Source organism: Anomaloglossus baeobatrachus, chromosome 1 (assembly GCF_048569485.1).
Source record: "Anomaloglossus baeobatrachus isolate aAnoBae1 chromosome 1, aAnoBae1.hap1, whole genome shotgun sequence".
Taxonomy (NCBI): Eukaryota; Metazoa; Chordata; class Amphibia; order Anura; family Aromobatidae; genus Anomaloglossus; species Anomaloglossus baeobatrachus.
Genome location: NC_134353.1, coordinates 5,606,692 through 5,750,870, shown reverse-complemented (window position 1 = coordinate 5,750,870; position 144,179 = coordinate 5,606,692). Strand labels below are relative to the sequence as shown.

At 48.5% G+C, this 144,179-nt stretch overlaps 1 protein-coding gene across 1 annotated transcript; it reads left to right on the top strand.

The window, feature by feature from the left end:
- Window positions 1-31,592: 31,592 nt before the first annotated feature.
- On the top strand, window positions 31,593-95,600 carry LOC142313059 (vomeronasal type-2 receptor 26-like). Its single transcript, XM_075352046.1, has 4 exons — window positions 31,593-31,694; window positions 35,439-36,485; window positions 70,059-70,182; window positions 94,687-95,600. The coding sequence occupies exons 1-4, from the start codon at window positions 31,593-31,595 to the stop codon at window positions 95,598-95,600; spliced, it is 2,187 nt and encodes a 728-aa protein (XP_075208161.1).
- The last annotated feature ends 48,579 nt before the right edge of the window (window positions 95,601-144,179 follow it).

Sequence of the window (144,179 nt, the reverse complement as noted above, 5' to 3'; positions counted from 1 at the left end):
CAGCTTTTCCCGACCACAGCAACTTCCATGAAGCTTGAGGGAAAACCCATCTGGAGACAACAACCGCTGTAAAGAGTCCATCGTACCGGCAGAATGAGGGTCACAACACACATAGTGCTGGATTATCTCACATAGAACCTTATAGAGAATTTCTGGATTGGGGATGATACATGGGAAATAACCATGACAAGGGAAAAATGGGTACAGGAACATTACACAAATAAGGGCTCATGGTGGGAAAAACATTATCTGACCTGAACTAACCAATTATTTTAAGGGTTTAAGTGACTTTTTAAGGATAACATACACTTGTAGGTAACTGGTATTTGAAGCCATAAAAGTGCTACTCTGTGTTGCTGAAGGTAATCGGATCAATGCGTTAGGGAAATCTTGTTAAAGGCCTCCTGGTGGTAGATTATGAACCCGAGACAAGAAGAGATCCATTAGAGTTGGGATACAATCAGGTGTATTCAGGTAGAAGAGTCTAGAAGATGTGGACAGCGCTCAGATGTTGACTGAGAATCAGTCTTTCAGAAACAGTAATGCTAAAGGCTGCAGCATAAGGGTAAGAAGCTTATTCTTACAACTGCCTTACTCGTTGTTATCGATTAATCTCAAAATCTGGGTGAGCTCTTCAACATTAAATAGTCTGTTCTAAGGACTGGGACATTACTTATGCCTCTGTGAACTGTGTGCATGGGATGTTATCAACTCTCTGATCAACAGTCTGTACCAGTGGGGGCAAAGGCTTAGCATTGCTTGTATAGCAGATAGCAAAATTAAAAAAGTTGCAGTTAAAGCATTAGAGCTGATCTGATGTGTTAAAGGACCACGGTAGGGTCAGAAGGTTAATAAAGTATTTAGGTGGGGACTGTTGAGGAGAGCCATAAGATGAAATACTTAATTAACCACTGGACATAGAGTACTGTGAGAAGTGTGTTCAATTTATTGAATTCTCTATACATAAGCCAGTGCGTCTTCAGAGGAACCCAAGAGGGCCCCCGATGACATCACAGACCCTACCATCAGCATGTATCCACCAGATGACGTCTCTCCCATCACCATCACCATGGATTCTACCACTGAAGTCAGACCCACCCATCAACAGATCTCCCCATTGGCTAGCCCATGAACTGTCCCACTAATTGGGCATTTCTGGACTTGTGTATGCCCCTAGCCTATATCAAGAGGACGCATGCTCTGTACTCTCTCTGTTCGGTGCCATCTTTACTGTAGTCAAGAAGAGATTTCACACCCGACTGTGTCTGGTTTGATTTCTTTACGCATGCACTTGATCCACACCAATTAGGCCAGGCAGTAGGCAACTAGTGATCTCTGATTAAGAGTTCACCCTAACACCGGCAAAAGGACAAGTAGGAAGCTTCTTCAGTGTCTTGTTATTGGCACACGAGGGACAGGCCGACACAAATTTCAAGACATCTTGTAGAAGTTTAGGCCACCAATAATACATCAGCTGCAAAAAGATTCTTCTGTTCAGCATGACTAGTCAACCAAGAGGAATGAACCCCACGGAATAACTCGCTTCTTGTCTGCTTTGGAAACAAACGTCTTACCAAGAGGAACCTGGGACATGTCTATAGGAGCTATGGTCACCATTTTAGATGGCACAATGTGTTGAGGCTCCTCCTCCTGATCAGTCAACAGAAATGACCGAGACAGCACAGCAGATTTGACGTTCTTTTCAGCAGGGTGGAAGTTCAGCTGGAAATTGACGCGAGCAAAGAATAGCAACCACCGGGCTTGGCATGGATTAAATCTCTGAGCTGACTGTAGGTAAGCCAAGTTCTATGGTTGGTGTAGATTACAGGGTGCATCAGTCTTTCTAGCAGATAACGCCACTCCTCCAGAGCCATTTTGATAGCCAACAGCTCCCGATCATCAATCGAGTAATTGTGCTCGGCTGGAGAAAAGTCCTGGACAAGAAACCACAAGTTACAGTCTTACCCATAGCAGACTTCTGTGTGATTACTGCACCAGCACCAGAAGACAAAGCATCCACTTCGAGCGTAAACTGCTTATTAGAGTCAGGTCTATGTAGTGCCAGAGGTGAAGCGAAAACCTGTTTGAGAGACACAAAAGTGTCTTCATCATCACGAGCCCAAGCTTTTGGATTTGCCCCTTTGCAGGTTAACTCTGAGATGGAAAGAGCCAAGGACGATAATAAAGGCATGAACTGCCTGTAGTAATTGGCGAACTCGAGGAACAGCTGGACTGCTTTCAGACTGTCAGGGCGTGGCCACGTCAGTACTGTACTGCTGACAGCTTGTCTGGATCTATCCTCAGGCCGGTATCCGAGATGATGTAGCCTAAGAAAGGCATGGGCGACTGCTCGAGCAGACACTTCTTGTATTTTGCATATCGACGGTTCTCCCTTAACTGCTGCTGTACCTGATGGATATTTATTGTGTGCATAGGCAGGTCTGGTGAGAATACGATCGTATCGTCTAGGTACACCACTACACTTGTGTACAGTAGATCTCGGAAAATATTGTTGACGAATTCCTGAAAGACCGCCAGGATATTGCTGAGCCGGAATAGCATTACCCGATACTCATAGTGGCAATTGCGGGTGTTGAGGCTCCTCCTCCTGTTCTGATCGACCAACAGAAAAGACAGCAACAGCGCATCAAATTTGATATTCTTTTCAGCAGGGTGGAAGTGTAGCTGGAAATCGAAGCGAGCGAAGAATTGTGACCACCGGGCTTGGAGTGGATTAAACCTCTGAGCTGTCTGTACCAAATTCTTAAGGTTTAGAAGGTATATAACAGAAAGAGATCCGGCGGTAGTGCTCAAGAACCAGATGTTAGTATAAAAAAATCCATTTTTATTACAGAAAATAAGAATAAAATCCAGCAAAATAGAAATGACAACACGGGAGGTTAGTCAGAGATTACTTTCGGCAAAAGCCTTCTTCCGGTCTGACTCAGTTATATACCTTCTACACCCTGTGGATTGCTTCATCCAGGATTGCCAGCGGGTCCCACCAGTGAACATTAAAATCCAGCTGCTATAAGGGAAAGACAGCTCGTCCATTATACCTTTTGTTTTAAATTCTTATGGTTGGTGTAGATGATGACAGGGTGCATCGCTCCTTTCAGCAGATAATGCCACTCCTCCAGAGCCATCTTGATGGCCAACAGCTCCCGATCACCAATCGAGTTGTTGTGCTCGGCTGGAGAGAAAGCCCTGGAAAAGAAACCACAAGTTACAGTCTTACCCGTAGCAGACTTCTGTGTGATTACTGCTCCAGAACCAGAGTACAAAGCATCCACCTAAAGGGTAAACTGCAGAACTGCTTATTAGAATCAGGTCTATGTAGCACCGGAGCTGAAGTGAAGGCCTGTTTGAGAGACATAAAGGTGTCTTCAGCCTCATGAGTCCAAGCTTTTGGATTTGCCCTTTTGCGGGTTGAGGCTGAGATGCTAAGAGCAAGGAACTAGAATCACGGGATAAACTGCCTGTAGTAAATAGTGAACCCGTGTAATCGCTGGATCACTTTAATGCCTGCTTTACACGCTTCAATAAATCTTTCAATCCGTCGTCGGGGTCAAGTTGTAAGTGACGCACATCCGGCATCGTTCGTGACATATTTGCGTGTGACACCTACGCGCGATCAAGATTGAACGCAAATACGGTGATCGCATACACGTCGATTATTCCTCATACATTGGACGTTTTGTTGTATGAACCTAGGCAATTGTAACGTGTGACATCCCTCATACGATTGTGATGTCTGAGGCTATGTGCGCAGGTGTGCGCTCTGCACCGCAGCTTCCGCTTCAGAGCGCAGCTGAAAAGCTGCGTTCTGAAGCGCCTCACAATGTCTGTCAGTCACTAATCTCTGTCAGTCGGTCACTATCTCTGTCCCTCTCTCTCTGTCCATGTCAGTCTATCCCCCTCTCTCATATACTCACCGATCCCCGATCCCCGGCGCTGCACGGCGTTCACACTGCTCCGGCGGCTTTTACTATTTTAAAAAAGCCGGTCGCCCATTAAACAATCAATGTAATTTACAGATTAATCATGGAAGGTGTGTCATAGACGCCTGACATGATTAATCTAGGACTTATTGGCAGCTATGGGCTGCCAATAACTCCTTATTACCCCGATTTGCCAACGCACCAGGGCAAATCGGGAAGAGCCGGGTACAGTCCCAGAACTGTCGCATATAATGTATGAGGCAATTCTGGGCGGCTGTTGGCTGATATTGTTAGGCTGGGGGGCTCCCCATAACGTGGGGCTCCCCATCCTGAGAATACCAGCCTTCAGCCGTATGGCTTTATCTGGCTGGTATTAAAATTAGGGGGGACCGCACGCCGTTTTTTTTAATTATTTAATTATTTATTTCACTACACAGTATAGACACGCCCACCGGCTGCTGTTATTGGGTGCAGTGTGACACTTGTCACTCAGCGTGGGGGGCGTGTCTCACTGTAACCAATCATAGGCGCCGGTGGGCGGGGTAAGCAGGGAATACGAGATTGTTTAATGGGCGGCTTTTTCAAAACAGTAAAAGCTGCCGGAGCAGTGTGAAGGCCGTGCAGCGCCGGGGATTGGGGATCGGTGAGTATATGAGAGAGGGCTGCTCAATTCAGTTACTCAGGAGTTTAGCGGTCACCGGTGAGTCCTTCACAGGTGACTGCTAATCAGGGCGCGCCACAGACAGAGCCGCAGCATGACAATGAAGTCGGGTGAGTTTCACCCGAGTTCATTCTGACAGTGCGGCTCTTTCTGTGTCTGCTGTCATCTGCCATTCAGCTTTGCTACATGGCTGTCTGTGTCTGCTGTCATCTGCCATTCAGCTTTGCTACATGGCTGTCTGTGTCTGCTGTCAGCGGCCATGTAGCAGAGCTGAACGGCAGATGACATAGTAAAAACGCATCCATACACATTACACACGCTTGGCAAGTCAATAAATAAAAAAAAAAAGGGTGCCCAATGCATACGTCACAGAACACATGATCTAAAGGATCGCACACAAACCTATCAATTTAACATAGACTACTAACACACGTGTGACAGCAAATGAACGACCTACGTGCAATCTCATTCAATCGCATATGCGACCTGGGCGTGTCACATCGCATACGAGATCGCACATCTAATTGTAAGGTGTAAAGCTGGCTTAAGACTGTCAGGGCGTGGCCACTTCCGTACTACTAACAGCTTGTCTGTATCCATCCTCAGGCCGGTATCCGTGATGATGTTGCCAAAGAAAGGCAGGGATGACTGCTAAAACAGACGCTTCTTGTATTTGGCATATAGACGGTTTTCCCTTAATCGCTGCAGTACCTGGTGGACATTTCTTGTGTGCGTAGGCAGGACTGGTGAGAATACGAGAATAATGTCCATGAACATCACTACACATGAGTACAGCAGATCTCAGAAAATATTGTTGACAAATTCCTGAAAGATCACCGGGGTATTACTGAGTGAGAATGGCATTACCCGATACTCGTAGTGACCATCGCGGGTGTTTAAGCCAGGCTTCCATTCATCGCCCAATCATCTGTTACCAGATTGTATGCTCCATGGAAGTCCAACTTGGAGAAGATCCGGGACCCTCCAAGTCAGTCGAACAGTTCTGGTAGGAAGAGAACCGTGCTTTTTCTTAACAGAGAATAAACTGGTGTTGTAGCTGTTCTGTTTTGTCACAAGTCAGCTTATGGGATCACCAGTGAGGTCCTCTGAATTAGGCCTCTTCAGACCTAATCAAGATCGAGCGCTCGGAGAGAAAAGACCTGCATCCATGTGAGCATGATCAATTTCTTCTGTTTATTTAACCAAAGTACAGTTTATTTATACCATTTACAGATCAATGTGATATTGCAAAATAAAGCTTCTAGCTGGACTTTACAAGTTGCTCATATGACCTTTAAGTTTTAGCAAAACAAAAATGTAGAGTCATGCATATTATTTCACCAAGTCTCTTATCTCAATTACTTGTCACTTTGTTATTCAGAGGCTTCTCATCAATATACAACAACCTATTTGCCTGCCTACTTTATCTAGGCATTAGTATGAAACCACTTATGAACACATATCCCTAGACCAGTGTATTGCCCATCAAAGATGCAAAGATGGCCAAAGCAAAACACAAAACACAGCAACACAGCAAATGCAATTATACAGAGACTGTCCCAAATTCCGTGCTATGCACTCTATGCAATCAGTTAATGGACGGACAACAGATTATCTTATTACTCTATATTTCAACTCTCATTCAGACATGCATGAAAAAAACAATACTCACTGGTGATGCCAGAGTTCTTGAACCGTGTGTACAGCCTTACCCAGAATATTCGGGAAATCAGAGAGAGTGAAATAAAGTGTAAGAATAAAGCTTCTCACCTTGCTGCAGCTGAAATTTCACTGTCTCAAGAGTCCCCAAAACGTCTTCCGAATAGGCTGGTTGGCCACGGCTCCACATTGGGCACCAAAAACTGTTGTAGCTGTTCTGTTTTGTCACAAGTCAGCTTATGGGATCACCAGTGAGGTCCTCTGAATTAGGCCTCTTCAGACTTAATCAAGATCGAGCGCTCGGAGAGAAAAGACCTGCATCCATGTGGGCATGATCAATTTCTTCTGTTTATTTAACCAAAGTACAGTTTATTTATACCATTTACAGATCAATGTGATATTGCAAAATAAAGCTTCTAGCTGGACTTTACAAGTTGCTCATATGACCTTTAAGTTTTAGCAAAACAAAAATGTAGAGTCATGCATATGAGATAAGAAGAAGATAAGAAGAACATTTAGAGACAATAATAATCCTTGAGACTGTCTCTTATTCCGTAGGCTCCATGACTATAAACTACCATCAGATATACTTACTAATAACAATAAATCTTTAATGAAGAAATAGAGAAACTATTAACCCTTCTATATCACTGGCTTCAGCTGGAGAGGAAGACTTCTTAATGAAAACTTGCCAGATTCTCCTTTATGTATTCGGACATACCTTGCGTTTCAGCCTGTGTCAGGGGATAGATTCAATCTTGAGGAGGAGTAGACCCAGGGAGTAGGTCATTCGGACAGTTGTATTGTCTATGTGGCAGGAGATTCTCAGCCTCTTTCTGGTCAAAGATGTCCACATAGGCCCATCAGATGAACAGCAGACCCAGTAGATTTGAGGGTCTCACTGGCAGTTGAGGAGACTGTACCGAGACAAAACAGTTTTTGTGGCAGGCATGGCCCCATTTGAGCACGTCTCCAGATCTCCAGTCTAGAACTGACTCGGGCTTCCACAGCCATGGAAGGCCCAGCAACAGCGGGTGTGATATTCCTGCTAAAACATGGAAGGTGATTCTCTCCATGTGTAGCATTCCTACGCGTAGGAAAACTTCCTTGGTGACAAATTGGATGACCTTGGACAGAGGGTACTCGGTGCAATGGCTTACTTGATGGGGCTTCTAATGAGCCCATTCTTGAAGGCGCAGGTCAATCTTAATGGCCAGGCTAATCAGGTCATCCAGAGAGGAGGATAAACCATGACCTGCTAACTCGTCCTTGATTTTCCCAGATAGACCTCGATCAATGGCTCCGAGCAATGGCTCATTGGTCCAGTGTAGTTCAAAGAATAGGGTGCGGAACTTTATGGCATTCTGACTAACAGTGAGATCCCATTGTTGAAGGTCGAACAGCACTTCAGTCACAGATGTAATGCAACTGTGTTCATCAAATAACCTTCCGGAAAGTCTCCAGGAAGAGAGGCTGGTTGGAGACTAGAGGATCCATTCTTTCCAGAAATGGATTGATCCAGTCCAGAGCTTCACCATCTAGGTGAGAAGCAAGGAAGGCAACTTTGGCGGCATCTGTGGGGTATTGCTGTGGCAGGAGATGAAAGATTGAGAAACCCCACAACAAAGCTTCAGATCCCCTCAGTACCATGGAGCATACTGCCGGCAGGGAGAGGAGCAGGACCTAAAGGTGCCAAAACTGGGAGTGTAGCGGCTTGACTGGCAGCATTCTGCAGAAACATCAATCATTCATCCACAAAGTGATACCACTAGAAAACTGAAGCGCTTTCTTACATATTATATTACACCCCCTTTTTTCTACAACAAATGATACTTTTCACACCAGATTATATTTATTTTTATTATGTTTTTTACTTAGGCACATGTTGCACTTTATTCACTTGCACATATACAATTTCTGTGGTGGTGTCAATCATAGAAATGGTGTTGCATCTTGACACATTTATCAACTATTAGGGTTCTAGGCCCTTCAATAATATTTTTACACATGCTCCTTTATTGCATATTTTTTTCTTTATTTTAATTTTTCATGAGTTTTTTTTAGAGATATATATATATATATATATATATATATATATATATATATATATATATATATATAACTTTATTGTTAACTATAGGCAATATATTGCTTTATTTTTCCAAAAAATGCTTTGTCATGGAAGCAGATGTGGGTGCCCGCCGATTTTTTCCAACTGTCAGTAGGCGGTCTTCTGTATATACCACATGTATATCAGTATGTCATCCCTCTCTTTTTCATGTATTGTTGATTTTTTTGGTCCTGAGGAAGAGGTTCTATACCTCAAAACGCGTAGACCTATGGAATAAAAGAATTATTAGTTAATCAACAATTTTACATCTTTTCTGGTGAATGTGCTGCGTTAAACTCTTCTCCTTTCATTCATCCATGGAGGCAAGATGCTCCAACACTCGACATTGCTTACTTTCCTGACAAGAGATCTCTTGTTGGTGGCTGGAAAGATGAGCGTTGATTGTTGCAGGATCTACCAGCTGCAGAGGGCTCAGTCGGGCATCCATTGCCTGTAGAATGGTCATGAGTTGACATTGCTCCTCCCGCACATGAGCAAGTTCTCGCTGAGTTGAGAATACAGGAGCAGTGGGGTTCATGGCCTGCGAAAACTGTTATGCTTGCCGGGTCGAGCCGAGTTGATAAAAAATTCACTGGGCCACAGTCCACATAAAACCTAGAGGGGCTTGACTATGAACCTGCACCTGGTTGCTACAGAGCACCTGATGGTGGAGATCTTACATGGCAGGTGCGAGTCCGAGTGCTACCCGGGAAGACTGGTACTGTGACACTTGGCCCCAGGGGTATGGGAGCGACAGTATCTGATATAGATCACAGCAGCAGCTGAAGGCGAATATCCGTCATGCAAGATGGGTGGATGGTTGGCCGGAGGACACGGCAGCAGTAGCTGGTGAGGATAGTTTATGGCAGCGGGTGTAGCAGATACATCCAAGATGGATGGATGGACATGGCAGCAGCAGCTGGTGAGGATACTTTGCGGCAGTCGGTATCATGGCTGACATGGCAGCTTGTAGCAGCCGGATAGACAATACAGCAGCTGCATTCTGTAAAGCAGAAAGGTATCAGCAAACAGAATTAGCACAATTTATATGCGGCATTAGCACATTGCTCAGGAACATGACTTCAGCAGAGTTGCCTTAAATGTGACGCCCTGGCAAAACCAGGTAGTCACAGAAAGAGTTAATTCTCCCTGGCAGCTACACAATCCCCACAAAGATGTACACCAGCCAATCACGCCCTACTCATCCCCTGCCCAGGAAAAAGGGAGAGGAGTCAGGTTTCAGTCGAGCAATAGTGAATGAAGAGCTGACAGGGGAAGCTTGGAGCTCCCTGGGAGAAGGTGGTAGCCGGGGTTGGAGCCCTGGTCTACCAGACTAGCTGGCAGTGAGGGCCACAGGCGACGGCGATCCTGTCGCGGGGATCCTGAGGGGACCGGTACAGGGATGTAGCCCGCCGGTGCTGGGACAGGGACCCAATCAGGAGGCCATTTAAACGGACTAGTCCAGACAAGAAAGAGACAGACAAAGTGTGGAAGGAAGGGCCCCTGGCTGTACATCTGGGTGTGGGACCCGAAGACACCCGCCAAAGGTGACCGGCAATTTGGCAAGTTGGTTTACAAAAGACTCTGTGTTTACTGACCCTCCACATCAATGCAGCCTCATCTAGCACCAGGACAACAAAACTGTAAGTGTGCTGATTCTTGCCACCACCACAACTCCAAACTGGGCCCCAGGACTACAACTCCCCTACCCGTGTAGGGAATCCCACCTTGCTGCCCCACACCATCAGTCCCGGGCACGGTCCCCAGAGGCAGCGGCGGTGTCACCATCTCATCGCCGCAACCCACGGGTGGCATCACAGACAATCTCCCTAGTAAATATCCCTTTTCACTTGTGGGCGGCGGACCGCTGCTCGAGCCCAGGTCCGGTTTCCACTCAAGCCACAGTAAAGCCCCGGAACCGAGCATTCACAAGCAGCCCCCTAGCTACGGTCTGGCCTCCGCCTGCAACATAAACACCTGCAACCTCCCAGCTGACCTGGGAGGCATTTCCGGGTTAGGAGGATGCTGGCTCTTTAAGAAATGGGGCGTGGCCACCGGCATGCCCTAAGGGCAGAAGCCTGGAGCCTGTCAAGAGTACAGACACTCCGTGGGGCTGCAGCATGGGACAATGACGTGTCAACTGCAGCAGTACACCTAGATAGGTGAGGGAACCAACGTCCTTGCTGTGGGAGGGGAGCAGGAAAGTGCGAGGATGTCGGCATGGTTGTTACAAGCACATAGTAAGGCAAAAGATGTGCCTCAAATTACCTAGTACCAGACCGCCATCACACACCACAAGGCCAGGTTTAAGGCTTACAGGTAACAGCCACTCATCTGTCTGTTGTTTGATCCCCATCCACAGCTCTTGCACAATGTGGGATTTGTCCCTCAGACAGATGAGTATCAAAATAGCCTGCGGCAGTTTCCCCCTGGGTGTGCTGAAGATGGTAGTCCAGGTCTTACTGGGCAGTGGGCAGTTAGGGAGATGTAACATCCCTGCACATGCTTACTGGTCCATGTAGCCATGGGTACAGTTAGGTCCAGAAATATTTAAACAGTGACACAAGTTTTGTTATTTTAGCTGTTTACAAAAACATGTTCAGAAATACAATTCTATATATAATATGGGCTGAAAGTGCACACTCCCAGCTGCAATATGAGAGTTTTCACATCCAAATCGGAGAAAGGGTTTAGGAATCATAGCTCTGTAATGCATAGCCTCCTCTTTTTCAAGGGACCAAAAGTAATTGGACAAGGGACTCTAAGGGCTGCAATTAACTCTGAAGGCGTCTCCCTCGTTAACCTGTAATCAATGAAGTAGTTAAAAGGTCTGGGGTTGATTACAGGTGTGTGGTTTTGCATTTGGAAGCTGTTGCTGTGACCAGACAACATGCGGTCTAAGGAACTCTCAATTGAGGTGAAGCAGAACATCCTGAGGCTGAAAAAAAAGAAAAAATCCATCAGAGAGATAGCAGACATGCTTGGAGTAGCAAAATCAACAGTCGGTACATTCTGAGAAAAAAGGAATTGACTAGTGAGCTTGGGAACTCAAAAAGGCCTGGGCGTCCACGGATGACAACAGTGGTGGATGATCGCCGCATACTTTCTTTGGTGAAGAAGAACCCGTTCACAACATCAACTGAAGTCCAGAACACTCTCAGTGAAGTAGGTGTATCTGTCTCTAAGTCAACAGTAAAGAGAAGACTCCATGAAAGTAAATACAAAGGGTTCACATCTAGATGCAAACCATTCATCAATTCCAAAAATAGACAGGCCAGAGTTAAATTTGCTGAAAAACACCTCATGAAGCCAGCTCCGTTCTGGAAAAGTATTCTATAGACAGATGAGACAAAGATCAACCTGTACCAGAATGATGGGAAGAAAAAAGTTTGGAGAAGAAAGGGAACGGCACATGATCCAAGGCACACCACATCCTCTGTAAAACATGGTGGAGGCAACGTGATGGCATGGGCATGCATGGCTTTCAATGGCACTGGGTCACTTGTGTTTATTGATGACATAACAGCAGACAAGAGTAGCCGGATGAATTCTGAAGTGTACCGGGATATACTTTCAGCCCAGATTCAGCCAAATGCCGCAAAGTTGATCGGACGGCACTTCATAGTACAGATGGACAATAACCCCAAGCATACAGCCAAAGCTATCCAGGAGTTCATGAGTGCAAATAAGTGGAACATTCTGCAATGGCCAAGTCAATCACCAGATCTTAACCCAATTAAGCATGCATTTCACTTGCTCAAATCCAGAGTTAAGACGGAAAGACCCACAAACAAGCAAGACCTGAAGACTGCGGCTGTAAAAGCCTGGCAAAGCATTAAGAAGGAGGAAACCCAGCGTTTGGTGATGTCCATGGGTTCCAGACTTAAGGCAGTGATTGCCTCCAAAGGATTCGCAACAAAATATTGAAAATAAAAATATTTTGTTTGGGTTTGGTTTATTTGTCCAATTACTTTTGACCTCCTAAAATGTGGAGTGTTTGTAAAGAAATGTGACAATTCCTACAATTTCTATCAGATATTTTTGTTCAAACCTTCAAATTAAACGTTACAATCTGCACTTGAATTCTGTTGTAGAGGTTTCATTTCAAATCCAATGTGGTGGCATGCAGAGCCCAACTCGCCAAAATTGTGTCACTGTCCAAAAATTTCTGGACCTAACTGTATTTGAACCTTTCTACTGATGGCACTGCAAATTGTACAATTGATTTGGGTTGCAACTTGTGTGCAAACCAGTAATGGAACGCCTGGAAAAGTAGTGTTGGCTGGAAATAACGTACTGGGGAACAGCCATTAACATAATTTTAAAAAAAAAAACTGTCAGTCTCCACCAGCCTAAATACCAGCATTTCAAAGGCAGGCAATTATGAAATTCTGTCATTTAGGGCCAGGGCTCATGGCTGGGTAGGGAGGTACAGTATTTCTCTTTGTATCAAGGGTTTGGGGGATGGTGAGCTGCAGACTTCCATGGGCCGGTGTGGTGATGGTAGGTGATACTGGTGGGGTGGTGCTGGGACATCATGTGTTTGCAGGAAGGCAGGTGGCCCTGGTGATCATGAGCCGGAGGAAGAGGCCAACACCACAGCTGAAGAGGGAGCAGGAGGAGCCGGAGATCTTGCCTGATTTCTCAGGAAACTAATCCACTGCACCTCGTGCTTGGAAGTCAGATGACGCATCATGCTGGTGGTGCTCAGGATGAGAAGATTTCTCCATCGCTTCTGGCATGTATGACGAGATTTCCCAGGAAAATGCTCGGGTTCTCCATTGACTTGGATTAGATTCATTAATAATAACAAATACTGGAATAGTGCTCAGTCCTCAGTAAGGATAATCTGAACCCGAATATTTCACTATTCATCTCTAATTGAAATGTAAGATAAAACTCTTAGGAAATCAGGAAGAGAACAATGACTTTTCTTATGTAACTTTTCTCACTTCGGTTGATGAGAATGGAAACCAGAAGCCATCGCTCAGGTACTTATCTGTATAACATTTATCTTTTTATAGGAGACATATTCAAGGAGTAATATCTTATCTGATTTTTCTCTTCGCCATTGAAAACATCAACCAGAATCCTGACATTTTACCCAATATTACACTGGGATATCACGTGTATGACTCTTGCTTAGATGGACGACAGGCGGTGAGACATGTTTTACATCATCTGTCCGGCCCGGATACGGTGATACCGAACTACTCCTGTAGGAGCTATGGCCAGCTGGTGGGTGTCATTGGAGATCAGCACTCATCCACCACTATTCCAGCCGCACAAATCTTTGGACTATATGGATATCCTCAGGTATTAGATGCCCTAAGCTCGGACATTTATTATTTAGTATAATGTAATATAATTGAAGTTTTACATCCTGGTGATGTCTGTGATATGAGTGATGAGTAATGTTGGTAAAACTCACACATCTACATGCATCTTCTAAGTGTTTACAGCATTGATTCTAGTGCAGGACTCTACTGTTAGAAAGCAGAGTAGTGATACATAGTATATAGAAGATGACAGTTTACCCAATCATAGTAGGGTGATGTAGTCTCTGACAGTGACACTATCAGCTGTAACCTGCATTCTGCCGAGTCTACCTTCTCACTGCCATAAGACGTCATGTTGTATAGAGTGAAATTTTCAATCTATCAGTGATACCTGTCTTTATTCTGCCCCTACCTCACAGCAATCTTGGGGATAATAAACGTCCTACACTTCTTCCAGTTGATATTTAGGAACATATGAACATTCGGCCTTTTTTCTTGGAAGACATGGTGCCAAAGAGATGGACAACACTATACTAATGCCAATCTGTGTGTACTTGGCAGTAAAACTTAGTTCTGGCCCTTTCTTACAGAGACGTGCCTATTAGAGATGAGCGAACCTGTTCAATACAAGTTCATCAATTTCAAATTCGGTGCGAGCCTTGGCTTCTTTGTTTGGGCCTGGTAACCCCGAGCCCCCTCCCCAAAAGTCAGTAATGTTCACTTTTGTTCAAACTCTGATCACGTTTTTAACAACATGTTATGCATTTGTATAGTATTGTGGTGCTGTATGATGAATGGGGGATGGGTTTAATGAGAGGAGGGGTGGGGACTTGGGAGAAGCCAGACGCTTGTGGCGCCACTTTTTTTTCCTAACTTTATTTGCGGATGTTCCTGCAGCCAATCACAGCACAGCAACACATCCACAAAGTTGACACCCAGAGGCTTCTGTGATTGGCTGCCTAAGTTACATGTCCGTCTGCGTATAAATTGAGGACATGTGGAATAAACGCCATTTTGTCAATGTGAAACGTTAGGGAACTGTTTTAATTGTTATGTGTATATAATGCGGCCATATGTTGTGGACATACATAGATAATGCATTTATGTTCTGCGCAGGATCCTAGTTGTTACCAGCTTAGTGCGGAAACTACATATACCTGTGTGTGGTGTATAGATATATATCATCAAAGCCCGCCTAAGGGTTATTATAAATAGTCCACTGGATACATAGTCCTCATTAATATTGCAATAAATACACAAAATTAAACAATCCATCCACAATATGAATGGAAATAATGATGAGATTTTGCAGTGTAAATGGAAACATTTGAGTGTTTAGCGGGATCTAAGCTACGTCCCAACAGACGACCGTTGCTCGAATGAAGGAAAACCATTGTACTATAGAAGAAACACTGAGATGCAGGAAACGTGACCGACTTACTCACAGATCGTCCTGGAAGTTACTAAATAATGACACAAAGTAAAATAAAATGCAACACCCCCCAAAAAACAAAGTAAAAAAAAAATCTGCAAAGCAAAAACCTAAAATTTGGTAGACATGGGAAAATCTTATGAGAGACAGAACAAATGTGTTTAAAATGTAACCACATGGATGTCTATTCTCCAACTCCAGGATCCATGATGCCTCCATCTTAAGTAAAAGGGGTTCTAGGTATCGTTATCTAGTAGCGCCTGCAGGAAATCTGTTATTGAGCTAGGTAAAGGTAGAGATTAGTGACCCTGTTCTGTAAAGGTTCGTCAATTTCACATCTGGTACGAGTTTTAGCGTGTTTGGGCCCGGCTCGGTGACACAAGCATGTTCACTAACAGTTGGCGATCTTCTGTTTTGTTCATTTATTTTGTCCCCAAACACTGTCCGCATTTTCCAAAAACTGCTTCAGGCCTCTTTCACACGTCCGTGAAAATCACGCATGTGTCAAAGGTGCATTTTGCCCTCCCTGAGCCGTGTTTATGGCACACGTGTGTTCTCTGTGTGTTATCTGTGATAACATACGAAGAACGGGAACTTTCTGCTCACCTGTCCCTGGCGTTGCTGTCCGTGGTGCTGATCTTCGGTCTCCGGTCCTGCCGACTCCCCACTGCTGCAGCTTCCGGCCGCAGTAAAGTGAATATGCAATGAGCATAATGATAATGATAATCATGAGCGGCGGTCGGAAGCAAGTGACAGCAGCGGCAGAGACAGCAGGGCAGTAGAAGGTGAGTAAAGATTTTTTTATTATTTTCTCAGACACGTGTGTTTTCTTCGGCGTGTGTCATACAGAACACCTGCGTGTGGTCCGTACGCGGGCCGTGTGACACCGCTGATGCCGGAGGAAAATGGACATTTCTACGTATGGAGCACATGGGCACACGTATGCTCCACACGTACACACAGTCCATGGCAGAACACACACGTGACCGCAGACCCATTGATTTTAATGGGTCTACGTGTGCCCGTGTGCCCATGTCTCCGGTACATGAGGAAACGGACCGAACACGTACCGGAGACACGTACGTGTGAAAGAGTCCTTAGAAATAGCATTTTCTACTTTTGTATAGAATTATGGTGCTTCCTGATGTGGCATGTGTAAAATCAGTGGAAGGGACGGGCACTCTGGACTCAGAGAACCCTTTTACCGTGCAGTGCCAATTTTTTTCCTAACATTATTTGTGGATGTTGCCGCAGCCAATCATGGTGCAGCAAACATCAACAAGGGTTCATGTGCCGCCCCAGGGCTATGGGGTACTCGGTCCCGGGCCGTATATGTACGGGGATGCTGTGTCACAGGTGTGCCATGGCTATTACCCGATTCCGTGACCCTAGGGGAAGCTATTAAAAGGGGGTATATTTATAGGGGAGATGAAAGAATTTATATCGTGACGCCACTTGCGGCTTGCGGCTAAGTAGTGGGAGCCACCGCTGCACAGTCTATGGCCACTGGGGCTGGTGGTGATGGCAACTGAGATGTTGGGCCCTCCACAAGTAGGGCTGAGCCCCAGGGTGTAGATGATCGCGTGCGGCGTGGAAAGAACGGAGACCACACGATGGGGATGCAGTGCAACCTGGACTTTACTCACAGCAGAAGGTATCGCTGGATGGCTGGTTCACACCCCTGGTCCCTGTAGTCCCAGTGCCGGTGTGGTACCCCGATGGCTTCTTTCCCCTACATCTCTCTGTTGTTTGTAAAACCCCGCAACTTGGAGCGTCTGGGGGTGCCCTCCTGTTGATCGTCAGGCTTTGGTCCATACGGCAGGCAGTCTGAACCCTGTCAGGTCTGTGTTCTGTTCCAGTCCCTGGCTCAATCATTGCTGTTGGTGCCCCTGGATTTTTGGGTCAGTGAGGACCGAGAAGGTCCCTTCACTGTGCAGGTATTTGTCAGGCAGCATGAAGTGTTCACCTAACCTAGGGCCCTGTGCCCCGTCGGTTTCTTGGTTCCAGGGGTACCTTGTCGAACCCTCCCTTGCAACCACTCTCCTGTACCAGTCAGGCTACCATTACACAACCCCGTTCAGAGACACGTTTGTCTCCTCAAACTGTCATTACTCACTGACCTGTCATCTGTCTACTCCCCCCGGGTTGTTGGCTAGTGGACTGGACTGGCTCCACTCCTAGGTGGTCATTTATTGGGTCCCCAACTAGTCAGTCATCCCTATCTGGGTGAGGGAACTGAGGATGTTATGTGTTTTGATTGGTACCATCATTGAGCTTCCAGGTCCCTGGGGGTTAGCCCTGCATCCGTGACAGGATGCAATACCTAGTAGTGCCCTGAAGGGTTCAGGGGCGCTACATTTAGACAAAAGGACTTCTGTGATTGGCTGCCTAATTCACATGTCCGTCTGCATATAAATGGTGGACATGTTGCATCAGCAATGTCAAATGTTAGGGAAGGTGCTGCCACCGGGGCAGCTAGACAGTGTCATGCACTCTTTGGTTCCGAAAATGCGGATTATTACTACGGCGTCAGACTCTTTTCCCATTGCAGAGTCTGACATGCAGCCTGGTCTCCCTTAAGTGCTCAGCTCGGCTGGACGTTGGCTGAGTTGTTTTGCTGTTCTCAGCCGTGCCGGACTTATTCCTTTTTGGAGCAGTATGCAACTCTTCTCAGAGCCAGGCTGCTAATTACCATCTCCAGCTGGCCTCTTCTTATGTAAGGCTGGGGGGTGTAGTAAGAGGCTGCTGAAGATAACATCAGCGATCCCGGTCTCAGTGGTTCTCAGGTAATCGTGAACAACAGAGGCTTTGTTGCGTGGTGTGAACGTTCCCATGTTGTGAATTTTTCCCTACCCTTTTCTTTATTCCCCAAGTACACATATTGTCTCTTCTGTGTGTGTGTGTGTGCAGCGTGTACGAGGTTTCGTTCTACCTTGTTCGTGTTTTTTCTGTGGGGTTTTGTTCCTGGGTTTCCGGCCTGCTCCCAGGGTTAGGGGGAGTAAGATGAGGGCCGGACAGGTGACAGCACCAGGTTGGGAACCCGTGCCTCTCTACTTTCAAGGGTACCCCCGGGGTGAGAGTGAGCATAAGGGTCCCAGTCTTAGGGGTACTTTACACGCTGCGACATTGCTAGCCGATGCTAGCGATGTCGAGCGCGATAGCACCAGCCCCCATTGTACGGCCGATATGTGTTGATCGCTGCTGTAGCGAACATAATCGCTACGGCAGCATCACACGCACATACCTGCTCTGAGACGTCGCTGTGACCGGCAAACCGCCTCCTTTCTAAGGGGGCAGATAGTGCGGCATCACAGCGACGTCACAGCAGCGTCACTGAACTGCCACCCAATAGCAGAGGAGGGGCGGAGATAAGCGGCCGGAACATGCCGCCCACCTCCTTCCTTCCTCCTTTTCACAGGTTGGTGGATACAGGTAAGGAGATGTTTGTCGTTCCAGCGGCGTCACACATAGCGATGTGTGCTGCCGCAGGAACGACGAACAACATCGTACCTGCAGCAGCACCGATATCATGGAAATTAATGACGTGTAAAGGAGCAACGATTTTGCACGTTTATGCGCTCGTTGATCGTCGCTCATTTGTTTTACACGCTGCGATGTCGCTTCCGGCGCCGGATGTGCGTCACTAACGACATGACCCCGACGATATATCGGCAGCGATGTCGCAGAGTGTAAAGTACCCCTTAAGGCCAGCTTAGGAATCCCTGGTCTGTCAGCACCACCCCCATGACATTACCTTCGACGCAAAAATCCTATTTCCCCATGGATCCTGTCACCAGCCTGACAAAGCAGATGCAAGCATTTACTCTGCAGGTAGCTGAGATAAGAGCAGTTCAGAAATAAGCCCAATCACCACCTACTGGGCAGGCAGGATTTCTTTCTAGCGCCCCTGAACCCAAACTGCCACTTCCTGAGCAGTTCACCGGGGATTGCAGTTGGTTTGTGTCCTTACCTGAGGCCTGTAAATTGAACTTCCGACTGCATTCCCTCTCTTCTGGAGATGAGGCCAACGGGTAGGGATAGTCGTCTTCCCTCCTAGCAGTGATCCACAATCCTGGGCCTTTTCTTGCCTCCGACTCCCCTGTGATGGGTTCAGTGGACTTTTTTTGGCACTCGGGCTCATATATGATGACCCCGATAAAGTATCATTAGCTGAATCCAAAATCCGAGCTCTTAATCAGGGGAGTCGACTAGCGGAGGATTACTGCGCTGAATTTAAGCGTTGGTCACTGGACACCCAGTGGAACAACCTCACTCTCAGGAACCACTTTCACCAGGGAGTTTCTGAGAGGGTCCAAGAGGCATTGGTAATGTATGAGACTCCATCCTCTCTGGAAATTGCATTAGTGATCTAGATTGATCGCCGGTTCTGCCAAAGGTCACATGATTCACCTTCAGTCAAGATGGGGTTTGCTCCTCCAGTACCTCTCCCAGAGGCCTCTGGTGAGCCCATGAAACTTGGGGGCACCACCCTGGGAAGGGGAGCTCTCCCTTATTGTTGAATCGGTGGAGCATTTTTTTTGTGGTAAGAGGGGGCACTTCATCAACGCATGTCCTCTCATGCCTAAAAAATGGTGTCAGGCATAAAACTGCTAGGCTCAGGGAGATTAGGAGATTCTTTCCTGGGCTTATGCTTACCCACCATATCGACCACCCAGTGTCTGTTGCCCGCCAGGGTGGTCATTGGTGATAAGGAGATCGCCATTAAGGTTTTCCTAGAGAGGGGGGTGGAAGCCAATATCATTGATGAAGGTTTTGCCCATTCTGTTGTATTTAAAGTGGAAAGCTTACCTAGTCCCATCCAAATCATGGCAATTGACTCATCTCCCCTGTCCCAAGAGTACTTCAGGGAAAATATCTGCAAGGTGAAACTCTGCATTGGGGTCTTCCATAAAGAGTCACTCACGTGTCAGGTCATCAAAAACATGCCAGATCCCACTGTGTTGGGTTTCCCAAGGCTTAATCTGTACAACTCAGTGGTGGATTGGAGATCTTAGGACATTATACAATGGAGTCCGTATTGTAAGGCCCACTGTCTAGGGACCTGTGTGGCGGTAGTTGCTCCTAGTATTCTAGAATCATTGTCGGAGTTCAAGTATGTGTTCTCAGAGAAGAGCTGCCAGGAGTTACCTCCACACAGACCAAACGATTGCACGATAAGATTAATGCCTTGAGCTAGGTTGCTCAAGTGCTGGTTTCACAATCTGTCTGGACCCGAAAGGTTTCCTCTTAAGGAATACATTACAGAGAGCTTGGCCAAGGGCCATAGTAGGCCTTCTTCCTCGCCGGTCACAGTCTGTTTCTTTTTTGTTAAGAAGAAAGATGGTGTGCTGCAACCATGTGTCACACTTGCCGTGTGTAGCAAGCATGGGGGTGTGTGTTCAGACCTACATGCATCTGATGCACAATAAAAAGCACCTGTAAAAATGTCGCGGGTGGAGGAGGGGACGGCGCGCTCTCCCACTGCTGCGGCCTCTGCTGCTCGGTGGCTCGAGCGATGGGCCGTATCCCGGGGACTCGAGCGGCGCTCCTCGCCCGTGAGTGAAAAGGGGATTGGTTTTGGGGGTTTATTGTCCGTGACGCCACCCACGGTTGTGGTGATTGTGTGGACACCACCGCTGCTCTGTATGGGGATCCCGGGAGCGGTGATATGGAGCAGCTACATGTCAGTTCTCCCCTCCGTGGGTAGGGGTTGGTTGTCCCGGGGCCCGTTGATGGGGTAGGGATGGTTGGCAGGCCGGGTGCGGTGCCTGGTGAGGTGCAGGGTAGCGGGGGCAGCGCTGTGCCGCACGGCACGGTGGTACTCACTCAGCCTGAGACGATGACACAGTTCTCGGTAAAACACACGGCTGGAAAGACGGTTCCCACGGACGGCTGCTGTTGCTTTTCCCCGGTAGTTAGCGGTGACTGTCTCTTTTCCTGCACCTAGTACTTTTGTTGGTAGCGATGGATTCCCACCGGTAACCTGCTCCCCGACTTGGATATGGGCCGGAGGAGCCCCACTTTGCCCGCAGACGCTGGCCCTGAGAAACTGGTGCCTTGGCGGTGGCGGTGTCTCTCTCATCGGTTGGACGGTTGCCTTCAATCGGGACTTAGTTGTTTGGAGACCCGGAGGTCCCCTTCACTGACAGATTTGGCAAATTCACGGCGACTCCTAGCCTTGCCGGGATCCGAAAGGCCCCTGCCAATGGTGCTGGCTTCTCTTTGTGTACCGGTCCGGTACCGCCGGGCCACTACCCGTCCACGGTCCTTTCGGCACCTCCGATCAGCCTCCACTGCAGACGGTCACCACCGTCTGCTAACCTTGCTGTCTCTGTCTGGGGCACACACCCGGACCAGCCTCAGGCTCTTCTACTGTCACTTCACTCCCACTCCTCTCACTTGCTCCTCTACCACTCAACTCCCTAGCTTCACTCTTCTCCACTCCTCTCTCCTTCACTTCCCTAGCTTAACTGCCTGGTTTTCCCGCCTCTAGGACTGTGAACTCCTCGGTGGGCGGAGCCAACTGCCTGGCCCACCCCCTGGTGTGGACATCAGCACCTGGAGGAAGGCAACAAGGGTTTCTGGTCTAGCTTTGGTGTACCTAACAGGGGTGTAGGGTGTGGTGATGTCTTACCTGTGACCCCTGGCTGGTCCAGGGCGTCACAAAAACACCACAAAAAGGGGGGAACACCAGAAACACAATAACAATGGTGTGCCCTGGGACTAGTGAGAGAGTGGATGAACACCTCCTAACCTCACCTGAGCTACTCCCCTAACCAGTCCCTATACAGTCTGCGCAACTGTCACCAAGTAGCACCCTGGGTCACTAGGAAACCCTATGGAGGCGCTGATTAGTGAGAGGCGGGTGAGGTTCACTAAACTCACCGCTGCACTAAAGAGACAAGAGGGAAAGACAAATTGAATAAACAACCAAAAAGATATCACCTGTGTACAGGACACTTCTATTACAGATCCTTCCGCCAAGGCAGAGAGAAAACCCAGGACCAAGGAACTGCTTGGGATTAGCCGCCGCTTCGGGTGCTGTTCTCTGGGACGGAGGGTGTCGCACTTTGGATCGTTCGACTCCCCAAAGGTACAGCTAGGCCCCAGGGAGACTGATGGGGGTGGCAGTCTATGGTGGTGTATGCTGGGGTGAAGGGCTGAGGACGCCGACAGTAACTGGACAACACAGGCCAGTAGTTCTTTTACCTATTACTGGTCAGTTGTTATGGTCCCGAAGATACAGTGGTCCGGTCAGCCTGGTAGCAGTTGGGATCTCTTGCCAGGTGGTTTGGAGGCCTTTCATTAGTGCACTCTGTGCGTGGGTCACTGTGACCTGAAACAGCACAGCATCTCCCTTCTGGGATGCTATATGCCTTGCCTCTTATGGCGGGTAGCAGGAACCAAATGTAGGGACCGCTTGTATTTCTGTGGCCCTGGGCTCTATGATGCTATTTCGCCTTGAGAGTCTCTGGTGGGCCAGGAGATGTGGAATCTCCTGATCTCCGGGTTTTACCACTGGGCCGTTAGCACCCGACAGTCGAGGACCACAGTGTCCTGATTCCTGCGCTCGGTCCTGGAAAGCTTACATGACAGCTCTCTTGCAGCAACCATTCTCCTTTCTCACCTCTTGTTCTGAGGTCCCTCTTCCTGTCTTTGTCAAACCCCTCCCCGGCCCAGAATCCACAGGGAAGCTCGTCCCAACCAGGTGCTAAGCTCCCCCTTCTTGCCTGAGTTAGGAAGTGTTGTGTCTGACTGTACCTAATAATATGGAGATTTCCCATCTTCTTCCAGGCATAGCATTGCCCCCTGGTGAGGAGAACAATGCCACTGTGGGTCCCATGACCACTGGGGTGCCACATTCCCCCTTGGTTAATTTCAGAACTCCGGGACTGAGGTAACACGTTAAAGAGAAACGACTACAAAACATTACATATAATACAGTTTACATATACAAAATATTTTCATTTGTTAGTTTACATTCTTAACTGATTCTATACGTCCGTCTCTCGATACCGAACCGTTTTTTGACCTTTGTTGCTCCGCTGCAACCTAGGCAGAATTGGCCGTAACCCCTTTACTATTTGTTAATTCTCTTGACCCAACCCGGCTGCTTCTGGTTATGCTGGAAGGAGGCCCTGGCAGGACAGATTTACTCCTACTACTCCCTAGACTCACTATGGGCATGACAGACTCACCGCAAGGAAGAGGCATGTTCCCCAGTTTATCTGCTGGTGTGACATTCGCTTCTCCAAGTGGTAGGTCTTCGGGCTGTGCTGGTGTTACTGTTACTGCAGCCGGCGGGTCTTTGGGTTGATCTGGAGTCACTACCACTTCAGGTGGGAAAGCATGATGAAAGGTTAAGACCAGTACTACGACAGCATGGTTCCACTGTGTACATGTTTTGGGACTTGCTCCAAGGATAGTTTGGATGGTCTCTTCTTCTTGTGCTTTAGGCTGGGTGCTTCAGGGCCATCTTCGCCAATCTTCTGCTGTATGGGGCATATCTTCAGGTCATCCCTTGAAACCGCTGCTGACGTTCTTCCTCCATCCTTACTGATGAGGCACACCTTAGGATTGACAAAGTCCACAGATGGTATATGGCTCATCTTCCCACTGGTCATCCAATTTGTGCACTCATCATTTCCTCTTTAAGACTTGATCTCTAGGTGCTAAGGGGGTGGCTGGGGCAGGTTGATTGTTGTGCTTCTCCTGTCTCAGCCTGGCCTGGGATAAACTTTCTTCCACACATGTTTGGACCTTGCGGTAGTGCTGCTGTCGTGCAGTGTCCAAGTCAGTATCCGGTGGAGCTGCTTCAGGCACCAAGATGCCCATGTCAAGGTCTATGGGTAGCTTACTAGGTCTTACCAGTATAAGATAAGTCGGGGTACAGTCGGTGGACTTCACTGGGATGTGGTTGTACATGTCTACCAGGTCGGGCAGCTTTTCCAGCCACAGGTTTCTTTCTTCCAAGGTCAGGGTCTTCAGCAAATATAGCACCACCTGGTTCATCTTTTCACATAGCCTATTGACCTGATGATGGTACGGTGTGGTCCTTATCTTCTTACAACCGTACAGGGGACAAAATTCTTGGAACACTTCAGCTTCAAAGGCTGGGCCTTGGTTAGTGAGTACTTGCTCCGGATAGCCATAGGGCCAACAGAAGTATGCCTGGAATGCTTTGGTTGCGGTCTCGGCCGTCTGGTCTTAGAATGGGACCACCACCAAGAAACGAGAGTAATGATCCCCTATGGTGAGGACGTAGACATAACCATATCGAATCGGAGCCAACTTTACATGATCCAGGGCACCAGGTCAAGTGGCTGCTTTGTGACAATGGGTTGCAGGGGACCTCTTTGGCTTTCGCAGTCCCTCTGTCTCAGGGTACATGGTCCACACTCTAGACACCATTTCTCAATCGCCGGTCTCATGCTGATCCAGTAGAAGCGGATACGCAGCAGGGCCTCGAGCTTCTTCTATCTGAAGTGCCCTGTGGTAAGCCTCCAGTACTATTGGGCCATCCCTCCTCAGAATGATTGTAAGCCAGACCAGCTCATTGGTTCGGAGATCAAAATGTTTTCTACACAGCTTTTTCTTGTAGATGAAGAGTCTGCCCTTTTCTTTCACAGCTGTCGTGCTTCCTAGAAAGCATCTGTGGCGCCCTGGACAAGCCAGGGGCCACAGGTAACAACAACACCAACACACCCTACACCCCGGTCAGGCACACCGAAGTCAGACACAAAACCCTTGTTGCCTTCCTCCAGGGGCTGATGTACACACCAGGGGGTGGAGCCAGGCGTTTGGTCTCCACCCACCGAGGAGTTCACAGTCCTGGAGGCGGGAAAACTTGCAGATTAGTTTTGGAGGAGAAAGTGAGAGGAAGGAAAGTGGTAGTTGAGCAGTCTGAAGTTGGTCCGGGTGTGTGGCCCGGACGGAGCAGCAAGGTTGGCAGACAGTGGTGACCGTCTGCAGGAGAGGCCTATTGGAGCTTGCCGTAAGGACCGTGGAAGGACGGTGGCCCGGCGGTACCGGACCGGTACGCAAAGAGAAGCCAGCACCACCCGGCAGGGGCTTACGGACCCAGACAAGGCTAGGAGTCGCCGTGAATTTGTCAAATCCGTTAGCGAAGGGAACCTCCTGGGTTTCCCAGCAGTCAAGACCCGATTGAAGGCAACAGTCCACACCGCGAAGGGGAGCACGGCCACCGCCAAGGCTACCGTTCCTAGGGCCAGCACCTGCGGGCAAAAGGGGCTCCTTCATCACCCATCCAAGCTGGGGGAGCGGGTTACCGGTGGGAACTCATTGGAACCGTACACACTACATAGGTGCAGGGAAAGGCAGTCACCATCAACCTGCCGGGGAGAGAACAACCGCAGCCGTCTGTGGGACCCGTCCATCCAGCCGTGTGTTTTACCGAGAACTGTGTCCTCATCATTGGCTGAGTGCGTACCATCGTGCCGTGCGGCACAGCGCTGCCCCCGCGACCCTGCACCTCACCAGGCCCCGTAACCCGCCTGCCATCCACCTCCAACCCTCCTCGGGCCCCGGGACAACCAACCCCCCTACCCACAAAGGGGAGAACTAACATCCAAGCTGCTCCCTGTCATCGCTCCCGGGATCCCCGTCCAGAGCAGCGGTGGTGTCACAACCTCACCACAACCGTGGGTGGCGTCACGGACAATCAATCCCCAACCCAATCATCCCCCCTTTCACTCACGGGCGAGGAGCGTCGCTCGAGACCCCGGGATCCGGCCCACCGCTTGAGCCACCACCGAGCAGCAAGCAGCAGTAGCCGGACCCGAGCAGTAGGGGTGAGCGCAGCGTCATCATCCTCCTCCCCGCCCGCGACACATCTAGGCCAGGATACGAGTTATCTTGGGTTAACAGTTCCTTGATCAAACGGACAGCCGGATCGCTGTCTTTTGTCTCCTCCCAGTTATGGTGTGGCAGCGGGTTAGGAAAAGCTCCTTGTTCTGGCGCTTGTTTCTCCTTCACCTGGTGCGAGCATTGAGAGACACAGTGCCACTAAAAGGCTGGCATCTCCACCTCCTCCATCTCATCCAAGTCTTCTCCAGATTCTGTTAGACGAGGCATCGGGAACAGGGCATCTACGTTTGTGTTCTTCCTTCCCACCCGGTATTTGATTGTAAAATCGTAGTTGGACAGCTGAAAAGTCCCTTGTTCTGGCGCTTATTTCTCCTTCACCTGGTGTGAGCATTGAGAGACACAGTGCCACTAAAAGGCTGGCATCTCCACCTCCTCCATCTCATCCAAGTCTTCTCCAGATTCTGTTAGACGAGGCATCCGGAACAGGGCATCTACGTTTGTGTTCTTCCTCCCCACCCGGTATTTGATTGTAAAATCCAGCTCTGTTCCAATGCTCTCAATTTCGCTGTGTCCAGGTGGGTCAGCGGGATGTTATCTCTTCTCTTAGTAAGAGCCCCCTTCAGCTGGATAAAGGCCTCTTCCTGTTGATTGGTCCACTCGAATGGCGGTTCCCGGTTTTTGGCTCGACACACCAGGAGGTCTTGGAGAGGCGACGCCATCTTGGAGAATCATCTGATGAACCATCGGTAATAGCTTACCAGGCCGAGGAACTGCCGCACTTCCTTGATGGTGGTGGGTCTGGGCCAGTCCTTGATAACAGTGACCTTTTCTGGATCGGGGGCCACTCCATCTGCACTCACCATATGACCCAGGTACTGTAGTTTTGGCTTCAGCAGGTGACACTTAGCAGGCTTCACCTTTAGGCCAAACCCGGACTGGGCCTCAAACACATCAGCCAGGTGCTGTAGATGATCCTCATAAGTCTTTGAGTACGCTATGACATCCTCCAGGTACAGCAGGACGGTTTTGAAGATCCTATGTCCCAGGCAGTACTCCATTAACCACTGAAATGGTGCATTGCAGAGTCCGAATGGCATACAGTTGAACTCGTAGAGGCCCATGGGCATCGTGAACGCGGTCTTTTCCTTATCTGCCTCTGCCACGAGAGCCTGCCAGTACCCACTGGGGAGATCTAGGGTAGAGAAATAGTTAGCGGATTTCAAAGATGCTAAAGACTCTTCTATTCTAGGCAACGGGTAAGCATCTTTTTGCATAATGCGGTTAACCTGCCTATAGTCCAAACACATCCTCATCGAGCCATCTTTCTTTTTTACCAAGACTAATGGAGCGGCCCAGGAGCTACAGCTATCTCTGATCACCCCAGCCTCCTTCATCTCCAGCAACATCTCTTTGGCCTATTGATAATGAGTCGGGGGCACTGGGTGGTACCGTTCCTTGATAGGAGGATGATTCCCGGTGGAGATTTGGTGTTGAACCCCCTTCACCTGCGCAAAGTCTAGAGGGTTTTTGCTGAATACCCACTCATATTCCTGGATCACTCTATGGACCCCCTGTTTTTGGTGGGAAGGGGTAGAATCGCTGCCGATGTGTAGCTGCTGGCACCACCCAGCCAATAGACCCCATCACCATCTCACTCCACCAGATCGGATGGGGCAAAGGGCCCCATTGCTTCGATGGCACCGTTGTTAATGGTAAACAGCTTAGCTACGGTGGCATACCAGGGCAATTTAACCTCCTCCTCCCCGCAATTTTAAATTTAGATGTTTACCTCCCCCTGGCAAATGTCGACTATCCCTCTGGCTGTCAGGACATTGGGCTTATCCTCTGAATACACAGGTTCTACGAGGGCCTGATAATCCTGACCCTGGAGGCCTATTGCCGCCCGACACCAGATCATCATCTCACTTCTTGGGGGAACAACAATGGGGAAGGAGTCGCTCACCCGAACGTTACCAATTTCTCCCCCAGTTTGCTCGATCTGTTGCCTCTGCATCAGGGCCCTGATTTCTTTCTGCAATGTTCGCTTTTTCCCGATGCTGGCAGTTTCGGCGACCTGCTGCAATAAAACAATTACCTCGGAAAAACAATTCTCCATTACATTAATGCCGATAGGCACCATTGGAGTACGCGTCCAACGGTCAACATCCACAATTATCATTCCCTGTGACTTCAGCTCTACCCGCTCCACCTTGATGGTCACCTCCTTGTAGCCTACCTGTGGCAAAAGCTGGCCATTACTAGCAATTATGGATAAGTCTGTATCTGGGCCAACGGGTCATGTCGGAATTGACCCAATACCATTTGTAAATAACATATGGTATGGTTGTCACCTGAGACCCAGTGTCCAGAATGGCGTTCATTGGGATGCCATCTAGCACAATCAGTAGAACCGCCCTCCCACATATTTGTCCTGCCAGTTGGTTGGGCTTGTCCTCCCCACACCCGAGGGTTGATCTTTAGCTCCGGTTACCTGTGGGTCGACAGTCCCGAACATAGTGTCCTGCCTTGTCACAATGGCGGCAAATCAGTCCCCCAGCGGGGTCACAGCGATCATTGACCCACCCTCGGGCTGATGGGTTTCCCCTCTGCTGTCGTTTCAGGGCACCATATGGTCCAGTGGCCAGATCGGTGTCCATGGGCTGCGGAGTTTTCTGCATTGATGGCACAGCCTTTGCGAGGGTGGCCACGTTCTTTGACAGTTCTCGGACTTGAAGCCTCAGGTCTGCAGAGAAATCACCACCCAAGATCTGGGCATCCACCTCCACGGTGGTCTGGGTGGAGAGCACCACCTCTGGGTACATGATGGCGAGGAGTTGGGTTGGTGGAGCGCCATCTGGGGTCGAGTCTCAAAGAGACCATGAACTGCATCGCCTATGTCGTCCCCTTACTGCCGGCGCCCCACGCCATCAGCGCCTGATAGAGTACAATTACCACCATCCTCCCTGAGACATAGCTATGTGCATGGAAAGCTGTAACAACTGAGCTGCGTAGTATCTGCCCCAGAAGAGAGAAGCGATTCTGCAGCAGCAACTAACCTTGGCCGCACACCACGGGTGGCGTCACAAGCTACAACTACCCCATCATCCCCTTCCCCAACTAAGCCTTTTATTGACACCCGGGGTCACGGAACTGGCCAAGGCCACCGCAGCGTCCCAGCAGCAAGAATCACCACGGCCCGACGAAGGGTAGCACCCGACTCCATGGGCGCGTCACATACGAGCAGCCTCTACCGTCATGTTTGTTACCAGAACTGATAGACCTTGTGATGGGCTCATTTGGTGACTCCGATATTTTGAATGTCCACCTCTTGGCTTTTAAATGGACGGGTGGACTTCTTTTGTCTATAAATGAAGCTCGTCTCACACTCAAAGCTGTAGTGGATGGTGAGATATGGTGCCAGAAAGTCAAAAGTTCAGAACATTGTTACCCTATTGCTCGTCAGTGTACGTCTGGTTGAGAGGCCATTATTTCTTCACATTAAAAACTGCACAGTACTCCTGTATTGTCTCACTAATTAATGGGATAATTTTTGGAAAACTAATGAATTTCCTTTCTTATTCATTTAGATAAGTGTGAGGCTCTTTATACCTCCAAACCGGATAATTACACCCAACTGTGTGAAAATGCCACGACGTCTTCCATTTTCACCACATGTCTATAAACACCAACAATTCATGCATTCTACACATATTTTCCAGGCAATCAGTGTTTCTTTTTCAGTCATGTGATTAATGTGAATTTATTCGCTGCAAAACAAATTTTTGGGGGAAATTCGCCAACACAGGAAATTTAAGTTTCTAAAGATTTGCTCATCACTAGTCGATTCTTATGGTTTTGTTCTTTTGTTCAGTGATTCCCTGTGTGACAATGTGTTTTGTACCTAGAAAGTCTCTAGTGAATAATGTAGTAAATACAGTCGGTACAAAAAGATGGGCAGAGAGCCCCAAAGGGCTGAACAGGCCCCATGACGATCGGAGGGTTCAGGGTAGGAAAGGGTTAAGGTATATGGCTATAAGAATGTATATGGGGCTTTTGGATTGGTGGGAGAAATGGCAAAGGGGATTGGGGGATAGACTGGAAGGGGTGGGGTGTTGCAGGGGGTATAAAGGGGGCTGTGCACAGGTCACTGCCTCTTTTGTCATACAAACAGTGTGTCCCACCTGTGCTGCTGCATCACTGACATGCAAGATGGCAGCCCTGGCTGCACTGCTGGTGGGACCGCTGAAGTCTTTGGAGTGGCCGCGCTGCAGGAGCAGCTGGCGGTGGTCTGCGGGGCTGGAGCGGTTAGGCCTGCTGCTCCTGCACGCGGGCCTGCACTGCGCGCTCGGCGGGCGCGACCCCCGGAGCGCTACTCCCCCGGCGGGGGGAGGAGGAACAGAGCTAGGAGCCCCCTCGGGGACCCTTCGGGGCAGCGGAGCCCTCCTTACCTGTCTGGAGGGCACCGGCCACCGGGAGGAATCCTCGCCGGAGATTCCGTGGGCCGGAAGTGGGCGGAGCTTCGGCGAGGCCTACTTCCGGTTTGCGGCCTGCACGGCCCCGGACCGGAGCGACGGCAGCCCCAGTGAAATGCTGGCTGGGGGTGGTGCCCAGCATTATGGAGCGGGAGCGGAGACCCCCTGAAGGTGAGTGAGGGGCGGCGCAGATCGGAGCGGCAGCCAGAGAGGACCGGGAGCAGGGCCCTGCAGTCCGCAGGGCCGGATGCTCCGGTCAGTAGTAACGGTCCCCCCCAGCAGGGATCAGGCTGGGGGGAGTTCCCTGCATACGTCGGGAGCGGCACGGCCTCCCTGCAGACCCTTAAAATGACTGACATAGGGACGGCGCAGCAGGCAAGAGTGGAGGCAGAAAAGAAGAACGGCGGCAGGACGCCGCGTCACGGAAAAAGAAAGAGGCCCAGTGGGAGACACCCGGAGGAGCAGGGTGCGGTCACCGTGGGGGTTGACGGCCGCTGGAGGCAGGCTGTCCCCTCGCTGGTCCCCCCTGATGACCTCAGCGGCTTTTCTGAAGCCGGCGAGGAAGAAGGACCGGAGGAGGCGGCTGGACGGATGGAGCGGCAGCAGGACGCTCGTGTTACGGCTGCTCCGGATTCGGTTCAGAGGCAGCCCAGTGAGAGGACGACCAATATGTTTGATGTTGTGGGTAGCGGGGGGCGGGGGTTCCTCCGCGGGGGGTAGTATGCTGAGTGCGGGTGCGGTCAGTCAGTCGGGGTTACCCGGGGTGGAATTTTGGGGCCAGCTGTTGGGGGGTGTTGCAGGGGTTGTTGGCTGAACGGTTAGGACAGAGCAGGCCTGGGTCTCCGGCGGGGGGCTTAGGAGGACGAGGTTGTGCGTTTGGACGATAGGGCACATAGTGGAGTATACGTGTGCTTTGTAAGTCCGTTAGGGGTACGTTTTAAAAAAAAAAAAAAAAAAAAAAAAAAAAAAGGAGGTGAGGGAGAAGATATGGAAAGGGGAGTATGTGGAAATTTTTTCCCTGCTCCCCTTGGAAAAGTTTAACTTGGACAATGTGAAGCCAAGTGACTCCAAGAAGGAAAAGGAGGATGAGGAGAAAAGGAAGTATAGGTTGATCCCGATAATTTTTACTAAATGGCTACAGGCCTTTGCGACCCTTGCCAGTGTGATTGGGAAAAAGGAGCCGGAGCATCGTTTCGCCCCTTTTCGGTTACATGGACTCGAGCGGCGAGGCGTACAGAGTGTATGGTGGTTTAGGCTGGCTGCGATATGAGGGGCAGTTCCGGCGAAGGAATAGCCCTGTGGCCTGGCATCCGGTGAGACCACGAAGATATTTCATTGTGGATACGGTTAATGACGGCCCCGGCTCAGCCCTTTCGAGGGGGTGCCGGGAGCCCGGGTGCGAGCGGCGGGTCCCCGGCGGGTCAGACAAAAGGGGCATGCTGGCAATTTAATGAGGGGCAATGTAAGTTTGGGGCGTCGTGTCGGTTACAATACGAGTGTTCTGGTTGTGGGAGTTCCCACTCTTTGGCCAGGTGTTTCAAACAAGGTAAAGGACAGTTGGGGGAGGGGTCTGGAAAAAGGGAGGACGCCAGTGTGGGTAAAGGCGATGCTCCCTTATTTAAATAGATATCCTGATGTTCGGGCGGCGGAGCAGTTGGTGACAGGTTTTAAGGAGGGTTTCCGGATTCCGTTTGACTCCGAGGCGCCGGTGTTTCGCCCGGGTAATTTGAGGTCCGCAAAAGAACATCCGGAGGTGGTAGGGGAAAAGCTGCAGAAGGGGGTGGAGTTGTGGAGGATGGCGGGCCTGTTCAAGGACCCGCCATTCTCCAGTTTGAGGATTTTGCCACTTGGGGTGGTACCCGAGAAGGAGCCGAACAAATTTTGGCTCATTCATCATTTATCTTTTCCGGCAGGGTTGTCAGTGAACGATGGGATTTCAACTGAGTTGCCTGCGGTCTGTAGGTCTCGTTTGACACGGCATTGGAGTCAGTGCGGGTAGCCGGGCAGGGGGCCCTGATGGCCAAGGCGGACATGGAAGCAGCTTTTGATTACTTCTGGGGCATCCAGAGAGTCTGCAGCTTTTAGGGTGTGTGTGGGATGGGTAATACTGTGTGGATCTGTGCCTGCCCAGGGGGTTGTTCCATTTCATGTGCTTATGTTGAAGTGTTTAGTTCTCCGTGGAATGGGTAGTCAGGGATGTGGCAGGAGTCCATTCAGTGATTCACTATTTGGATGATTTCTTTGCGTTGGCCCGGCGGGCTCCTTGGTTTGTTCCTTGTTGTTATTTACGTTAGAGAGGATAGCGCGAAGCCTGGGTATTCCGTTGGAAAAGGGAAAGGCAGAAGGGCCAGTGACGGCTCAGGGTTTTGGGCATCGAAATTGATACGGTGGCTATGGAATGCCGATTGCCGGTGGGCAAGCTGCGTGATTTGAAGGTGTCAGTGCGGTTTTGTATCAGGTTAAGAAGGTGCGGTTGTTGGATTTGCAGCCAGTGCTTCAAAAAATTGATTTTCGCCTGTCGCATTATGCTGATGGGGCGAATAGTTAATAGGCGATTGGCGAGCGCAGCTGCAGGGGTGACAGCTCCGGATCATTTTGTCAGAGTGACGAAGGTGATGAAAGGAGATCTGCTGGTGTGGGATGCGTTTCTCGACCAATACTACGGAAGGATGTTATGGATGAGCAAGGCATTCTCAAATAGACAGCTGGAATTATTTACGGACGCGGCGGGGGCGTCGGGGTTTTGGGGCAATTTTTCAAACACATTGGTGTGTTGGGAAATGGCCATGGCTTTGGGTGAAAAAAGGGGCTGGTAAAGAATCTCGCGCTGCTGGATCTGTTTCCCATCATAGTGGCAGTGGAGTCGTGGGGCCCTGAATTTGCAGGCAAGAAGCTTCACATGCATTGTGATAACATGGCGGTGGTGCATTCTATCACTTCACTGTCGGCTAAATCACCTCCGGTAGTGGGGTACTTGAGACATCTGGTGTTGTGTTGCTTGGCGCTAAACATTTGTGTGGTGGCGCGGTATGTGCCCGGGGTTCAAAATGAGGTGGATGATGCGCTATCTCGGTTTCAGTTTCACAGGTTCTGGTGACTGGTGCCGGGAGCAGACGAGGATGGAGAACTATGCCCGGAATGGCTGTGGGACCTGGCGTCTGTGTAGCATTTGAGGGAATTAGGAGATCGGTGGCCAAGGCTACATGTTGCCGATACCGGTCGGTGTGGCAGGAATGGGTGGAGTTGGTGAAGGCGGATTTTATGGAGCCTGGTTACACGGGACGAGTGTTGGGGGTTTTGGTCATTGTTTAGTGGGGATTTTCAGCAGGTCGGTCTGTTTTGGTTATAGGTTACAAGTTGGCGGCGTGGGCTTTCTTGTTTAAAAATGCAAGGGGTTCGGGACACGACAAAGGATTTTCTGGAGCGGCAGGCGATGAGGGGTTTTCGAAAGCAGTCGCGGGACACAAGGCGGCCTATAACGTTCCCATTGTTGGTTCGTTTGGTGAGGTGTTTGGGGGATATATGCTCGTCTCCTTATGAACGAGCCTTGTTCACGGTTGCCTTTGTATTGGTGTTCTTTGGGGCCTTCCGCATTGGAGAATTGGTTAGCCCGGCTAGGCAAGCGGTAGGCGGACTGTTGATGGAGGATGTGAGGCTTGGGATGGATAGAGTGGAATGCCGGCTACGGTACTCAAAGACGGATCAAGTGGGCCTTGGACGCCTGGTGGTGTTGTTTGAATTTCCAGGGCACCAGCTATGCCCGGTGGTACAGGTGACAGAGTTTTTGGAGGTGCGGGGTGGTTACCCTGGTGTTTTTTTTAGGCATGTGGTGGATCCGCTTTATAGCAATTCCAGTTTATCACAGTGCTGAAGACGGCTTTAGTACGGGTGGGGGAGGAGCCAAGGGAGTACGGGTCCCACTCCTTCCGGATTGGGGCAGCGACTGAAGCCGCTAGGTGTAGGCTGAGTGAGGATTGGATTTGGCGGATTGGGAGATGGTGGGAAGCTTTGCGGACGGATGTTTGTCAGGACGGTCGCCAGCTCGGAGTGGCGATGACGGAAGCCCGTCTGAAATGGCTCGGAATTCGGGGCATGACCTGGGGGAGAGTTCACCCTGAGGTGGCGTATTATAGCCGTATCGATCGGGAACCGGATGTGTTAATTCTGCATGTGGGAAGGAATGTCCTTGGAGTGAGGGCGGCGAGAGAGTTGGAAAGGGATGTCAAGTTTGACTTGTTGCAATTGTGGAAGGCGTTCCCTGGTATTTTGATGGTAGGGTCCGATATCATAGCCGGAGACAGTGGTGTTTCGCGAGGTCGGTGGATTGAATTAACAGGGCCCGGGTAAAAAATTTAATCGGGCAATTGGCAGGTTCATAGCGCAAAATGGAGGATTGGTGGTCCGACATAGAGAGCTGGAGGAGTCCACCGAGCAGTGTTTGAGGCGAGATGGGGTCCATCTCACAGACATAGGTTTGGATTTGTGGATGTTGGGTTTGTGGGATGGCTTAGAGCAAGCAATGGGGGTGTGGAGGGCCCGGGCCAAGTAAGGTGTCACTTGGCCGGTCTTTGGCGGGGTGATAGGTCCGTTCAGAGAGGTTGGGAGTACCGACAGTCGGTTTGTTGGTATGAAGCCACTCGGGGGACTGGCTTCGGTTTGGATGGGAACTTGTGGGCGGAGGTCCTGCAGGTTCTGGGGAGGGGTAATTAACGATGGAACGTTATTACCCCACACCTCGGGTCAGTTGGTCACGGCCGAGGTGGTCCTCTGGGCCGGTTAGAGGTTACGGCCGGGGGATAGGAATGATGGTTGGCCTCTCGGACGGATCTATCAGGTGTGGTTTGTGGAGAATAAGTACAGGTTATGTGTTATCAATGGGTGGCATGTGGAGCCACAAGTTTGGGTACTTATATACTGTTAAATAAAGCTGTGGCCATTCATACAATAAAGTCGTAGTCTGTGTCGTTATTTTAGGTACAGTTGGTAAGGGGAAGTTTTTACATTGGAGACCCGCTTATCCCTATAGATACGTCATGTCTTTTCTTCTGTTTTGACAGATCAGCTATGGAGCCACCGATCCCTCATTATCAGATAGACGTCTCTATCCTCATGTTTTCCGAACTGTCCAGAATCACCGTGTCCATAATTTGGTCATCACCAGACTGTTGAAGCACTTTGGCTGGACCTGGGTTGGGATTTTAGTATCAGATGATGAAAATGGAGAGAAAGAACTGCAGATACTAAGAAAGTACATGAGAGAGGACGGGATCTGCGCCGCCTTCACTGTAATACTTTCACTTGATACACTTGATAATTATTTTCATAATAAGGAGAGTTTATCAATTTTTAAGGATCCACAAGTCAGAGTCATTATAATGTGCGGGTCCTACAATAATAGATTTGTCTTACGATATTACTTTAAATCTGTATATTTGGAGAAAACTTTTATCTTTCCATCAACCTGGATCTATGAGTACGGCATTATGAAAGGAGATTATCCAGTATTGAATGGAAGTCTAGCGGTGGAACTTCTATCGGAACCGTTTCAAGGAGTGGAAGACATTGTACAAAACTACAGGAAATTTCTCATAGTGATCCAGGATAAGACAGCCTGGACAATGATAGATTCAATATCAGGAAATGGGAGTAAAGATTCCTTCATTTCTTTCAATTGGACAGAACCAACGTATAATGACACATATGAATATACAATGCCAAGTATGAGGACGTCCCTCTCATCCGGGGTTTCTCCAAGACTGTATTACGCAGTAGAAGTCCTGGGAAAAGCTCTACATGAAATGTTCTCATTTATAAACGACAAATATGAGGAGAATTCAGTGACCGGGTTTGTACAATACACACGGAAGTTACAGCGCTACATACAAATGATGAAGAATTCTCCGGATCCAATGAAGCCTTCATATTACTTTAATGAAGAAGGAGAAGCCGTACACCCGTATAAGATAGTAAACTGGGTATTTATAGATGAGGCCACACGTAAGGACATACGAGTGGTTGAAGTAGGAAATTTCACCCCCGGGGCTGTGAGTGGTGAAGAGCTCCACATAAATCCCCAGTCTATAACATGGAAACACACAGGGAAGGTGAGGAGCGTTATTCTGCCACCGATGTATGTAGGGGAGATGTGTCTGAGGGATGTGAGCGCGGATCTCTGTACCAGTGATGGTAGAAAGGTTACTCGCTATCCTCTATCTCTGGCCTGACCAGACAAAGGTTAGCTAAGAGCGGAATTATTAGAAAAAAAATAGAAGTCCTAAAAACAACAAGAAAGAGCGAGAGTGTATTATACCTTAAAAACAAGTTTTATTTTTGGGGATACAATATTAAAAAAAAAATCATAAACAGATATAGGTTGACAACATTTGAATGGAGGACACACATCAAAATGACACTTAGTGCTGTACCAAAAAATGGACAATGGCCCTTTAAGAAAGGTTACACAGTAAATTGTCCGTTATATCCATGGGAATAGAAAGGTAGAAATGGTGGATAAACACCAATAATATTAGTAAGCGACAACCCTGTAGATAGATAAACTAAACCCAATTAAACATGCACCGTAACATATTAGCAACACTTCCATGTCTGTATATACAATGATGCCCCAGCAGCCTCAATGCAGGCCTCAAATGGATTGCTTTTTCAGGAGGCTCCCGATCACACCCCATGAAGAAATACATTTAAAACTAACACTAAGGCGGGCTTTGCACACTACGACATCGCAGGTGCGATGTCGGTGGGGTCAAATTGAAAATGACGTACTTCCGGCATCGCATGCGACATCGCAGTGTGTAAAGGCTCGATGATACGATTAACGAGCGCAAAAGCGTCGTAATTGTATCATCGGTGCAGTGTCGGCGTAATCCATAATTACGCTGACGCGACGGTCCGATGTTGTTCCTCGCTCCTGCAGCAGCACACATCGCTGTGTGTGAAGTCGCAGGAGCGAGGAACATCTCCTACCGGCGTCACCGCGGCTTCCGTAGAATATGCGGAAGGAAGGAGGTGGGCGGGATGTTTACATCTCGCTCATCTCTGCCCCTCCGCTCTGATTGGCCGCCTGCCGTGTGACGTCGCAGTGACGCCACACGACCCGCCCCCTTAATAAGGAGGCGGGTCGCCGGCCACAGGGACGTCGCACGGCAGGTGAGTGTGTGTGTGAAGCTGGCATAGCGATACTTTTCGCTACGCTAGCTGTCACCACATATCGCTGCTGCGACGGGGGTGGGGACTATCGCACTCGGCATCGCAGCATCGGCTTGCGATGTCGCAGTGTGCAAAGTACCCCTAAGTATATCATTTTTGATGTGTGTCCTCCATTCAAATGTTGTCTATGACCTATATTTGTTTATGATATTTTTTTTAAAATTTGTATTTAAATGAAATGTTTATGTTTTGATATAATAAAAATTGCTCTTTAAGGCATAATATTCTCTTGCTGTTTCTTGTCTTTTTCAGAAAATCTATTCTATTCTGTAATAATTCCGCTCTTTGTTACATTTACTGTAGGGCAAGCTGCTGGAGAAGGGATGGTGTATTCGAGGCTTGTAGGCAGGGATTCTAGCCTTAAACACCTTGATGCTGCCACTTAAAAAATCTATTCTATTCTGTAATAATACTGCTCTTAGCTGCAGTTACTGTAGGGCAAGCTGCTGGAGAATGGTGTATTAAAGGCCTGTAGGCAGGGATTCCAACCTTCTAACCTTATGGACCGTGCTGCTGCTCCCTAAAATAATCTCTTCTATTTTTTAATAATGCTGCTATTAGCTGCATTTGGAGGAAAGCTGATGGAGAAGGGATAGTGTATACAGGCAGGGATTCTAGACTTACAGACCTTTCTGCTGCAACCTAAAACCAAAACTCTTTCTCAGGTCCCCTTCACAAGTCAGTAGTGATGAGCGCGTGTATTCGTCACTATTCGCAGAATAGTGTGGTATTTGGGCTATTCGTTATATGGTGAGTAATGGTGTATTCGCCTCGCTATATTTGGATGTCCCGCCCAGCCGTTTTGGTGCCTGATTTGCAGCCAATAAACATGTTGGGCTTCTTAACCAATCTTACTAATGCCGCAGCCATCTTTTGTGGCATTACTGTGATTGGCCGGCAGCTCAGCATCATAGGGTCTATAAAAGACCTTCTGCCGTAATTTTGCGCACAGTGCGTCTGAAGCCTGCATTCTATCAGTGTAGGGATAGAGTGAGCAGCTGCTAAGGGGAGTGTAGGTCTATTAATAACACAAAAGCCCTTTTCAGAGCTGCCTGCAGCATAGGTCAGTGTAGCGTATGGAGAAAAGTAAAAATTAGAAGCTTAAACTGAGGCGCTGCGGAGCAATACAAACAGGGCTTTTATTCTAAATTCCTGTCCATAAAAAAATATATAAAAAGGATGAAAGGTACTCAATGCGTTTCTGGGACTCACAATACAAAGGTCTCCTTCCTCAGGTGTAAACACAGGGGGCTGGCACATATATATGTGTCACCCAGGGAATGGGGTACTCGGTCCTGGGCAGTGTATCACTGGGGAATGTCACTTTGGTGGCCGTTGCCCGGTCTAGTGCCCTGGGGGATTTTTGAAAAGGGAATATTTACAGGGAGAACTATAGTCATTGCTGTGACGCCACCTGCGGGCTGCGGTTAGGATGATGGAACCTCTTGGTTGGCTGTCCCTAGGGCTGGTGGCAATGGCAGCTGTGGTGGTAGGCCCTCTGCAGGTAAGGCTGAGCCCAGAGAGCTGCATGGTGGAAGCGCTGTAATAAGGTAGGCCACAGCGGGGTTGTAATTAACAGTCTCTACTCACTCTTGGACCCTAGAGCAGCTGGTTCAGGTTTCTGTGTTTCCAGTGCCAGCTTGTTGACTCGGTTTCTCTGTCCCCGGCACCCTCAGTGTGTTTTGGGTCCCTGTAGCTTGAAGCAGTTTGGGGGCCCGACTGTCCCTTATTGTGACAGTCTCCTCGTCTGTATGGCAGGCAGTGTGGACCCTGTAGGGCTGGTCTGTGTCCCGAACCCTGATCCTTGCATTATTGCTGGTGCCCCTGGATCTGTGGGTCAGTGCGGTCCATGAAGGTCCCCTCACTGTGCAGGTATTTGGCAGGCCATCTGAAACTGTTGCCTGACCTAGGGCCCTGTGCCCCGTCGGTGCTCTGGTCCCAGCGCTACTCGAGTGTACCTGCTGCCCTGGCGACTACTCTCCTGTGCCTCCAGGTCACCGTTACATGACCCAGCTGAAGGCACATCTCTCTCCTTCACTGTCCACTACTGTTCTGTCCTGTCCACTCCCACCAAGCTGTCTAGTCCCCTGGTCTGGTTCTGCCCTCCAGGTGGCCATCACCCAGTGTCTGACTAGTCCATGCCCCCTGGTGTGTCGTGGGAACTAGGATTTAATTCTAGGTTCTTCAAAGTAGCCACGTTTTGCTTTGATCACTGCTTTGCACACTCTTGGCATTCTCTTGATGAGCTCCAAGAGGTAGTCACCAGAAATGGTCTGCCAAGAGTCTTGAAATAGTTCCCAGAGATGCTTAGCACTTGTTGGCCCTTTTGCCTTCACTCTGTGGTCCAGCTCACCCCAAACCATCTTGATTGGTTCAGGTCTGGTGACTGTGGAGGCCAGGTCATCTGGCGTAGCACCACATCACTCTCCTTCTTAGTCAAATAGCCTTTACACAGCCTGGAGGTATGTTTGGGGTTATTGTCCTTTTGAAAAATAAATGATGGTCCAACTAAACACAAACCGGATGGAATAGCATGCCACTGCAAGATGCTGTGGTAGCCATGCTGGTTTAGTATGCCTTCAATTTTGAATAAATCCCCAACAGTGTCACAAGCAAAGCAACCCCACACCATCACACCTCCTCGTCCATGCTTCACAGTGGGAACCAGGCATGTAGAGTCCATAAATTCATGTTTTCATTGTCGCACAAAGACACGGTAGTTGGTTCCAAAGATCTCAAATTTGGACTCATCAGACCAAAGCACAGATTTCCACTAGTCTAATGTCCTTTCCTTGTGTTCTTTAGCCCAAACAAGTCTCTTCTGTTTGTTGCCTGTCCTTAGCAGTGGTTTCCTAGAAGCTATTTTACCATGAAGGCCTGCTGCACAAAGTCTCCTCATAACAGTTGTTTTAGAGATGTGTCTGCTGCTAGCACTCTGTGTGGCATTGACCTGGTTTCTAATCTGAGCTACTGTTAGCCTGCGATTTCTGAGGCTGGTGACTCGAATAAACTTATCCTCCGCAGCAGAAGTGACTCTTGGTCTTCCTTTACTGGAGCTGTCCTCATGTGAGCCAGTTTCTTTGTAGCGTTTGATGGTTTTTGCCACTGCAATTGTGGACACTTTCAAAGTTTTCCCAATTTTTTGGACTGACTGACCTTCATTTCTTAAAGTAATGATGGCCACTCGTTTTTATTTACTTAGAATTTGTATTATGGCAAGAAAAAAGCAGCTAACAGACTATTCAGTAGGACTATCAGCTGTGTATCCACCAGACTTCTGCACAACACAACTGATGGTCCCAACCCCATTTATAAGGCAAGAAATCCCACTTTTTAACCTGACAGGGTACACCTCTGAAGTGAAAACCATTTCCGGTGACTACCTCCTTGAAGCTCATCAAGAGAATGCCAAGAGTGTGCAAAGCAGTAATCAAAGCAAAAGGTGGCTACTGTGAAGAACCTAGAATATAAGACATATTTTGAGTTGTTTCACACTTTGTTGTTAAGTATTTCATTACACATGTGTTAATTCATAGTTTTGATGCCTTCAATGTGAATCTACAATTTTCAGAGTCATGAAAATAAAGAAAACTGTTTGAATGAGAAGGTGTGTCCAAACTTTTGGTCTCTACTGTATATAATCAAATTAAGTAAAATATAAATAAACTGAATGAAGTGAGACAAATTAGCTAATATTTTCAACACATACATTAAGACCCTCAGGAATTAGAGTTCCTATCTTAAAAATACAAAAATATTCCCTTCTGTTAAGTGTACCGTACCTGTCATTAGTATCATCAGAAACTTGTTCTATAATAATGAGTTTTAAATCCTCTGGGTTCTTTTGATGTTCCAAGGGAAAATGCTTAGACAGATTGTGGGTTAATATACCATGACGGATATTATCGCGATGTTTATTGATCCTACAATGCACTGGTTGTGTTGTGCGACCCACATACTTGAGTCCACGTTTGCACTCCAGTAGGTAAATAACATAGGATGACAGACAATTTAATGACTGATGGATTTTGAATACAGTGCCTGTAGTTTTTGAAGTGAAAGTGTCATCACCATGTGAACCCACAACACAAACACTTCCTATTACCGCATCTTAAGCTGGTGTCACACTAAGCGACAGCGACAACGACATCGCTGTTACGTCACCATTTTCGGTGACGTAACAGCGACCTTGTAAGTCGCTGTTATGATCGCTGCTTAGCTGTCAAACACAGCAGAAGCAGCGATCATAACGTCGCTGTGCTACATGTGCAGAGAGCAGGGAGCCGCGCTTAGCGCTGGCTCCTTGCTCTCCTAGGTACAGTACACATCGGGTTAATTAACCCGATGTGTACTGCAGCTACATGTCACAGTGCAGAGAGCAAGGAGCCGCGCGCACTGCTTAGCGCTGGCTCCTTGCTCTCCTTGCTACAGTATACATCGGGTTAATTACCCGATGCATACTGCAGCCACATGTCACAGTGCAGGAGCCGGCACTGGCAGCAAGAGCGGAGGCTGGTAACCAGCGTAAACATCGGGTAACTAGGGAAAGGTCTTCCCTTGGTTACCCGATGTTTACGCTGGTTACAGCTTACCGCAGCAGCCAGTGCCGGCTCCTGATCGCTTCATTTCGTCGCTCTCTCGCTGTCACACACAGCGATGTGTGTGTCACAGCGGGAGAGTGACGACCAAAAAATGAAGCTGGACATTCAGCAACGACCGGCGACCTCACAGCAGGGGCCAGGTCGTTGCTGGATGTCACACACAGCGACAGCGACGGGACGTCGCTGCAACGTCACAGAAAATGGTGACGTAGCAGCGACGTCGTTGTCGTCGTCGTTATGTGTGACACCAGCTTAAGGGTACCCAGGGATTTAATATTGGTAGATGGACCCTCATTAGTTCCAATATGACCAAGAAGGGTCTGTCTGGAGCTAAGAGCCATCAAACTTTTAAGATTATGCTATTTTAAAAAAATGATTAATGGATTATTGGACAAATTTGAACCAAGAACAGGATCATTTTTTAACAAAAAAACAATATTTTTAAATACGTTTTTAACATTCAGATAGGAATTACTAAATGTGGTCACTAGACTATAATTAAATCAATAAATATTTAAAGAATTCATATTTTGATTAGCCCTGATTTTATCTAGACAATCTTGTTGGCTGAGAGATTTAGTTTTTTTAAGGCATCTTTCAGGAGTTTGTTAGGATATCCTTTATTCAAAAACCTCTTCTAGATAAAAATCCATATCATACGCACAATTTTTACGGCCCCTCCAGCATTTTCTGTAAGGTATGTTATGGTTCCAAACAGGAAGATAGCTGCTCTGAAAATCAAAGAAACTATTAATGTCCACCTTCTTAAAGAAAGTGGAAGTATTAATCCCCCCTTACTATCCTTTTATATTAAGAGATCAATAAATTGGATACTGGTAGGCAAAATAGTGGAAGTAAATTGGAGTCCCCAAGAGTTATGATTGAGCTCATTGACAAAATGATCTATTTCATCTAGAGTACCACGCCAAACAAAAAATAAATTATCAATAAATCTCCGATAAAATAAAATGCACCCCATTGACAGCGAGGACTGGGCGATGAAGACGGACTCAAATCGTCCCATAAAAAGGTTGGTATAACTGGGTGCGCATCACATCCCCATCGCACAGCCCCTCAAGTGTCGATACGGCGCACCCTGAAATGTAAAATTATTGTGATATAAAGTAAAAAAAATATTATCCAAAATAAACAATTTCTGACCTTCTGGAAGACTGATGTCAGTTGAAAGGTAGTATTCTACTGCTTAAAGTCCTAAATGATGAGGTATATTTGAGTATATTGAGTTAGCGTCAGGGGTAAAGCATATATAATCCCCATCCAGGGGAGCCCTCTGTAAAGCATCTATCAGATGAGAGGAGTCCCTTAGATGGGAATCCAATTTGAATACATATTTCTGCAATAATAAATCCACATAATGTGATAGATTAGATATAATGGATTTGACACCGGCAATAATAGGGCGTCCAGGGGTGTGTGATACTCTAGTGGACCTTATGCAAAAGATAAAAATATGGCGTTGAAAATCTTTTCATATCTAGAAAACACTTTTCTTTTTTGTTAAGAAGGTGGTTATCTATGTTATCTATAGCCGTTATGACAATTGTTTACATAGAAGAAAATATTGTACGGCGGGATACTCCTTTTGAAGGCGGTAATAATTGGTGTCACTCAAAATCCTATTTCCCTCCTGAATATACCACTCCTTATCGATAATGACCACCCCCCACCCTTGTCAGCACTTCTCAGAACGATATCAGAATTATTTCTTAACGACTCAATGGCAGATCTCTCCTCGAAAGTGAGATTATCTTTTTTAAAAGTGTGGAAATTCCCTTAATCCTTTTAATACTAAATGTTGGAATGTCTTGAGGTGGCCACCTTTTATGTAGTGTGGTATAAAATTGGGATTTGTAATGGACAGGGACATGTAACGGTTCCCCCTTGGTCGGAATTGTAGATGAAATAGAGGTTCAAGGATCCTTCTATCAGGTCCCCCCTCCTCAGTGGGATTTAATTTAGTGCTCTATTTTCCATAATCAGGAAATGTCTGTGTAAAGTCATTTTTTTTAATTTATTCATTCAAATTCATAAAATGACCAAATATGTCCATACGGGCATTGGGGCAAAAGGAAAGACCCTTCTTAAGAAGGGAGATCTCACCCTTTGTTAGGTCATGACTGGAGATATTGAAATACCTATATCATGTTCTTTTTCTGAGTCCTGGTGGATGGGGGGGGGGGGTTCTTGAGAGCTTGTTCCCCCTTCCTCTGCCACCCCTGGTTTTCCTTTTCTTTTTCGCCGACTGCCGACTGGGATACATTTGGTTATCTTGTAAGATGATAGAATTGTGGAGGACTGAGTCAGTGGATCAGGATTTGAGAATGTTCCCTACGCTAAAAAAGATTCCTGATTACTAGTTAGACTAATAACCAATGGAAGGTGAGCAACAATACTGCTGGTGGTGAATTGGGGAGGGGATGGATTACAACTGGAGGTTGGAATGGAAGAATCAACTCTCTGGGATAAATGGATGGTCAGTAAGGATAAAGATTAGAGGGTCGATGAAAACGTTCTATTCCATTTTGAGATATAATACCTGACTCAGGACAGACTGGAGGATACAATACAAGGATCACCCTTCTTGGATTCTGTTACGATTTCTACACCATGTTCCAAATTATTATGGAAATGATATTTTCTCTGATGTTCCCAAATGGTCGGTGCAAATGACAGTCTAATAAAAGTCATCCCCTGTTAGAGGATACATGGAATTTTATTGAAGAAACCTCCCAATGATAACAGTATAATCTTCCTGTTCCAAATTATTAGGCACAGGAGAGTGTCTAAACATTTTACATGATTTAAAAAAGTGAAAATGCTCATTTGTGGAATTTGCAGCATAAGTATTCACATTCACTGAAATAAAAAGCTATTTAACTCCAAAACATCCTAACAGGCCCAGTTACATGGTAACATAGGAACCCTTCTTTGATATCACCTTCACAATTCTTGCATCCATTAAACTCTTGAGTGTTTGGAGAGTTTCTGCTTGAATTTCTTTTCATGATCTCAGAATAGCCTCCCAGAGCTGCTGTTTTGATGTGAACTGCCTCCCACCCTCATAGATCTTTTGCTTGATGATACTCTAAAGATTCTCTATAGGGTTGAGGTCAGGGGAAGATGGTGGCTACACTGTGAGTTTATCTCCTTTTATGCCCATAGCAGCCAATGACACAGAGGTTTTCTTTGAAGCATGAGAGTGCATTTTCATGCATGAAGATGATTTTGCTCCTGAAGGCATGATTCTGCTTTTTATACCATGGAAGAAAGTGGTCAGTCAGAAATTTTATATACTTTGCAGAGGTCATTTTCACACCTTCAGGAACCATAAAGGGGCCTACCAGATGTCTCCCCATGATTCCTGCCCAAAACATGACTCCTCTATCTCATTGCTGACATCGCAGCCTTGTTGGGACATGGTGGCCATCCAGCAACCAAGCCTGTTTGAAAATTAGTCTTCATGTATGTCTGGACCCACTGCAACCGATTGTGCTTGTTAGGGGTTGCCGAATATTAGGTTTATGCACCACAGCAAGCCTTTGAAGAATCCTTCACCTTGAAGTTTGAGGGACTCCAGAGGCTCCAGCAGCTTCAAATATCTGTTTTGCTGGTTTGTAATGGGTTTTTAGCAGCTGCTCTCTTAATCCGATGGACTTGCCTGGCAGAAACCTTCCTCATTCTGCCTTTATCAGCACAAACATGTATGTGCTCTGAATCAGCCACAAACCTCTTCACAGTACAATGATCACGCTGAAGTTTTCAGAAAAATATCTAATGTTTCCATCCCTTGTCCAAGGCATTGCACTATTTGATGCTTTTCGGCAGCAGAGAGATCCTTTTTCTTTCCCATGTTACTTGAAAACTGTGGCTGCTTAATATTGTGGAACATCCAGTTTTCCTTTTATTGGGCTCACCTGGAAAACTAATTATCACGGGTATCTGAGATTGATTTCAGTGATCCAAAGAACCCTGAGACACAGTACCAGCAATGAGTTTCATTATTAATCGCTAGGACACTTGCATCCATTGTGCATAATAATTTGGAACATGGTGTAATGTATTAACAGATGTATTTGCATCATTAATAAAATTCTTGACATTAATTTTACCCTTCATTACAAGCCTTTCTCTAGGTTAAAAACCTCCTGTGTATGGGCAAGTAGGAACCTGCTATATAGGATCAGATTACCTGTGACGAATGGGGGAGGGGTGCACGGTGAAGGTTTGTATCCCAGTGAGAGGCTTCAGAATAGAGTAGGTACACAGTTACGAGATATGCCGTGAAGTGGCAAATGGGCAGATATACAAACGGCCGTTTCTTTATGCTAAATATCTCATTTTTCTTAGATTTTCCTTAGCAGTAATGCAGGTCCATGTTCGCACATTCATGGTTTCCATACTTTAGCATTATCAGAGTGCAAACTGTCTTTTTTTGTATTCTATGTCATGTTCAGTTATGCACTTGTTCAAATTTCAGTTTGGTGAGTGCCGTCAGTCTTTTTGTCTATATTTAAGAGGGTCACACCGTCTGACCGTGCACCCCTCCCCCACTTGTCATAGGTAATCTTATCCTATATAGCAGGTTCCTACTTGCCCATACACAGGAGGTTTTTAACCCAGAGGGAGGCTTCAGCATAGAGTAGGTATCAAGTTACGAGATATGCTGTGAAGTGGCGACTGGGTAGATATACAAACGGCCGTTTCTATATGCTAAATATCTAATTTTTCTTAGATTTACTTTAGCAGTAATGCAGGTCCATGTTCACACATTCATGGTTTTCATACTTTAGCATTATCAGAGTACAAACTGTGTTTTTTTCTATTTTATGTCATGTTCAGTTATGCACCTGTTCACATTTCAGTTTGGTGAGTGCTGTCAGTCTTTTTGTCTATGTCCAGCATGTATGGGCTGGAGAGGAGAGGAGGATGGAGAAGAGGAAGAGGCAAATCAGCATGAGGAGAGGATGGGTATTGTTCCCCTTTTTGAGAACACAGAACCTTTGCAGCTTGGACCATGTGGCACAGTTCATGTGTAAGTGTCTGTGGCTGTTGGTATATGCAACAGGTGAGGACTTCTTTGTCTGTGTGAAGGAGGACATTATGCTCATCTAACAGTAGATGGCGATGTTGTGTATAGTTTTCTTACTCACTGTATTGTAAAAAGTCTTTTGTTCTTCCTGGTTTTGGTTTCTCTTCTTGATCAAGTGCTGTATGACTGTGCATATTTTTACTTCATGTGCTTAGAAGTAAAGAGCTTGTTATCCCATGTAATATGTACTGTGAACTTTCTTCTACAACTGGGAAGCTAGAAGCTGTACAACAGGTTATGGGCCCAGGCACCCAAAGATCCCAGGCAAACAAAGAGCCCAGGCACCCAAGATCCCAGGCACCCAAGATCTCAGGCACTGAAGATCCCAGAAACTGAAGATCCCAGAGACACCCAGGACACCAAAAAGCTCAGTAAGACTCAGAATGGAGAAACATTCTTCAGAACAATTCTCTCCAAACAAACAAGATAAGTTAAAGATAATGAGTAGCACAGAGCTAAAACTCACAGTAGCGAAGCTGAATAATGAGAACTATCAGTTATGGAAAGTCAAAGTGGAGGTGTTATTGTCTAAAGATGATTTATGGGAAGTAATCACTACAAATAGACCCAATGATAATAATCAGACATGGGATAAGAAAAATAGATAAGCAAGAGCTACTATCAGCCTATTAGTGGAAGATTCTCATTTAATCCATATAAGGAATGAGGATACAGCACAGGGAATGTGGGAGGCATTAACAAAGCTACATGAAAGACCCACTTAAATCACAAGTTATTTCTACTAAGAAAGCTTTACAGTATGAGACTAAGTGCAGACTATGAAATGCAGGAGCATATATTCTCTATGATGGAAGTGATATCACAGCTGAGATCAATTGGTTAAGATATTAAGGATAGCCATATAGCAGCAATATTATTGTGCAGTTTACCGGATTCATACACTGCTTTAATAAACGCACTAGAGACAATACCTGAAACAGACATTACATTAGAATTTGTGAAGATCAGACTCATAGATGAATATCAAAGAAGGAAAGAGAAAACAAATGATTCTACTGAAAAAGATGGTGGAAATGCTCTTAAAGCTACAGAATCAAAGAGATCCTATAATAAAGAGACAAGAGAATGTTTCAGATGTAAGAAAAATGGACATTTAAAGAAAGACTGCACTATATGGAAAGCAGAACAACAGAAATGACACCATAAACAGAATAAACAGAAGGGGAAAAACACAATTTCTGATTCATGTGTAAATAATTGGAATGGCACATTTAAAGTGTTATGGACAAGATTATGAACTATTATGAGTATTAAGAGTATATAAGAGTTATATGAAGATATCCAAAAACCAGGATTTTAGATAAGTGCTTGCACTGTGTACCACACCTATATCTGCATTCAGACATAAGACTCATCAGTCTGGACTTTCATGTGACAAGTGAATCATGCTGACATAGGTTAATATAAATTAGGAAGCAAGCACATATACAGTATACAGTGTGTATATATATATATATATATATATATATATATATACTGTATATATATATATATATATAAATCAGATAATAAGCTATCTTACCCAATAAGAGACGTGTTACGTATTATTGGCCCCTAGCCAACTGATTCCTTTTAAATGTTTGTCAACTTCCGTATTAAACAAGTAATTTTTTTTGTGCAGATTCGTGTCATTTCTCTGGTCTGTATGGAAGAATAGTATGCATGCTACTAACAAATGACTCATGATTTGGATGCAGACAGGGTTAAGGTAGATGCATTATTAGATTGCATCACTGTAAATTTATGGCCTGCCTTAACAAATGGCGCCCAACGCACCTTAGGATGGAGCTTCTGGATGATGGACGGCCATGCTGACACCTTGATTCGAAAAGGCAACTAGACGAGAGGGGGGATTGCGCACTCCACAAGCAGGTGAGAACATTTGTCTTATCTCACCTCGAGGACCTCATGCGTGTACTTGCATTTCGAAAGGGGGGTTTGGCTGTCCCAGTCTAGATACCTAATGACCGCGATCTCGAATGAGATAAACGACTTAAGAGATCCCACCTGGTCATTGTACCTTAAGCTGTCTGCATAAATGTTAAATGTAATGTGTTTTGGTTTTTTTGTCTGTCTTGTGGAAAAAGCAGAAGTTCCAAGTTTCGTTTTCCTTGAGTTAACGCTAGAGCAAAAATGAGGAAGTGTTCATGGTATAATTGCAGTTATTTCTTTGAGTGAAGAAAAAAAAATATTTTGTGAGGCAGAAGGTATACTGCCATATACACCAATGTGTGACGTGTCATCAATAATTGATGTTTGATAAGGCCTTGGACCTGGTCTTCATTGATAGAAGATTTGAAAGGGGGGTTTTCTATGTACAGGTGCAGTGTTATGAAAGGAGGACGAGGAAGCCCTGACTGTTACCTGGTACGGTTTTCCTGCTAAGCAGTGAGTTGAACGTTGTATGCGTCCTCATTGGTCTCGTTTTAGTGGATGCCAATGTATTTGATTACCTAGGATTGAATACATTGGGGAGAATCCTTAACCTTTGCCTTAATCAGAGTTATTAAGTCTTGGATGGACCGTCCTCATGAGGTGTATGTAGTGTGAACAGATTTTGCTAGTACTTGAGGTATCAACAACAGCTGGTGGTGTTATTGTTGTATGTAAAATGTACGCAGTTTCTGATGTGAAACACCGTAAGAAATGTTGAAATTGAAAAAAGAGAAGTGTTAGTTTTCTATTTGAGAATCTGTGAATGAGGTCAAATTAGACCAGCAAGTTTAATTGTAAGTGACAGAAGGTGAGAGGCATGTTTAAAAAGAAAATGGAGAATTCTCCCAAGGGGGAGATTAGATGAGAATTGATTGAAGGTACACGATGTGATATTGAATGTCAAGGGAAGTAAAAATTATTTAGTTGTTTTGAAGAAATGTAATTCTGAATCTAGTAACTACACTATGTGTATTTTACCTGTCTGTGAAAATGGCTTCTCCAGGCCCATTATTAGAAGCAACACCCTCCACCCTATAAGCTGTCCCCATAGGTTGGACTTGTGTACTGTCTGTGGAGCACTGTGTCCACGTAAGCCCACCCCATTATTTCCTGTCCTGAATGTAGATTTCTTTCTGTCACTCTGTGTTTTGCCCAGCCCTGGGTGGGGTATGGTATGAAGATATTATGTCAGGGTCTGACAGGAGATAGGGATACGCTGGAGGCTCGGCCCTGACCACCATTAGGTCTACTGTTAAGATGAGGGCGAGCACAGGGTACCTAGTCACAGGGTCAGCCCAGGGGTCCCTATATAATCCATATTCCCAGTGACAGATTGAATACCTCCTGAATGTAGATGGCACAACCTATGTCCCTCCCTCTCAGGCCTCTTCAGACGCCATTTTTGGTCAACACCTACTTTCTCTTTTAGCGTTCGTTTTAACTTAGACACTACATAGTTCCTCTTTTGACGCCATTTTAGTCTGGCTGACACCCAGTTCCCTTTCCAAGCCACCATCTTAGGACGAAAAAGCCACTGCTCTGTTTATTGCTGATGCAGCAGAGGCTGCAAAGGAGGGACATAGGGACTTGAAATCCACACTACGTTTTTGGTCATATATGAACCTTAACAAAGGACATTGCTGATAGTCCTGTGGAAACCTTTACCCTTCACTTTTGCATATTTGTTTTTGCTGTACCAAGTATACAATTTATTAGACCATATAGACTGCTCACTATTAGTCCTGGTGGACAGTGAATATTTTTCTGCCTATGGCAGTTGCTGCTTGGCCTAGTTTTGAGATATTCTCACTTCTATGTTATCCTGCTTGGTATCTTGCACAAGAGTTCCCTGATATAGAGGGTGGAGGATCACGTGGTCCTTAGGGGATTTTGATCATCAGGAGTTGGCATATATTTTGGGGTTTTTGTTGGTAGCACCCAGTGATCCTTTGTGTCTTAGTTAGCAGGGTCTGTCAGGAGATAGGGATACGCTGGAGGCTCGGCCCTGACCACCATTACGTCTACCGTCGGGATGAGGGAGAGTGCAGGGTCCCCAGTTACAGGGTCAGCACAGGAGAGGTAGAGTAAGCACACTCCACCGCTATTTCTAGTTGTGTATATAGTCAGGGGGGTGCTGCTTGCTAGTTACCAAACACTCTTGTGCTCTTTTTCCCCCGGGATTTTAGGAGGTCTAGTTTTTAGAATTTCAGTGTTCCCCTGACCCCAATTTACACCCATTGCTCTTTCTTACAAACCTGGGTATAGTCCTTTGTATCAGGTCTCCGAGAGCCCATATGCAAGCAACTACAGCTGGTAACTCCTGATTACAGAGTAAAGGACCAAGACACCCTCCTTCAAGTGGCAACATGTATGGAGATGAATCTAACAGCTTACAAGACCACCCCACATACATATGTGCTGCATTCACAGTCACCTGAAGAGTATCATCACGTCATCTCCAGCCCAGAAGTCATTCTACCTGTTTGCCATGGAGAAAGACAGCAGCCCTTTAAATACTAATCAGCCAGATTGAACACCTACCTAGAGCACCAGTTGAAGATCAATGCCCGTATGACATCACTGCTCCCTGACAAAGTCACCATCTCCCAGTGTGCGGACCTAAATCCTGCTACAGTTCTCCCTCTTCCAAATTGGGAGTGTCCCACCTCTGACACTTTGGTGGAAGAGGTAGTCGACTCTGGCATAGCTGAGGCAGGAACCTCTGGATTCGATACAGTGACGGATACACCTTTGGACCCTGACTTAACTCCTTTGTGGATGGATCAAGATGTGCATCATAAAGACGGTTCCACATGGGTATGGTGCTGGTAGCAGAAGATGCTGTGCTGATAGAGCAGTCTCTACCCGCATCTCTGTCTGCAAAAGAAGCAGAGGTATGTGCTCTCTCTGAAGCCTGCAAGATGGCAGCCAAAATCTACTCTGTATGGAAGACAAGAGACTTGATCACCGCCAATGGAACTGTACGCCGCCATGAGGCCATAGAAGAACTGATGGAAGCTTTGCTATAGCCAGACAGAGTCGCGGTGAGCAGGGTTGAGGCCTACATTGGAGGAGTCAAGGGAAGCAGTAAGAACTGCCCTCACTGACAGAACATCCAAAGAAGCCCAAAGACTAGTGTTGAGCGAGTATGCTTGTCACTACTCGGTACTCGCATGAGTATCACTGTACTCGGGCTACTCGGCGGGTACCGAGTGATCTCGCGATACTCGTGCTGTACTCGTGGTCTTCATCCCTGCATGTTGGCGCTCTTTTGAAAGCCAGCCCTCATGCAGGGATTGGCTGGCAGACCACTGCAATGCGACAGCCCTGTTAGTTGTGGAATTGCAGTGATTGGCCGGCCTGCACAGTGTGACCGAGCCTTTATATCGGCGGGCGCGCTGTGCTCTGCACACAGCCATCCAGACAGTCAGTGCAGGGAGAGTGTTGCTGCTTCAGGGAAAGGTTTGCGGCCCTTTATAGTTATTTCCGTAGCAGGGCTGCAAACAGTGTGACCAGAAGTCCTTCTCAGGAGTCAGGACTATTGTAGTTGTATATAGGCAGGCAAGGTATAGCCAGGTCGAAGTACAGGAGCAGAGTCCTTCTCAGGACTATTGTTGCTGTATACAGGCAGGGTATAGCCAGGTCGGAATACAGGCTAGTGACCAGAAGAGTCCTTGTCAGGACTATTGTAGCAGTATACAGGCAGGCAGGCAGGCAGGGTATATAGCCATTCCTAGTGGTGACCGTATACCAGCCTTCATCATATCTGGGGCTGGTGTACACAGTCTAAAACAGTCCTGATAGTGTCAGACTTCTCAGTAATTGTCGCTCCTAAAAAGCTGTTAGGTTCTTAGTGCGTCCGTGCTTGCATTTAAAAACCGCACGTGTGTGCCTGTCGGTGGCAGCGTACAGGTGCACGTTTTGCACAAACTAGTATATAACGCACAAGTCTAGTGAATAATACACGTCAGTCAGCAGTGTCTGATAGTGTCAAACTTCTGAGTAATTGTCGCTCCTAAAAACCTGTTAGGTTCTTAGTGCGCCGTGCTTGCATTTAAAAAAACGCACGTGTGTGCCTGTCGGTGGCAGCGTACAGGTGCACTTGTGTGCGTTTTGCACAAACTTGGATATAACACACAAGTCTAGTGAATACACGTCAGCACAGCATTGCAAAATGCGCAAGGGCGTTGGCAACGAACAAGGAAGTGGACGTGATGGTGGTGCAGGCAGAGGCCGAGGTCGTGGGCAAGCTCTAATTTCGCCACAACAAAGGGCCACATCTACTTGCTCGCACGTCCTGTCCCAAATTCTTGGGGACCGCAGCAGTACACCACTCTTGAACCAAGACCAGTGTCAACAGGTTGTTAGTTGGATAGCGGATAATGCTTCCAGTCAGATTGGCACCACCACAAACACTCTGTCTTCCACACGGTCAAGTGTCAGTAGCCGTGATACTGCACCGCACATTTCAGAACTTGATCCTCCTTCCTACCACCAGGCTGAGTACACGTCCACGGACATTACTGATCCCACACTTGGACACTCGGAAGAGCTGTTCACGTTTCCATTCGCACATTCTGGCCTCTCGCCAGCTCCTGTTGAAGTGGGTCATGAGGAGATCGTATGTACAGATGCCCAAGTATTTGAACAGCCACGTTCTCACGAAGTTGGCAACGTGTCTCAACAAGGGGTGGACGATGATGAGACACAATTGTCAGAAAGTCAGGAGGATGAGCAGGGTGCGGAAGAGGAAGACGACGTGGTGGATGATCCAGTAACTGACCCAACCTGGCAGGAGGATATGCAGAGCGAGGACAGCAGTGCACAGGGGGAGGGAGGCGTAGCATCCTAACAGGCAGTAAGAAGCAGGGTGGTGGCCCCAGGCAGAAGTCAGGCAACCGTACCCCGGAACAAAAACACGACACAAGGTGCCTGTACAAATGTTAGGTCTTCCCGAGTCTGGCAGTTTTTTAAGTTGGCTCCAGATGATTCTAAAAAAGCCATTTACAACACCTGCCATGCCAGCATCATCAGGGGTACCAAAACTAGCAGCCTGACCACCACCAGCATGATCAGGCACATGTCAGCCAAGCACCCGACTTTGTGGGATGTACAACAGAGTCGAGGAGCAGTGCTTGCTGATGTCACTGCTACGTCTTCGCTTGTTGTGCATGCGAGCCAATCCCCTGTCCATGCTGCCTGCGAACAAGCCTCCTCCAGGCCCTGCACCTGCAGTTGCCTACGCAGAAATACCACTATCATCAAGCACGTCCTTGTCCCAGCGCAGCGTTCAGTTATCCATTCAGCAAACCTTTGAACGCAGGCGCAAATACACTGCCAATGCCCCACATGCCACAGTTCTAAATGCTAACATTTCGCGACTGCTTGCACTGGAAATGTTGCCTTTTAGGCTGGTGGAGACAGAAGCATTCCGCGACCTGATGGCGGCAGCTGTCCCACGTTACTCGGTCCCCAGCTGCCACTATTTCTCCCGGTGTGCCGTCCCCGCATTGCATAACCACGTGTCACAAAACATCACACGTGCCCTGAACAATGCTGTTTCAGCCAAAGTCCACCTAACCACAGACACGTAGACAAGTGCTTGTGGGCAAGGCCGCTACATCTCGTTGACGGCACACTGGGTTAATATTGTGGAAGCTGAGACCCAGTCTGAGCGAGGGACGGAACACGTGCTTCCCACACCAAGGTTTGCAGGCCCTACCTCAGTCAGGGTTTCACCCACACTCTACAGCTCCGGAATGTCATGCTCCTCAGCCTCCTCCTCCTCCTGCGCATCCTCATCCACTTTACCCTCCACACCAGTCCCAAGCTGGAAGCACTGCAGCACTGCCTCGGCGAAGCGGCAACAGGCTGTGCTGAAGCTAATCTGCATAGGTGACAAACCCCACAATGCAGAAGAGGTGTGGACAGCTCTGAAACAGCAGGCAGATCACTGGCTCACACCTCTGAACCTAAAGCCAGGAAAGGTCGTGTGTGACAATGGCCGGAACCTGGTGGCGGCTTTGAGGCGAGGCCAGCTGACACATGTTCCATGCAAGGCCCATGTGCTCAACCTCGTGGTTCAGCGGTTTCTAAAGTCATACCCAGAGCTGTCTGATCTGCTGGTAAAAGTTCGCCGCCTGTCTGCACATTTTCGAAAGTCACCTACTGCTTCAGCCGGCCTTGCCGGCTTTCAGTGCCGTTTGCATCTTCCGGCTCACAGACTGGTGTGTGATGTCCCCACGCGTTGGAATTCAACTCTGCACATGTTGGTCAGAATATGTGAGCAGAAGAGAGCAGTTGTTGAGTACCTGCATCACCTAAGCCGTCGGGAAATGGGTCAAACTCCACACATAACACCTGAGGAGTGGAGATGGATGTCCGACCTATGTACCATCCTCCAAAAGTTTGAGGACTCCACCAAGATGGTGAGTGGTGATGACGCCATTATTAGCGTAACCATACCGCTTCTCTGCCTTCTAAAACGGTCTCTGCTCAAAAACAAACATGATGCATTGCAGGCGGAGCGCGATGAGTTGGAGCAAGAAACAGTAGTGGGTGTGGGTGATAACACACAGCCCAGCCTCGTCTCATCACAACGTGTAGTGGAGGACTATGACGAGGAGGAGGATAAAGACATGGAGCAACTCTCCGGCTAAATTGAGGATATGACATGCACACCAGTCATATCCTCGGTTCAGCGTGGCTGGCCAGAGGACAGGGTAGATGAGGAGGAGGAGGAGGAGGAGGACAGCATGTTCAGTCATCATGTTGGTCAGGATACTGAAGTACTGGCTGTTAAGAGTCTGGCGCACATGGCTGACTTTATGGTAAGCTGCCTGTCTCGTGACCCTCGCGTTAAGAACATCTTGGCCGACAATCATTACTGGTTGGTAACACTGTAAGACCCACGCTACAAGGAGAACTTTATTTCTCTTATTCCCGAGGCGGAGAGGTCAGGCAAAATGCAGCAGTTCCGGAAGGCCATAGTAACGGAAGTAGGCAAAGCATTCCCCTCACAAAACGCTAGCGGCATAGGTCAGGAATCAGTGGACAACCAAGGCGTACAGCCGAGAGGGGCACAAGTCCAATCCGCCAGAGGTAGGGGAACAGTCTTTAAGATGTGGGACAGTTTTCTCAGCCCGTCACGTACCACAGCCCCTGAGGTGCGGGGTAGTGCCACAAGAAATCCTAAGTTTGCCCAGATGCTCAAGGAGTACCTTGCAGATCGAACAACTGTACTCCGACATTCCTCTGTGCCTTACAATTATTGGGTATCCAAGCTGGACACGTGGCATGAATTGGCTCTCTACGCCTTGGAAGTCCTGGCCTGCCCTGCCTCTAGCGTTTTGTCAGAGCGTGTTTTTAGTGCCGCAGGTGGAATCATTACAGATAAACGCACCCGCCTGTCAACTGAAAATGCTGACAGGCGGACTCTGATCAAGATGAACAAGGGTTGGATTGGGCCAGACTTCACCACACCACCAGCAAATGAGAGCGGAATTTAAAGTTTGTAACGGGAATTTGCCATGTACCTCCACTCAACCATGGGTACACACTTCTGGACTTTGGCTAATCGCTGGACTGCTCCTCCTTCTCCTCATGCGCCACCATGATGACCGTTACAATAGTTAGGCCGTTGTTTCAGGTATACCCCCAGTGGTAAATTTTTTCGCCCATTCTTTCAGAATAGACATTACAACGACAGGAGACCCGCTCCTTTGCAATGGGAACAATGTTTTGAGGCCCTCATGCACGTCTCTATCCAGGGACAATGTGGAGCCTCCCAATTTTTGGCTGCCCTGCCAAAGGGCTATACTAAAATAGACCCACTTCCTTACAATGGGCACTTCAGGTTTACAGGCCATCATGCACGTCTCTATCCAGGGACAATGTGGAGCCTCCCAATTTTTGGCTGCCCTGCCAAAGGGCTATACTACAATAGACCCACTTCCTTACAATGGGCACTTCAGGTTTACAGGCCATCATGCACGTCTCTATCCAGGGACAATGTGGAGCCTCCCAATTTTTGGCTGCCCTTTCAAAGGGCTATACTACAATAGACCTACTTCCTTACAATGGGCACTTCAGGTTTACAGGCCATCATGCACGTCTGTATGCAGGGGCATTGGTGAACCTCACAATTTTGGACTTCCCTGGCAAAGGAAAATACTACAAAGACTCACTTCCTCAAAATGGGCACATCAGACTCAAGAGGCCTTCATGTACGTCTCTTCTCAGGGACATCGGAGTGCCACACAATGTTTTCACGTAAAATCTTTCATGTAATCTCAAAAAGTAACATACACCAGCTCTATCTCACTATTGGGTATGTGCCCTTAACATTTCCGCCATGAAAATTCATTTTGGTGTCATTTTGGAAGGTTTTCTGGCGAGTCCGTAAAACTCGGATAAAATTGTTCACAGCTGTGACTTTTGAGTGATAAATGCTTCAAGGGGTCTTCCCCATGCTGTTGCCATGTCATTTGAGCACTCTTCTGAGACTTTTGTGACATTTTTAGGGTTTCTACATGCTGCCGGGAGGTCATTTCATAAAAATACTCGGGTCTCCCATAGGATAACATTGGGCTCGGTGCTCGGGCCGAGTACACAAGTATCTTGGGATGCTCGGCCCGAGCCTCGAGCACCCGAGCTTTTTAGTACTCGCTCATCACTACCAAAGCCACTTACCACAGAAACAGTTAATCAATCTGTGCTTTTTTAATGACCCCAATGTGAAGGAGCAAGGAAAGATGGAAAGTCTTGAGAAAACATTGTCCTGAACCTACAAGAGCAGGTCTCAGAAGAAGAAGAGGACTGAGATAGGGTGCAGCTGTGGGCTCCCAAAGACCATAGGAAGTGGCTAGTGACCTGCTTTTACTGCCAGCCAAAAAGATATGGCAGGCCTTGGACACAGAACTGACCCTACACACCCCATACCAGCCACAGAATAGAGGAAGGGTTGGGAGCTTGGGGCAGTGTGGGAAACAAGGGCACAAAAGTCTTCCCCTTGCATTGTTCAGTGTCAGACACACCCCAGCAGGGACCGCTAAGTTGAGACACTATGAAATTCTGTTTAGAAGAACCCCCAGATACTTTGACTAAACTTGCTGTTTGTTTAACTAAACATTTGCCTAATATACGTTCTTGAGTTTTCTCCTCTAGATCCAACCAGATCTAGATCTTTCTCTTTCTCTCTCTCTTTCTCTCTATCCTCTTTTTCTCTTTTTCTCTCTCTCTCCCTCTCTTCTCAATCTTTCTCTCTCTCTTCTCTCTCTCTCTTCTCAATCTGTCTCTCTCTTCTCTCTCTTTTCTCTGTCTTCTCAATCTTTTTCTCTCTTCCTCTCTTCTCTCTCTCTTTCTTCCTCTCTCTCTTCTCTCTCTCTTCCTCTCTCTCTTTCTTACAGAGTTCCATGCACCCCAATACAAAAGATGTCAGACCTGAGACCAGGAGATGGCTGTCTTCCCTCTTCTACCCGATACTTTTACATATCGCTTTCTCAGCTTACTGTGGAACAAGGCCTGAAACCTTGTCCCCGGCAGGTCAATTAACAAGGGGGCTTGAATCCTTCCTCGCCCTAGGGTCCAGGCACCCTGTCTGTGCACGGCCTCTGGACCGGATTCCCGCTGTCGGCATCGGCGGGCTACAACTCTGCCCCGGTCCACTTAAGGTCTCCCGTGACCGGATCTCCATCGCCTGTGGTCCTGCTTGCCATCTGCCACCTAGTCCGGTAGTCCAGGGGCCCCAACTCCTTTCTCCGCTGTCACTTCAACTCTCAGTACTTGACTCTGTCTCAGCTCCAACTGTTCTGCCTTGTTCCCTCCCAGGACACCTCAAGACCCCTAGGTGGGTGCTCCCATCTGCCTGGTCCTGCCCACTGGTGTGTCCCTATTGTCATTGGGGGTGACTAGGCTTTAATGGCTGGTGTTGTGCACTTGGGTGTGGGTTTTTGTGTTGGAATGCCAAGGAGGATGGAATCTTGTACCAGAGAGATTTGTACAATCTCTGTGACTACCTGGTTTTGCCAGGGCGTCACACTCCCCCTTGGTTGAATACAGCCCATCCTCGGGCTGTCCGGCCAGTGACGTTTATTTTTCTGCATCTATAAAAGTAATAAAAAAGGCATAACATGTAAAACATTAAAACATTTCATCCCAGTTAGGGAGGCACATTTCTTAAACGTTGCAGATCATCTCCTTCTCCCTTTCACCCGCCACCCAAAACACCTGAACCCACCCTCGGTGCAACCGCTAACACAGGTGTCAGACCGCCCCGAGTTCCTGTGGGTGTCCTTAGTTTTTGTGTAAAAGTTACTTACCCACCAGTCCACCCCTAAGAGTTCCATGGTCCGGAACCCCTTGGCCTGGAGGTTGGCCACCTGTTTTGCTGGTGACTTGGCCTTGGCCGACTCCACCGCAGGCCCTTCCTCCAATCAACCTCTCCAGAGGTGTTACAATCCTGGTGGTGGGGTAACAAGAGGGTAGATGGGGTTATGTACAAGACCCAAGAAAGTTTTTTTTTGTGGCCTCTACCAGTACAGAGGCCATGGTCCAGTAAAACATTAAACAGGGAAAAACTTGGTTCAACTGGGAAAAGGGTAGCCGGGATCCGCTACCTTACTCTTTTTCATGTAAGTGACGTTGGGAGGTGATGCATGGCTGCTCGTTAACTACGATCCACTTTTTGACATCCAGGGCAAACTACCCTCATTCTTCACAGTGCCTGGTGTAGCTCACCATGTCCCCGGGTTCCAGATTTCGGTCTGGATGGCCAGTTGGCAGGTGAGGGGCCATATTCCTCCGGGACATGAATATTTCGGACTCCAGTCCCGGCTCATAGATGAAACCCCACCCTTTCTGGGGGTCAAAGTAATGGACCTGTCCTCTGTACGTCGGGCCCTGGACCTGGAAGGTAGCTTGACACAGGCAAACTTTCTCCTTGTAGGTGCGGGCAAGCACCTCAGCCTTGCACTTTTCTCTGGCAGCTATCTCCCGGCGTCACTGCTGCTGCCGCTCTCAGTACAGGACACGGGTTCCGTGCTCTGCCTCCTGCCAGTCCCACTCAGATGCCCTCAGCACCGGCTATGACTTTCGTAGGCCCCACCGATCAGTGGCCTGCTCTGCATCTCTGCAGGTGCACTCCGGCTGCTCCTCAGCTGGGACGGGGTACTTGGGAGTGGTTGGCACCGCAGCTGGGGTAGACTTCAGATTGGGTGCCTCCTCCTCCGGGCAGACTGCCAGAGTCGATGTCATTACCGGTGCGGCCGGACTCAGGGCCGGGGAAGACGTCATCAGGGTTGCGGCCTGGCTCGGGGCCAGACGAGATGTCATCGGGGTTGCGGCCTGGCTCGAGGCCGGACGAGATGTCATCAGGGTTGCGGCCTGGCTCGGGGCCGGGACGGATGCAGAGGCGATGGTACAAGCAAGGCCCAAGGTCCCAGTTGCTGGGTCCCCATCAGCAGACGAGACGGGTTCCGCTGCCACAGGTCGAGGTAGCGGGTCGGTTGGGGCGCTGGCTGCGGACACGGGCGACGTGGTGGACAGGGGCAGGCCGGACCCCTCAGTTCCTGGGAACATAGGGGCGTGTGTCACTGCTTACCAGCTCCTCAAATGCCATCTCCATCTCGCGCGCCCGGACAGCTGTAGCCAGGCCCTTCATCTCTGTCATCCACCTCGTAAGGATGAAGTGGGCTTGGGCCTGGATTCTACGGTACATCTTCTCCGTCTGCTCCTCAATCCACTCTGCGGTTCCGGCAATGGGATTTTCCACACACTGGTTGCCAAGCTGCTGGGACATCTTGCTGCGTTGTTGTCCAGGAACAGGATTCTGCAGAGTCCTTGTGTCCCTGCCTTTTATCTTCTCTTTTCACATGCCGCTCCTTCCTGCCCTCCCCCTTGGTTTTCGATAGCAGTCTCATGGGGCCCACTGTCCTATGCAACTTCCTGCTCTGGGGATCACCGGGTTCCGCCCGTTCTTAGGGGCCGGAGCCTCAGATTCGCGCCCTTTTCGGGAAAGTAGATGGCGAGGTTATTGTTTTTGGCGCCAAATATGGCGGGCAAGATGGCGGCAGTCCGAAAATTTTTAGCTTTTCACGGTTTACAGCCCAGAATAGGTGCACTTCACCCAGGTTAGTAGATGGGGTAAGTATCCTGTTCATGACGCCAGTTTCGGGTTGTTGCGGACGGGGGCCGGGTCACTGCAGGGGGGCTGCTCGGATCCGGGTTCGTTACTGCAGCTCGAGTGGTAGCCGGACCTGGGCTTGTACAGCCGTCCGTCCTCACAACCGTAGGAAAGGGGGATTGACAGGGGATTGGTTTGTCAGTGACGCCACCCATGGGTTGCGGTGAGAGTTGGTAGCACCGCTGCTGCATGGTGATGGGACGCCCGGGGCTGATGGAGCGGGGCAGGAGGATGGAATCCCCTCCACGGGTAGGGGAGGTGTAGTTTTAGGGCCCAGGTGAATGCAAGTGTTCGCTGCGGAGAGGTTCGTGCAGGCTAGGACCGTGGATGGATGTAGTACTCACAGTTCAAAATAATTGCACACAGAGTCCAGTGGTAAACCAAATTGACAGTGACCGGTCGCCTCTGGCGGGTGTATTTGGGGCCCACACCCTGGTGTAGCAAACAGGGGTCCCTTCCTCTTGCACTCAGTGTTTGTGTCTTCAATGGGACGACTCCCCTTGAAACGGGGAAGACACTCTCGGTACTTTGAATGTTGGGAGCTGTGGCCCACAAAATCTAACCCTTGGGATCTCTGTAAGTTCTGGTGGACACCCTATCCCCCGCGTGAGGCTTCCGTTTCACTCTCTGGGTTTACTGTGGAACAAGGCCTGAAACCTTGTCCCCGGCTGGTCAATTGACAAGGGGGCTTGAATCATTCCTCGCCCTAGGGTCCAGGCACCCTGTCTGTGCACGGCCTATGGACCGGATTCCCGCTGTCGGCATCGGCGGGCTACAACTATGCCCCGGTCCACTTAAGGTCTCCTGCGACCGGATCTCCATCGCCTGTGGTCCTGCTTGCCATCTGCCACCTAGTCCGGTAGTCCAGGGGCCCCAACTCCTTTCTCCGCTGTCACTTCAGCTGTCAGTACTTGACTTTGTCTCCGCTCTAACTGTTCTGTCTTGTTCCCTCCCAGGACACCTCAAGACCCCTAGGTGGGCGCTCCCATCCGCCTGGTCCCGCCCACTGGTGTGTCCTTATTGTCATGGGGGGTGACTAGGCTTTACTGGCTGGTGTTGTGCACCTGGGTGTGGATTTTTGCGTTGGAATGCCAAGGAGGATGGAGTCTTGTACCAGAGAGATTTGTACAACCTCTGGGACTAACTGGTTTTGCCAGTTCGTCACAATACCACCAGAAAGTGAGTAAAGACCCAGTTGCACTTAAACTCTTTTGTGGACTACCTTCTTCCATCACCCATCACATAACCTACCCTCTGGGACTCAACCCTGCTTGCAGAGGGTGTAACATCCAAGCTGCCATTAACATCAGCCCCAGTAGTGAACATTGTGCAGCGGCGGCTCCATCCCTTTAGCAGCAACACCGCAAGTGGTGTCACGTGGGAACATTATTCTAATCCCCTGTATACATTTCCCCTTTTCAAAAAGCACCCATGGAACGGGACCGGACAACGGCCACCAAAGTGACATTCCCCAGTGATTCACCGACCGAGACCGAATACCCATAGCCCTGGGCGACACACGTCCTCCTGCTCCTCATCAGGCCATCCACGGTGAACAGTCTGGATGAAGCTGGTGTAGATAGATCCTTCTGTAGCGCAGGCAGCGAAGAAGTGCACTGCCACACCAGCCAGCAATCACGTCATAGTCTGAACACACTGCTGCTTTATTACTGTCTTTCCTTGGTATTTTGCTCTTTTTTTTCAGGTATATTTATATGTTCCTGCCGATTCTGTTATTACTCCCAATATAGCCGTGTGCTTGTATTAAAGAGAACCAATCAGCAGGATTTCTTATATAAAGTAAAGCCAGTGTATACTGGTGCTCGGAGGCTGAATGTAAGCTGAGCTTTTGTTCTGAGATTGGATGTTTTATTTCAGAAATATCTGCAAGTAAAGTCACAGAAATGCACTGCTGTTTGATTGACAGGAGCTGCCGAATAGCTAATATGTGGGTCGGGTTTTGCTATTTATTCCCGCCCCTGTCTGCCTCCCAGGCCTTGGTAGATGCTAGAATGTATGGGCTGTGTTTTGAACACCCCCCCATCACATGATAGAGATGACTTATACCTGGAAGGAGCCCATACAGTCCAGCATCCACCAAGACCGGCCAGCAGACAGGGGTGGAAAAATTTAGCAAAACCCGATCCACATATTAGCTATTCAGCAGCTCCTGTCAATAAACAGCAGTGCATTTCTGTAATTTTTCTTGCACATAGTTCTGATATAAAACATCCAGTCTCAGAATAAAAGCTAAGCTTACATTCAGCCTCCGAGCACCAGTATACACTGGCTTTACTGTATATATGAAATCCTGATGGTCGGTTCGCTTTACCTTCTATTGCAATGTGGCAATGTTACTGTCTGCACTAAGCATTTTATACCCGACAGCCTCATTATATACAAATGCATTGCACTTTACACAGGCCCTGTAATAAGCTTCCTGCATATTGTATACTCTGCTATATCCAGTGTTACCGTTATATAAGGTGAATGCATATACGTATAATGTGGCGGTGTTTGTGATTATACAGCACAACTGCACTTTATGACCCATGTTCTGTGTCTGGTGAATTAACTGGCACAAGCCTTTTCATGTATGGTCACACCACTGTTTAATTACGGTCAAAACTGTCAATAGGCTATAACCCTGACGTTTTTTTGACATACCTTCTTGACTACGTTTGCAGTGCAGTGATTATTGTTTGTGCACTCCTATACTCCCAGACTAGCAGCACTTGAAATTAGTGCAGGCAGAGGAGGGCAAGCCTACGGTGAGCGGGGGCGCCACTACGTTCTACTAGGGTGTCAACCTCCGCGGCAAGGTAGGGATAGGTCTGAGGGCATTTGACCATTCCCCGCTCTGCACCCCTCCAATCTATCCTGAACTCTGTAGCCTGCTTAATCCACCTCTTCTCTTGCTATTCCACAGACTCCAGTTCAAAACATTAACCATGACCTACAAAGCCATCCACAACCTGTCTCCTCCTTACATCTGGGACCTAGTCTCCCGGTACCTACCCGCACGAAACCTCAGATCCTCACAAGATCTCCTGCTCTGCTCCTCTCTTATCTCCTCTTCCCACAATTGCATACAAGATTTCTCCCGTGCCTCCCCTATACTCAGGAATGCTCTACCTCAGCACATCAGTCTCTCTCCTACCGTTAAAAGCTTCAAGAGAAACCTGAAGACCCACCTCTTCCGACAAGCCTACAACCTACAATAAGCCTCAGTCCAGTACACCACTGCGCAACCAGCTCTGTCCTCACCTATTGTATCATCACCCATTCCCTGTAGACTGTGAGCCCTCGCGGGCAGGGTCCTCTCTCCTCCTGTTCCAGTCTGTTTTGTACTGTTAATGATTGATGTCCTAGTTTTTAAGTATACCCTTTTTCACTTGCAAAGCGCCATAGAATTAATGGCGCTATAATAATAAATAATAATAATAATTATTCAGAAATGCATGTTTTATGGACAAATGAATACCACGCTGGGACATCGAAGCTGATGTCACTGATGATGATTGCATCTGACCAAAAGCAGGTTGAGAGCAGGAGGCATCATCGCCTGCTTCCTAGACCGCAGTTTGTGAAGCATGCAGCACCGTGGAAGTGGCAGTTGTTTCACTCTGGAACTCAGGCTTTATTCCACTAGCTAACATCGAGGATTTAAAAAATTCAGTTTAAAAAATTTACAAAATTCCCCAGGGGATAATGGTTCAGACACCATGGAGCACAGCATCAGAAGGTACTCCCAACTGCTTTTTTTTAAATTGTGAGGATTTGCAACAGTGCATAACATGCCAAGGAGTTAAAAAAGTTCTGATTCCACAGGGGGCCATTTGTAACACACCGTGGAGCACATCATCAGAAGGCACTTCCAACTGCTTTTGAAAAAAAAATTGGGAGAATTTGCAATAGTGCATAACATGCCAAGGAGTTAAAAAAAAAATCTGATTTTGCAAATTCCAACTTCGAGGACCCTCCTCCCCTGCGCCATGCTGCTATGATAAACTACAGAGTTACTTAATGGCCAAAACTTGTAAAATAACCGATAAACCGTTACCGATCTAATGGATTTTTTTTTAAAATTAACGTAAACATGATGAATTTTCCAAAAATAGGGAGGTTGGGTGGGAGATTGCTCCGTTTCTGTGCCTAAAATGGATGACCCCACTAACTGACAAATCCTTATAAATCCCCTAATATTCCCTCCTCCTCTTGACTACGCCCCCAATGCTATTTCAAATCCATTATTTCCGCACCCTCTAAATATCTTTACCCCTTGCCTAACCACACTCACTTGTTCCCAATTTAATTCCTGTCCTAACCCAGTCATGTTGGCCTCCCTTTTAAGGCAGGGCCCAGTACAGCCTCTCTGGAATGCTGTGACTTACAAGGCACTGCACTGTCACTGGCCCTATAGCTGGCGATTTATAGAACTGCTAGCAGCTATTGGACACTGTTCGGGGTCGCGTGGCCACTCGGAATAAAGGGGGGATATTTACACGGGGTGTTACGTTTGAAGTTCGTGACACCACCCGTGGTGTGTGGTAAGGTAGAGTACCACCGCTGCAGTTGGGAGTACCCGGTGGCGATGGTGTGGGCAGCCAGGTGTGTAATCCCTCCACGGTAGGGGGAATGCCCCGGGACTTGATGAGGGCGACGGGGAGGTGCCGTTGGGATGGTAAGGGTCACTTATGTACTAACTCAGTCCAAAAACGCTGACACCGACAACTGTGGTAAACCAAAGATCTTGACACTGCTGCTGCTGGGAGGGAGCACGCCTGGGTCCCGTGCCCATTGGTGTTGCCTGTTAGTCTGTGACCTTTTTCCTTGGCACCTAGTTTTTCTGGTTGGTCCCTTGAGTATAAAACTGGTCTGGTCCGCTCACCAGTATGGCTAACTGGGTGAGCTTGCTCTCAGGGTTCACGCTTGGGATTTTCTGGACCGTATAATGGGAAAGTCCTATCCCCCTCATTGCGCTAGTACCCCGATTTTGGAGCGGGTGGAGAACGGATCTTGAAGGCTCCGTCCTCGTTGGGTAAATTGTCAGGATGCCTGAAGCTACTTCCTAACCCAGGGTCCACGTACCCCGTCGTGCCCTGGCCCCTGCCTGGTGATGGCACAAAGCCGCCGGCTGTCCTCCTCGACAGTTCCATGCCCCTTGTCATGATCCCCTGCGACCGGGGTCCAGCTCCTACCAGGCCCAGACCAACGTCTGCCACCTAGTAGTTCCAAGGAGCCCAGCTCCTGACCTCTCCTCTCGAAAGTCACTGCTCAACTCACTGTCTCCTGACATCTTAACCCCCCCTTACCAACACCCCAAGTGGTCGACCCTATTCAACTCATGCCATCCACTGGTGTGTCTAATGGGTGTGGTGCAGAGTGTTCCAAGGATTTTGATTAGCTTGTTCTTGGTAACACCAAAGGGCAGGGACCCGTAACCAAGGAGGAGGTGGATACTGTGCAGAAGGGCAGATTGCACAATACCCTGTGATGACCTGATAGGCCAGGGCGTCACACACACACATCAGATCACAGCCACAATCACACATCAGATTGCACACACACTCACACATCTGGCAATACTGATTGCTTTCAGCCAGCAGGGGAAGATGGGATGCAAGGCAGTGGAGTGTGAGGAGCTGTGGTGGAACGTATGGAAGACCTGCGGTGGAACTCATAGAGGATCTGCAGTGGAATGCAGAGATGACCTGGGGTGGTACACATCAATGTGTTCCACCGCAGGTCCTCTATATACCACCTTGGATCCCCCATGCATTCCACTGCAGGTCCTCGAGCTCCACTGCACTGTGTCCCAGGGTCACCTGCTGGCCAGAAGTTATCGGTATCATCAGATGTGGTGAGTGTGTGCTATCTGATGTGTTATTGTGTGTGGGATCTGGTGTGTATGTGTGCGATCTAATGTAGATATCTGTGATCTGATGTGTATGAGTGTGTGATTTGATGTGTATGTGTGATTTGATGTGTATGTGTGATCTGATGTGTGTGGGTGTGCGATCTGATTGTATGTGCGATCTGATTGTATGTGCGATCTGATGTGTGTGGCTGTGCAATATATTGTGTGGGGGTGAGCGATCTGATGTGTGTGGGTGTACGATCTGATGTGTGTGGGTGTGCAATCTGATTGTATGTGTGATCTGATGTGTGTATGGGTGTGCAATCTGATTGTATGTGTGATCTTATGTGTGTATGGGTGTGCAATCTGATATGTGTGGGTGTGCAATCTGATATGTGTGGGTGTGCGATCTGATATGTGTGGGTGTGCGATCTGATATGTGTGGGTGTGCGATCTGGTATGTGTGGGTGTGCGATCTGATATGTGTGGGTGTGCGATCTGATATGTGTGGGTGCACGATCTGATATGTGTGGGTGCATGATCTGATGTGTGTGGGTATGCGATCTGATGTGTGTGGGTGTGCAATCTGATTGTATGTGTGATCTGATATGTGTGGGTGTGCGATCTGATATGTGTGGGTGTGTGATCTGATGTGTGTGGGTGTGCTATCTGATGTGTGTGGGTGTGTCATCTGATGTGGGTGGGTGTGTGATCTGATGTGTGTGGGTGTGCTATCTGATGTGTGTGTATGTGCGATCTTATGTGTGTATGGGTGTGTGATCTGATGTGTGTGGGTGTGCTATCTGATGTGTGTGGGTGTGTGATCTGATGTGTGTGGGTGTGTGATCTGATGTGAGTGGGTGTGTGATCTGATATGTGTGGGTGTACGATCTGATATGTGTGGGTGTGCGATCTGATATGTGTGGGTGTGTGATCTGATGTGTGTGGGTGTGCTATCTGATGTGTGTGGGTGTGTGATCTGATGTGTGTGGGTGTGTGATCTGATGTGTGTGGGTGTGCGATCTGATGTGTGTGGGTATGCGATCTGATGTGTGCGGGTGTGTGATCTGATGTGTGTGGGTGTGCTATCTGATGTGTGTGTAACGGGGTGCCGGGGGTGCCTCGGGGCTTGTAGTCGTGGCCCCCTTTTCTCTCAGGCCAACCCCCGGCTCCGCCGTCACTACTGGGACAGGGGATTGTTCTGTGGGGCAGAGTGTGGTGTAAAAGAGCATACTTTCAGCCGCAGGAAGACTCTTCAGGCAGGGATCAGATAAACCAAACGACATCTTTATTGCACAGAGTTTCACAGACAGCTCAATGCATGGATTTTGTAGCGCACGGTCACAATTCCTGTCCGGGGAAATCTTTCCTTGTTGTCTCCTCTAGTGGGGATGTGCCCGGCTACTCCACTTCACCTAGGCTCCCACTCCGGCTAACACAGACTGGACCCACACCAATTCTGCTTCACCCTTGAGGACACTTCTTCTCTTTTTCACTTCTTTCTTTCTTTCTTTCTGCCCACTCAGCTCCACACTCTGCCCCTGGCTGTTCCTTCTCCCCCGTCCCGAACTGACTTCAACACACACACACTTCTCTCTCTAAGCTGCCGGCTCCTCCTCTCTCCTGCCCTGTTTCTATGGGGACAGCCGTCCCACCCGGGCTCTAGGGGAAACCCCACTGCACAGTAAAAACATGTTTATTAATAACATCAACAGTAACTACCCCAGAGTGAGGTATCTTCAGGGGGAAACTGCACCTCCTTGTAAGGGGTCTGCCCACCCCTTACATGTGTGTATGTGCGATCTGATGTGTGTGTATGTGCGATCTGATGTGTGTATGGGTGTGTGATCTGATGTGTATGGGTGTGTGATCTGATGTGTGTGGGTGTGCTATCTGATGTGTGTGGGTGTGCGATCTGATGTGTGTGGGTGTGCGATCTGATGTATGTGGGTGTGCGATCTGATGTGTGTGGGTGTGTGATCTGATGTGTGTGGGTGTGTGATCTGATGTGTGTGGGTGTGCGATCTGATGTGTGTGGGTGTGCTATCTGATGTGTGTGGGTGTGTGATCTGATGTGTGTGGGTGTGCGATCTGATGTATGTGGGTGTGCGATCTGATGTGTGTGGGTGTGTGATCTGATGTGTGTGGGTGTGTGATCTGATGTGTGTGGGTGTGCTATCTGATGTGTGTGGGTGTGCGATCTGATGTGTGTGGGTGTGCGATCTGATGTGTGTGGGTGTGTGATCTGATGTGTGTGGGTGTGTGATCTGATGTGTGTGGGTGTGTGATCTGATGTGTGTGGGTGTGCTATCTGATGTGTGTGGGTGTGTGATCTGATGTGTGTGGGTGTGCTATCTGATGTGTGTGGGTGTGCGATCTGATGTGTGTGGGTGTGCTATCTGATGTGTGTGAGTATGTGATCTGATGTGTGTGGGTGTGTGATCTGATGTGTGTGGGTGTGCGTTCCACTGCAGATCCTACTGTTCAGCATCTGGTGAGTATGATTAAGGTCTTCTATCTTCTTTCTTCTCTCTTTTGGGGGTGTCTGCTTTCTATATTGTATATTTTGTAATTTCTTTTCAGCAGCGTGCACACTACTATTGAACCGCGACTAGGGCTTATTTTCGGGGTAGGGCCTATATTTAAGCCTTACACATAAAATGATGAAAATTTGTGCTTAGGCATATTTTTGGGAAAGACTTATTTTTGGAAAAACACAGTAGTTCTCATCTTTTCCTTCAGATGCCGGTGTCCCGCTGCTCAGATCCATGTTCACCTGGAAGCTGGAGAAAGGCAGGACGGACAATTCATCCCTGCTGCTACGACTGCGTCCTGTGTTCAGAAGGAGAGATCTCCAATATGACCGGTAGGTACAGTAATAGGCTGCACATGTTTTTTTTTAGCAGAAACTAAAAAAAAAAGTATCTGCTCAGTCACAGACTCGTTGCTACATCAGATGCTTCTTCACTTCTGTGGAGACACGAGGGTCAGTGGGTGGTCTCATCTGCTGGCTGTCTTCAGAAAAACCACACGGACTAGGACTCATCCCACTGAACGCTCGCGCTCCATCGTGGGCAGAACACTACTCAGACAGCACAGGTGAGGGCAGGGGTGTATCTAGGCTTTCCAGCACCCGAGGCAAGAATTCAGTTTGGTGCACCCCTAACCAAGTAGTTTGGGTGGCCGTCATGTGACTAATCATTCATATGTGATTTGCACACTTACAGTCATGTGATGACAAACTTCTCTTAATAATTCTCTCGATGTTCAATGAAAAACGTTGAAAGAAAAGCTAATTGTCACATGAAAGTATGAAAGTCACACAAGAGTGGAGCCGCCATGTGGTGGAACCAGCGAGCAGAGTTGAATTGTGACAGTGGGTATGGAGTACCCCATGGGGCCTTGGGGAAATACTCATCGTTGGGCCGGTGGAGGGTCAGCGGATGTCACAGGTGGCCCTGTCCGGTTTCATGACCCCGAGATGTGTGGCCAGGGATTAGCCGCCACTGTGGGTGCTGTGCTCTGGGGCAAATGGTGTCACAGGTCGGATGGTTCGGCTTCCCACAGGTAGAGCTAGGCCCCAGGGAGACTGATGGGGGTGGCAGTCTATGGTAATGTAAGCTGGAGTGCAGGGCTGAGGACACTGACAGTAACTGGACAACACAGGCCAGTAGTTCTTTTACAGGTCAGTTGTTATGGTCCCGAATTTACAGTGGTCCAGTCAGCCTGGTAGCAGTGGGGTTCTCTCCTTGCCAGGTAGTTTTACACCTTCCTTAGTGCGCTCTGTGCATGGGTCACTGTGGCCTGAAGCAGCACAGCGTCCCCCTTCTGGAATACTATATGCCTTGCCCCCTGTGGCGGGTAGTGCAAGCCGGATGTATGTCCGACTTGTATTTTTACGGCCCCGGGCTCTTTGATGCTACTTCGCCTTGGTGGTCTCTGATAGGCCAGGAGAAGTGGAATCTCCTGATCTTCAGATTTTATCGCTGGGCTGTTAGCCCCCTACAGTCGAGGACCCCATTGTCCTGATTTTTGCGCTCGGTCCTGGAAAGTTTACAAGACAGCTCTCTTACAGCGACCGTTCTCCTTTCTCGCCTCTCATGTTCTGAGGTCCCTCTTCCTGTCTCTCGGTCTAACCCCTCCCCAGCCCAAAATGCACAAGGAAGCTCGTCCCAATCAGGACTTGAGCTCCCCCTTTTGGCCTGAGTTAGGAAGCATTGTGTGTGACTGTACCTGACATAGAGATTTCTCTGCTGTTTCCAGGCATAGCATTGCCCCCCGGTGAGAAGAACAACGCCACTGTGGCTCCCATGACCATTGGGGTGCCACAGGTATATTACTCACTGTTAAAACTGAGGATACTACAAGGCTTAATTTTGTAACTAAAGGGGTTGTCCAGGTTTGAGATGAAAGTTTGCAGTGACTGTTCGTGCATGCTCTGCACACTGTTAGGATTCTCCAGTGCCAGTAACGAGAGTGGACGATCATGAGCAAAAGTATGCAATTTGTATATTTAGCTCCCCACAGGGCAGGTGTTTTAACCTACTTGTCGCCGGGTCAGGGGTGCAGATCCTCTGCGTCATCACGGGGTGGCTTGGCCTTGTTCATTTGCCCCGAGGCGTACAGGAAGGGAAGGATGGCGGTGAACGGGAGTCAGAAATGGAGGATAAGGGTGGTATTTTGAGGTGGATGGGGGTGACGGCTAGGAAAGTCTATCAGATGATCGTGACGCCACTTGTGGTATGCAGCCAGGTATTCGGCCGCCGCTGCAGAGTCTCTCAATGGGGCAGATGTTAGGTGCAGTGTCACTCCTCTAAGGCGGAGCAGGATTACTCCGGGAAAGATGATGGATGATGGACGGGGGTGGTCTTAGTCCCCGTTGGTGCCGCAGCGCTGGGCGCAGGCAAATGAGAGGCATGGGCTGCAGTTCCAGGTGTCCGGAACTCGGGCTGTGCCTCCAGCTCCAAGCCACGGGCCCAAGTTGAGAGAGGAATGCTAAACTCCAGTTGTGAATGCTAGGTGTTATCCCAAGCTGTGTGGAAGGTTCTATCTCAAGTGTGTTGGTTGCGCCTACTTCTACCCCACGTGGTGCCCACCCCCAGTGGTGGTCCTAGTGACTGGGAAAGTCCCATGCTTTGTGATGGCTATCTCTCCTGTCTGCTCTAGTCCACCCACCTGTGAGTAAGTGCCTTACTGTTGTATATGTGTATTTTGTGAAGGCACCAGCAGGTTAACCTCCTCGTGACCCGTGATAGACATTACCCCTTTAAAATGGAATAATACCCTGTGGTGCATGAAGCCCAGGGGTGCCACATATACTTCTGGCCACATTTTGATTTGAGGTGTCCAGCCTCAATCAATTCATTTTCATTGAGCATGAATGTTCAGCTCGTGACCACATCTATGTAAATGTCTTACTTGCAGTTTTATAACCTCCTACTCTCACCGCTGTCACTAGAGTATCCTTACAGCGTGCAGTGTGCGCAATGTGAGAATTCAGAAGTCTGTAGTCACATAGAGTGACACATAGAGTCACTGCAGGCTCATCACAAACTTGGATAACCTCTTTAATGCTCCTAACTAAAGTTGAGCGTGGTTCGCGGTTTGAGGTTCTCCAGTTCGCGGCTCGAGTGATTTTGGGGGCTGTTCTAGATCGAAATAGAACTCGAGCTTTTTGCTAAAGCTCGATAGTTCTAGATACGTTCGAGAACGGTTCTAGCAGCAAAAAGACCAGCTAATTCCTAGCTGGCTTTCCGCTGTAATAGTGTAAGTCACTCTGTGACTCACACTATTATGAAATTTCAGTGTATAGTGTGCGGGAACAGCGCATTCAGATCACTGCTGTATGTATAATGGCGATCGCCATTTTTTTTTTTTCCTTGTCTTCCTTCCCTAAGCGCGCGCGTGTAGTGGGGCGGGCCAGCATGTCAGCCAATCCCAGACACACACACAGCTAAGTGGACTTTTAGCCAGAGAAGCAACGGCATGTGTGATAGGATGTCCATGTCACATGTCCCTGCATTATAAAACCGGACATTTTCCTCCAGCACGCCATTATCTGACTTCTGCGTCCTTGGTGTCAGACATCACTGGCGCAGCTCCTATCGCCGATACTGTTGTGTATGCTCCCTACACAGCGCTGTACAGCATAGGGATAGCACTTTCTATCAGTCCTTTTAAGGGCTCATACCGGCAGGGTCAGAGCCATAGGTGACAGGTCCTGAAAGCAGAGTTTAACAGCTTCACAAGATGACAGCGTCTGTGTAGCTAAGGTCAGGGATTTCCTCGCTGCATTTCCCCATTAGGAGGGATAGAAAGGCAGGCTTCTTTTCCTCTACCCAGACCCACAACCCTGCCACTGTACCCTCCTGCCCTTTGCACACTAAAACTCATTGTTACTAAGCCATTATACTAGCAAACACTGAGTGAACTTAGTGGCATCCTAAACGTGGCTATTGGACTTCTGTATAGTCCCACTAGTGCCAAAATATTTGCAGCACGTCTGCCTGCATTGCACACTCAAACTCATTGTTACTAAGCCATTATACTAGCAATTTATGCTGCCAGTTTAAGGGCCGTAGTTGCATTGTCAGGGATAATTATTCTTTATTATTCTGCTGTTAATAAAGCTAGACCACCGCTGCAATCTACACCACCTCTCAATTTTTACTACCACATTTTAAGTGCACAATCTTGTCGCAATCAACATGAGTGGCAAAATGACAGATGCTGGTGGAAAGGGGAAGAGGCATGTTGGAAAAGGAAAAAAAGGGTTTGTCCATGGGGAAGGTGGCAAAGCTCCATTAACATCTGCTGAAGATAGACCATCTACCAGCAAAAGTAAGATGTCTACTACTTACCGTGGACAATCCGATGTGCTCCCTTTTTTACGGACACGAACAACAGGAACAAAGGTAGATGATGGCCAAAAAAGGAAAATGCTTGAATGGATCTCAAGTGGTCCAACAAGTGCCCTCTCAGCCACCTCAACTACCGCATCCAAAAAACACCAGTCCTCTGAGTTGTTATCCCAATCACACTTGCTTTCTCCCAGCTCTGAAGTCTCCATCCGCCCTGCACAGTATGGTGGAACTGAGATGAGTGAGTCTGCAGAGCTGTTCATTCACACTATAGCCTGGGAATCAGAGGTCTGCTCCCAAGCTACAGTGAGTACAGACCAGGAAATGGTCTGCAGTGATGCCCAGAACCTTTGTGACTCTGATTCAGGCTGTGAGGACCACGTTTCTGAGCATAATGTTGACCCTTTGTCACAAACTGTAACACCTGTGGTTATAGACAATGAGGAACATACTGATGACGATGAGACGCAGATACCAGATTGGAATGACAACTTAAATATTCGGTCAGGGCAAGAAGAGGCTCAGTCTGAGGGTGAGGGGAGTGCAAACACAACAATTGATGAGAAATTTCTAGATCCCACCTACTGTCAACCCACAGTCAGGCACTCGAGGAGGTCAACAGAGGCGGTGGAGGAGGATGCAACCGGCGACAAAGTTACCTTGCGCCTTCCTGGACAGAGTCGGAGCACTGGTAGCACGTCTACAACTGCATCATCAGCCACCACTCTGCCTCTGAGCACTAGTCGGGGTGGCTCAGCAGGTCGCATGCCCTCTAAGCCTTGCCTAGCCTGGTCCTTTTTTGACATAGAAAAAGATCGCCCAAATTATGTGATGTGTAAAATTTGTCGTGATTCTGTTAGTAGAGGTCAAAACCTCAGCAGTTTGACAACTTCTTCCATGAATCGTCACATGAATAAATATCATAGGTCCCAGTGGGAAGCTCACCGTGCTGCAATGCGGCCTAGCGGAGCGAACCATCCACGGCCTGCCTCTTCCAGTGCATCCACGCGCTCTTCATCTTCTAGGACTGTGGGGACAGCTGTCACACCTGGTTTTCCACGCACAACTTCCACCACTGTAACCGCAACAGGCAGTTTGCTTGGTAGGTCGTCAGTTGGTTTGGAAGGGGAAACAAGTGCGTGTGTACAGCTCTCTCAGACATCGATAGCACCAACATTGGATGAAGGCAACATCATGTCTCTGCCTGCACTTTCCTCACAAACCTGCATTTTTCCAGGGACACCCTACTCAACACCGTCTACACACAGCAGCCAGATCTCTGTCCCTCAGATGTGGACAAATAAAAGGCCATTTCCTGTGACCCATGACAAAGCTAAGAGGTTGACTTTATCCCTCTGTAAGCTCTTGGCTACCGAAATGCTGCCTTTCTGCCTGGTGGACACACAGGATTTTAGAGACCTTATGTCTGTCGCTGTGCCCCAGTAACCAGATGCCCAGTCGCCACTACTTCTCTAAGAAAGGTGTGCCCGCGCTACACCAGCATGTCGCACACAACATCACCGCTTCCTTGAGAAACTCTGTGTGTGAACGGGTGCATTTTACCATCGATACTTGGACCAGTAAGCATGGACAGGGACGTTACGTGTCGCTGACTGGGCACTGGGTAACTATGGTGATAGATGGTGAAGGGTCTGCTGCACAAGTCTTGCCGTCCCCACGACTTGTGTGTCAATCCTCTGTCTGTCCAAGTTCCGCCACTGCTTCTGCCTCTTCCACCTCATCTGTGTCCTCCACCTCCGCCCAAGCCTGCCTGGTCAGGCCACCAGCGTTCTCACTGCGCAGAAGGAATCATGCACCCCTCATTACTATGCTGGCAGCAGAGCGCAACGTCATCAGGCGGTCTTTAGCTTGACATGTCTTGGGAATAAGAGTCACACGGCTGAGGAGTTGTGGTCAGCTCTGCGGTCCGAGTTTAATAAATGGTTGTCTCCACTCAACCTGCAGCCTGGTAAGGCCGTGTGCGACAATGCTGCAAACCTGGGTGCGGCCCTTCGCCTGGACAAGGTGACACACGTACCTTGTATGGCTCACGTGTTGAACCTTGTTGTCCAGCAATTTTTTAACACACTATCCCGGCCTAGATGGCCTTCTGACCAGGGCACGAAAACTGTCTGCTCACTTCAGCCGTTCAAGCGCCGCAGCTGAGCGACTTGCATCGCTCCAGAAGTCTTTCGGCCTGCCGGTTCATCACCTGAAATGCGATGTGGCAACACGCTGGAATTCGACTCTCCACATGTTACAGCGACTGTGGCAGCACCGCCGAGCCCTGGTGCAATACGTCATGACGTATAGCCTGGGCCAACGAGATGCAGAGGTGGGGCAGATCACCCTGATGGAGTGGTCTCAGATCAAGGACCTATGCACCCTTCTGCACAGTTTCGACATGGCGACAAATATGTTTAGCGCTGACAATGCCATTATCAGCATGACAATTTCAGTCATTTACATGCTGGAGCACACACTAAACACTATTCGGAGTCAGGGGGTGGGACAACAGGAAGGGGAGGAACTACAGGAGGATTCATATGCGCAAGACATAACAACATCTCCAAGGTCCAGACGTTCATCATCACCAACGCGGCAGGCATGGGACCATGTGGGGCAGGGATCAACAAGGGCGCATGGTAGCAGGCGAAATGTTGAGGAAGGTGCAGGAGAACATGAAGAAATGGAGGACGAACTGTCCATGGACATGGAAGACTCAGCGGATGAGGGAGACCTTGGTCAAATTTCAGTTGAAAGAGGTTGGGGGGAGATGTCAGAGGAAGAAAGAACGGTTAGCACCTCTATGCCACAAACACAGCGTGGACTTGGTCCGCATGGCTGCACAAGACACATGAGTGCCTTCTTGCTGCACTACCTGCAACATGACCCTCGTATTGTCAAAATTAGAAGTGATGATGACTACTGGCTTGCCACACTATTAGATCCTCGGTACAAGTCCAAATTTTGTGACATAATTCCAGCTATAGAAAGGGACGCACGTATACAGGAGTATCAGCAGAAGCTGTTACTCGATCTTAGCTCGGCTTTTCCACCAAACAACCGTGCAGGTGCAGGGAGTGAATCTCCCAGTTGTAACTTGACAAACATGGGACGGTCTCGTCATCTTCAACAGTCTACCCGTACCAGTAGGACCGTATCTGGTGCTGGTAACAGCAATTTTATGGTATCTTTTCATAATTTTTTTAGACCCTCCTTTGCAAGGCCACCAGAGACAACAAGTCTGACACATAGTCAACGGCTGGAGAGGATGATACAGGAGTATCTCCAAATGAACATCGATGCATGACTTTGCAAATGGAGCCTTGCTCATTTTGGGCTTCAAATCTTGAAAAATAACCAGAGCTCTCCACTTACGCCTTGAAAATTTTGTCGTGTCCAGCTGCCAGCGTTGTCTCTGAACGTGTCTTCAGTGCTGCTGGGTGTGTGCTGACAGATAAGCGCACGCGTCTGTCCAGTGACAATGTGGACAGACTGACATTCATCAAAATGAACAAGTCATGGATCCACAAGGAATTTACTACCCCTGTGTCATCCTGGGGAGAGTAAATGCTTGTGGATTTGGAATGTGCTTGATGCAAATCAAAACATCCTGTTTGCAACTAGGGCACAAGTGCTGCCACTGAATGGGTGGGTGTGTCTGTGTGGCCCAATTTTTGGAAAAAAGGGAGACACCGCTTGGAGTAACCCTTGCTTACATTGTTTTTAAAAATGATCCAAGATGAACAGAGCTGGGATCAGGAAAGACTTTGCTACCTACCCCGGTGTCATCCTGGGGACGGTTAAGAATGTCGTATTTTTGAATGTGCTTGATGCAAATCTAGCTGTGACGTGTACAACTAGGGCACAAGTGCTGCCACTGAATGAGTGGGTGTGTGTGGGGCACAATTTTTGGAAAAAAGGGAGACTCCGCTTGGAGTAACCCTTGCTTACATTGTTTTTTAAAAGGAGCGGTTCAGCAAAGACTTTGCTACCTAACCCGGTGTCATCCTGGGGACGGTTAATTATGGCGTATTTTTGAATGTGCTTGATGCAAATCAAAACATCCTGTTTGCAACTAGGGCACAAGTGCTGCCACTGATGGGGTGTCTGTGTGGCCCAATTTTTTGAAAAAAGGGAGACTCCGCTTGGAGTAACCCTTGCTTGCTGTGTTTTTAAAAATGATCCAAGATGAACAGAGCTGGGATCAGGAAAGACTTTGCTACCTACCCTGGTGTCATCCTGGGGACAGTTAAGAATGGCGTATTTTGAATGTGCTTGATGAAAATCTAGCTGTGAAGTGTACAACTAGGGCACAAGTGCTGCCACTGAATGGGTGGGTGTGTGTGGGGCAGAATTTTTAGAAAAAAGGGAGACTCCGCTTGGAGTCCCCTTGCGGTGTTTTACATGATTTTAGAAGGGCGTGCCATGCCTATATCTGTGTCTCGTCCTCTTTTTCCTCATTACTCTCTTTTGTTTTCGCATGAGAATTTGTTCTTGTCACTTTCCCATGTGTTTGTGTTGTGTTGTGAGTTGTTTGTCACCTTTTGGACACCTTTGAGGGTGTTTTCTAGGTGTTTTTATGTGTTTGTGAATGCCTGCCATTGTTTCCTATGCAGTTCGAGTTCGGTTCGTCGAACGTTCGACGAACCGAACTCGAACGGGACCTCCGTTTGGCGAACCGAACTTGAGCCGAACCACGACCGGTTCGCTCATCTCTATTCCTAACAACATAATTAAAAGCCTAGTAACTTTTAACTTGTTAGACGGCAAAAGACTTTATTAAAGATATTGTCCACTACTTTAACATTTATGGCCTTTACTTTTGATAGGTCATCAATGTCTGATTGGTCGAGGTCCGTCACCTGGCACCCCAGCCAATCGCTTGTTCTAGGTGCCGTGGCGGTGGAGGCAGGTGACCGGAAGTGCTCAGTTCTGGGTCTGCTCTGTCTTATGATCGTGGCATCAGCAGACACTATCAGAGGATGGAGCAGATCCAGAAAATAGCATTTCTGGCCATCTGCACCAAGAACAGCTGACATCAGAAGTAATGTGCCAGTGGGACCAAGGCCTAATGATGGAACATAGTATCCCAAATAAACATTTACATTCAGGTACCTTATAGATGAAGTTGTCTCTGTGCCATTTCTTTATATTCTTCATATTGTCCTGATGCCATGATGAATTTTTACATTCATATATCGTCTCTGCAAATTTCCATCTTCTCCGGTCTTCTGCAGCACATTCTGACACAATGGCCCTAAAAATATCAGAAAGATTATAATACTTCTGTTTAAAAATGTATGCCCTACAATGTGCAACAGAATAAATAATGGCCTCTCACTGTGTTCTCTGCAGAAAATATTACCCACACCTTGTCCCTTTTATGGCACATGCCCTACTCACTTCCTTCTCCGTTCCATACTTATCCCACTCTTCATGCTGTCCTCTACACTGTGTTCCCCCCATACTGTCCAGTCTTTATACTGTACCCTCTCATCACACACCCGTCCTCGCTTTGGCCTCACACTGTCCCCTGATCCTGATGCTACCCCCTCTCCATGCCGACCCCCTCCACTACCCAATCTGTGGGATTCTGTTCTGTGCCCCCTCACCGTTTACTTTTCCCTTACCGTCTCCTCACTACCTCCTTTGTGTCCATATACTTTTCCCCCTCACTCCCCATCCTACTCACTTGCTCCTCATACCATGTCACTCTTTATTCTGTGTTTTCAAACTTTCTTTGCCGTTTGCTCCCCATACTATGTCCATATACATTCCCCCAATCGCTCCATATGCTATGTCTGTATATATCACCCCTCATCCTCTTTCTCCCCATACATCAATCACCCCTCATCCTTTCTCTCCCCATACATTAATCACCCCTCATCCTCTTTCTCCCCATACATCAATCACCCCTCATCCTTTCTCTCCCCATACATTAATCACCCCTCATCCTCTCGGGGCTGTCCAGCATGGACTGCCTGTGGAGGAGCAGGAGGAGGAGAGACAGTCTGAGGAGGAGGGGAGGTTTGGGGAGACAGAATGTATTCTTAGCGGTGACACAGAAAGGTTTCCAGTTCGGAGTCTAGGACACATGGCACAGTTCATGTCACAGTGCCTTTCTCATGAGTGTCGGCTAGTCCACATTTTGGCAAACAACAAATACTGGTTTTGCACCTTCCTTGACCCACGCTACAAAGACAAATTTGCTTCGCTACTTGTCGAGGCAAATAATGATTGTACTATGGAAACATTCAATTTGTATTTCTTAAGATCAAATAAGTTCCATTGTTTCTCATTCAAGACTATTTTGTCTTCTATCATCTAATGAGACCACATGACTAATCTAACTTGTTATGCTGCTGCAATTTAATTGTTCGTCACAATCACCAAGGGCCATATTTTTCAAACCTTTGTACATTATGCACTGGCACAAGCACTGTACAGGCTACACTGTCTATAACAATTGGTCAGGCAGTCTCTATGTGTGTTCTTTATTGATGCTGTGCTCCACGGTATGTTACACATGGCCCCCTGCAGAAATAGATTTTTTTAACTCCTTGGCATGTTATGCACCGTTGCAAATCCTACCAATTTTTTTTAAAAAGCAGTTGGGAGTACCTTTTGATACTGTGCTCCATGGTGTCTGAACAAAATTCCCCCTAGGGAAACTGAATTTTTTTAAATCCTCAGCGTTAGCTAGTGGAATAAAGCCTGAGTTCCACAGTGAAACAACTAACACTTCCATGGTGCTGCATGCTTCACAAACTGCAGTATAAGAAGTAGGCGATGATGCCTCCTGCTCCCAACCTGCTTTTGGCCAGATGCAATAATCATCATCAGCAACATCAACTTCGATGTCCCAGCGTGGCGTTCATTTGTTCATAATACAGACATTACTGAATAATTATTATTATTATAGTATCATTAATTCTACGGCGCTTTACAAGTTAAAAAGGGTATACATAAAATCTAGTACAACAATCATTAACAGTACAAAACAGACTGGTACAGGAGGATAGAGGACCCTGCCCGCGGGTGCTCACAATCTACAGGAAATGGGTGAGGGTACAATAGGTGAGAACAGAGCTGGTTTCGCAGTGGTGTACTGGACTCAGAGTTATTGTAGTTTGTAGGCTTGTCGGAAGAGGTGGGTCTTCAGGTTCCTATTGAAGCTTTTCACAGTAAGAGAGAGTTTGATATGCTGGGGTAGAGCATTCTTGAGTATGGGGGAGACACAGGAGAAATCTTGTATGTGATTATGGGAAGAGGAGATAAGAGAGAGTAGAGAAGGAGAACTTGTGAGGATCTGAGGTTGCGTGCAGGTAGGTACCGGGAGACTAGGTCACAGATGTAAAGAGGAGGTTGTGGATGACTTTGTAGGTCATGGTTAATGTTTTGAACTGGAGTCTTTGGGCAATGGGAAGCCAGTGAAGAGATTGGTAGAGTAGTGAGGCTGGGGAATAGCATGGGGAGAGGTGGATTAAGCGGGTTACAGAGTTCAGGATAGATTGGAGGGGTGCAAGAGTGTTGAAAGGGAGGAAAGAGAACAGGAGATTGCAGTAGTCAAAGTGGGAGATGAAGTGGGCATGTACTAATGATTTTGCTGATTCTTGGTTAAATAAGCCACGGATCCAGGAGATATTTTTAAGTTGTAGTCGGCATGAGGTGAAGAGGGCTTGGATCTGCAGCTTGAAGGATAGAGCAGAGTCGATGGTTACTCCAAGGCAACGAGCTTGTGAGACTTGGAAGAGTGAGCAGTCATCAACTTTGATAAATAGGCTTAGTGTAGGAGTTGAATGAGGATGAGGAGAGACAATGAATTCTGTTTTGTCCATGTTAAGCTTTAGGAATCGCGCAGAGAAGGATGAAATAGCAGAGAGACATTGTAGGATTTTGGTTAGTAAGGAGGTAATGTCAGGTCCGGAGAGGAAGATCTGAGTATCATCAGCATAGAGATGATACTGAAAGTTATGCGACTCTATGAGCTGTCCCAGGCCGAAGGTGTAGATGGGCAACAGCAGGCGTCCAAGAACAGAACCTTGGGGGACACCAACAGCTAGAGGGTGGGATAAGGAGGTGGTGTGAGAGGGGGAGACGCTGAAAGTTTGGTCGGTTAGGTATGAAGAGATCCAAGATAGGGCCAAGTCTGTGATGCCAAGAGAGGAGAGAATCTGTAATAGGAGGGAGTGGTGTACTGTATCAAAGGCAGAGGACAGGTCCAGGAGGAGGAGGACAGAGTAGTGTCGCTTGGCTTTGGCAGCTAGTAGGACATTGGTGACTTTTGTTAGGGCAGTTTCAGTAGAGTGATGCGGTCAGAAGCCAGATTGCTGGTCAAAGAAGGAGCAGGAGGAGAGGTATGAGGACAGTACAAGATGGATATGCTATTCCAGTAGTTTTGAGGCACAGGGGAGAAGGGATATGGGGCAGTAGCTAGACACAGAGGATGGGTCAAGAGAGGGCTTTTTAAGAATGGGTAAGTTGAATAGAAATTGAATAGAGGGCCACTGGAGCTGGTGGTGTTCTTGGAGGAAGAGGGCAAGGCCAACACCCAAATGGCCACATTGGCAATAGCACTGTAAAGTGTTATGGAGTACGTACTCCAACTTTCACACTAATGATATAGGGGATGCATAAAACTACAAATGACTGCCATCCCTCCCCAATGTATGTTACAGGGCCCAACTAAGGGCCCTAAGAAGTCTGAAAATTGAAGACAGCCAGCAGCCCTTTCTACATTTAAATAGAGGGCCACTGGAGCCGGTGGTGCTGGTGGAGGAGAAGGAGGGCAAGGCCAACATCCCAATGATCACATTTTAGCTGACCTTTTAAAGTGCTGTCGAATATGTCCCAAAAATAGAGGTGTGAGACAGACACCAATATAAATGTATAAGTTACAGCCCTTTCTAATCGAAAAAGGGAGAAAAATGTAAAAAGTGATGTGACGACATGGACATTGTCCATGCAGCTTGAGATTCATCCAATGGGAGAGGCGATCTTGTCCAACCAATCGATGAGGACGCAGTGTGCCCAGAGGGAGGGCTGTGGCTATAAGAGAGGACATCTTTAAGCCCCCACGTTGATAAAGGTAGATGAATGCGGATGGATCCAGTCTAAGCTCTTAGGAGCTGACTAGAGGATAAGGATACCTTGTGGCTTCAATCTAGGGACTCCGGTTCCGGTTGGAGACCATATCCACAGTCTAGGGATTTCGACCCTGGCTGCCAGGATTATATCATCATACCAGGACTACCTAAGGAGGACACTCAGGTTGGGACAATCCGGTCACCTGGCTAAAGACTTTGCAGACCTCACACAGCTTCCTAAATCTGGCGCTATTCCTTTCTCGGCGGGTGCCCGCCGAAAGCGGGTGCTGCTGGATTGGAGTAAGCGGCCCTGGAAGCTCTGAGGCAAGGTCATTCTAATCCCTGGTGAGCCAGCGGAAGGGTGAGACTCTGTTGCCTGTTACATTTGTGTGTTTTGCAGGTTATGTGTTATGTGCCGTTAATTGTTTGGGGATCCAATAAAGTCTAATTATTGTGGTTCCCTCACCCTGTGTTGTCTGAGTGGTGTTCCGCCCACGGTTAAGGAGGCCGGCGTTCAGTTGGGATGAGCCCTGAGCCACGCTGTCTTTCTAAAGGCGGCTGGTTCAGTGGACAAGAGCACCCACTGAGCCCATGTCTCCACATTGGTGGCAGCGGTGGGACACTACTCAGCCTGGTTTTCCCAGGAGAGCTGCAGAGAACTGGTGTTCGCAGACACCGTCCAGGGCTCAACAACCAGGGAGGCACATAAGCATACCCAGCAGGCCATAGGGGAGGCATTCAGGTTTCGGACGCTGCCATGTCCAATCCCACCAGCTCAGCCATGGGACAAGGACCAGAGAGGAGTTACGACCGCAGCAGTAAATGGTTGCTACAGGATCTGTGCCAGAGGCGAAAGATTATCTACTGGAATGCTGAGACTCGGTCGGATTGATCCAGAAATTAGTCCATTGGGATGCCCAGAATGATGCAGAGGACGATGAGGATCCCACCGATATTGACCCAGAGTATTTAAACTATGTGCCACATCATGGATCTAGTGACAATCGGGAATCAACTTTGTCCAAAATGGCCCAAGCCACAGCGTTGTTAGAGGCAATGGGGCCTAGATCCTCAAGAGAAGAGAGGGCTTGGGTTCTGGAATATGTTTTTGGTGTTCCAGCTGCCGTACTGCTAGCACCAGCCGCTCGAGAAGGATGGTCCCGCTACCCAGCAGAAGCTGCACCAAAACAAAGGACTACAAACAGGGCCGGTGACTTGCCCAATCTATGGCGCTGTTATACATGTGGGCGCCATGGACATATAGATAAAGATTGTCTCCAAAACCGAGGCCGCATGCTTGGAGCCCATCTGCCAGCTCAGCCGGTCAAGAGCCAGGGACTATGAGACACTGGTTCCTCCATTACCCTGGTAAGCCCAGTTATTGTGTCCTCAGAAGACCCTTTACCAGATTCTTAATTATCCATATCCCTGGCTGAGGGCCAGTGCTCAGACATCCCTCTGGCATGTGTGCAGTTGGACCTAAGGACCGACCAGAGAGAGGTTGAGGTGGAGCTTGTGGATAGCCTCCCCACACCTGGTATTTTGGGGACCAACCAGGAAGTGATCGATGTGGGGATTGTGAACAGCTTCCCCATACCGGTCATTGTGGAGACTGACTAGAGCAAGGCTGATGTGGAGATTATGAACAGCATCCCCACCCCTGGTATGTTGGGAACTAACCAGGAAGCGATCGATGTGGGACTTGTGAACAGTCTCCCTATACCTGTCATTGTGGAGACTGACCAGAGCAAGGCTGATGTGGAGCTTATGGACACCGTCCCCACACCAGTTACTTTGGGGTCTGACCAGGAAGAGGTCCATATGGAGTTTACGGACAGCCTCCCCACACCTGTTGTTTCGGGGACTAGCCAGGAGGAAGTTGAAGGGGGGTTCATAGATGGCCCCACCAAGCCTTTTGTTTCGGATACCACTGAGAGGGAAGTGAAAGTGGGGCTTGGGGATTCCCTGCTCACACCAGTCATTTTGGAGAATGACCTAGGACAAGGACTATCCAGTCAGTTTGAAGCAGCCATCACCCACTTCCAAGCCAAGCAGGACCCTGATGTGGATCTTTCTAACATCTTTTCCAAGGATAATTCACATTCCCAGTCTCCAGCATCCACTTCTGAGCCAAGAACCATGAGTAAACCTAACCACACTGTGGCTATTGACTGGGGGAAGATTGATAGTAAGAAATGTATGCAAGCCCAACTCATGGACCTCACCTTAGTGCTTGTCCGCAATATGGCTGCTCAACTTGGGGGAGGTAATCAGGGGGAGGTGTATAGATGCGAGCCTCTGTTGCTGACCTCACCATTAAAAAGGACAATGCCGTCAAGAGGAGAAGGATGATCAGAAGCCTATCATGTCTGGCTAATATTAAGAAGGGGGAGGAATGTGACAACATGGACTCTCATGGGTTAAAGTTTCTTAAAATTCAGCCAGACAGGATGATAGATTGTTTATAGACAGGGGATAAGTCCCTCATTGTTTTTACAAGACTCTTGTTGACTCATGTAATTGTTTTGGCCACTGAAAGCCAGACGTATTGTTCTCCTGTGAATTAACTCATGTTTGCTTACCTATTGTTTCTCCAGACCCTTCCAGTAATCATTGTAATGTAGTTGTGTATTGCTAATGTAATTACCTTAGTAGCCATTATCTAGTCTGTGCATTCCAGACTACATGTATACCCTCAGTCTTTCTGTGGACATCATTTGGATGAACATTGTCCATGCAGCTTGAGATTCATCCAATGGGAGAGGCGATCTTGTCCAACCAATCGATGAGGACGCAGTGTGCCCAGAGGGAGGGCTGTGGCTATAAGAGAGGACTTCTTTAAGACAGCACGTTGATGAAGGTGGATAAATGCGGATGGATCCAGTCTAAGCTCTTAGGAGCTGACTAGAGGATCAGGATACCTTGTGGCTTCAATCTAGGAACTCTGGTTCCGGTTGGAGACCATATCCACAGTCTAGGGATTTCGACCCTGGCTGCCAGGATTATATCATCATACCAGGACTACCTAAGGAGGACACTCAGGTTGGGACAATCCGTCACCTGGCAGACTTTGCAGACCTCACACAGCTTCCTAAATCTGGCGCTATTCCTTTCTCGGTGGGTGCCCGCCGAAAGCGGGGTGCTGCTGGATTGCAGTAAGCGGCTCTGGAAGCTCTGAGGCAAGGACATTTTAATCCCTGGTGAGCCAGCGGAAGGGTGAGACTCTGTTGCCTGTTACATTTGTGTGTTTTGCTGGTTATGTGTTATGTGCCGTTAATTGTTTGGGGATCCAATAAAGTCTAATTTTTGTGGTTCCCTCACCCTGTGTTGTCTGAGTGGTGTTCTGCCCACGGTTAAGGAGGCCGGCGTTCAGTTGGGATGAGCCCTGAGCCACGCTGTCTTTCTAAAGGCGGCTGGTTCAGTGGACAAGAGCACCCACTGAGTCCCGTGTCTCCACAAACGAAAGATGTGAACATATTCTAAAGTGGTGTCTTTTTCGAGGTATGGGCTTGATTTGGTGTTTTATTACAGTGATTAGGCACTAGAAACTGTTTCTTCTCAATTTCCCCTCTTTTACTTTGGTTTGAGAGCTGCTCTGTCGACTACGTAAACGCCGCGTGCTGCTCTGACAACGTAATTAAAAGACACCAGAATTGCAGTGAGGTACCTTCTATAGACTGTGCCCATACTGTTTCAGGGACGACACAGGGACGGAATAGGACCTAACATCTATCCATCTAGGACATCTGGCTCCCTGCGGCATAGATGTGCTACGGTGCTTGGGACCATTGCGTCCTTGCAGGCTGAGTTTTCCCCAGGAAAAGACTCTGGCTACAGCAGTGTTCACTGTAACACCACGCCACAAATCTGGAATACATTTTTAAAGAACTTTTCTTACAAAATTACATACACTTATGGAGTGTACACTGTTGTACTATTGTTAACTTTAACTACAAGAAACCGGAATTCTATGCATTTTTTACAGGACTGTCTACTGCCCTATCTTTGTCCCCTGAAGGATATCAATATGCTTGTAATCGCTACAATAAGGGTCATTCATTGTCCCCTATAAGCAATCTCTGACTACAACAAAGGATCAACCGTTGCTATTTGATCCTTAAGAGGCAGATCTGCGGTTTGGAGGATTTGCTTCAAATTAGCGAATCTTAATAAGTGAATACTATACGACTTATCAAGAATTTATCCTAGTTGTTTCAGTACCTGTCCCATTGACAACCTCTACTGTCACGTGTCTTCCAGTTACCCCTGATGATCCCCCAGCATTGCGTTAGGTGGGGGAGAAACGCGTCGGGAGAGCTTGGGGCGATAGCTTAATTTAGCGGGTCCCCCTGAGCTCCACCTAACAATTACATTTAACCCTCTGACTGGAGACTCTAGCCTAGTCAGGAACCAACTATCTAACGCTATTGTTGTTTTTATGTTTGGTTCGTCCTTGTACTTATTAACCTGGGTCTCTTGGTGGTGGACAACTGTTGGTCAGAGATAGGGACAGAGAGGGTCAGCCAACTGGAACGGGGGGTGCCCTGAAACTTACGGCACCCTCCGTTGTCAGGAAGGGTAAGCAGAGGCTGCCAGACTAGTAACATTGATAATCTGGGGCAACCTATCTATCACTATTATTTACTCACACTGAGCTATCTCTTGCTAACAATCACGAGCACTGTTTTGTCCTCTATGTTTTTTGGAGAGAGACACTGTGTGTCCTGGTTTTAGTTTACAAAATTAAAGATTATTATTTTAGAGGTATTGTTTTTGTGTTTTTTTGCCCATACTGTTTCAGCCTTTTCACATCCATTTCGGCCTCTTCCTCAGTCACCACAGGTCACCGACAGGTTCAACGTAAAATTATTCAGGTTTCCCATAGACTTACATTACGCATCGAATATTCATGAATAGTCGAATAGCGGTGACCTATTTGTTGGATATTCGCAAAGTCGAATATTTTGGTATTCGATCATCCTTAATAATAAACTTATTGGATGGGGTTTTGAGTACTTTGAAGGGTGCTGTTTTGAGAATGGTGTCACTTTTTGGTATTTTCTGTCACTTAGGCCTCTCAAAGTCACTTCAAATGTGATGGGGCCCCTAAAAAAATGGTTTTGTAAATTTTGTTAAAAAAAAAAATGAGAAATTGCTGATGAACTTTGACTCTACCAACTTCTTGACCCCAAAAATGTTTGCTTCAAAAAATTGTGGTGATGTAAAGTAACATGTGGGAAATGTTATTTATTAACTATTGTGTGACATAACTCTCTACTTTAAGGGCATGTTGAGGATGAGACTACAAGGGGTCTCTTAAGGTCTGACTGCCATGTCCAAATTAAATTGTCATTTGTGCACGCGAGAAAGAACAATAACGGACATTGAATCTGTTATGAACCTTCTCCACGACCGACGCTATTATTTCCAAAAACAAAGCTTTTTATAGTATGGGTGTATACAAGAGTATAGTCCAATCAAGTATCGCAGGTCGGGGCTCAGGACGTATAAGAATTTGCATAGTCTCTGCTGGATTGGTCAGTCCAAACTTTAGGAATTCCTTTGTTCTTTAACTTCTTTGGGAGTTGTCCAGGATGCAGCAGCCATCTTTGTTACATATGCTGGTATATACTGTATTAAGGAAAATTACTAAATATGCAATATATATATATACATATATATATATATATATATTGCATATTTAGTAAATAAGTTAACATTATATATATATATATATATATATATATATATATATGTATATATATATATATATATATATATTGCATATTTAGTAAATAAGCTAACATTATATATATATATATATAACAAAAGCATTCAGAAATATGTGTGTTAGTTTACATTTACTAAACTATATACCTGGGTCTATGAAATGGCTGAATTAAGTATTTTTGGTTACTCAATTCTTATCCCCAACAGTCCCCCCTAAAGACTTATTTGTGCCATTTCCGGATACTAAGGGTACTGTGTTCCCTTAGGAAGAGAGGTAGAAAGATCTTTTTGGAAAACCTGCCTAGCTGAACGTTGAGGCATGTGCGGAGAGGGGAAAGGGTTTTCTTCACCGGTTTGAGACCAAGGACTCCAAGGCGAGTCCTCACCCTTAGTAGTTGGACTTTCCCATGTCTCAAGGTTCTCTAAGTCATCTCTTCTACCTATTTTGGCAATGATGGTCTGAGACTGTACAGGTCTTTTGACAAGGATAAATATGAGCAGAACGCTCAGTGCAGCTCTGGTGGGTCAGCCCTTTTGCAATGCGAGGCATTAATCCATTGACGTTTCTGTGGTTGGACCGGCTCATCTAGTGTTGACTCATGACTCTGGAATTGGAGAGTACACCTGTTTATCACACTATTTAATCAATCATATAAAAATTGTACACGCCTGTGCTAAACCAAAAAATATCTTACATAAAAACCTGTTTATTACGAAAAGAAAACAAAACATACATTTTGTTCACGATTTGCTAGTTTCCATCTTTCTCTAAAAAATATACACTGTCCACCTGAGTACTGAACCCTGGTGTCACCAAAGCACACACTGACAATTTTCTTTCACAAATGTTACCTGGGCCATCATTGAGAAGAGATCTCATGGCAGAGAAAGCTTACCACCCTTTATCCACAGACCTTTCTCAGTCAGCTGGCTCCCTGCATCTCACACTCCATTCCTTGATGAATCGCTTGTTCCTGTAGGAATTTAAGAACACAAGGAGTGGCAGGTGTCAATAACGACGTGACAGGTGCCACCCAGGTATGGTCCGTATTGGTGAAAGACTCTCAACTCTAGGCCCGTTCATTACTTCTTTGTTGGCTACACCTGTGTGAGCATCTCCTCTGGCTCCATCACCGTCAGCTCAGGTGTAGACTTTATCTTCAGTATACCTAGTTAATTTGACAACAGGAAAAAATCTACAACCTACATACACATTTGACCATCTTACCCACTCTTGCCGTACCCATCTAGAGAGGGCATTACTACGTCACTGCCTCCTGGACCAATAGGAGGGGAGGGACTGGTTCAAATTTTGATTACCTCATGTTGTGTAAACTGTAGCATATCCAGTGTAGAATCGACCAGCATCTTGTTCCATCTATGAAAACAAAAAAGAAAAAATATGCATTAGATCATTCTTATAACTTTAACTCTGACCATGATACAGCTAGTGGTCGTCTATACTTCACATGACTGAAAATACTAAATAAATAAACATATAGGACAAGATTTTCCCATTTCAGTTAACAGATATGCCTCATAGTAATCCAGTAAATATGACTTGCGGGGGAAGGGTCAGCCTCAGAACTTGTATAATATGTCTGCTGCGCCCTCTAATGCTAGAAAAATATAATCAATGACGATGACTTCTCCCCCCTTTTTTTTCTTTTTTTCTTTTTGTGTACCAATCTGGCAAAAGCTCATAGTTTTTATGCTGCTATGCTACAAAAGAAAAAATAAGACAGCAGGTAATAAATTGGCTACATACTAGAAACTAAAGTAAGAGAAACACTGGAAATAACTTATATCTCTAGAACAATATACATTGCTGGGGAATTTTGAAACCTTACGATAGACAACACGGTTCATATATACAAGAAAAAATAAAAGAAAGGAAAACCTTTCATAATAGAAATAACTGAGACATGGTTAGATGACAGCTGTTACTGGGCGGCTAACCTGCAAGGATATTAATTGTTTAGGAGGGACCGTAATAACAGGAAAGGGGTGGAGTCTGTCTATATATAAAGTCCAGGGGGGGAGTCTGTCTATATAAAGTCCAGGGGGTGGAGTCTGTCTATATAAAGTCCAGGGGGTGGAGTCAGTCTATATATAAAGTCCAGTTTAAAGCCCAGACTAAGAGGAAATATACAAAAGGGAAATAAAGAGGTGGAGTCTCTATGGGTGGAGATATGAAAAGGAAAACTGATAAAATCCTCATAAGGGTTTGTTATAAGCCACCAACTATAACAGAAACTACTGACTATAGTAACAACTACCCCGATATAGACTGGAAACTGAAACCTGCGTATCTCAGAAAGGAAACCGATTCCTGTCAGTAACCAAGGATAATTATCTGTCACAACTTGTGCTGGGCCCAACTAGAGGGAGAGCCCTTATGGACTTAATTTAAAATGTGTGTAGATGGGTAGGTAGCTGGCTTAGTGGTAGAAAACAAAAAGTGGTTATTAATGGTGCATACTCAGATTGGGCCACGGTTACTATATAACCAATTAATAAATACCGGCAATCTGTATGCATAGTCCCAAAATAAAAATATATTGTTTGAATAAATCGCCATAAAAAAAAACAACACAAAAACTAATTTGCATATCTCAAGAAATCTAATTTTCCCTACAAAGTTAATTTAATCATTCAGGTATGAACAGAATACTATTGATAATCTCTTGTGAAATCCTGAACTCTAAGGGTTAAACGAACTCCTCCAGGTGGGAGGGGCGACATTCCATTCTCATTCCCTCTATTGTTAAACTCTGGACAGCCTTTTTAACTTCCCGCTCTGCTCTTCGGATGCATTGCTTAATACTTTTACAAATGGATTAATACCTTCTGACATCATTGGGGTAAGTCTTTTAAGATTTTTAGATTAGCTAACACGGTACAAAGATATGTATTTACCTACCTCTATTCTATTTTATGATATAATGCTGCTGGACCTTTAGAATACCAATTGTTTTATGTGGGTAGTTACCTCTTTCTATTTACCAATTCTTTAAAAGTTTCACTTAATTATCTCTGACATACATTTATTGGATAGCTGAGTAAACAAATATACTATTTAAATGTTTTACGTATCTACTAGAAAACACCAGAAAACACCTCTCTACAACCCTAAAAAAGAAAAAAGTTTAAAGGGGATGGGTTGAGAGCTTTGGACAAAGAACCATTGAGAGAGGCCTGGCTAAGCTTGGTGTATACGGGGAGTGTCTACATTATTATGCATTTATGCGCTCTGCTATAGGCTACTATTCTATAAACGCCTACATTTATGCATGATTCCTATGCAGAAAAAGGGATTCAAAATAACAAAGTTTGTACTTGAAAACTCTCAATAATCTCACTAGGCTAAAAGAATCCCCCCCAAAAATCTCCTATTTATCAAAAAGATGCTTTAAAATACAAAACCTAGCACAATCACATATACATTTAACACTTGGTCAGTTTTTTTTTATTTATTTTTTTTTTCCTCCTCTACTTATGAGGAATGTACATTCCAGCTTGCGAAGGGGGGCTGTGCTGCCTGTGTCTTCCCCATCTTTCCTTTGTTAGAATGATCCTGTTAGGGGCATGTTTGAAACTGAACTAAGGAGTGATAACTTCACAATCTTATCATAGATTCTTTACACTACCCATGTCCATCGTACTGGGCTGCAATTTTTTTCTCCCAAAGACACCCACAACTGTACACAACTTTTTACAATCCTTCAGCTCATGCAGGAAAAAACAATTTCTTCTTGAATAGAGTATACATAGTGCTCTAATCAGATTGGTCAACTCCAATTTGAATCTTTTCCCACCAATCTACGTATGGGAGAACGCTCCTCCTTCGGTGTTCAACACATGGATACTTTATCTCTCTTTCTCCATGCATCCCTTTTTTCCGGCTTCCAACGTAACAATGGTGCGTGTGAATACACAGGGGAATACGCTGATTCTAACACTTTAATTCCACCTGAACCCTTCCCTCCTCGCCCGTGATTTACACATGAGTAGTGGACGTGTCATATAAGACACAGGGGAATCGCTAGTTCCCACACCTCTGTTCAAATCCAAAACAAAGTCACGACTGTAAAATACTAAGAGCTGGAAACGTAAAGCCAATTCCTTGCTCTCTGTGTAAAGACTGCAGCTGTGGGTAACTGACCCCCCTTCTTCTCCTGCTGCAGATTCTACGAACAGCTGCAGGTAATTAACTCTTTGAGAACTAAGTCAGAGCAAAGAAATTACAAGCCCTCTTACTGTGGAGCTCCCAGCCCCCCTTCTCCTGGTCTGTAGGCAACTGCTGCTCAAAAAGCCCCCTGCATCTCCCTCTTTGCAGCTCAGTAATACACAGGCAGCCAGACCTGTTCAGTGACCTAAACCCAGCATACAGGGGATGTGATTTCTTCCTTTGTTTTAGACTACCGGCGAAAAATAGGCACACATACGCTGTAGGTCTGCAGCGTCTATCTCCCTCCCAGATCAAAGACCAAACCTTTCTCCGAAAATCCTCCGACTCCCAGAAAAAACGACACATACAATGTATATGAAGCTCACCTGTGGTTTTTTGAGAGTGATCATTTCTCATTGTCGGGGGACCCTCAGGTACTGGGAAACAGCCTCCTGCATCCGAAAAGGAAATGGAGCCATTAATCTTACGGTAGTTCCACCTACGTAGCGCCAGCTGGTGAGGATAAGACTACAAAGGGTCTCTTAAGGTTTGACTGCCGTGTCCAAATTATATTGTCATTTGTGCACGCGAGAAAGAACAATAATGAACACTGAATCTGTTATGAACCTTCTCTATGACGGACGCTAGAGCTACTACCCTTTATTTCCAAAAACAAAGCTTTTTATAGTATGGGTGTATACAAGAGTATAGTCCAATCAAGTATCGCAGGCCGGGGCTCAGGACGTATAAGAATTTGCATAGATGCAGCAGCCATCTTTGTTACATATGCTGGTATATACTGTATTAAGGAAAATCACTAAATATGCAGTATATATATATATATATATATATATATATATATATTAGTATATATTAGTAAAAAACAAAAGCATTCATAAATATGTGTGTTAATTTACATCTACGAAACTATATACCTGAGTCTATGAAATCGCTGAATTAAGTATTTTTGGTTACTCAATTCTTATCCCCAACAGGCATAAAAATTAAAAGTTTGAAAATTGCAAAATTTTCATCAAATGTCTGATTTTTTCAACAAATAAAAGCAAAAAAAAATCCTAAATGAACCACTATCATGAAGTTCAATATGTTTCGAAAAAACGATGTCTGAATCACTGGAATCCGTTAAAGCATTTTAGAGTTATAACCTGTCAAAGTGACATTGGTCAGAATTCTGAAATTTGGCCTGACCATTAAGTATTGGCTTCGTCTTTAAGTGGGTAACAGACAAAAAAGCTCCAGTCAGTCTGACATGAAACAATGGCAAACTGGTCTTGATTTACTGATTAAAGGAACAGTACGTCTGGCCTAATTAAGAAAATTTCACCCCACAAACAAGGGGCCAGATGCTGATTTGTCACAATTTCTACTAGATATCTCTATAGAACAATGATCAGTAACCAGTGGATAATGATGCAGAGAACAGATAGATAATAGATGAATAATAGATAAATAGATATTTTTTACTGTTATATATGTTTTATGTAATTTCCCTGCAGACACTGACAAATGCATTAAATGCCAAAGTGACGAATGGCCAAATGAGAAGAGTGACCGGTGTCTGCCCAAAGTAATGGACTTCATCTCTTACCAGAAGGACCCCATTGCTTCTGTATTTTCCGGTGTTTCACTCTTCGGATGTCTTGTGACCGGCTTCATATTTGGAATATTTATTTCCTATCGGGACACTCCTATTGTTAGAGCTAATAACCGGAACCTGAGTTATCTCCTCCTGGTCTCCATCTTCCTCAGCTTCCTCTCGGGCTTCTTGTTTCTTGGTCATCCCACTGATGTAACTTGTAGATTACGTGAGACCAGTTTTGGGATTTTCTTCTCAGTCGCCGTGTCATCGCTTCTTGCCAAGACTGTCATGGTTTGTGTGGCTTTTAAGTCCACCAAGCCCGGAAGCCCCTGGAGAAGATGGCTGAGTGTGAAACTGCCCTATACCATAGTATTGTTGTGTTCTTCTCTTCAGGTTGTGATCTGTGCTATCTGGTTGTCTATTTCTCCCCCATTCCAGGACCTGGACATCGAGTCTTACCCTGGGACAATCATCATTCAGTGTAATGAGGGCTCAGATCTCTGGTTCTGCTCCATGTTGGGTTATCTGGGGCTCCTGGCGGCTGTCAGCTTTGTTCTGGCTTTCATGGTGAGGACATTACCGGACAGTTTTAATGAGGCCAAGTACATCACCTTCAGCATGCTGGTGTTCATCAGTGTCTGGATCGCCATGATCCCGGCTTATCTGAGCACCAGAGGGAAGTCCATGGTGGCTGTGGAGGTATTTGCAGTCATGGCTTCCAGTGCTGGGCTTCTGGGTTGTGTGTTTTTCCCAAAATGTTTTATTGTTTTATTTAGATCTGAAAGAAATAGAAAAACTGATCTGCTCCGGAAAAGTAATGAAAGACTGTGAGATATTAGCCCTGTGGTGATAGTGACTGATTCTGTGCATTAGAGGAAGCCATATTACAGTAGAGCTTCTCTATCGGCTCGTGTATGAAGGAAACATATAAAAATGTAAGAAATAAATATAATATATCCAGTTATTAGTGCAATTATTAGAAAATCACATGTTTATACAGGAATAAATATGAATAAATACAAAAAGCTGCTTCTTGTAAGGACATTATTCCAGGCTCCAGATCTATGCAGAGAGGGAGAAACTGTGCAATGGGTTTATCTGAGGAAATAGAAATGTTCAAATTGTCTCTCCAGTAAAGGAGACAAACTCTAGCACAGCGCCACCTATTGGAAGTAGCGATCCTAAAAGTCACAAGTGGATTTTCTACAATCCTTTGCAATATGACTCAGGATATATAAGCCAGATCAGAATCCCAATTTGCAGACACGGTGTTTCGGGGTGCTTGCCCCTCGTCAGTGCAAAGTATGGGGGTGTCTGATCTGGCTCATGAGAAAGCTATGTGGGGACCACGGGGGAACACTATTCTCCTTAAGGAGACTTTGCAAGCCAGTCTGGCTGCCAGGTAAGGGGACTTATAGCTGCAATGCCCCTCTGGGAAATATTCAAATTGTCTCTCCAGTAAAGGAGACAAACTCTAGCACAGCGCCACCTATTGGAAGTAGCGATCCTAAAAGTCACAAGTGGATTTTCTACAATCCTTTGCAATATGACTCAGGATATATAAGCCAGATCAGAATCCCAATTTGCAGACACGGTGTTTCGGGGTGCTTGCCCCTCGTCAGTGCAAAGTATGGGGGTGTCTGATCTGGCTCATGAGAAAGCTATGTGGGGACCACGGGGGAACACTATTCTCCTTAAGGAGACTTTGCAAGCCAGTCTGGCTGCCAGGTAAGGGGACTTATAGCTGCAATGCCCCTCTGGGAAATATTCAAATTGTCTCTCCAGTAAAGGAGACAAACTCTAGCACAGCGCCACCTATTGGAAGTAGCGATCCTAAAAGTCACAAGTGGATTTTCTACAATCCTTTGCAATATGACTCAGGATATATAAGCCAGATCAGAATCCCAATTTGCAGACACGGTGTTTCGGGGTGCTTGCCCCTCGTCAGTGCAAAGTATGGGGGTGTCTGATCTGGCTCATGAGAAAGCTATGTGGGGACCACGGGGGAACACTATTCTCCTTAAGGAGACTTTGCAAGCCAGTCTGGCTGCCAGGTAAGGGGACTTATAGCTGCAATGCCCCTCTGGGAAATATTCAAATTGTCTCTCCAGTAAAGGAGACAAACTCTAGCACAGAAATGATCATATGTGCTCATCTCGGTGGGAATAAGGCCTATAAATGACCGCAGCTGCAGATCCACAGGATCAAAGAGCCGATAAGAAGGAGAGAAGGACGATTAGTGGTTATTCCGCGCTGCTGGTCAATAACGATGTCGTGCGCCATTCAAAAAACTTGCTCCATCGATTCAATGTGCCGTGAAGCTGCCTCAGCTCTGCTGAATCCACGGATAAACTGTAAAACACAGGCGGCTCCTGCACATCTCCTGTGCTCCAGAACTGGGATGTACAATTACTGTAGTTTGCAGTAAAGGGGATCTTTAGTAAAGAGAAGTTATCACCAATGCACAGGATCTATAGGTTTGTTGGAGATAACTTATTGATTGGTACAACCAGACAAGTGGAAACCGCACCGATCAGAAGAATGTGGAACTTTTATCCCTGACAGGACACTTTTATCCCCATTATATAATGCAAGGGCAGCAGGTGGGGTGTGTGACCACAGCTTTATTCATCCTCTGTGGGGCGGGGTGTGTGACCTCAGCTCCATTCATTCTCTGTGGGGTGGGGTGTGTGACCGCAGCTCCATTCATCCTCTGTGGGGTGGGGTGTGTGACCGCAGCTCCATTCATCCTCTGTGGGGTGGGGTGTGTGACCTCAGCTCCATTCATCCTCTTTGGAGCAGCCAGATAATAACAAGTGCAGCGCTCGCAGCCACTGAGGAAATAAATGGATTAGTGGTCGAGTCGGACATGACTTCCAGTTTAATTTGGATAAATTTTACACATTTTGTGATCGGTGCAGGTCCCAGTAGTCGGGCCCCCAAGTGATGAATAAGTTATCACTAATCCTTAGGCGGGCTTTGCACACTACGACATTGCAGGTGCGATGTCGGTGGGGTCAAATTGAAAATGACGTACTTCCGGCATCGCATGCGACATCGTAGTGTGTAAAGGCTCGATGATACGATTAACGAGCGCAAAAGCGTCGTAATCGTATCATCGGTGCAGCGTCGGCGTAATCCATGATTACGCTGACGCGACGGTCCGATGTTGTTCCTCGCTCCTGCGGCAGCACACATCGCTGTGTGTGAAGTCGCAGGAGCGAGGAACATCTCCTACCGGCGTCACTGCGGCTTCCGTAGGATTTGCGGAAGGAAGGGGGTGGGCGGGATGTTTACATCCCGCTCATCTCCGCCCCTCCGCTCCTATTGGCCGCCTGCCGTGTGACGTCGCAGTGACGCCATACGACCCGCCCCCTTAATAAGGAGGCGGGTCGCCGGCCAGAGCGACGGTCACAGGACAGGTGAGTCCATGTGAAGATGCCATAGCGATAATGTTCGCTACGGCAGTTATCACAAGGATATCGCAGTTGCGACGGGGGCGGGGACTATCGCGCTCGGCATCGCAGCATTGGCTTGCGGTGTCGTAGTATGCAAAGTGCCCCTTAGGCCGCATTCACACTTTTAGATATTGGTCAGTATGTTGCATCAGTATTTGTTGGCAAAACCAGGAGCGGGTGAAAATGCAGAAGTGCTGCCGTGTTTCTATTATACTTTTCCTCTGATTTTACCACTCCTGGTTTTGGCTACAAATACTGCTGTAAAATACTGACCAAGTGCACGTGGCCTTAGAATAGAGGATTGCTTGATTTCCCCAGGGAACCTCTGTATTTGCATATTTGCTACAGTGTAATAATTACAGGACAGGGAGGGGTTAAACATTCAAGTATTTAATCTCTACTGGAAATAAAGAATTTTCCCCATATTGAAAGAGAGAAAAAGTGACCCCAATACACAGCAAAATCCACTATACCAAAACCAATAATACCACATATTAGGGAGAAATACCACCATAGCATGACCATATCATACAGTATAGTGACCAAATACAAGAGAGAAAAAGTGACCCCCATACACAGCACAATCCACTATACCAAGACCAATAATACCACATATTAGGGAGAAATACCACCATAGCATGACCATATCATACAGTATAGTGACCAAATACAAGAGAGAAATACCCCCACACTGTGACTAGACCACATATTAGCTCCACATAGTGACTGACTACGACCACATACAAGGGAGAAATATCTGTAATGCATCCGGGGCGGAACAATTGAAGGCACAGTGCAGCCCCCGCTGACATAGAAACAGGTGGCCGCGTGGCCTTGGCAAGGCCGCTGGTGGAGCTGGGCAGGGGCATACATAGAAATCATGGGGCCCCATAGCAAAAGCGTGAATTGGGCCCCCCACTGGATAAAAAAATACAATAAATTATTAACATAAATAGTAGAGTTGAGCGCGGTTCGCGGTTCGAGGTTCTCCAGTTCTAGGCTCGAGTGATTTTGGGGCCTGTTCTAGATCGAACTAGAACTCGAGCTTTTTGCAAAAGCTCGATAGTTCTAGAAACGTTCGAGAACGGTTCTAGCAGCAAAAAAACAGCTAATTCCTAGCTGGCTTTCCGCTGTAATAGTGTAAGTCACTCTGTGACTCACACTATTATGACATTTCAGTGTATAGTGTGCGGGAACAGCGCATTCAGATCACTGCTGTTTGTATAATGGCGATCACCATTTTTTTTTTTTTTTTCCTTGTCTTCCTTCCCTAAGCACGCGCGTGTAGTGGGGCGGGCCAGCATGTCAGCCAATCCCAGACACACACACAGCTAAGTGGACTTTTAGCCAGAGAAGCAATGGCATGTGTGATAGGATGTCCATGTCACATGTCCCTGCATTATAAAAACGAGTATCTGCCCGTCCGGACGCCATTATCTCTTCTGCGTCCTTGGTGTCAGACATCACTGTCGCAGCTCCGTCCTGAGTCCTATCGCTGATACAGCTGTATGCGCTCCATACACAGCGCTGGACAGCATAGGGAGAGCACTTTCTATCAGTCCTTTTAAGGGCTCAAACCGGCAGGGTCAGAGCCATAGGTGACAGGTCCTGAAAACAGAGACAGCGTCTGTGTAGCTAAGGTCAGGGATTTCGTCGCTGCATTTCCCTATTAGGAGGGAATAGAAAGGCAGGCTTCCTTTCCTCTACCCAGACCCCACAATCCTGGCACTGTACCCTCCTGTCCTCTGCACACTCCAACTCATTATAACTAAACCATTATACTAGCAAACACTCAGTGTACCTAGTGGCATCCTAAACGTGGCTATTGGACTTCTGTATAGTCCCAGTAGTGCACAGATATTTGCAGCACGTCTGCCTGCATTGCACACTCCAACTCATTATAACTAAGCCATTATACTAGCAAACACTCAGTGAACCCAGTGGCATCCTATACGTGGCTATTGGACTTCTGTATTGTCCCAGTAGTGCAAAGACATTTGCAGCACGTCTGCCTGCATTGCACACTCAAACTCATTGTTACTAAGCCATTATACTAGCAAACACTCAGTGTACCTAGTGGCATCCTAAACGTGGCTGTTGGACTTCTGTATAGTCCCAGTAGTGCACAGATATTTGCAGCACGTCTGCCTGCATTGCACACTCAAACTCATTGTTACTTACTAAGACGTTATATTACCAAAAATTGAGTAAACTTAGTGGCTGTTGTACTCCATTAGTACCCCACTGGTGCCAAGCTATTTCTAGCACCTCTGCATGACACCCTCCTGCTCTGTTTTTAATAAGCTATAATGATAGCAAAAAATACTGCCATTTAGTGGCATACAAAAAGTGGCTGTTGGACTCCTTTATTGTGCCACTTGTGCCAAGCAATCTCAAGCACCTTTGCATTCTACCCTCATGCACATTTAGCTATGCTAATTTTATAGCAAACTCAGGGAATTCCTTGCTGCATTTGATCATTAGGAGGGATAGAAAGTGAGGCTTCCTTTACTGTCCTGGTACCCACAGAACACAGCCACTGTACCCATCTGTCCACTTTTGCCACGCTATTTAATTTGCACAAAGAGCTGACTCTTTTTCTGCCATCCTAAAATTGTCTGTAATACTAAGTTAGTGTTCCTTTGCTGCCAAGCAAGGTACAACACATGTGCATTCTACTCTCCTTTCCATTTCTGGAATGCAATTATTAACTGCAGGTAGTCCAGCCAATCTGTGACGAAGGTGCAGGCGTGGATATAATGTTTCCTTCATCCAATGATGGTTCTCTCGATGTCTGACAGCTCAACAATACCTTCTGTTTCCACTTCCAAAACAATTGATGACCTGCCAATCACACTCCCTGTTGCAGGTAAAGGAGTGGAAGTTCAGTGTGAAAAACCATGTGTGACTGCTGTCCCCACAGTCACAGAGGATGAAGAGCACGCAGATACACTTGATGGGGCAGGCGGTGGTTGCACAGGCACGCTAGGCCGCATTGTAGCACAGTGAAATTCACATTGCGACTTATGCTTCATTTTAAGTCGTGTACAGGGTGGGCTCCCCAGTATGCAGCAAAACCAGGCAACAGGAAAAGGACTCTAGGCAGTTGGGTTGATAAATGATTGTTTAACTTTACCAAAACAAACAATAAGAACCATGCATACAATTTAAATAATTGAACAATCTATTCTGTTGCCTACTACCTGCTAATCCCTCTGTGTAGCAGTAATTGTGTGTGTGTGCGTGTGTGTGTGTGTGTGTGCGAACACGACTTACCAATGGCGCATCACAAGAGCTTCCAAGTTATCAACCTAAACATAGACAAAACACATGACCCCCCCTGAATACCCTTGTTAGCTGAAGCCTCACAGATAATGCAGATGATAACAGTGTGAATGCAAACCACACAGCTCTGCAACACAGTCATGGAAATCTTGAAAAGCAACAGTCAATGCAAACATGTGTCGCTGTTCCTCTATGATTTAAACTGTACGTGACAATTTGACAGTGCAGAGGCAGCAAGTCTTATTGTCTATATAGTCGGCCTACCCAGAACAGATATGTGTTTTGCTAATAAAACAAAGTGTTGCGTGCCCGCATTATTGTCTGGGCACAGCCTACCGTACCCGGGTACTGTGATGTCCAGTTGCCAGAAATACAGACTTTACGCTCCTCTCACGGTAAACAGTATAGACAGCACCGTAAGAATGTTGGTCTGTGGCACAGGATGCTGCTCACTGACGTTACAGTGCTCATCATCAAAGTACAACACGACTCCCCTCACAATTGAACAAAGTGTTTCCGCGGTGGCTCCTTGCTGTAACACACACCTTTAGCTTTTCCTTCTGTTCATAGACAGCATCTCCAAGTCCACACCCGAAGAGCAATTTTATATTGCTATAGTGGCCAAAGGCAGATCCAAAAAAACAGCAGCCCCTTGTGTGTAATCTGCAATAATGCATGCAATGAATGGCAAATAAGCATGTTGCATTGACAGTGGCTAAAGCTGAGCAATACACCTTCACGCTATCAATTCATATCCATGTGACACTTCATGGAGGAACTACTCAAAGGTGTGAGTTTTTGCCTTCTACTTACAGATTGTTGACAAATCTTACAGATTCCATGATTTGGGTGATCCTTTGTGATGTCCAAAAATTCACAGGCTAGGCAAGGCTTACAGCCCATGCGACCTGCATAGCCAACACGACTTCTGCTCAGAGTCAAAGTTGTGGTCCAGGATTCAGTTGTTGACGTGCTTCCAGTACTTTGTCTCTGGCCAGGAAGACGCAACGTAACCTCGTCGTCAGTAGCATCCTCCTCCACCTCCTCTGCTGACCTCATCGACTGGCTGACTTTGGTTTGACAGTAAGTGTGGTCTCCAACCTCATCAATAACCCTGTGTGTTTTCATTCCCCTCGTCCTGAGTCCTCCGAGACAACCTCTTCCTGCCCAGACTGAATAGTTAAGTTGTCCTTCCAATCAGGTATCTGTGCTCCTCATCATGTTCCCCATTGTCTCCACCAGGAGGATTTACTTTTTGGAAATGAGGGTGTAGATTAGGCTCAGCACCTTCTTCATCGGGGCCTGGATCCCACTCACAAAGCTTCTGGCCATCTGCGCAGATCATTTCCCCTGTCTCATGGAACTCGCAACCTCAACACGTCAGATTATCTGCTACACACGCAAGCTTCAAACTGAATCTGAAAACTCATCTGTTCAGAAATGACTATAACCTTCAATGACACCACCACCATACGTACTTGACGCTCAACCTAAACCACTCCTACTGTCTCCTCCCAAAAATCCTTTAGAATGTAATCCCGCAAGGGCAGGGCCCTCTTCCCTCTGTACCAGTCTGTCTATAGTTACTTGTATATGTATTCTGTATGTAACCCCCTTCTCATGCACAGCACCATGGAATCAATGGTGCTCTATAAATCAATAATAATAAAAATAATAATAACTTCCTTGTCTGTACCCATTGCAGCTTTGGAGCAGACCTCTGATTCCCAGGCTATAGTGTGACTGAACAGCTATGCAAACTCAACCATCTCTGTTACCCCATACTCAGCAGGGCGGGTGGAAACTTGAGAGCTGTTAGAAAGCAAGTGCGATTGGATTGACACCACAGAGGAATGGAGTATTTGGGATCTTGAAATTGGGGTGGAGGAGAGGCCACTTTATGGACCACTTCAGATCCATTGAAGCAGCTGCTGTTTTGGCCTCATCTACATTTGTTAGTGATGGTCGTGTCCATGAAAAAAGGGATCATATCAGATTATCCATGGGAAGAAGTACACCTGTTCTTTTGGATGGTATTTGTTGTTACAAAATGGTGACGCCTTAAACGCAAGCAGCCTGCTGCGGTTTCAGTTGCGCCCAGGCATCAGCTGCCATTTAGGGCTGTGCCTCTGGTTGTCCAGCTGGCTGCTTTCTCCTCCACGTCTAAGTGTGGAGAGGCAGCTAGTGCGCATGCGTGTGCCGATTTACCCCAGCCGCGGCCTAACTCCAGTGTTTCGCCTAGTGAGTATGCTCAGCCTGACTGTGCCATTCCTGAGGCTAAGTCTTCATTTCGGGCTACAGCGCATGCTCCCACACTTAGTGCGAACAGCCTCTTTGCACAGGTACTTGCACTCCGTGCCGGGTCTAAATCCTGTGTTGTGCCTAGACACCATGCTAAAGCTGATAGTTTTTTTTCAGAGACTGTATTTCATGCAACTGACCATGGTCAGGCACTTACTGCATCAGAAACTAGGTCCGGTAATGAACTCTTTGGCCCTGCCCCTGATGTGGGGGGCCCATTTAGACCACAGGGCATCAGGTGTCCTGACGATGTGGCCAGGCCACTCCCAAATGGTTTGCAGAGGCCCGCCCCTATGACTTGTCACCTCATTATTGATGGTCAGACGATGACTGGTGAGGTGTTTGGGTCATGACAGCCATGAGGTCATCATTGAAGTTGCGGTTCCAAATAGGACGCTAGTTATGCCACTCATGACGTATCACTCTGCTTATGTCTCCAGGAGGTGCATTGTGGTCCACCCTGGTTTGGGGCGGACCCAGGTTATAAAAGGGGCTGGAGACAACAAGGATGAGCGCAGTCTTCTATTATGCTCCGAAAGAGCACACCTCCATGTGTTGAACCCATTGCGGCTTTAGGCCAGAGGTAGGCAGGGATAGGGCGTCGATGCAGGCCGCCACCACAGTTGGTAACGCAGAACGGTTAAGACCAGCTCCTGTCCTACAAGTCCTGCTTGTGCAGCCCAGTGGCATTAACAGGCCTGCTGCTGCTGATGCGCCTGCTGTCCACAGGTGTGGCCCCAATGCACACGGTCAGCGTACTGAATGGCCCCTGTGATGTTAACAGGGAGTTCCTGGGCTGGGTGGGCATGTGGACCCTGTGACGCTAACAGGGCTCCCAGTCTCCAGATCCGAGTGGCGTCTAACTCGGTTCAGGCTACTATTAGTTTCATAGCCACACAGCTCTGTATCCTCCACCTAACCTTCCAGTTGCCAACCTCTCCTTTTCCATCTGGGAGCACGGTGGACACTGACTGCTGATGGGGAAATATACCTTTCTCTTTCTTTTCTTATTAATTTTCGTTATATAGCGGTAACATAGTATATACCACCTTATCCAAATCTGCCAGTCCCACCGTAACAGATGGTGTTTCTTCATCAAATGTTACTTTTGCTTAACCACCAAACCCACGGACACAAACTTTTTTCCCCTTTCCAACACACCTGTTCCCCTTTCCACCAGCATCTGTCCTTTTTCAACTCATTTTGTATATGACCAAAAGTGCAACTCTGCAGGGACACCGTACTCAATGCCATCTCAGCACAGCAGCCAGCCCTCGGTCCCTCAGATGTGGACAAGTAAAAGACCATTTCCTCCTATCCATGACAAAGCGTTGAGATTCACTCTGTTCAGCACTGTTGTTTAGTGGAAAAGCAGATCGAAGATTGCGTACCACCTTCTGAAGATACTCCTGTACACGTGCGTCCCTTTATATGGCAGGAATTATTTCGCCAAATTTTGTCTTGTACCGGGGATCTAACAGTGTGGCAACCCAGTAGTTAGCATTACTTTGAATTCGTACAATCCGAGGGTCATGTTGTAGGTAGTGCAGCAAGAAGGCGCTCATGTGTCTTGTGCATCCAGGAGGACCAAGTCCTTGGTGTGTTGGTGGCAAAGAGGTGAGAATCGTGCCTCCTTCCTCTGCTCTCTCCCCCCAACCTCGCACAACCGAAATGTGAGCAAGCTCTCACTCATCTGCTGAGTCTTCCATGCCCATCGCCAGTTCGTCCTCCATTTCTTCATGGCTCCTGCACCTTCCTCAACAATTTTTGCTGATACTATGCGCCCTTGTTAATCCCTATCCCCCACCATGACTGCCGCCTAGGTGCCGCTGACCATCTGGACCTCGTAGATCTTGTTATTCCGCATATGACTCCTCCTGTACTTCCTCACCTTCCTCTTGGACCAATACCTGACTCCGAATAATGCTTACAGTGTGCTCCATCATGTAGATGACCAGAATTGTCACGCTGAGAATGGCATTGCCAGTGCTAAACATCTGCGTCGACATTTGTAAACTGTGTAGAAGGGTGTATAGGTCCTTGATCTGACACCACTCCAGCAGCGTGATCTGCACCACCTCTGGATCACGTTAGCCCAGGGTATACGTCATACCGTATTTCAGCAGGGCTCTGCGGTGCTGCCACACACACTGCAACATGTGCAGATTCCAATTCCTGCGTGTCGGAACATCGCATTTCCGGCGTTTAACCGCCAGACCCTAAGACTTCCGGAGGGATGAAAGTTGTTGAGCTGCTGGGTGCGAAGGATGAAAGTGAGCACATAGCAGCGTGCCCGCTGCACAAGGCCATGTAGGCCGGGATGGTATTTTAAAAATTACTGGAGAATCAGATTCAACACGTGAGCCATACAAGGCCCGTGTGTCACATTGCCCTGACGAAGGGCCGTGGACAGGTTTGCATCATTGCCGCACACGGCTGTTAATTCACCAACGTAGTCCACTCAATCAATTTGTACTCTGGTCCCAATGGGAAGACACCACACCCTTTTTTAGGCCTCTCCTGTCTGCAGACCACTGCCAGACATAGCTATGAACCTCTTGTTACTGTTACCCCCAGTTCAGTTTTATGATTTTGTGTGCTTGTTACCTGACTACTTTTCCTGCTTGCTGTTTATGTACCTCGTTGGCCGATCCGCATTTCACCTCTGCTTGTTTTCTGATATAGTCCTGGCCATCCCATTCTGTTTCTCTTCCTCAATTAATATTTTTGACCCTGCATGACTACTATTCTCTGGAACTGCAGCCTTCCACAGGTATTAATCAACTTGGGCTCTGTGGAATTCCAAATCACTGTATAGGGGTTAAAGGGTTTCAGGGTTCTGGGTGTCCAGCTTGGTGAGTGGCTTGCCTCTAGCCTATCCTTTACAGCCCATCTGAGTGTGTCGATCCAGGCAGGCATTACACCGTGCCCTCTGCAGAAGGCCATGTAGGCCGGGATAGTGTTTTAAAAATTGCTGGACAACCAGGTTCAACACGTGAGCCATACAAGGCACGTGTGCCACATTGCCCTGAAGAAGGGTCGCAGACTGGTTTGCATCATTGTCGCACCCGACCTTCCCTGACTGCTGGTTGAGTGGAGACAACCATTGATGAAACTCGGTCTCACTCTCCAGAGCTAACCGTCCACAATTCCTCAGCGGTGTCTCACATTTCCCCTACATTTCAAAGTAAACATTTGACCGCCTGATGGCCTTGAGCTCTGCTGCCAGCATAGTAAGGAGGTGTGTGGGATTCCTTGGGCGCAGTTACAAGGAAGGGTGGCCTGACCACACAGGGTTTGGGCCGAGGTGGAGGACCCACACGAGGTTGAGGAGGCAGAAGCAGTGGAGGAACTTGTACATACAGAGGAAGGATTGACACACAAGTCGTGGGGACGGCAAGACTTGTACAGCAAACCCTTCTCCATCTCTCACCATAGTTACCCAGTGCCCAGTCAGCAACATGTAACTCTCCTGTCCATGCTTACTGGTCCAAGTATCTGTGTTGAAATGCACCCTGTCACACACAGAGTTTCTCAAGAAATCGGTGAGGTTGTGTGCGACCTACTGTGGTAGCGCGGGCACGCCTTTCTTGGAGAAGGAGTGACGACTGGCCATCGGCTCTTGGGGCACTGCAATGGGCATAAGGTCTCGAAAATCCTCGGTCTCAAAAGGGTGTAAAGGCAGCCTTTCTGTTGCCAACAAGTTGCAGATGATGAAACTCAACCTCTTAGGCATGTCATGCCCTTCTAAAATCATGTAAAACACAGCGAGGGGACTCCAACCACAGTCTCCCTCGTTTCCACTAATTGGGCCACACACACCCCACTTGACTGGCATCACTTGATCCCCCTTTTCAAAATGAAACAGATGCTTTGCATGAAGCACTCTCAAAAATACGCGTGCCTTTCCCGTCCCCTGGCTGACCCAGGGGAAGAAAAGTCCTCTGAGAGCCATGACTTGTTCATCTTGGTTCTTTTAGAAACACAGCGAGGGGACTCCAACCACAGTCTCCCTCGTTACCACTAATTGGGCCACACACACCCCACTTGACTGGCATCAGTTGACCCCCCTTTTGAAAAAGAAAAAGATGCTTGGCATGAAGCACTCTCAAAAATACGCGTGCCTTTCCCGTCCCCTGGCTGACCCAGGGGAAGAAAAGTCCTCTGAGAGCCATGACTTGTTCATCTTGGTTCTTTTAGAAACACAGCGAGGGGACTCCAACCACAGTCTCCCTCGTTTCCACTAATTGGGCCACACACACCCCACTTGACTGGCATCAGGTGACCCCCCTTTTGAAAAAGAAAAAGATGCTTGGCATGAAGCACTCTCAAAAATACGCGTGCCTTTCCCGTCCCCTGGATGACCCAGGGGAAGAAAAGTCCTCTGAGAGCCATGACTTGTTCATCTTGGTTCTTTTAGAAACACAGCGAGGGGACTCCAACCACAGTCTCCCTCGTTTCCACTAATTGGGCCACACACACCCCACTTGACTGGCATCAGTTGACCCCCCTTTTGAAAAAGAAAAAGATGCTTGGCATGACGCACTCTCAAAAATATGCGTGCCTTTCGCCTCCCCTGGCTGACCCAGGGGAAGAAAAGTCCTCTGAGAGCCATGTCCACATTGTCAGTGGACAGACGCGTGTGCTTATCTGCCAGCAGACCCCCAGCAGCACTGAAGACAGGTTCCGAGAGAACGCTGGCTGCAGGACACGACAAGATCCCCAAGGCGTACGTGTCGAGCTCAGGCAATTTATCCAGATTGGAAGCCTAAAATGAGCAGGGCTCAAGTTGCACAATAATGGCATCGATGTTTCCTTGCATATACTCATATATCTGTGTCTCCTCCTCTTTTTCCTTGTCCAGCTCTTTTGTTTTCACATGAGTATATGTCCTTGTCACTTTCCCATGTGTTTGTGTTGTGTTGTGAGTTGTTTGTCACCTTTTGGACACCTTTGAGGGTGTTTTCTAGGTGTTTTTATGTGTTTGTGATTGCCTGCCATTGTTTCCTATGCAGTTCGAGTTCGGTTCGTCGAACGTTCGACGAGCCGAACTCGAACGGGACGTCCGTTCGGCGAACCGACCTCGAGCCGAACCGGGACCGGTTCGCTCATCTCTAATAAACAGCATACACTTTACTGGGGGCAGCATACAAGTTACTAGGGGGGCTTACATGTTACTAGGGGGACATATAAGTTACTGGGGGCATATATACACATTATGAATTAATCTACAGTTTATTCTAGCCAGGCTTTACATCTACCAGTCCAGTAAGCAGACTATTACCAGACCCAGCTTCGCTTGCTGAGGACCAGTTCAGGTAGGGCTGTGTGCCTGTTTTGTTATTGTGTGCAATGCACCCGTCTGAGCCTCTGCCGGGTGCAGACGCCATGCTGAGCCGCCCGTGAGCAGTACAACCACCAATGGCTGCTGCCTGTCCTCCTCCCTCCAAAGCTCCTCTCTCTGGCTGTAAAGCTACATCAGCAGGGAACGTGCCGGTAGAGCCAGAGAGAGGAGCAACAGAGCAGGAGCAGCTTCTAGGGCACTGCAGTGTACACGGTGTGCTGACGCCTGAGTTGCAGACGCTGAGTTGCTGACGCCTGAGTTGCAGACGCTGACAGTCTAAAGGCCCTGTCACACACACACAGATAAATATGTGGCAGATCTGTGGTTGCAGTGAAATTGTGGACAACCAGTGGCAGGTTTGTGGCTGTGTACAAATGGAACAATATGTCCATGATTTCTCTGCAACCACAGATCTGCCAAAGATTTATCTCTGTGTGTGACTGGGCCTTTACAATCAGCCGTGCTGGGAATCAGGAAGTGGCTGAGAAATTTTGGCCTGGGGGGGTCAAGCACAAAGCAATGACCTCTGATAAGCGGCCTATACTTATGGGCTCTGATTCATTAGAGAGGCGGACCAAAGCTAAATGTTACTTTACTCCTAATTTTCTTTTATAATCCAATCTATTTTCTAATATACGTTAATGATAAATTCCCTCTTCTTCCCTCAATACTCTGCCTTATATTTTTATTATTATGCCACTTCTCTGGTGACTCTTCATTTGAAAGTCCCCAATGCACCCTGGGATACTCGATCGTCAGTAACCTACAAAACAACTACAATGATGCAATCTTTAGAAAATCTTTATTGAAATATTAAGAATGTATAAAAATAAATAAAACATGTGCACAGCAACCAAATGACAATGGAGGAACAACATGGTAGCACAAGGCATACATAAAACTAAACATTTACCCAAAAAATTAAATAATGACACGTAGGCAGTGTGTGGATGAAAAGTGGCCGTGATGGTTTATTAAGAGTTACCAATAAATTATAATTAATTCCAAGTATACTAATAAAATTGTAGAAAATTCATTAAAACAGACACATATAATAATAGTCCATTATAACCAAATAAGAAACTTCAACCAAATCCACCCAGAAGACCTGGGTGATTTTTCCACCAGGGCACGACTAGCCAGTCGTGACCCCCCCCAAACCCACCAGCCACTTCTCAATCACAGACTGCAAACCTAAATTAAATATATCCAAGCCTATTTCGGACAGATGGATCCCATCATGCCGGAATAAACCCGGAGAAAAATCTTCTAGATCCACATGACGATATGAAAAACCATTTAAGCTGCTTAAAAATTTTTCTAACTCCCTATTAATCCTTTTTCTTATTTTATTCATGAAAACAAACCCATCCATATTCCAAATAAGACGAGGCACCATTTCTGAATAAACTAGCATACAATCTGGAAACTGATTTCTTATATGTAACCAATCCCTGCGCATCTGAAATAACAAATGAAGTGTGTTCCATTTACCAATGTCATTACCTCCCAAGTGGATGATGATTAAGTCTGGAGGAGGTGCTACCAACAACAACTCGTTCAATACGTCCACCAAACTTAACCATCTCAGACCTCTATACCCAAACCAAAATATTTGAAGCAACTCCTGGTGAAATGATAAATTCTCAGTGTAGATTCTGCGCTCGGCTCTCTTCCGAGCCCAATAAATGAAGGAATGGCCTACTATCCAGACTGTTAATAATCCTAAAATAAAAGAAATGATTAAAACAATAAATTAGGACGAATATAAGACTTAAACCTCTTTGACTCCCAGCGTCCAATGTACTTTATTTTATCATCACCTAGCCCGAGCATAGCCGCCTCCGTGGCAGCTCCAATCCTAAAAGAGTGGGAAGAAATTTGCATCGGACCAATATTCAATATAGCAAGACATTTCTTTAACACACTGTTAAATTGAAATATAGTAACTGGTTCCCCATTAGCATGAACCAAAAAGGAACCAGGCACCCTGGGCCGATATTGTAACCAATTGACTACATTATTAAATGGACACAGGCACGAATCCATAATTTTATTCAATGTAATGAGACAACCTTTTCCGAGTTGATCGGTCTTAGACTTATTTAAAGTGATCAGTAGTTGATGATGTAATAACACTACATCACCGACAGATAAACCTGACTGTTGATTTTTGCTAATGCTCACCAACTCACTAATCCTTAACGCAGCGAAAAACATAAGGGTAAAAGCCGTTCTAAATAAACACGTCTCAAACTGGTCAAAGCACACTAATGGTAATGCATTCCATAGTTTTTCCAATAAATTAAAAGATATAGGACACCTCCTATCAGAATGATAGCTAGACTTCTTTAAACCCTTTAAAGCCTGTTTTACAGGAAAAAAGCTATTCAGTGGAGGATTACCATATAATTTCATAAAAAATGAAACTCCTGCAATAACTCTTGCTAAAGAAGCATAGCTGATCCTTTCTTTCAATAATTCCTGTACAAATAACAACGCTGAATCCCTTTTTGTTTCAAGAAAATTCACGTTTTTACTCACACAGAAATCACACCATTTTTTCCATGCGACTGAATAACCAGCCCATGTTCTACTAGCCAATGAGTCCTTAATGACACCAGTCAATAATCCCATAGAATGTCCCATAGATAAGGAGGGCAAGGGGTGTTGTTCCGGTCGGCATCGGGTAATAGAAGCCGAAACTTCTCCGACTGCTGACAAGAAAGAGAACCAGCTAAATTGTTATTTCTTCCATTAATGTAAGATGCTTTTAACCAGATGTTAAACCTCAAAGACATTAAAACAAGATGTCTCAGAATTTTAGATGCCCAAAAGCATTTTGACGACAAGGTGTTAATACAAAAAACTACCCTTTGACTATCTGACAGAAAAACTATCCTTTTATTTGCTAAGAGATGACCCCAGACAACAATGGCAACTAAAATGGGAAAAAGTTCTAGGACTACCAGGTTCTTCAGGACCTTGTTGCGTACCCAAGACTCAGGCCAACTCCCAGCAGACCAATGGCTATTCAAAACTACACCGTAGCCCATTGGACTAACCACATCGACATGCAGACCCACCGATTCAGAAGATCTAAAATCCTCTTGCCAGCAAGAAATCCCGTTAAAATCACGTAAAAATTCTGACCAAACCGATAAATCATCCTTTATATTCCTCGTGAGCCTAATATGAGAACGGGGGGACTTGAATCCTTTTGTCGCCTCATATAAACTCCTGGAAAATACTCTACCCATCGGGATAATCCTTAATGCAAAATTCAATGAACCTAATAAAGAATGTAAATCTTTCAAACAAGTTTTTTCCTTTCCCATCATTTCTTCAATCAAACACCTAAGTTTTAACACTTTGTCTCCAGGTAATAAACACTCCATTTTCTCTGAGTCAATCACAATCCCCAAAAATTCCAACCTACAGCATGGAAACACTGTCTTCTCATCCGCTAATGGTACTCCAAATAAACAAGCTAAATCAACAAATTTATTTAACAAATCCAAACAAACTGAAGAATTACAATCACCAATAAACAAAAAATCATCAAGATAATGAATAACACCCCCTACTGGAACCTCAAATTGCAGCACCCACTGCAAAAAAGATGAAAACGCCTCAAAATACAAGCATGACAGCGAAAACCCCATCGGCAAGCACATATCATAATAAAATTTTTCTTCAAAACAAAAACCTAAAGAGTTAAAACCAGACGGGATAACCGGCAGTAACCGGAAGGCGGCTTTAATGTCCACCTTAGCCAATAAAGCATTCTTACCAAAACGCCTAAGTAACGCTACCGCCATGTCAAAAGACGCATACTTCACTGACGTACTAGAAGCATCAATCTGATCATTAAGAGAACCTCCCGCCGGGTACGACAAATGATGAATAAGTCTGAAACTACCCTTCTCTTTTTTAGGTACTAAACCTAGCGGTGACACTCTAAAATTGACAAATGGCGGGGAGCTAAAAGGCCCGGCAACTCTGCCCGCTTCCACTTCCTTTGAAATTTTTTCCTTCACAATCAAAGGATGCTCCCTAACCATAGTATCATAGTATCATAGTTTTTAAGGTTGAAGGGAGACTCTAAGTCCATCTAGTTCAACCTGTAGCCTAACATGTTGATCCAGAGGAAGGCAAAAAAAAACCCAATGTGGCAAACAAGTTCCAATGGGGAAAACATTTCCTTCCTGACTCCACATCCGGCAATCAGACTAGTTCCCTGGATCAATACCCTGTCATAAAATCTAATATACATAACTGGTAATATTAAATTTTTCAAGAAAGGCGTCCAGGCTCTGCTTAAATGTTAGTAGTGAATCACTGATTACAACATCATGCGGCAGAGAGTTCCATAGTCTCACTGCTCGTACAGTAAAGAATCCTCGTCTGTGATTATGATTAAACCTTCTTTCCTCAAGACGTAGCGGATGCCCCCGTGTTCCAGTCGCAGGCCTAGGTGTAAAAAGATCTTTGGAAAGGTCTCTGTACTGTCCCCTCATATATTTATACATTGTGATTAGATCCCCCCTAAGCCTTCGTTTTTCCAAACTAAATAACCCCAAGTTTAATAACCTGTCTTGGTATTGCAGCCCACCCATTCCTCTAATAATCTTGGTCGCTCTTCTCTGCACCCTCTCCAGTTCAGCTATGTCCTTCTTATATATCGGTGACCAGAATTGTACACAGTATATAAGTGCGGTCGCACTAGTGACTTGTACAGAGGTAGAACTATATTTTTTTCATGAACACTTCTACCTCTTTTAATACATCCCATTATTTTATTAGCCCTGGCAGCAGCTGCCTGACACTGGCCACTAAAGTGAAGTTTACCATCCACCCATACACCCAAGTCTTTTTCTGTGTCTGTTTTACCCAGTGTTCTACAATTAAGTACATAATCATAAATGTTATTTCCTCTACCCAAGTGCATGACCTTACATTTATCTACATTAAACTTCAATTGCCACTTCTCAGCCCAATCCTCCAATTTACATAAATCTCCCTGTAATATAAAATTATCCTCCTCTACCGAACCGAAGCTAAATTTTCAAAAATACAACAACCAGAACCAGAAAACTCTGGGACAAAAAACCCATGTGTAAAACCCTCTCGAACCAGCTCACGTTTCTCCTTGTCTGGAAAAAGGTCGAGCCATGGCTGCATTTTTTCCACTCTCACTGGCGTCAGTACTTTTATTGAGCTGCTGTTTGAGGGAGGTCCCTTGGGAACTAGACTGAGCATTCTTTTTGAAACACTTTGACATAGGGTGAGTTCCTCCGCAAAATGAGCATTCATGCCGAAAGCGGCAATTATTTAACCATTTGCATGAACCCTCATTAAACGCAAAACACACCCCTTTTTTCATTACCTGGGAGTTAGGCCTTACTGAACTGTTCCTCTGAGGAAGCATTAAATTAAGCCAAAGGCCCACATCTTTCTCCCCCCATTTAATATGTGAATGCACTGATTTCTTTTGCCTAAATGATTCATCATATATCAACCATGCTGTGCCACCGAAATTACGGTAGGCCTCCAGTATGATATCCACATGCTGAAATAAACCACTGCATAAATTAGATCTTTTTTCTCCAAGTACAGCAGCATAGATAGAAAAAGACTGGATCCAATTATTGAATGATCTAAATATTTTTCGTCTATCATCGTTTTCCTGCTTATCATCCTTCCTATCCAATCTATGCTGCTGCACTGGAAGCAATGTAAACACATCAATAAACTCCCCATTCCAAATCTTTTCCTTAATAGAGGCGCTTAAGTGAAAACCTAAAGGCGATAATTCACAAGTAAGAGCCTCTTTCAGAAAAGAATCAGAAACCCCTGAAACCCTATTACTACCTGAACTAGTCGACAAAGGCAAATTAAAATTACCATTTTTAAAAACATCAAGCAATGTACTAACTACAACCTCCTTTACATCATTGGGGGAAATGTTGTGCACAGGGAAAGGGGTAGAAGATGTCTCACCCCTTGTGGCGTCCTGCCGACGGGAGCCTCCTCCAGATCCATCGTCGCTGAACCCAGCGCCGGCCACGTAAGGATCCTCTTCAGGGCAACTCTGGACTCCAGCCTCCTCTTCATGCCCAGTCTCTGGAGCGGGGATGTCGCTGACCCAGGCCCTGAGCATCGCCGCTGCCCTAGAATTGCTCTTTTGCACGGGCAGCGGCTGAACACTCCGGCCTCTGCTGCGACCCCGCTCCCTGGGCGCCGCCATCTTCTTCCGGCTGCTCGGATCAGGTGACTTGCCGCGACTTCCTGTAGACAGAACGCCAGGCTCTTCCTGATGACGTTGCCGCTCTCGCGATGGTACCCCACGAGCTCCGGACGCCGGCGTCTTCTTCCGCTCCGACCCTTTACTCCTCGTTGACGCTGCTGGCGGTGAGTAGATTTCCTTTCTCCTCCTTTTTCTCCGCAGGTTCTTCTCCACCGCCGCTGCCGCCGCTTCGGCTTCAGCTCCGGACTGGAACTCTTCTCCCTGCCGCTCCTCCCGCGTAGCCACCGCTTCTTCACTTGCTTGTAGTGGCGGCGAACTGGCCGCCGCCAGGCAGGATCTAAGCCATTCTTCTCCGCCCCGCTCGCCGGCTCTCCTCAGCAGCTGCTCCAGAAGGTCGTTCATGCTTCTTCAATCTTCATCAGCTGGACTGACAGCTGACTGCTCTGACAGCCTTAAATACTCTTTATTCACGCATAAATTATTAAAATAACCAATCACATTAGAGAAAAAAGAGCGCGCAACAGCTGGAAAAAACCGGCTCACACCAGCTGTTCGCATTACCTCATACAGCCTGAAACTATTCAAAACATTAACTCTTTCCTAACCACCCTATATCAAATAAATTCATTATGATGCCTGTGCGACCATGTCAAACCCCGCTAATCGCTATAGGGTTTTTTTTCAATACACGGGGAGATGTAACGGTAATAACTAGGGAAGAGTGAATATATTCGCACTATTCGGTATCTGACAGATAAAACAGCATCCGATACATTAATTTTCATTTCTGACTTCCTGGCGCCTGTTTTTCCGCCAATGCACACATCTGACGTTGCTTGCCCTCACAGTAACGCCGCAGCCATCTTTCTTGTGGTGATACTGTGATTGGCTTGGCCGCACAGCGTCATAGGGACTATATAAGGCAGCGGCCATTTTGTGAACACGCAGTGATAGGGAGCTGGCAGTGGTGTAGATACACTGTATTGTGTGTGGCAGAGCGTTCTTAGATCCAACTAATAAATAGTCCTTGTAAGGGCTGAACACCGTGTCCAGTAGCTGCTAGCAGCTCCATAATTCGCTTTTTTGACAAACAGAATTAAAGTCTTTTGGTCTCTCTCTCTCTGTCGGTCTTTCCCTCCGCCCCCCTCTCTCATACTCACGATCTCTGACCAATCACTGGCGCGGCGCTGCATGACTGTCACACTACTCCGGCGGCTTCTCTTGCTTTTGAAAATGCCGGCCGCTCATTATTCCATCTCATATTCGCTGCTTCCCCCACCCACCGGCGCCTATGATTGGTTGCATTCAGACGCGCCCCCACACTGAGTGACGGCTGTCTCACTGCAACCAGTCACAGCTGCTGGTGGGCGGGTCTATGTAGTGCAGTAAAATAAATAATTAAAAAAAAAAACGGCGTGCGGTCCCCCCCAATTTTGATACCAGCCAAAGTAAAGCCACATGGCTGAAGGCTGGTATTCTCAGGATAGGGAGCCCCACGTTATGGGGAGCCCCCCAGTCTAAAAATATCAGCCAGCAGCCGCCAAGAATTGCCGCATCCATTAGATGCAACAGTCCCAGGACTCTACCTGGCTCATCCAGAATTGCCCTGGTGCGGTGGCAATCAGAGTAATAAGTAGTTAATGGCAGCCCATAGCTGCCACTAAGTCCTAGGTTAAACATGGCAGGCATCTTTGAGACACCCCAAAAGATTAACCTGTAAGTGAAAGTAAATGAACACATACACCAGAAAAATTATTTGGAATAAAAGACAAAAAAAACACCCTCTTTCACCACTTTAGAAAAAATCCCCAAATGCCCCTCCAGGTCCGGCATGATTCTCACGAGGTCCCACGACGCATACAGCTCATCTACATGAAGCTGACCGGAGCGGCCGTAGAACACCGCCGCTCCTGTGAGCTCCACACAGAAACTGAAGTGAGTCACACTATCAGCGGTGACGTCACTCAGGTTACCTGCAGCCACCGCTCTCAGGTGGAGGATGCAGCTAGCCAGGGGTAACCTGAGTGACGCCAACGCGTGGCTCACTTCAGTCACTCAGGGGGATTTGCTGTCACCGGTGAGTCCTTCACCTGTGATCGCAAATCAGGCCACGACACACACAGAGCCGTGCGATGACAATGAAGTTGGGTGAAGTTTATCCGAGTTCATTCTGATCGCTCTGTCTCACAGCCAGCCATGCTCTATGGGGATGTAGCAGAGCCGAATGGGACCGCACTGTCAAAAAGGCATCCAAAATGCATTAAAAATGCATCCAAAACGCCGCGTTTTGGATGCTTTTTGAAACACACATGCAGTGTAAATTATGAGGAAGGGAATTTGAATAAGCAGAGCTGCAGTGTTAAGTATGAGACAGGAAACATGAATGAGCAGTGCTGCAGTGTAAAGCATGGGAATGGAAATGTGAATGAGCAGAGCTGCAGTGTAAAGCATGAGAAAGGGAAGAAAGAGAGGGAGAGAGGAGAGAGGGAGAGAGGTAGAGAGGGAGAGAGAGAGAGAAGAGAGGAGAGAGAGACCAGGCATGATTCCAGCACAGCCGTTCTCAAAGCAGGAAGCTAAGCTCACAACCGCTCTCTGCTCATGCGCCCAGCGTTTATTGTGAAGGAGGAGGGATCGCAGGGGATCAACGCTGGTCCAGGTACAGAGACACTGGGAAACACTGAGGAACACTGGAGGGGTATGGGGGGTGACTTAGCTGGACCCCCGGAGGAGTTTTCTGTCGCATATGTCATGGCAGAGGAAGAGGGTGAATACAGGTGGCGCGTTGGTGTGCGCGCTGCCATCTTGGATGATCGGGAGAGGGTTGGGGGTCGGAGGAGGCAGAAATGCAGTCAGGCACCTTCTGCAGGCTGTGCACATACTATTTCAGCCTTTTCCCATCCATTTCAGCCTTTTCCACAGTCACCACAGGTCACCAACGGGTCCAACGTGAAATTATTCTGGTTTCCCACAGACTTACATTGGGCGTGGAATATTCGCGAACAGTGTTGACGTATTCGCCAGATATTCGGTGAAGCAATTATTAGGGTATTTGATCATCCCTAGTAATAATCCCACAATGGCTGATGGGGGGACGTGGCCAGCAGCTGATGGAGCAGGACGCTTGAAGTACAGTCTCCTCACCTCTTCTTCAGCAACTCTTTTAGCAATACCAAAAGTAATGGTCTGTCATTAATTTTTTCTCAGCAGTATCACATAGCCTCGGGGGTCATTTTGAGACCTTTCTGTCTTTTTTCTCTCTGAGTAAAACTCCTGACTGATAGTAAGTGCCACTTCTGTGAGGGCATTTTCCTGAAACAGTCATTTATCACCTCAGGCGGTTGATAGACCTCTGGTCTCATTAGACTGTATGATTTGGACTTTTTCTAGCTTTTTAATAATACCTATAAGCAAGGGCGTACCCACGGTGGGGCAGGGTTGGGCTGCTGTCCCCCCCAGAAGCATGGCAGGGCCGCCATCAGGGCATTACTACTGTGCCTGGTGTAGCGGGCCCGGTGAAGAGAGGGGGCCCGGTCAGGCCCAGGGTAATTACTTGGGTTTGTTAAGCCCCAGGCAGGACGGGCCCCTTATCTTTACCGGTCCCCCGTCACAGGCACAGCAGAGGGGCCCGGCCGTGTCGTTTCTTCCACTGCACACATGGCTAAATTGCAGGCGAAGCCCTTCTAGGACATCGCATGCAAATTAGCCATGTGGCAGGAAGCGAGTAGAGCAGGGAGGCGGCGCGTCATTACACAGCACTGGGATGAGGTCATCACTCTGCGCCTCATCACAGTGCTGCGTACAATGTGGAGGTGGCTAGGACCTGGCATCCAGCGGGGACAGGTAAGCGCTGTAAGCTGAAGACGATCGTCGGGGTGGTGAGGTGCTGATCCCAGCCTGAGGGGGGGCCCGCTAAGCTCTGCCTGGGGCCGCCCGCAGACGCGCCGACTGCCGGATCGCAGACCCGCCAACCACAGGCCCCGCCGACCGCAGACCCGCCGACCGCAAGCCCGCAGACCCACCAACCACAGGCCCCGCCGCCCGCAAGCCCGCCGACCACAGACTTGCCGCCGCAAGCCCGCCGACCACAGGCCCCCTGACTGCAGGCCTGCTAACCCCTGCCTTGCTTCACCTAGATTAGGGGTGGAAAACCTCGGGCCCATGGTCTCATGCCTCCCTGCTGTGGTCCTCCTGCCCCTCTCCTGTGGGCCTCCTGCCCTTCTGCTGTGGGCCTCCTGCCCCTATGCTGTGGGCCTCCTGCCCCTCTTTTTTTCCTTGAAAATTTCTGTATATAATTCTATATGTATAGTGAAGTGAGGCTGATGGACTGTGCAGCAGTATAGTGGGGTGAGGGGGATGGGTGAGGCAGGGTACAATAGATGAGGGCAGAGCTGGTCATGCACTGGTATAGTGGGGTGAGGGGGATGGGTGAGAGTACAGTAGATAATATGCATGCCTCCCAGCATTCCTCAGTAATGTGTATGCCCCCCAGCCCCCAGTAATGTGCATGCCTCCCAACATTTCCCAGTAATGTGTATGCCCCCATTGTCCCTCAGTAATGTTTATATCCCGCAGTCCCCCAGCGTCTCCCAATAATGTGTACGGCCTCCCCCAGCGTCTCCCAATAATGTGTATGGCCTCCCTCAGTGTCCTCCAGTAATGTGTACGGCCTCCCTCAGTGTCCTCCAGTAATGTGTACGGCCTCCCTCAGTGTCCTCCAGTAATGTGTACGGCCTCCCTCAGTGTCCTCCAGTAATGTGTACGGCCTCCCTCAGTGTCCTCCAGTAATGTGTACGGCCTCCCTCAGTGTCCTCCAGTAATGTGTACGGCCTCCCTCAGTGTCCTCCAGTAATGTGTACGGCCTCCCTCAGTGTCCTCATTTTAAGCTGCACCATGCGTGTGATCCGTCTGGTCTGCGCATTAAGGGCATTGACCGGATACATACAGATCTTCGAGGTGGTAGTTTGAGTCAAATTTTGGCTCAAAAAGAGGCCAGATGGATTTGGACGTTGGGGACTTTACAACCGGCTGGGCTGAATGAGAATTTGAGTTTCTCGTCGTTTCTCTGATCACTGTATCACTATGTGTTTTTAATTATTTTTAAATTATGTTTTTAATCTAACATTTTTATCTTTTGTTATTTATTTCAGTTAACATTATTAGTATTGATTTTGCACTGCTCTGCTCAAATTGAGATCCGCTGTATGGGCACACGTGGTTCTATCACAAGGAGGGAAAAAAAAGGAGAATTTGAAAAATGGACATATTATTTCTTCATCTAGAGAATTGGCAATACATGAGAATAATGGAATTGGGTTATGGTTTTTGGCGTATATGCACTATGTATATATATTTTTTATTATATATGTCACATACACTATGTTTTATATGCAGGAATAATTTCTTATACATTAAATATATTTCTTCTCATCACCAATTAATTCCTATAATATTTAACCCTTAGCGGTTTGGTTCTATTAATTTATATATGCATTTTTTGCACTTTATATATATTTTATAACTTTACACATTTATATATATATATGCATATGGTCGATTCGTGTTTGGTCATGCACATAATCATAAGTATTGTTGTTATGTTGTTCTTATTGTTGCACATGTAATTTTAATATCTATATTGGATATTAATATTTTTGTATATTGGGTATATTTATGGTGTGTGTGTATAATTGTCCATGGTACCATGGGTTTGCATGGTGTTGTGTATGTGTATGGGTGGGTATTTATGTTGTATATGTGCCAGTAGTTTTAAGGTTGTATATTTTGCACCTTCTTTGTTGTCTCCAATCACAGGTTTTGCTAATTTATTATTCACATGTGACCAGCGATTGTTTCGTACCACTGGTCTGTTCACAATTATTGATTCACCATGATTAATTGTTTCTATTGTTCACCTTTTTCTTATACAGCATAATTTTTCATTGTTGTGTGCAGTCGCACTGTATTTTCTCTGGTTGTATAGCTGGGGGACTGTTTAGATGGTGACGTTGTTATTGGTTTTATGGGTGCTACATGATATTTGGTTTAAACTAATATAAATAAGTGTATTCTGTATTGCTATATTGTAGATGTTCAGAAATTCGCCCACTCCTACTATTATGATGCTAATTCTCCTCCTTATGACAACACTACTCGTGATTGTCTTATGGCACAACTACGGTTTTACTTGTGCGCATGCGTGCTGTCTTCTCCCTCGTCTATGTGGCTGGGGGCGTCTCTTTGCGGTGTGGGCGTTGCATTGGCCTGATGCGCGCCGCGACACATCCTGTGACGCCCCTTGGCTGCGGTGACGACGGCGGCGTCAGTGTTGTCATGCGCCACACAGGAAGTGACGCTCCGAGTTGCGGTCACGTGTTCGCAGGTCCTACTATCCAATTTCCCATATGTGGTCACGGTTACGATGGTAACGCTTACATCTTCGTTACCATACAGGAAGTGACGCCTCGAGTTACGGGTACGTGCACATAGGTGTCATCAGCTGTTTCCCCATATATGGCTATGGTTGCGATAGCAACGTTATGCACCATGGTTTTTATACGCCATACAGGAAGTGATGATCTGAGGTGCGGTCACGTGCCCGCAGGTCCTATCAGATGATTGCTCACACTATTTAAGAGCGGTACATTTAAACAGTCCTTATACTTTCTCCCTGGAAAAAGACTGCTCGTCGAAACGCGCGTAGGAGTTTCCAGACAAGATTTTTGTTTCCTTGGGTAATTACATACTATGTACTTTGATGGCTTAACATATTAGTATCTATTTGCTTTGTTCACTTGTTTATCCCCTTATTGGATCTATGTGGTTCCTCAGCTATTTGGTGGTGCAGGGCTAAGTGTTTTACTCTTCAATCTCCTTTGATGGAGATAATTATTACTTTACTATCAGGTGTTTAAACATACACATTGCCTGCTTATTAAACATCTACTTATGGTGTGTCTATTGGAACCACACTGGTTTATGTATTGGGGATTGCACATTAGCAATTGGTCTATCTTGGTCATATAACATAATTTTTATACTATTGTGAAACAAATGTCTTTTGTCGTATATTCTCTTCTGACTTCATGTCCACTTACTGATACTATTTGTTAATTTTTGTAATAATAAAATTTAATTCTTATATGTCGTGTAGCGCAATTTTTGTAGGATATAGTGCTAGTATTGCGCTGACTTAAGGTCATAATTATTGAGGTTTCCCGCCCGGTTTGTGACCTTACATTTAGCAAGATGTTTGCTCCTCCAGTAATGTGTACGGTCTCCCTCAGTGTCCTCCAGTAATGTGTATGGCCTCCCTCAGTGTCCTCCAGTAATGTGTATGGCCTCCCTCAGTGTCCTCCAGTAATGTGTACGGCCTCCCTCAGTGTCCTCCAGTAATGTGTATGGCCTCCCTCAGTGTCCTCCAGTAATGTGTATGGCCTCCCTCAGTGTCCTCCAGTAATGTGTATGGCCTCCCTCAGTGTCCTCCAGTAATGTGTATGGCCTCCCTCAGTGTCCTCCAGTAATGTGTACGGCCTCCCTCAGTGTCCTCCAGTAATGTGTATGGCCTCCCTCAGTGTCCTCCAGTAATGTGTATGGCCTCCCTCAGTGTCCTCCAGTAATGTGTACGGCCTCCCTCAGTGTCCTCCAGTAATGTGTATGGCCTCCCTCAGTGTCCTCCAGTAATGTGTATGGCCTCCCTCAGTGTCCTCCAGTAATGTGTATGGCCTCCCTCAGTGTCCTCCAGTAATGTGTACGGCCTCCCTCAGTGTCCTCAAGTAATGTGTATGGCCTCCCTCAGTGTCCTCCAGTAATGTGTATGGCCTCCCTCAGTGTCCTCCAGTAATGTGTACGGCCTCCATCAGTGTCCTCCAGTAATGTGTATGGCCTCCCTCAGTGTCCTCCAGTAATGTGTATGGCCTCCCTCAGTGTCCTCCAGTAATGTGTATGGCCTCCCTCAGTGTCCTCCAGTAATGTGTATGGCCTCCCTCAGTGTCCTCCAGTAATGTGTATGGCCTCCCTCAGTGTCCTCCAGTAATGTGTATGGTCTCCCTCAGTGTCCTCCAGTAATGTGTATGGCCTCCCTCAGTGTCCTCCAGTAATGTGTATGGCCTCCCTCAGTGTCCTCCAGTAATGTGTACGGTCTCCCTCAGTGTCCTCCAGTAATGTGTACGGCCTCCCTCAGTGTCCTCCAGTAATGTGTACGGCCTCCCTCAGTGTCCTCCAGTAATGTGTACATCCTCCCTCAGTGTCCTCCAGTAATGTGTATGGCCTCCCTCAGTGTCCTCCAGTAATGTGTATGGCCTCCCTCAGTGTCCTCCAGTAATGTGTACGGTCTCCCTCAGTGTCCTCCAGTAATGTGTACGGCCTCCCTCAGTGTCCTCCAGTAATGTGTATGGCCTCCCTCAGTGTCCTCCAGTAATGTGTACGGTCTCCCTCAGTGTCCTCCAGTAATGTGTACGGCCTCCCTCAGTGTCCTCCAGTAATGTGTATGGCCTCCCTCAGTGTCCTCCAGTAATGTGTACGGCCTCCCTCAGTGTCCTCCAGTAATGTGTATGGCCTCTCTCAGTGTCCTCCAGTAATGTGTACGGCCTCCCTCAGTGTCCTCCAGTAATGTGTATAGCCTCCCTCAGTGTCCTCCAGTAATGTGTATGGCCTCCCTCAGTGTCCTCCAGTAATGTGTACGGCCTCCCTCAGTGTCCTCCAGTAATGTGTATGGCCTCCCTCAGTGTCCTCCAGTAATGTGTACGGCCTCCCTCAGTGTCCTCCAGTAATGTGTACGGTCTCCCTCAGTGTCCTCCAGTAATGTGTACGGCCTCCCTCAGTGTCCTCCAGTAATGTGTATGGCCTCCCTCAGTGTCCTCCAGTAATGTGTATGGCCTCCCTCAGTGTCCTCCAGTAATGTGTATGGCCTCCCTCAGTGTCCTCCAGTAATGTGTACGGCCTCCCTCAGTGTCCTCCAGTAATGTGTATGGCCTCCCTCAGTGTCCTCCAGTAATGTGTATGGCCTCCCTCAGTGTCCTCCAGTAATGTGTACGGTCTCCCTCAGTGTCCTCCAGTAATGTGTACGGCCTCCCTCAGTGTCCTCCAGTAATGTGTATGGCCTCCCTCAGTGTCCTCCAGTAATGTGTACATCCTCCCTCAGTGTCCTCCAGTAATGTGTATGGCCTCCCTCAGTGTCCTCCAGTAATGTGTATGGCCTCCCTCAGTGTCCTCCAGTAATGTGTACGGCCTCCCTCAGTGTCCTCCAGTAATGTGTATGGCCTCCCTCAGTGTCCTCCAGTAATGTGTACATCCTCCCTCAGTGTCCTCCAGTAATGTGTATGGCCTCCCTCAGTGTCCTCCAGTAATGTGTATGGCCTCCCTCAGTGTCCTCCAGTAATGTGTATGGCCTCCCTCAGTGTCCTCCAGTAATGTGTATGGCCTCCCTCAGTGTCCTCCAGTAATGTGTATGGCCTCCCTCAGTGTCCTCCAGTAATGTGTACGGTCTCCCTCAGTGTCCTCCAGTAATGTGTACATCCTCCCTCAGTGTCCTCCAGTAATGTGTATGGCCTCCCTCAGTGTCCTCCAGTAATGTGTATGGCCTCCCTCAGTGTCCTCCAGTAATGTGTATGGCCTCCCTCAGTGTCCTCCAGTAATGTGTACGGCCTCCCTCAGTGTCCTCCAGTAATGTGTATGGCCTCCCTCAGTGTCCTCCAGTAATGTGTATGGCCTCCCTCAGTGTCCTCCAGTAATGTGTATGGCCTCCCTCAGTGTCCTCCAGTAATGTGTATGGCCTCCCTCAGTGTCCTCCAGTAATGTGTACGGTCTCCCTCAGTGTCCTCCAGTAATGTGTATGGCCTCCCTCAGTGTCCTCCAGTAATGTGTACGGCCTCCCTCAGTGTCCTCCAGTAATGTGTATGGCCTCCTTCAGTGTCCTCCAGTAATGTGTATGGCCTCCCTCAGTGTCCTCCAGTAATGTGTATGGCCTCCCTCAGTGTCCTCCAGTAATGTGTATGGCCTCCCTCAGTGTCCTCCAGTAATGTGTATGGCCTCCCTCAGTGTCCTCCAGTAATGTGTATGGCCTCCCTCAGTGTCCTCCAGTAATGTGTATGGCCTCCCTCAGTGTCCTCCAGTAATGTGTATGGCCTCCCTCAGTGTCCTCCAGTAATGTGTACGGCCTCCCTCAGTGTCCTCCAGTAATGTGTACGGCCTCCCTCAGTGTCCTCCAGTAATGTGTATGGCCTCCCTCAGTGTCCTCCAGTAATGTGTATGGCCTCCCTCAGTGTCCTCCAGTAATGTGTACGGCCTCCCTCAGTGTCCTCCAGTAATGTGTATGGCCTCCCTCAGTGTCCTCCAGTAATGTGTATGGCCTCCCTCAGTGTCCTCCAGTAATGTGTACGGCCTCCCTCAGTGTCCTCCAGTAATGTGTATGGCCTCCCTCAGTGTCCTCCAGTAATGTGTATGGCCTCCCTCAGTGTCCTCCAGTAATGTGTACGGCCTCCCTCAGTGTCCTCCAGTAATGTGTATGGCCTCCCTCAGTGTCCTCCAGTAATGTGTACGGCCTCCCTCAGTGTCCTCCAGTAATGTGTATGGCCTCCCTCAGTGTCCTCCAGTAATGTGTACGGCCTCCCTCAGTGTCCTCCAGTAATGTGTACGGCCTCCCTCAGTGTCCTCCAGTAATGTGTATGGCCTCCCTCAGTGTCCTCCAGTAATGTGTACGGCCTCCCTCAGTGTCCTCCAGTAATGTGTATGGCCTCCCTCAGTGTCCTCCAGTAATGTGTACGGTCTCCCTCAGTGTCCTCCAGTAATGTGTACGGCCTCCCTCAGTGTCCTCCAGTAATGTGTATGGCCTCCCTCAGTGTCCTCCAGTAATGTGTATGGCCTCCCTCAGTGTCCTCCAGTAATGTGTATGGCCTCCCTCAGTGTCCTCCAGTAATGTGTACGGCCTCCCTCAGTGTCCTCCAGTAATGTGTATGGCCTCCCTCAGTGTCCTCCAGTAATGTGTACGGCCTCCCTCAGTGTCCTCCAGTAATGTGTACGGCCTCCCTCAGTGTCCTCCAGTAATGTGTACGGCCTCCCTCAGTGTCCTCCAGTAATGTGTACTTGACCGACCATGGCTTGCGCCCCCCTAGTTTTGATCCTGGGTACGCCCATGCCTCTAAGACATTTAATCAAGATTTTTACCCAGGCACAAAGAGGAGGGGAAAAAAAAAGAGATAAAAAAGATATTACAGATGACTCCGGCCCGTGTTATGTGTCTCTGAGGGAGTAATTTGACTGCACTATTTGTGCAGAGGCGGCTTCTCAGAAAAGGAGGGTGCCAGCTTGCAGGGTCTGTGCTCCGGTTAATGTCGGCCTGTCCTAGATAAAGAGACTTTTTCTGAACATTTTAAGACCTTTTGTGAAAAATTCTGTCAAGGCACAAAAAGTTGTATCCATCTAAACTTGGCGGCGTTCCCTATGTCGGCGATGACTGGATGAACTCCTGAGGGGAAATTGTAGCTGCGCAGTTTCCGTGGGGGAGGTCCCTGGAGGAGGACAATAGTAATAATTTATCAAAAAATAAATCAGCTCCCGCATATTTGAGAACTGCGCAGGAGAGAAGCCGCTTCTGGTCAATTTCAGAGGATTCTTGTGAAAATATATTCAGGCATCACATGAAAGCAATCTCCTAAAGTCAGTGGTATTCTCCTATTCTCAGTGGCTGCGCTGTTTGCGTAGTAGAATAGCTGAGGCCTCTTATTCATAGACTTTATCATATGCTGGGTGGTCTCCAGGCATGGGCGGGCTGGGCCGGGGGGGCAGTTGCCCTCCAGGCTGCTCACCTAGCTATTGTAGAGGGCTGGCCGCCTGCTGCATAATGTCATTATAACACACATGGCTGCGCACAGTGAATTGCGCGCGGCTGTGTCTCTGTACTGTAATGTGGATGGGCACACTGACACATGACAGATGCAGACAGTGCTGACCAGCCGCATAGTACAGGAGACCCGGCCGCTCGCAGTTCACAGTACGCGGCCATGTGTGTTATAATGACGTCATGCAGCGCGCACTGCCTCCACCCAGCTGAGGAGCAAGAGACAAGAGTTGCGGCTACATCCCATTGGCTAGAAGCTTACTGGGTAGTGGGCGTGACAGACTTTGCTAGTGGGCATGGCCATGTTTCCTCCCGTCCACTATAATCATGCAGGCTTCGCCCCCCCTCTTCCCCCTGCATTGTCCCTGCGCCCCCAATCTGGAGGTCTTGTGAAGCCCCACAGGTGTTGTGTCGGTGCATTACCTTCAGGGACTCCACTCGGCTGGATCCTGTCACAGGTAGGAGATCTTCTTCTTGTCGTGACGCCACTCTCAGAATTGCGGTCAGTGGGGACCGCCACTGCAGGTTAAGGGATGCCTGGGGCTGATGGTGGGTGCAGTCGGGTGTAGTAGCCTCCTGAGAGTGAGGCAAGCCCCAGGGCCCTGTGTAGAGGTGTAGAACCACAAGGCGCAGAATAACTCCACACAAGCCAGATGTCTTTCAGGGGTTTTACTCACAGTTGATGGCAGGGTGAGTAACCCGGGCGTAGCTGGGATTAACCAGGCTGGAACCAGGTATCCTTCAGGCTGACTGTTGATGGTGACTACCGACTCGCCTTCCTTAGCCCTTTGCGTTTTGGGGTAACCCCGACTTTTAGTCCCTATGGGGGTCACCCAGGGAAGTTGCTGAAGCCTCTCTCCCCTTCGGTTTGTCCGTTTGCTTGTAGCCTGGGCCAGGACACTCCAGCTGCTTGCCTCCTGTGAACTATGGGCCCTAACTGTGGCGACGTGGCTGCGGACTTTGTAGTGTGATCTTGGGGGTGTAAAGTACCCCCTCAAGCAGGTTTGGCAAGGAAAGTTGGATCTATCCCTGCACTGGGACCTACTACGCGTTTGGGCCTGGTACTCCCTAGCAGTCTCCTTACTTCCCACTCCGTGCTCTCTCTTTAGCTGAAGATGGATTTCGGGTAGCACTCCTAGGTGACCGTTCTCCCCCGTCGGTAGCCACTGCGCGGGCGCTGTTAGACTGCAACAGCCCCAGGGGTCTGCTCCTCTCTGAGCTCCCTGGACTCTGCACTAAACCGGCTCACTTGAGGGACCTGCACTGCTGCTCCTGTCTGAGCTCCACTTCATGCTCCTCACTCCACCCCACTCTGCTTCAGACTGCTCTCCTCCTTCTCCCTCTTGTGCCTGCCTACGCCACCTAGCAACCAGGCTCTCCACCACACCCCTCAATTGGAGATGGAGGCTTTGCCCCCTCCACCCTTCCAGTGGAGGTGAAGGCTTTGCCCCCTCCTGGGATCCCCAGGGGTCCTCTCAAAGGTACATGTGTGAGACCTGATCACTATGCGCCTGTGTAGTCACACCTCGGTCAGCCTTCTGGATTACCTGTGTTGCACTGTCCCCAGCATGGGTGCAGTACTCAGTGGTGCCTGACCAGGTCAGGGGCGCCACATTCCCCCTTAGTTATCACCAGCACGTCCTCGGGCTGCAAGACAACATTTTAAAATGCATAAAACAGTAAAACATGGTAAAACTTTTAAAACCACCAGGTACCATACATCACCACCCTCCACCCACAAGTCCGTTAACCCACCCAAAACCCTCTCACGTTGGCCGCGCCTTTAGCCACTTCTGGCAGGATGTAGAGGCGGCTTTCATGGGCTGGTGGTTTCAGGGTATACCTGGCCTGGTGGAGCCGCGCCTTCAGCCTCTTCTGGCAGGATGTAGAGGCGGCCTCCACAGTTGGTGCTGACCAGGTACCCTCTTTGTGGTGGAGAGCCAGGCCCCATAAACAGGCATGCTCCCTGGTTGCAGGCGAGCCAAGGCCCCATAAACAGACGTGCTCCCTGGTTGCAGGCGAGCCAAGCCCCTAAACAGGCTGGCTCTGGTGGTGGTACCTCTGGGGTAACTATTTACACTGCGAGAGTTTGTGGCTATAGCCAGTTCATAGCCTTAAGGTTCATTTCTCACATTAGTTTATGTGGGCACATGCTTAAACTTGTAAACGTTGCAAACTGGTCAAAACTGTAACTTGCTGTACTTTACTTTACTTTACATAGATTCCTCCTTACCAGGGCTTGGGCCTGTAGGGCTGCGGCACCTGTTGCCTTCTTCATTTCTCTCATCATCGGAGGTAGTCTCATCAGTGGGTTCTTTGTCTGTTCTTTCTCTATCTCTGTCTTTCCTTTCTTCTTCCGTGTCTGTTTCTTTTTCTTTAGGACAAGGTGTAACATCGAGTGCATACCAGCCTCTTTCTCCTTGATGCATGGTAAACTCCACTGAATCTCCCATCCTTAGGTTCCTTCCAGGATGTCCTCTGGGCAAATGAGCTCTAACGTCTCTTCTGTTGACAAAAATGCCTTCCTTCATACCAGGTGCAACTATAAAGCCGTATCCTGATTTTAGGCTGAAATCTTCTACTACACCTCGACAAAGTGGACCTCTGACCTGGGATTTGGCTCTTCTCAAAAACCGTTTCTCCTCTAAGTCTCTGGCCGTGACTTCATCTTTATTCTCTGGAGACTGCGGTGCAGGGGAAAACTTGGATCTGCTACGGCGCCGTGTCTTGCGGACTGGATTCTGCGGGGTACAGCTTACAAGCTCCCAGGTGAGGCTTTTGGGCAGATCTTCTTCAGCGGAAGGTATCGGGTCTTCTTCATCCCAACGGGAATATGGCAACATCTCTGGCTCTGGGCATGGATCCACTGCTGATGGCTCCGGGGTCAGCTCCTCAGCTTCCTGGCCTCCCCTCCCCCTTAGTTCTTCTGAGCACTCCTGTCGTGGCAGTGCTGGGGATGGATGTTCTTCAGCAGGCCCAGGCGGGGGACTCTTTGGCGTGGTTGCTGCAAGAGTTTCCGGAATCCTCCTGGGGGTATGTGGAGGGAGCAGATACCGGTCCACCATCTCCTGTGGGAACTGGGACTCTAGGTTAGCCTTCAGCTCCCAGTATGCGGGGTCCTCTCCTATCAGGGACTTCCTAGCAGGGACTTCCTTGGACTGGGGAGCGGTGTCTGCTCTGGCCTTGCAGGCCGGGGTAAACGGTGATACAATCTTATCTTGGCGGGCCGCGCCTGGCATGGCGGCGGCCTGGTCTTGGCGGGCCGTGCCTGGCATGGCGGCGGCCTGGTCTTGGCGGGCCGCGCCTGGCATGGCGGCGGCCTGGTCTTGGCGGGCCACGCCCTGCATGGCGGCGGCCTGGATCAGCGTCGCTGTTGCAACTGGCGGCTTAGCGGGCGTCGCTACTGTGGCCGGTTCTTGGCGGGCCGGGCAGGGCATCGCTGCGGCGGCCTGGATTGGCGTCGCAGCTGCGATGGGATCTGTGCAGGCTGGGCTGGGCGTCGCTGCAGCGATCGGAGCTTGGCGGGCCGCACCTGGCGTGGCTGCGGCCTGGTTCAGCACCTCGCCTGCGGCGTGGATGAGCGTCGCTGCTGCGGTGGGGTCTTGGCGGGCCGGGCCTAGCAAGGCGGCGGCCTGGGTCAGCGTCACACCCGCGGCATGGATGAGGGTCGCGGTGGCAGCCGGATCTTTGCGGGCCGGGCAAGGCATCGCTGCGGCGGCCTGGACTTGGCGGGCCGGGCAGGGCATTGCTGCTGCGGCCCGGTCCAGCGTCGCCGCGCCGGGCGCCTCTTCAGGGACCGCGGGCGTGGCAGCAGGGGTCGGGGCACTCGCGCTGGCAGGGGCAACACTGGACTCACCCATCGGTGGCACCATCGGGGTCTGAGTCGTCGCCGCTCGGTCTGGCACTCGTCGCGTGGCTCTCCCCTCGTAGGCCTGAACCGCTGCAGCCATCTCCAGCAGCTCCATGCGTTCCTCTCTGATCTGCTCTACGACCCGGGTCTCCAGTCGGTCGCAGAACTGGGCAAGTTCCCGATACCACCAGGCAGCGGAGCCTGGCTCTGGGTCTCTGCGTTCAGACGCCATTTCCTCTGCGCCTTCTTCTGCACGATTTCCCAGCAGCGGACTCGTCGCTGCCTCCAGTAGCAGGCTCTTCAGTTTCTGCTCTGCCTCTTCCAGCAGCAGGCTTCTGGCTCCCTTTCTGTCCCGACGTCTCTGAACGCCTCCGCTCTCTTCACTTGCGAGGTCAGGACTCTGCAGGGGATCTCTGGGTAGCCACACCTCTTCGTGGGCGGTAACTTCTCCCAGCGCGGGCTGCTGTTGTTTTTCAGCGCGCTTTTCATGGTGGCAATATGGCGGCGCTTCCAATTTTTCAAGCGGACCGCCCAGGCACATGGTCACCTGTCTGGACAGGTCTAGTCCTTATCCTGTTCGTGACGCCAGATGTGAAGCCCCACAGGTGTTGTGTCGGTGCATTACCTTCAGGGACTCCACTCGGCTGGATCCTGTCACAGGTAGGAGATCTTCTTCTTGTCGTGACGCCACTCTCAGAATTGCGGTCAGTGGGGACCGCCACTGCAGGTTAAGGGATGCCTGGGGCTGATGGTGGGTGCAGTCGGGTGTAGTAGCCTCCTGAGAGTGAGGCAAGCCCCAGGGCCCTGTGTAGAGGTGTAGAACCACAAGGCGCAGAATAACTCCACACAAGCCAGATGTCTTTCAGGGGTTTTACTCACAGTTGATGGCAGGGTGAGTAACCCGGGCGTAGCTGGGATTAACCAGGCTGGAACCAGGTATCCTTCAGGCTGACTGTTGATGGTGACTACCGACTCGCCTTCCTTAGCCCTTTGCGTTTTGGGGTAACCCCGACTTTTAGTCCCTATGGGGGTCACCCAGGGAAGTTGCTGAAGCCTCTCTCCCCTTCGGTTTGTCCGTTTGCTTGTAGCCTGGGCCAGGACACTCCAGCTGCTTGCCTCCTGTGAACTATGGGCCCTAACTGTGGCGACGTGGCTGCGGACTTTGTAGTGTGATCTTGGGGGTGTAAAGTACCCCCTCAAGCAGGTTTGGCAAGGAAAGTTGGATCTATCCCTGCACTGGGACCTACTACCCGTTTGGGCCTGGTACTCCCTAGCAGTCTCCTTACTTCCCACTCCGTGCTCTCTCTTTAGCTGAAGATGGATTTCGGGTAGCACTCCTAGGTGACCGTTCTCCCCCGTCGGTAGCCACTGCGCGGGCGCTGTTAGACTGCAACAGCCCCAGGGGTCTGCTCCTCTCTGAGCTCCCTGGACTCTGCACTAAACCGGCTCACTTGAGGGACCTGCACTGCTGCTCCTGTCTGAGCTCCACTTCATGCTCCTCACTCCTCCCCACTCTGCTTCAGACTGCTCTCCTCCTTCTCCCTCTTGTGCCTGCCTACGCCACCTAGCAACCAGGCTCTCCACCACACCCCTCAATTGGAGATGGAGGCTTTGCCCCCTCCACCCTTCCAGTGGAGGTGAAGGCTTTGCCCCCTCCTGGGATCCCCAGGGGTCCTCTCAAAGGTACATGTGTGAGACCTGATCACTATGCGCCTGTGTAGTCACACCTCGGTCAGCCTTCTGGATTACCTGTGTTGCACTGTCCCCAGCATGGGTGCAGTACTCAGTGGTGCCTGACCAGGTCAGGGGCGCCACAGTCTTACCTCAGAACCCCACTTCTATTATAAAGAGCTCCAGGACACCTGGAGTTTCTTTCTGTTATCAGCTGTGTTGTCACATGGGTGTGACATCACCACAGGTCCTTTAGCCTACAGGGATTTACCATCAAACAAGTCTGTGGCCGCACTGGTGAAAAGAAGAGGAAAGAAGTGTCCCCCCAATCATCAACAGTAAAAGCCCCTGTGTCTGTGTGTGTCTGAGTGTATAGGATTGTGTCTGTCTATGTGTATAATTATTTGTATGTGAATGTTTTCAAATGTGTATATGTCGCGGGCGATGGGGCGCTGCGCTCGCTAACGCTCGGGTCCGGCGCTGCTGCTCGGTGGCTCGAGCGGTGGGCCGGATCCGGGGACTCGAGCGGCGCTCCTCGCCCGTGAGTGAAAGGAGTAGTTTGGTTTGGGGTTTTGGTCTGTGACGCCACCCACAGGTTGTGGTGAGGTTGGGCACCACCGCTGCTGGTGACGGGGATCCCGGGAGCGATGGTAGGGAGCAGCTGGGATGTTGTTTTCCCCCTCCGTGGGTAGGGGTTGGTGGTCCCGGGGCCCGGTGAGGTGACGGGGAGGCAGGGTTGGCAAGGTGCATGGTCGCCTTGGATTATGTGCCGGAGGAGCCCTTTTGCCTGCAGGCTCTGGCCCTTGGAACTCTAGCTGTGGCGGTAGCTGTATTTCCTTCTGCTGGTCGGACGGTTGCCTTCTATCGGGACTTGACTGCTAGGAAACCCCTGGGGTTCCGGTCACTGACGGATTTGACCTTCAACAATCACTCCAAGCCTGGTCGGGGTCCGCAGGCCCTGCCTGTGTGTGCTGGCTTCACTTTGCTCCCTGGTTTGGTACCGGCAGGCCACCGCCCAACCCCGGTCCTATGGTTCCGCGTTGATTCGCCTCTCCTGCAGACGGCCACCACCGTCTGCCAACCTTGCTCTTAGTGCCCGGGCCACACACTCAGACATGGTCAGTTTACTCCTCCACTACTCCTTCACTCCTCTCTCTTTCACTTCCCTAACTGTTCTGCTCTGACTTACTTTTCCCGCCTCCAGGAAAGTGAACTCCTCAGTGGGTGGGGCCAACCGCCTGGCTCCATCCCACCTGGTGTGGACATCAGCCCCTGGAGGGAGGCAACAAGGATTTTGTGTCTGGCTGATGTGCCTGTCTCGGGGTGGAGGTGTGTGCTGCAGTACCTGTGACGACCTGGCTAGTCCAGGGTGCCACATTCCTCCTTGGTTAAATGCAGACCATCCGAGGGCTGCCCGTCCATCACCGCGGTTTTATTTTTCTTTTTAACTGTAAAGATATAAAAACAATAACACGGTATGCTTTTCAAATCTTCCCTTACGGGAGGTATGTCACTTAAACGTTGCAAAACACATATATATATATATTTTTAATAACAACGGACAGACGGCTTCCGCTCTCCCACCCAAGCAACCTAGCCCTGATGCTGCTGTCGCGGGCTGAGGAGGGGACGCTGCGCTCTCCCACTGCTCAGGTCCGGCCGCTGCTGCTGCTGCTGCTCGGTGGTGGCTCGAGCGGTGGGCCGGATCCCGGGGACTCGAGCGGCGTTCCTCGCCCGTGAGTGAAAAGGGGATTTGATTGTGGGGATTTGATTATTGTCCGTGACGCCACCCACGGTTGTGGTGATTTTGGTGACACCACCGCTGCTCTAGACGGGGATCCCGGGAGCGGTGACTGGGAGCAGCTTGGTTGTTAGTTCTCCCCTCCGTGGGTAGGGGGTTGGTTGTCCCGGGGCCCGGTGATGGGGTAGGGATGGATGGCAGGCAGGTTACGGGGCCTGGGGAGGAGCAGGGTCGCGGGGGCAGCGCTGTGCCGCACGGCATGGTGGTACTCACTCAGCCCAATGATGAAGACACAGTTCTCAGTAAAACACATGGCTGGATGGACGGGTCCCACAGACGGCTGCAGTGTTGTTGGTCCCAGCAGGTTGGTGGCAACTGCCTTTCCCTGCACCTAAGATGTCTGTACGGTTCCAATGGGTTCCCACCGGTAACCCGCTCCCCGGCTTGGATATGGGCCGGAGGAGGCCCTTTTGCCCGCAGGCGCTGGCCCTGAGAAACGGTTGCCTTGGCGGTGGTGGTGTCTCTCTCACTCGGTTGGACGGTTGCCTTCTGTCGGGACTTGACTGTTTGGAAACCCAGGAGGTCTCCTTCACTAACGGATTTGGCAAATTCACGGCAACTCCTAGCCTTGCCGGGGTCCGAAAAGCCCCTGCCAGATGGTGCTGGCTCCTCTTTGTGTACCGGTCCGGTACCGCCGGGCCACCGCCCGTCCACGGTCCTTACGGTAGACTCCAATCGGCCACTCCTGCAGACGGTCACCACCGTCTGCCAACCTTGCTGATCTCAACCTATAAGAAATTCAGGAATCGTACTCTATATTGAAACATCAAAATTTTTATTTATACAAAGTGCTCGTGCAAAAATTACATAAAAATTTCATCATACACAGGATGACATTTTTGGGAAATAGGGAGGGATGTCAAGCCGCACTTATAAGGAGTGGCACAGTACTACAGTAGCTGCATCTGCCCGTATAGTAACGGCCAGTATAGATGGACATATATATATCATATGTTTACAGGAACGGACCAACAGGGGTGTAGTTTACATGAACATAGTGTAGGATGAAAAAACTATTGAAATTTTGTACTAGTATATAAATACAGGCACATATATATAAAATATGAGCATATCAAAAACTACTATATAGATTGATTAGGGGCCACCATAATTTGCATGCCATAAGAGTTTAAGGTAGCAGACATGTGTCTATAGTATTGCCCCCATCTATCTTATTAACCCTATAAGTCAGTCCAGTTACCTGTTGTCATTTGTAAAAAGTGTATGTCCTCAGCAGCACCGCAAATTGCACCCACTCCCAGGTGGGAGTGGGTGCAATTTGCGGTGCTGCTGAGGACATACACTGTTGTCACTGTTGTCACTGTTGACAATCAGGTAAACTTCTGTTTCATTCACTTATCATTTTCAAACTTTCAAACTTTAAAACACACACTGTGGTCCCAACGGGGACGGTGACAACGGCATTCCGCTGCCCTTACTCCGAGCCTTCGGTGTCTGCTGGGGGAGAGGGTGCGGCGGACACGCGGGCTTCCTGACTGCCCCTCAGCTTGGCATCCAGCGCAAACCACCCCCTCTCCCCACAGTGCCGGGTGTACTGCACCAGGTCGCCCGGCATCAGGTTACGGCCTGGGTGCTCTTCTGGCAGGTGGGCATTAACATCCCGCCGGGCTATAAAGACTTCGGCCTCCAGGCCCGGTTCATAGATGAAACCATAGCCCTGATGGACATCAAACCGCCTCACCTGCCTTTCATACAGCGGGCCCCGGACACGGAAGGTCGCTTGTCTTAGACTCTCTTTCTCCCGGATTGCACGGGCCACCAACAACGCCTTTTTCCTTTCCCTCTCCTCGATTTCTGGGCCCAACGGTACCGGCTCCCTATCCCAGTACGGTGCTGCTGCGAGCTCCGCCGTACGGGTCGGGCCCCGCCAGACCTGTTGAACACTGCCCACTGCTGGTGATCTGGGCGGAAGGTCCCGCGGTGACTTGGCCTTGGGCGCCGCCTTGCAGCGGCAACCCGGCGCAACCTCAGCTGAGGTGTGGGGGATGGGCACAGGGGCTTTCTTCCGCTGGGCTTTGGGCACGGAGCGGTCTGTCGGCTCCGGCTCGGGGAATCTCTCGGGGAATGCCTCCGGTTCGGGTTTCGGGGCTTTCCATGATAGCACCTCCGGTCGGCTCCGGGCTCCGGCTACAGGTCGGTCCGCCTGGGTGGACATGCTGGGTATTGCTACCAGTTGCGGTGGTAGCGGGCCTAGTGGCGGGGTCACGGCAGTCGGGACGGGTGGCGAGGGGGTTCAGACCGGGTCCCGCAGCCACGATGACCGGCCCACTAGGGGTACCGGGGCGTGGCTCACTCACCCTCCCTTCCGGAACTTCCTCCTTGCGTCTCCGCACGGTCGCTATGACATCCGTCATGTCGGTCTCCCACTCCTACAAGAGGAGCTGCATTTTAACCTGCAGCCTCTGATAGAGCTGCGCGGTCCGGATCTCCACCCACGCCGCTGTTCCAGGCGCGGGGGCTACGGTGCTTCGGGACGACATGTACATCTTGCTGGCGGCCTCTCCCAGGAACAAGATGGCCACAGGGTCCTGGCGTCCCTGCTTTTATAGCCGCGCTCACATGCGACCAGCCGCCATTTCGTCCCCCTTAGCCTCTTTCCGGCTCCTCCTCTGTCAGGGCGGGGTTTAGGCCTTCGCGCCTCCACTACTCGAGGAGACGCTCGAGCGGGAACTCTTCGCGGCTTTTCAAATTTTCCGTCCGGACACCTCCGGCGGTCACACAAGGCGCACTTCCATCAATCGGTAGGATCCTGTTCGTGACGCCAAGTTGTCGCGGGCGGAGGAGGGGACGCTGCGCTCTCCCACTGCTCGGGTCCGGCTGCCGCTGCTGCTGCTGCTGCTGCTCGGTGGTGGCTCGAGCGGTGGGCCGGATCCCGGGGACTCGAGCGGCGCTCCTCGCCCGTGAGTGAAAAGGGGGTGATTGGTTGTGGGGGTTTTGATTATGCATATTGTCCGTGATGCCACCCACGGTTGTGGTGATTTTGGTGACACCACTGCTGCTCTAGACGGGGATCCCGGGAGCGGTGACTGGGAGCAGCTTGGTTGTTAGTTCTCCCCTCCGTGGGTAGGGGGTTGGTTGTCCCGGGGCCCGGTGATGGGGTAGGGATGGATGGCAGGCAGGTTACGGGGCCTGGGGAGGTGCAGGGTCGCGGGGGCAGCGCTGTGCCGCACGGCACGGTGGTACTCACTCAGCCCAATGATGAAGACCCAGGAGGTCCCCTTCACTAACGGATTTGGCAAATGCTGGCCCTGAGAAACGGTTGCCTTGGCGGTGGCGGTGTCTCTCTAACTCGGTTGGACGGTTGGCTTCTGTCGGGACTTGACTGTTTGGAAACCCAGGAGGTCACCTTCACTAACGGGTTTGGCAAATTCACGGCAACTCCTAGCCTTGCCGGGGTCCGAAAAGCCCCTGCCAGATGGTGCTGGCTCCTCTTTGTGTACCGGTCTGGTACCGCCGGGCCACCGCCCGTCCACGGTCCTTATGGTAGACTCCAATCGGCCACTCCTGCAGACGGTCACCACCGTCTGCCAACCTTGCTGATCTGTCCGGGCCACACACCCGGTCCAACTTCAGGCTGCTCGACTACTACCTTCTGCTCACTTTCACTTCTCAACTCTATCTGCCTGCTTTTCCCGCCTCCAGGACTGTGAACTCCTCGGTGGGCGGGACCAACTGCCTGGCCCACCCCCTGGTGTGATCATCAGCCCCTGGAGGAAGGCAACAAGGGTTTTGTGTTCTGGCTTTGGTGTGCCTGCTGGGAGTGTGGGGTGTGTTGATGTTGTGCTCTGTGGCCCCTGGCTTGTCCAGGGTGCCACATTGCCCCTAAGAAGTGGGCAGCACCCCTTAACCCCAGTCCAGATCCAGGCTGCCCGAGCGGGAACAGGTACGGTGACTCGCACCCGGCTGTCACTTCAGGGGACCCCACGTCCATGGGGGACCCCTGACCCCCGGAGGATTGCCACCGGTTGTGGTAGTGGTGGGCCTGGGCCAACACTTTCCTCCAGGCCCATTCTCCAAATCTGCCTCTCCGGAGGCGGCAACGGAAAACATTCTTCCAACTTATTTACAATCCCACAAGTTCGTGGGTGCCCTGCAAGTTCTCAGGCATGTCCATGAAGAGTTCCTCATGCCAACGGTAGCAAAGGGTCCCTGCGGGGACAATTTGCCGGCAACGGCCGGGTCAATCACGGTGTCAATCAGGTCATTCTCTCGGTTTGATTAGTCTTATCATTCATTTATAACGGTACTGATGGTCCCAACGGGGACAACGGTGCAACGGTGGAGCGCTGCCTTACTCAACAGTCCATTCTCAACCGTGGGGCTCCAGTGCCACCTTCACATGGTGCACTGCTCTGGACCTCGATGGTAGCTCGCTGCAGGTGATCTTTCTCCACATACATGCGGGCATGCACATCCGCTTTACACCTTTTTCGGGCAGCGATCTCCCGGCCCAGCTGGCGCTGCTGCCGCTCCCAGTATGGAGCGTCTGCCCGCTCCTTCTCGCTCTGTGCGGGGGTCAGGTCCAGCCGGAGCTCCCCCGTGCCGGCTACGACCGGCACCTTCTGCACTGGGGAACCCCGCTGTGTCGTGGCCTGCTCAGCTGCCTTGCAGCGGCAGCCCCGCGACGCCTCAGCCGAGGCCTGGATTCTGGGGGCGGCCAGCTTTACCTGCTGGGCAGACTTCCGGTTAACGGCCACCTCCATCTTGGCCGGGCGGACTGCCGGGGCCTTTGTCATCTGGAGCGCGGCTTCCTCTGGGATCACTGATGCGTCCAAGTCGGGATGAGGTACTTTCTGGACGCAGGTGCGACGTGGGGCTGGTACGGGTGTCGGAGCGATGACGGGCTGACTGCTCACGTGTTCTGCAGGCGGGTCTTTGCAGGCTGGTAGAACGGACTCCGCTGCCGTAGTTGGTGGCAGCGGACCGAGCAGGGGAGCAGCGGCAACTGGTACGGGTGGCGGGGGAGGCGATATAGAGGGCAGGGGCAGACCGGGTCCCTCAGCCGCAGTGGCCGGTCCCTGGGGGACATAGGGGCGTGGGTCGCTTACCCGCTCCTCCACGGTTGCTTCCACTTCACGTACTCGCACAGCCGCAGCCGGTTCCTCCACTTCGACTATCCACAGCTCCATCAGGGAATCAGCCTGGGCCTGGATCTTCCGACACCTTCTTCCACGTTGGCGTCCAGGAACGTGTTTCAGCAGAGTCCTGGCGTCCCTGCACGCTGCAGCGCTAGTTACATGCCGCCGCGGCTGCGACCGCCGCTCCTCCAGCGGCTCCGTCGGGCACAGACATCTTGTTACCGCTCCCCCTTGGTCTTTTTTTGGCACCTCCTCTTCAGGGGCGGGGCTTCGGCTTTCGCGCCTCCACTGCTCGAGAAGATGCTCGAGCAGGAAAATCTTCGCGCCCAAGATGGCGGATTCTGAAATTTTTCGGCCGGACACCACCGGCGGAGAAACACAAGGCGCACCTCTACCAGCCGGCAGAGTGGTAAGATCCTGTTGTCTTGGGCGGTGAAGCGCTGCGCTCGCTAACGCTCGGGTCCGACGCTGCTGCTCGGTGGCTCGAGCGGTGGGCCGGATCCGGGAACTCGAGCGGCGCTCCTCGCCTGTGAGTGAAAGGGGTAGTTTGGTTTGGGGATTTGGTCCGTGATGCCACCCACGGGTTGTGGTGAGGTTGGGCACCAACGCTGCTGGTGACGGGGATCCCGGGAGCGATGGTAGGGAGCAGCTGGGATGTTGTTTTCCCCCTCCGTGGGTAGGGGTTGGTGGTCCCGGGGCCCGGTGAGGTGACGGGGAGGCAGGGTTGGCAAGGTGAAGGGTCGCCTGGATTGCGCATCGCGGTGCCGGATGGCACGGTTGTACTCACTCAGCCACAAATGTACGCAAAGTCTCTGGTAAACCAAACGGCTGGATGGACGGGTCCCGCAGCCGGCTGCTGTGGCTTCTCCCAGACGGTTGGTGGTGGCTGCCTTTCCCTGCACCTTTGTGTATGTTCGGCTCTGATGGCTTCCCACCGGTAGCCCGCTCCCCAGCGTATATATGTGCCAGAGGAGCCCTTTTGCCCGCAGGCTCTGGCCCTTGGAACTCTAGCTGTGGCGGTAGCTGTATTTCCTTCTGCTGGTCGGACGGTTGCCTTCTATCGGGACTTGACTGCTAGGAAACCCCTGGGGTTCTGGTCACTGACGGATTTGACCTTCAACGGCGACTCCAAGCCTGGTCGGGGTCCGCAGGCCCTGCCAGTGTGTGCTGGCTTCACTTTGCTCCCCGGTTCGGTACCGGCGGGCCACCGCCCGACCCCGGTCCTACGGTTCCGCATTGATTCGCCTCTCCTGCAGACGGCCACCACCGTCTGCCAACCTTGCTCTTAGTGTCCGGGCCACACACCCGGACATGGTCAATTTACTCCTCCACTACTCCTTCACTCCTCTCTCTTTCACTTCCCTGTTCTGCTCTGACTTCCTTTTCTCGCCTCCAGGACTGTGAACTCCTCAGTGGGTGGGGCCAACCACCTGGCTCCACTCCACCTGGTGTGGGCATCCCTGGAGGGAGGCAACAAGGATTTTGTGTCTGGCTGATGTGCATGTCACGGGGTGGCGGTGTGTGCTGCAGTACCTGTGACGACCTGGCTAGTCCAGTGTGCCACATATACGCTTCTATGTGACTATATCTGTGTATGTGTCTGTGTGTGTATATATATATATATATATATATATATATATATATATATGTATGTGTATACATCTGTACGCAGGTGTGTGTGGGTGTATACGGCTGTACGCAGGTGTCTGTAGGTGTATACGGATGTACGCAGGTGTCTGTAGGTGTATACGGATGTACGCAGGTGTCTGTAGGTGTATACGTCTGTACGCATGTGTCTGTAGGTGTATATGGCTGTACGCAGGTGTCTGTAGGTGTATACAGCTGTACGCAGGTGTCTGTAGGTGTATACGGCTGTATGCAGATGTCTGTAGGTGTATACGGCGGTACGCAGGTGTGTGTAGGTGTATACGGCTGTACGCAGGTGTCTGTAGGTATATACGGCTGTACGCAGGTGTGTGTAGGTGTATACGGCTGTACGCAGGTGTCTTTAGGTGTATACGGCTGTACGCAGGTGTCTAGGTGTATGCGGCTGTACGCAGGTGTCTTTAGGTGTACAAAACTGTACGCAGGTGTCTGTAGGTGTATACGGCTGTATGCAGGTGTGTGTAGGTGTATACGGCTGTACGCAGCTGTCTGTAGGTGTATACGGCTGTACGCAGGTGTCTGTAGGTGTATACGGCTGTATGCAGGTATGTGTAGGTGTATACGGCTGTACGCAGCTGTCTGTAGGTGTATACGGCTGTACGCAGGTGTGTGTAGGTGTATACGTCTGTAAGCAGGTGTATGTAGGTGTATATGGCTGTACGCAGGTGTCTGTAGGTGTATATGGCTGTACGCAGGTGTCTGTAGGTGTATACGGCTGTACGCAGGTGTCTGTAGGTGTATACGGCTGTACGCAGGTGTCTGTAGGTGTATACGGCGGTACGCAGGTGTGTGTAGGTGTATACGGCTGTATGCAGGTGTGTGTAGGTGTATACGGCTGTACGCAGGTGTCTGTAGGTGTATACGGCTGTATGCAGGTGTTTGTAGGTGTATACGGCTGTACCCAGGTGTCTGTAGGTGTATACGGCTGTACGCAGGTGTGTGTAGGTGTATACAGCTGTACGCAGGTGTCTTTGTGTATACGGCTGTATGCAGGTGTGTGTAGGTGCATACGCCTGTACGCAGGTGTCTGTAGGTGTATACGGCTGTACGTGTGAAACCCCACAGGTGTCGTGTCGGTGCATTACCTTCAGGGACTCCACGTGGCGGGACGGTCTGGTCACAGGTAAGATGTCTTAGGATTGTCGTGACGCCACTCTCGGTATTGCAGTCATTGGGGACCGCTACTGCAGATTAAGGGGTGCCTGGGGCTGATGGTGGGTGCAGTCAGTTGTAGTAGCCTCCCGAGAGTGAGGCAAGCCCCAGGGCCCTGTGTAAGTGTGTGGAACCACAAGGCGCAGAATGACTCAGGCACAGTCCAAACAGTCTTTCAGGGATTTTACTCACTGATGGTGGCAGGATGAGTAACCCGGGCGTAGCTGGGATGAACCAGGCGTCCTTCTAGCTGACTTGTGAGGGTGACTACCAACTCGCCTTCCTTAGCCCTTTTGTGTTTGTGGTGACCCCGACTTGCAGTCCCTACGGGGGTCACCCAGGGAAGTTGCTGCTGCCTGTTCTCCCCTCATTTCGGCCCGTTTGCTTATAGCCTGGACCAGGTCACTCCGGCTGCTTACCTCTTGTGAACTATGGGCCCTCTCTTTGCCACGTGGCTGTGGATTCTGTGTCTGTATGGTGTGGGCTTTAAGGGCCCCACACCGGCAGGTTTGGCAGAAGAAAGGTGAATCTATCTCTGCATTGGGACCTGTTATCCTGCGGGCCTGGTACCTACCTGGCAGTCCCCTTACTCTGCCACCCCTTTGCTCTCTCTAGCCTTCGGTGGATCTCGGGCAGCACTACCAGGTGACCGATCTCCCCCGTCGGTAGTCACTGCGCGTACGCTGTCAGCTTGTGACAGACTCCAGGGTCTGCTGCATGCGACTGCTCTCCCTGAGCTGCACTCACTAACTGGCTCACTACTGCCTCCTCTCCTGTTCTTGCCTACGCCACCTAGCAACCAGGCTCTCTACCACACCCCTTGAGTGGACATGGAGGCCACATCCCCTCCTGGAAGCTCTCAGGAGTCCTCCGAAAGGTACATGTGTGAGACCTGATTACTATGCGCCTGTGTAGTCACACCTCGGTCAGCCTTCTGGATTATTGCACTGTCCCCAGCATGGGTGCAGTACTCAGTGGTGCCTGACCAGGTCAGGGGCGCCACATACGCAGGTGTCTGTAAGTGTATACGCCTGTACGCAGGTGTGTGTAGGTGTAGACGGCTGTAGGCAGGTGTGTGTATGTGTAGAAGGCTGTAGGCAGGTGTGTGTATGTGTAGACGGCTGTAGACAGGTGTATGTATGTGTAGACAGCTGTATGCTGTGTGTACACATCTCTGTACTGTATGCTTACAGTCCGTGTTTCTGGGGTTAAGTATGCGTGTCAGATGCCTGTATATAAGACTATGTGCCCACTATCAGGGTTCACAGTGTTTTGAATTCAAAGTGTTTTTGCTGCATTGTACAGTACAAGCAGTGGATGAGATTTCTAGAAATCCTATGCCCACTGTGCTCGTACAACCCACAGTGCAAACTGACATGTGGTGCGGCTTCCTGTGCCCTTGCATGTCAATTTATTGCTGTGTAGCCACAAGTGTCTCCACAGAGAGAACAGAAGAGACCACAGCGGCCCGAGCCCTGACTGTGGGCATAGGCTGCTGTGGTCCCTGCGGAGACCACTCGTGGCCCCGCAGGAGAGGACATGCTGCATCCAGGACACATCATGTCCAGACCGTGGCTCATAGCCTTATAGTGTACTGTGTAAACCATGTCTTTAGGGCACAACACTAAATCTATTAGGGTGAGCAACCATCAGCCGTCTTCACGGTCTGGACTAGAGTTGAGCGCGGTTCGTGGTTCTCCA

Coding starts and splice junctions, on each gene's coding strand:
- LOC142313059 (XM_075352046.1), top strand. CDS start 31,593: ATGGACTCGAGCGGCGAGGCGTACAGAGTGTATGGTGGTTTAGGCTGG. Junction 31,695..35,438: donor GCCCTGTGGCCTGGCATCCG/GTGAGACCACGA, acceptor CTGTTTTGACAG/ATCAGCTATGGAGCCACCGA. Junction 36,486..70,058: donor CATGGAAACACACAGGGAAG/GTGAGGAGCGTT, acceptor CTTTTCCTTCAG/ATGCCGGTGTCCCGCTGCTC.